General features: G+C 53.0%; 8 protein-coding genes and 2 long non-coding RNA genes across 21 annotated transcripts; 3 read left to right on the top strand and 7 right to left on the bottom strand.

Annotated features, from left to right (window-relative positions):
* Nucleotides 1–13,137: 13,137 nt before the first annotated feature.
* On the top strand, nucleotides 13,138–17,725 carry EDF1 (endothelial differentiation related factor 1). Its single transcript, XM_084797363.1, has 5 exons — nucleotides 13,138–13,326; nucleotides 15,897–15,948; nucleotides 16,290–16,450; nucleotides 16,723–16,816; nucleotides 17,494–17,725. Exons 1-5 carry the CDS (start codon nucleotides 13,249–13,251, stop codon nucleotides 17,553–17,555), a joined length of 447 nt encoding a protein of 148 aa, XP_084653489.1. The 5' UTR covers nucleotides 13,138–13,248; the 3' UTR covers nucleotides 17,556–17,725.
* Nucleotides 17,634–27,665, bottom strand: MAMDC4 (MAM domain containing 4). The gene is made up of 28 exons (XM_084797357.1): nucleotides 25,661–27,665; nucleotides 25,369–25,542; nucleotides 25,145–25,270; nucleotides 24,839–24,969; nucleotides 24,669–24,753; nucleotides 24,404–24,529; nucleotides 24,042–24,179; nucleotides 23,868–23,956; nucleotides 23,604–23,777; nucleotides 23,310–23,394; nucleotides 23,037–23,225; nucleotides 22,802–22,930; nucleotides 22,578–22,709; nucleotides 22,367–22,491; nucleotides 22,178–22,289; nucleotides 21,925–22,041; nucleotides 21,694–21,828; nucleotides 21,450–21,586; nucleotides 21,155–21,374; nucleotides 20,940–21,077; nucleotides 20,728–20,846; nucleotides 20,553–20,643; nucleotides 20,286–20,432; nucleotides 20,037–20,171; nucleotides 19,815–19,942; nucleotides 19,623–19,731; nucleotides 19,082–19,257; nucleotides 17,634–18,921 (listed from the first exon to the last, which is right to left on the bottom strand). The coding sequence occupies exons 1-28, from the start codon at nucleotides 25,851–25,853 to the stop codon at nucleotides 18,880–18,882; spliced, it is 3,702 nt and encodes a 1,233-aa protein (XP_084653483.1). The 5' UTR covers nucleotides 25,854–27,665; the 3' UTR covers nucleotides 17,634–18,879.
* Nucleotides 27,666–28,885: 1,220 nt separating this feature from the next.
* PHPT1 (phosphohistidine phosphatase 1) lies at nucleotides 28,886–30,831 on the bottom strand. Of its 2 annotated transcripts, none has more exons than XM_084798798.1 (3): nucleotides 30,346–30,831; nucleotides 29,592–29,790; nucleotides 28,886–29,144 (listed from the first exon to the last, which is right to left on the bottom strand). In XM_084798798.1, exons 1-3 carry the CDS (start codon nucleotides 30,402–30,404, stop codon nucleotides 29,052–29,054), a joined length of 351 nt encoding a protein of 116 aa, XP_084654924.1. In that variant the 5' UTR covers nucleotides 30,405–30,831; the 3' UTR covers nucleotides 28,886–29,051. The 2 variants fall into 2 exon arrangements, with proteins under 2 accessions (XP_084654924.1, XP_084654923.1); XM_084798797.1 differs by having other exon boundaries at nucleotides 29,592–29,716; nucleotides 30,248–30,825.
* Nucleotides 30,832–30,966: 135 nt separating this feature from the next.
* On the bottom strand, nucleotides 30,967–37,857 carry AJM1 (apical junction component 1 homolog). Of its 3 annotated transcripts, XM_084798795.1 has the most exons (3): nucleotides 37,298–37,857; nucleotides 35,684–35,797; nucleotides 30,967–35,598 (listed from the first exon to the last, which is right to left on the bottom strand). In XM_084798795.1, exon 3 carries the CDS (start codon nucleotides 35,538–35,540, stop codon nucleotides 32,616–32,618), a length of 2,925 nt encoding a protein of 974 aa, XP_084654921.1. In that variant the 5' UTR covers nucleotides 35,541–35,598; nucleotides 35,684–35,797; nucleotides 37,298–37,857; the 3' UTR covers nucleotides 30,967–32,615. The 3 variants fall into 3 exon arrangements, with proteins under 3 accessions (XP_084654921.1, XP_084654920.1, XP_084654922.1); XM_084798794.1 differs by having other exon boundaries at nucleotides 30,967–35,797; XM_084798796.1 differs by lacking the exon at nucleotides 37,298–37,857 and adding an exon at nucleotides 36,038–36,271 and having other exon boundaries at nucleotides 30,967–35,797.
* An 835-nt stretch (nucleotides 37,858–38,692) lies between these two features.
* RABL6 (RAB, member RAS oncogene family like 6) lies at nucleotides 38,693–64,548 on the bottom strand. Of its 2 annotated transcripts, none has more exons than XM_084798411.1 (15): nucleotides 64,415–64,548; nucleotides 57,647–57,781; nucleotides 56,643–56,690; nucleotides 53,212–53,264; nucleotides 51,619–51,710; nucleotides 48,319–48,459; nucleotides 47,832–47,937; nucleotides 43,961–44,064; nucleotides 42,710–43,038; nucleotides 42,297–42,450; nucleotides 41,243–41,452; nucleotides 40,885–41,152; nucleotides 40,367–40,538; nucleotides 39,764–39,822; nucleotides 38,693–39,656 (listed from the first exon to the last, which is right to left on the bottom strand). In XM_084798411.1, the coding sequence occupies exons 1-15, from the start codon at nucleotides 64,542–64,544 to the stop codon at nucleotides 39,459–39,461; spliced, it is 2,199 nt and encodes a 732-aa protein (XP_084654537.1). In that variant the 5' UTR covers nucleotides 64,545–64,548; the 3' UTR covers nucleotides 38,693–39,458. The 2 variants fall into 2 exon arrangements, with proteins under 2 accessions (XP_084654537.1, XP_084654538.1); XM_084798412.1 differs by having other exon boundaries at nucleotides 40,367–40,457.
* On the top strand, nucleotides 57,793–65,432 carry LOC311606967. Its single transcript, XR_014782481.1, has 2 exons — nucleotides 57,793–64,288; nucleotides 64,436–65,432. It is a non-coding gene; the product is annotated as an uncharacterized lncRNA (long non-coding RNA).
* CCDC183 (coiled-coil domain containing 183) lies at nucleotides 64,941–76,086 on the bottom strand. Of its 4 annotated transcripts, none has more exons than XM_084798416.1 (15): nucleotides 74,577–76,086; nucleotides 74,213–74,380; nucleotides 72,663–72,784; nucleotides 72,216–72,293; nucleotides 71,822–71,989; nucleotides 71,096–71,200; nucleotides 68,660–68,782; nucleotides 67,880–68,005; nucleotides 67,735–67,789; nucleotides 67,257–67,357; nucleotides 66,329–66,489; nucleotides 65,971–66,139; nucleotides 65,774–65,884; nucleotides 65,603–65,699; nucleotides 64,941–65,105 (listed from the first exon to the last, which is right to left on the bottom strand). In XM_084798416.1, the coding sequence occupies exons 2-15, from the start codon at nucleotides 74,262–74,264 to the stop codon at nucleotides 64,987–64,989; spliced, it is 1,587 nt and encodes a 528-aa protein (XP_084654542.1). In that variant the 5' UTR covers nucleotides 74,265–74,380; nucleotides 74,577–76,086; the 3' UTR covers nucleotides 64,941–64,986. The 4 variants fall into 4 exon arrangements, with proteins under 4 accessions (XP_084654542.1, XP_084654540.1, XP_084654539.1 ...); XM_084798414.1 differs by having other exon boundaries at nucleotides 74,654–76,086; XM_084798413.1 differs by having other exon boundaries at nucleotides 74,862–76,086.
* LOC311606968 lies at nucleotides 73,654–74,238 on the top strand. The gene is made up of 3 exons (XR_014782482.1): nucleotides 73,654–73,709; nucleotides 73,812–73,866; nucleotides 74,108–74,238. It is a non-coding gene; the product is annotated as an uncharacterized lncRNA (long non-coding RNA).
* Nucleotides 76,087–76,459: 373 nt separating the features above from the next.
* TMEM141 (transmembrane protein 141) lies at nucleotides 76,460–78,543 on the bottom strand. Of its 3 annotated transcripts, none has more exons than XM_084798417.1 (6): nucleotides 78,409–78,543; nucleotides 78,058–78,124; nucleotides 77,808–77,894; nucleotides 77,435–77,584; nucleotides 77,024–77,166; nucleotides 76,460–76,651 (listed from the first exon to the last, which is right to left on the bottom strand). In XM_084798417.1, the coding sequence occupies exons 1-5, from the start codon at nucleotides 78,460–78,462 to the stop codon at nucleotides 77,066–77,068; spliced, it is 459 nt and encodes a 152-aa protein (XP_084654543.1). In that variant the 5' UTR covers nucleotides 78,463–78,543; the 3' UTR covers nucleotides 76,460–76,651; nucleotides 77,024–77,065. The 3 variants fall into 3 exon arrangements, with proteins under 3 accessions (XP_084654543.1, XP_084654545.1, XP_084654544.1); XM_084798419.1 differs by having other exon boundaries at nucleotides 78,058–78,203; nucleotides 78,409–78,529; XM_084798418.1 differs by lacking the exon at nucleotides 77,024–77,166 and having other exon boundaries at nucleotides 78,409–78,542.
* A 2,776-nt stretch (nucleotides 78,544–81,319) lies between these two features.
* Nucleotides 81,320–85,514, bottom strand: LOC311607402 (ficolin-1). Of its 3 annotated transcripts, XM_084799052.1 has the most exons (11): nucleotides 85,416–85,514; nucleotides 85,113–85,310; nucleotides 84,638–84,751; nucleotides 84,489–84,542; nucleotides 84,174–84,209; nucleotides 83,840–83,875; nucleotides 83,383–83,418; nucleotides 82,927–83,054; nucleotides 82,194–82,323; nucleotides 81,951–82,085; nucleotides 81,327–81,831 (listed from the first exon to the last, which is right to left on the bottom strand). In XM_084799052.1, the coding sequence occupies exons 2-11, from the start codon at nucleotides 85,198–85,200 to the stop codon at nucleotides 81,584–81,586; spliced, it is 1,005 nt and encodes a 334-aa protein (XP_084655178.1). In that variant the 5' UTR covers nucleotides 85,201–85,310; nucleotides 85,416–85,514; the 3' UTR covers nucleotides 81,327–81,583. The 3 variants fall into 3 exon arrangements, with proteins under 3 accessions (XP_084655176.1, XP_084655177.1, XP_084655178.1); XM_084799050.1 differs by having other exon boundaries at nucleotides 81,320–81,831; nucleotides 81,951–82,323; XM_084799051.1 differs by lacking the exon at nucleotides 85,416–85,514 and having other exon boundaries at nucleotides 81,320–81,831; nucleotides 81,951–82,323; nucleotides 85,113–85,325.
* Between the last annotated feature and the right edge of the window lie 20,320 nt (nucleotides 85,515–105,834).

Genomic DNA, 105,834 nt, shown 5'->3' with positions numbered 1-105,834 from the left:
AGGTAGAACACTGTAAACATAATAATAATTTTTTTAAAAAAAAGTTTAGCTGTGCATAGTGGTGCATGCCTTTAATCCCAGCACTCCGGGAGGCTGAGGCAGGCGAATCTCTGGTCTACAAATTGAGTCCAGGACAGCCAAGGCTACACAGAGGCTGGGTGTGCGCGCCTCTTCCTCCAGCAGAAGGGACGGGACTATCATGGCTTGCTGGATGTCGCCCTAGCTCCAGATTCAGGGAAAGACCCTGCCTCAAAGGAATAAGGAGAGTGATAGAGCAGAGTTAATGTCCTCTGGCCTTTGAGTGTGTGGTCACCGTCAGAAACACGCACTACACAATACCGTACACATACAAAATATTTAGATCTCACCAATTTCCTACACCAGGTATGTCCAGCCTGCAGCATGCATCCCAGGATAGCCATGAACGCATCCCAGCATTTGTAGCTGCCGTAGCACCATGTCAAAGCATGCCCTACACACTGCCTTGCCTGCATCCCTTCTGTGGCTGACTTTAAGAGAAGCTTGTATTCTTCTCCTCGACTGGTGGACTCTTGAAACAATGTACCTCCAAGAAATTGAAATGTTCCCCAGGAGTCTCATGAAGGAGAAAGAAAAAAAAAAAAAGCTGAGGCCTGGGTGGATGGGGCCAACCAAGGGAGAAACTTGTCTCCTGGGGATATTTGCAACTTCAGGCCATCTTGCGGGATAGACTGGAGCTGAGACACTGAGGGGCCAGCGGTGGACAGGACCACACCGTGGCCCGGCTTACTTAGTGATGCATAACTCTGGGCCCTACTTGAAGTTAAACTTCATCTTGGATCTGGAAGGTGGATGTGGGGAGGGTGTGTCCCTGGATCCCTATGGGGGAGGCTGTGTCCCTGGTTCCCTATAGGGGAGGCTGTGTCCCTGGATCCCTATGGGGGAGGCTGTGTCCCTGGTTCCCTATAGGGTAGGCTGTGTCCCTGGACCCCTATGGATCCCTATGTGGGAGGCTGTGTCCCTGGACCCCTATGGATCCCTATGTGGGAGGCTGTGTCCCTGGACCCCTATGGATCCCTATGGGGGAGGCTGTGTCCCTGGACCCCTATGGATCCCTATGGGGGAGGCTGTGTCCCTGGACCCCTCTGTTTCTCTTTCTAATGCGGCCACATTGAATAAGTCTTTTCTGCTTTCACCGGTAAATTTTCTCTTTAACTGGCTTATTGAGGACACGTGACAGAGGATGATTTGCTGGAGATGCCGACACAGGCTCTGACCCTTGCAATTCCAGTAGCAATTTCATGAGGATTGCAAGGCCTGGGGAGCTGAGGAAGTCCACGTGAGCTCCTGGTAAGAAGGAGACCCCCTGCAGCCGTGGGAGCTAACGCAGGGCTCCTGACCCATCCTCGCTGACTGCGCTCTTGCTTGGTTACGGTTGGAATTCCCCTAACTGAAGCTGGAATTCCACCAATTTGACAGCAAGGTTGCTGTGTTCTGATAAAGCTCAGGTGGCCGCTTGGTCAGTTAGCTTCCTGGAGCCTGTTTGCTCCGAGCAGCCAAGAGGCTTGCTCACACTAGTGGGGTCCATGCCTGCAGGGACTCCAAGCCCCCAAACTCTGCTCTACCAGTATAAGGAGGCACTTCCTCCAGGCTGCACCTCCAGGCCTGAGAGTGTCCTGAGAAGCTAGCAGCCTAGCCTGAGGGGGAGAAGGCTTCATTCACAGCAGAGCATCTGCTCCCTAAGGGCAAAAATGCATGTCTGCTCCACCCTCCAGCCTCCCGTATCCACCAGCAAGACACTGCCCACAGTGGCCTTAATGGCAACAGAGCCGGAGATCGGCATTACCATAGCAACCTTAACCATAGCCCAATGCTGCCACCACAAATGTGTCACTTTAGACTTTTCTACTTTGAGATTTTATGTGCACTTTGAGGGACCAGGGCGGGGAGGGACTGCAAAGTATATGCAGAGTTAGGCCAGGTCAAGAGATGGTGTGTGTGTGTGTGCCCTGAATGGGAAGTGGCCTCACTGCCCCACCCACAAGCACAGAATTGAGTGACATCCTGGGGGACTCACCTCACTCACTGCCTGGGAAGTGGGTGAGTCACTGTGATTGTTGGACATCTCAGGGGATTCCCATGTGGGTTCCTTCCTGCTAAAAAGAAAGCAAAAGTTACTCAGCAAGACAGCCTCTGAGGGCCAGGCAGAGGTTAGGGTGTCCCCTGGGCAGACTCAAGAGGACCCACACAGCACCTGCTCACTCTCCAAGGACTGGGATCAGCCAAGAACCACTGACAGAAGGACCCGGAGGCATGAGCTGTGTTTCCCCTTCAGCCCCGAGAGCCAGGGTACTGAGGAGGTGGCTGTTGTCATAGGTGGTCACAGTGTTGTGAGCTGAGGGGGCTGTGGGCTTGACTATAGATCAAGGCAGATGTCGCAGACACCAGCTGCTCTGGCTTGGCCAAGGCTAGCAAACTAGCAGCTGCCCACCGAGTCTGGGGGGTCAGCTCTCAGTGGTCCCCACTCTGCCTGAAAGCTTCCCAAAGCAAACAGCGGCCCCTTGGACAATAGGATTCCTGCTATCTTTCTGTTTGCTGTTCTTGCATCTTGGGTTTGGTTTGGCTCTGACCATTCACTTGCTGATCCAGGCTGGGCTGCCCCTTTAGAATCCGTCAACTTAGGTCAGATTGTTGGGCTTTTAGAACAAAGAGGCCAGCTTGTGCAAGGGACCAGGAGACAGAAAGGCTGACTTGGTCCCTCACAGGGCCCTGCACAGAGGATGCCCGTCCAGTGGCTATTGCAGTTCCAGAGGTGCCATATCCGCTCACCCTAAGAGTTTACACTGTGTCTCTCTTCCTCAGGCATCTGAAGGCCAGCCCTACTCTTACTTGTGAAAGAAGACAGTTTCCACTCTCGCTCTGTTGTCACCTGTCTCCAACTTTTCCAAAAAGGCTCATGCCAGTATTAACCAAGCCATGTCATGGGCACCATAGGCACATGGCCGCCTGTGTTATGCGACTGCCTCAGGCATACAGGAGACTTGAGGGCCTTCCTGGATAGTTCCTTGGGGGGGTCATTCCTGAGGTGCATCGGGCAGTGAAGTTCACTTCCTAGTGAGTACTTTTAGAGCTGTGTGTAGACTGCCTCCTGACAGCGGGACTGGGGCAGTCTCTGTGGGAGCACCGAAGATTCAGGGTATGTGATGGGTATAATTCATGGTTCAGTGAGTAAAGAGCTGCTGTGCAAGTGTGAGGACCTGGGTTCGAATCCCCAGGACCCATGTAAAGTCAGATGCAGTAGGTCACTTCTGTAGTCCCAGAATGCCTATGGCAAGATAGGAGGCAGAGGCAAGAGAATTGCTGGACATGTGCAAGCCAGCTAGCCCAGCCTAAGTTAGCAGTGGCAAGCAAGGGACCCTGTCTGCAAGGTGTAAGGTGAAGAAAGACACCCAAGGTCATGCTCTGACCTCCCCACATATGCTATGACACACCCTTGTCCTGTCCAGTCATCACAGCCCACAGGGAGCTCTGTTAGCAAGTGAGGTCCCAACCTGCTTCAATGTGTCACCTCCGCCACCTTCAGCACAGATGCCACCACGAGCCCATGTGGAGCCAAAGGCTCTCTCTACTGAAAAGGCTCAGCCTGGCCTCAAAGCCTTTTCATCAAGCTGTCCCACCATCGCTGTGCTTGCCTTGGCCTTTCTTCTGGCCTTAGGGGCTTAGGTGGAAGCTGAGGTCTTCCCTCAGGAGTGCAGAGCCATCATTTGTACAAGATGTATTGGAGGCATTCCATAACCGTGTGTGACCCCGGTGGCCCACAGTTCTGTCATTCGCCCTGGCTGGCTGTCAGGTGCCAAGAGAACAGCAAGTGTGCCACCTGCCGGCCAGAGAGGAAACTAGAGTAGACGCACTGAAAGGGCTGTGGACGGGGCCTTCACGGTGCCTGACAGGTGCAGGCTGTGACCAACACACCTGCACAGCTTCTGTTCACACTCAGACCTAGCAGCTGCCGTCACCTGCCCAAGGCCATGCAGCAATGTGTCTAGGGTGCCTTGTGGGGCTGCACAGCTGTAGTCTCAACACTCAAGAGATCCTAGGGGCTCCCTTCTACCTGCGGCAGGTAGAGGTCCCCGCCCCTCCATACCACGTTCTCCACAGGAACTCCTATTATTGTGGGATGCTGGCCATATCAGCTTTTACCACCCTCGTCAGAAATGGCTGCGACTATTACAGGTGGTCCTCCTGAGCTCTCAGCCCCTCCACCACCCCCGCCAGAGATATGCGATTCTGCCCCCGAGACACACCGTCTTTTGTTCTCAGGAAGTGCTAGGTATTATAACGTGGAAGGCTGACTGGGAGGCTCCATCCGTGCTGGGGTGAGACTTTGACAGCCGTTTGGGAGTCTGAGTAGCCATTCACTCACGCTTTGTAAATACCAATGCATGCGTTGCTTTGCCGAGTTGGGCTTTAGTGGAAGTGCATTTTCTTTCGTCTGCTGTTGGTGCCTTATTTGGGGTGAGTAGGCACCCATGTGTGTCTCCCATTAAAAAGTCCACACAGCGCTAACGTTCTCTCGGCTCCTTTGCCCTGGTCCAAAGAACAGGTCAAAATGGAGCATCTGTCCCTGGCCTGGAACTTGGACACAGACTTCTGCTTCCTTAGATGTTAGGCTGTCCCATCCAACTCTTCCACCTAGCAAGACCCCTCACAGTGGCCATCCATACACTCACACTTGTCTCTGCCTTCCTACCCCACATCTTGCATCCGATGGCGGGGGCTCACAGCGTGCTGGTGGAGAAGCCTGGCCTGGCAGCCCCTGGCCTGGCTCCATCACAGCCTTTGAACTTTATCTGCACCTTCATGCTAGTGAAAGGAATACAACATTAACGTTATGGTGGAATAAACATTTATTGAGGCAGGCACAGTCGTGCTGCCTGCCACCCCAGAACTCAGGAGGAGCTTGAGCTACATGGAAGACATTAACTCAGAAAGCAACGTAAAAGCAACACTGAGGCCAAAGGGACCGATTTTTTTTTTCCAGATAGGGTTTCTTTGTGTAGTCCTGGGTGTCCTAGAATTCGCCCTGTAGGCTATGCTGGCCTCAAACTCACAGAGATGCTCTGTCTCTGCTTCTTGAGCACTGGGATTAAAAGCCTATGTCATCACCACGTGGCGCATATCGATTTTTGAAATGACAATATACTCTCGTTTGGTTTTTGAGGTTTGGGGTTTTTGTTTTGTTTTGCTTGTTTGGTTGGTTGGTTTTGGTTTGTTTGGTGTGGTGGTTTGAATAGGTCTGGCCCCTATAGACTCCTGTGTTTGAAGGCTTGGCCCATTGGGAGTGGCACTATTAGGAGGTGTGGCCTTGTTGGAGTGGGTGTGGCCTTATTGGAGGAAGTCTTATATGCTCAAGCTACCCTCAGTCTCTCCTTGTTGCCTGCAGATCAAGATGTAAAAGTCTGTCCCCAGTAGGCCTGTATGTTGCATGCTTCCTGGCTTGACAATAGTGAATTAAACCTCTGAAACTGAAATCCAGCCCCAATGAGATGTTTTCCTTTTTAAGAGTTGCCTTGGTCAGAGCTGGAGAGATGGCTCAGAGGTTAAGAGCACTGTCTGCTCTTCCAGAGGTCCTGAGTTCAATTCCCAGCAACCACATGGTGGCTCACAGCCATCTATAATGTGATATGATGCCCTCTTCTGGCCTGCAGGTGTATATGCAGGCAGAGCACCCTATACATAATAAATAAATAAATAAATCTTTAAAAAAATAATTTAAAAAGAGTTGCCTTGGTCATGGGGTCACTTCACAGCAATAAAACCATAACTGTGTGTGTTGAATGTGGCAGCGCATGCCTTTAATCCCAATACTCGGGAGGCAGAGGCAGACGGATCTCTGTGAGTTCGAGGCCAGCCTGGTCTACAAAGCGAGTCCAGGACAGCCAAGGCTACACAGAGAGACCCTGTCTTGAAAATCCAAAAAACAAACAAACAAACAAAAAACTGTAACTAAGACATTTGGGCTTTGGTTTGGTTTGGTTGGTTTTTGAGACAAGGTTTCTGGTGTAGCACTGGCTGTCCTGGAACTAGCTCTGTAGCTCATGCTGGCCCTGAACTCAGAGAGCCACCTTCCTTTACCTCCCAAGTGGTGAGATTAAAGGCATCATGCCCAGCTCCTCTTTTGAATTTTAATTGTTGTGGGCTCCACTTAAATCCAACATAAGTCCAACATAACTCAAACACCAGGTCCGTGCAGATGACAATAATTTATTGTAATCAAGCTGCTGCTGACTCATCAGGGCCGAAGAGCAGTCTCTGGAGCTGAACTGCAACCCTGAAGGGACATTGTACAGCATATTTAAAGATGAGACCACAGAGCAAGGGAGGGGGGGGCGGTGTTGTAGCACGGTCCAATCATATTTTGACATAAGGGGGTAAGCAAGGGAGTTTCCATCAGTCAGGATAGGAAGAGGTTCCTGGGCCTGGGAACAAGAACTTAGTTTGACTGTCAGAAAGATGGAAAAGTTGTCCTTGAGATGTCTGGACTTAGATAAATGTCTCCTTACAAGCTGTCCCTGAGATGTCTGGACTTGGACAACTGTCTCCTCACAACGGAAGCTGTTAAGCTCTTGGGAAGTGCCTGGCTCCCCAAGGGCCCAGGACTTTGAGTTTAGTTTCTCCCTATGATTAAAAGGAGTCTGAGAACAAAATGGTAGTACTTAGAATACATTTCTTTTGCTCATTTTCAACATGAATGTTTGCAAATCTGACAACTTTATCAAGCTGATCTTTTGACCCAGGTACGGCCATCCATGCCTGCAATCTAAGTATTCAGAGGCTGAGACAGAAGACTCTAGGCCAGCCTGGGCTACCCAGTGAGCCTGTGTGACAGAGAGTTGCCTGTCTTGTTATTGTCAGCTTCCACAGACAGTTCAGCCACAGTTGCCCATCTGTATTTCTTTTTTCTTCCTTCCTTCCTTCCTTTCTTTCTTTCTTTCTTTCTTTCTTATGTATACAGTGTTCTGCCTGAATGTACACCTGCAGGCCAGAAGAGGACACCAGATCACATTACAGATGGTTGTGAAACCACCATGTGGTTGCTGGGAAGTGAACTCAGGACCTTTGGAAGAGCAGGCAGCGCTCTTAACCTCTGAGCCATCTCTCCAGCCCCCTGTATTTCTTTTAATGGGTCAGAACACCTTTTGCTAAAGGAAATTGTGACGGTTTCCTTCTGAAGCCACAGATACAGAGGAAGAATTTCAGCAATGTTCCTCAGACATGCTATTCAGTAAGGATTCACGACCCTTCCACGTCACAGTATACACTACAGAGTGTGGCTGACCACCGCCTGGGACTGCAGCTCCAGGGGACTCACTGCCCGCTCCTGCACTTGGAGGGTACCTGCCCCATATGTGCATACCTCCACATATATGCACATAATTTAAAATTTGTTTCTGCCTGGTATAGTGGTGCAGGCCTTCAATCCCAGCACTCAGGGGGCAGAGGCAGGTGGATCACTATGAGTTTGAGGCCAGCCTGGTCTTCAAAGCGAGTCCAGGACAGCCAGGACTACACAGAGAAACCCTGTCTCAAAAAACAAAATAGTTTTTGTTTCTGTTTTTCAAGACAGGATTTCTTTGTGTAGCCCTGGCTGTCCTGGATTCATTCTGTAGACCAGGCTGACCTCCAACTCAGAGATCTTGCCTACCTCTGCCTTCTAAATGTTGGGGTTAAAGGTGTGCACTGCTACCTCCTGGCTAAAAATAAATAAATAAATAAATATATTTCTTTAAAGGATTGTTTTCCTAGCTGGCTGGTGGTGCACACCTTTAATCCCAGCACTCGGGAGGCAGAGGCAGGCAGATCACTGTGAGATCGAGGCCAGCCTGGTCTACAAAGTGAGTCCAGGACAGCCAAGACTACACAGAGAAACCCTGTCTCACAAAAACAAACAAACAAACAAACAAAAAACAAACCAAAACAAAAAATACTTTAAAAAAAAAAAAGAATTGTTTTCCTGGGGCTGAGAGATGGCTCAGAGGTTAGGAGCACTGACTGCTCTTCCAGAGGTCCTGAGTTCAATTCCCAGCAGCCACGTGGTGGTTCATAACCATCTATAATGAAATCTGGTGCCCTCTTCTGGCCTGCAGGGGTACATGCAAGCAAAACACTATACATAATAAATAAATAAATCTTTAAAAAAAAAAAAGAATTGTTTTCCTGGGCTGGAGAGATGGCTTCGAAGTTAAGAGCACTGATTGTCCTTCCGGAGGTCCTGAGTTCAATTCTCAGCAACCACATGGTAGCTCACAACCATCTACAATGTGATCTGGTGCCCTCTTCTGCCATGTGGGCAGGTACATAATTGAAGGGACCTGACCCCAGAGTCCTCAAACCCCGCAATGACCCCAGTTGCTTGACTGGTCCAACTCCATGACAGGCTTCAGGTTTTTACTCTGCCTAACTAGGCCAAGTTTCTAACAATTCCTAAAAACAAAACAAAACAAAAAACCCACAAGTTATAAACAGGTCATGGACGGCTCATGGGCAGCTAATCAGCTTATAGAACAAAATGACCAGATGCCATGTTTTTATTACTTCATGGCCTTGGCAAAGAACACAGCTGGCCCCATCCAATCAAATTAAAGGCCAGCTCCTGAGTAAGAGCCAAAACTTCAGTGACTCAAACATCCCCCATAACCAAACAAACAGCCAGTCCTAAATCCCCTTGTACACTCTGACTCAATTCTGGGATCACAGATTCCTCCGTCTATAAATTGAGCCTGTGTGCTCATTTTGGGATCACCCTCCAGAGGACAGGGGTGATCCTAGCATGCTAGAATAAAAACACTCTTTTTGCACACTGCCTTGGGGCTGTTCTTCAGCAGATCACCCGAACCCTAACAACAATAATAAATAAATCTTTTTTTTTTTAAAGTAGCCTTTATTCTCCAGAGGTAATTGTTGTCTGGGAGGCTTACTTCTTCTGTTTGATAACCTAGGCCTTGTCCTGGAAGCTTCTAGCTGCCATACGATCTAACCTAGGCCTAGAATGTTTTCAGCCTCTGAGACTGACTGCTGAATGAGCTCATCCTTTCTAGCTCTTTCTGAACTCTGGCTGGCTGGTTCAAGTCAGACGTTCCAGTTCTAACACCTCTTCAAGCTGACGGATTCAAACCTGCTTCTCTCAGTTTCTTACTGAATTGCTCTGCTTGGCCTCAAAGTAACTCCAGCAATGTATTCTTTTTATTTTTTTTTTTATTTTTTAGGTTTTTTTTTTTGAGACAGTGTTTCTCTGTGTGTACCCCTGGCTGTCCTGGAATCACTCTATAGACCAGGCTGGCCTCGAACTCACAGAGATCCACTTGGCTCTGTCTCCCAAGTGCTGGGATTAAAGGCATGCGCCACCACTGCCCGGCTCAGCAATCTCTTCTAATCTTCTGCCTCCTTCACATTCTCTGGCTCGTTCTGTCTTCACCTAGTCTAGCTTGTTCTCTCTTCACTCTCTGTAAAACTCTCCCAGGAAAAGGCCTCTGAATTCCACAAACCAAACTGCCTGAACAGAACTCAGAGATCTGCCTGCCTCTGTCTCCTTGGTGCTGGGATTAAAGGCCTGTGCCACCACGCCTGGACCTAAGCTTTTCTTTATTTACCTGATGTTTGCCCTATGCCGGGCTCACCTTGAACTCAAGAGATCTGCTAGCCTCCGTCTCCTGGGACTAAAGGCATGTCTGTATTCCATCCGGATCACACAGACCTAGAAGGCTTTGGATGTTATTTCTTGCTAGAGCAGCCATGTTCTGAATTAACATTCCTCTACAGCAAAGTGCTTGCCATGAAAGTTGGGGGCCTGAGTTCAGATCCCTGGCAGCCACATAAAGAGCTGAGCACTTATTTATTTTGGTTTCCCAGACAGGGTTTCTCTGTGTAGCTTTGGCTGTCCTCAACTTTGTAGAGCAGGTCTCGAACTCACAGAGATCTACCGGCCTCTGCCTCCCGAGGGCTGGGACTGAGGGTGTGCATCACCATGCCCAGTGATAAAGCTGAACACTTATAACCTCAGTCCTGGGGAGGTGGAGACAGAGGGGTTTCTGGATAGCCAGTCTAGTGGAGCTCCATATTTAGCGAGAGGCTCTGTCTGAACAATTAAGGTGGAAAGCAGCTGGGAAGACACCTGATGTTCACCTCTCTGGCTGAAAAAGAAAGAAAGGAGAGTGAGAGAGCAAGAGAGTGAGAGCAGGAGGTGGGGGGGGAGGAGGGGGGAGGGATGTTCAGGCTGAAGAGAGGGCGCTGGAGAGGACTCAGATCTTGAAAGGAATAAATCAATCACCATTTTTAATTTGTGTTCCAGCAGGCGACAACAATGTGTGAGGACGGAGTGACTAGTGCTGGCAACCTGCTTATAGTAAACACTGTGGACAGAGGACTCACTGTGTCTGGAGAGAGACATAGCTCACCGTGCTAGCTGCTGAGGCTTCCATCCAGAGCTGTAACCTCTAAGCCAGGAACTGTGGAAGACTGAGCTGACAGTGAAGGTGCCTCCTGACCTCACAGAGAGAAGGAGGGCAGTTTCATGGCATCGATGTGAGCCTTGAGGGTAAGGATCAAGGACTTGGCAGGAGACATCTTTGTGGCATCAGGGCTGCATCCCTGGTGAGCCGTGTGGGTCAACGGCAGTCTTGAACAGCGGCAGAGGATGGAGGGGTCCTCCCTGAGCCTATGCTAGCCAGAGCACACACACCATGGATCTGGGTCAACAGTTCTTCCAGAGCTCACCCATGGCCTAGGAAACACCTTCTAATGAGTTCATGCACTCATGTGTCGGTTCAAGGACCAAACATCTTGGCTATAGGTCCTTAGACCAGGCCGTGTATCCAGGCATCTTGGTGGACCTCTCTCTCATTTCACTCTCTTTGAGTCAAACTGTTCAGTGTGAGTATGTGCCTTTGTGGCCCACAGCTAAGAGGGAGGAGTTAAGATGGTTTGTAGACAGGAATGCCTCCTAAGGATGCCTCGTGGTGCCTGGACACTAAGTCAGTGGGAAGGGAAGGGAAAAGGGATCGGCGCAGGCAAGGGCAGCAGCTGCAAGTCTTTCCAACCAATCATCCAAGGCACAAAATTTAAAGAGAAGTGGCCCACTACTCCCCACTTGAGAATTAAAACTCTCAGGCTGGTGAGGTGCCTCAGAGGATTAAAGCACCTGCCGACAAGCCTGATGACCTGAGCTCTAGCTCCAGGACCCACATGGTGGAAGAGAACCAACTCTCAAAAGTTGTCCTCTGAAGGGTGTCATATTACTCATGCAAAGGCATGTGCACGCGCGTGCACAATAAATAAATGTAAAAGAAAAGGAAACATGGTGGTTCATGCCCTTTAATCCCAGCACTCTAGGAGGCAGAGGCAAGCTGATCTCTGTGAGTTCTGTTCTACAGAGTGAGTTCCAGGACAGCCAAGGCTACACAGAGAAACTGTCTCGAAAAACCAACCAACCAACCAACCAACCACCCAATCAACCAAAAAAAAAAAAACGAAACAGAAAAACACCCTCCCACATTTTAAACCTTTTATTTTACATTTATGGATATTTTGTCTACATGTATGTCTATGCACAACACGTGTAAGAGTCTGTGGAGGCCAGGTGTCAGCGATGAGCATTCAGCGCTCTTCACTGCCAAGCCATCTGCCATTTTAAAACTTTAAAATTGTTTTAAAGTGGTTTTTTTGGTTTGTTGTTGTTGTTTTGTTTTTTGTACCCAGCAGTTGGAAGGCAGGAACAGGTAGATCTTTATGCGTTCCAGACCAGCCTAGTCTCAAAAAAAGTCACACACACCCCTCCCAGTATGAGGTGTGTGTTCCTTTTTGTCTCACATATATGGCCATTTTGCCTTTTTCTTTTTCTTTTTTCCCCCTGAGACAGCGTTTCTGTGTAGCCTTGGCTGTCCTGGACTCGCTTTGTAGATCAGGCTGGTCTCGAACTCACAGTGATCCACTTGCCTCTGCCTCCCAAGTGCTGGGATTAAAGGCATGCGCCATTCTGCCTTTACACTGGTGTATGTGCTTAGTGCCCTCAGAGGCCAGAATCCCCTTGGAGTTGGAGTTACAACCTGGAGTTCCCCAAGCACGGTTTCACGTAGCCCTGGATGGCCCCAAACTTGCTACGCAGCTAAAGATAACCTTGACCTTCTGATCCTATCTCCACCTTGCAAATAGGAGGTTACAAAGGTGACCCCCCCCCCCCCCCCGACAGGGTTTATCTGTGTAGCCCTGGCTGTCCTGGAACTCACTTGGTAGACTTTGCTGGCCTCGAACCAAGAGATTTTTCTGCCCCTGCCTTCTGGGTGCTAGGATTAAAGACGTGTGCCACCACTGCCCGGCTGAGCTGTTTACTTTGAAACTAATCTTGTTTTCATGTATTCCAAAGAAGCCATCTACGGCTCACATGTTTCTGGCCCCACAAAATTTGCCAGCAGCTGTTTCTCCCCCAGAGCACACTTCCACGGGAACAGAACATCCAACTGCTGGGGTACTACTACGGAGCTACAGCACAACAGAACCTGAGTTCTATCTCACGATCCCCAAAGGCGTGGCGTGGAAGGCAGGTATGAACCCACTGGTGCCGGGCACCCTGGCCCCGGTTCCCCAGAAGTAACGTGGTGGAGACCGGCTGGGGTCAGGAGGTTCCGCACTCCCTTCTCTCCTCTTGTACAGCACCTATGCTAGCATGGAGCAGTGGGGGCGTCCCTCACTCTCTTCTCAGATTCCTGTGCTCCCTCCCCGCCTCCAGATTCCCTTTGGGCCCCAACTCTTTGCCGAGGTACTTCCCACTCCTGTCAGGGACCTTCACTCTCCTTTTTTCTCTGGGTCCCCCGCTCCCTTCTTAGGTCCTTCCCTATCCTCTCCAGGTCCCCTCCGCTCTTCTCTCCTCTAGGGTACCTCCACTCTCCGGCCCCCCTTGGCCCCCACGCTCCTCCGCCCTGGCGCCCTACCCTTCCCAACCCTAGAGGCACGGGACGGGAACCGCCGCGAGGATCACACGTCGCCCTCCACGCGCCGCCCGCGGGCATCCCCGGCCGGTCCGTAGGCTAGCTGGGCTCCGATTGGCTGCAAAGCTCGGGAAGTGCCGGCTCTTGGAACCACGGACCAATGGGAGCCGGGGGCGGGACCGCGGATCCGGCGCCGGAAGAGGGGAGGCGACGAAGGGACGTCGCGTCGCCGCGCCGGGTCTCGAGCAGCTGCCAGAGCCGCTGGACGGACCGCCGCCCCCGCCGCGCCATGGCCGAGAGTGACTGGGACACCGTGACGGTGCTGCGCAAGAAGGGCCCCACGGCCGCACAGGCCAAGTCTAAGCAGGTGCCCAGCCAGCGGGGGGGGGGGGGCGGCGGGAAGCTGAAGGGCCGCACGGCGCGCTGCGGTCGCTGGGCCGAGCCCGGGGATTCCGGCGGTGGGTGGGGACCTGAACAGACCAGGCGAGGGTGGGGACGTTAGGGGACAACAGGTGGGAAGAGAGTCGGGGAAAAGACTGGGGCAGAGAGCAGCTGACCTGGGCGAGGCTGGGACAAGGGTCAGGGACTGGGGGATGGGGACTATGGCTTGGCCTCTGGACGGGGATGGCCTGGGTGGGGACCTGGATGGGGATGGAAACAGGGTTGAGGACAGGTGGGGTGGGGAACGTGGGCATCAGGCACAGGAGACTTGGGGACCAAAGTAGGGGCAGTCCTCTTGCTGAAGGTTTTGTCCTAACCTGGTATCAGCCTGTGCTGGCATCACTGGTGGCCTCCTGCTTATGACGCCCACCCGGGCGATCTCAGCCTATAAAGAGTGCTGTCTGAGCCATTGGTGGTCTCCTGTAGCCTAGTATCCTCTCCGTAGGTGCACTCAGCTTCCCTGAGCGCTGCCGTGCCCTCTGTGGTACTGACCAGCTGTGGGCTTATTGCTATATAGTCAAAGTCAAATCCACAATCTTCTTTTCAAGGGAGTGTGGTATCACCATAGAAAGTCTGAACATATTACACAGAGAATGGCTTCCAAGCCACTTTTCTGAACATTATGGTGACTGTGAGACTACGGGGTTCTGTGGGGTGTGTCATCTCTTATTAGGAGTCATACTGGCCAAGCAAGCCAATAAAGAACCTGTGAGCTGTGTGTGTGTGTGTGTGTGTGTGTGTGTGTGTGTGTGTGTGTGTATTGCTGATATTGAATCTAGGCCTTGTGTGTTATACTAAACAAGTCTTGCCCCCAGCTGACACTGGCCTGGATTCTCATCCAGGCCCCCTGAGTGCTAGGATCACAGTAGTTCCACCATACCCAGCTCAAGTAATCCTGTCATAGTGTAGAAGTGAGTTAGTTCTTTTTAGCAGTAGTTCAATATACGTTATCTGAATACTTGTGTGCCGTGTTTCTGTGGGGCCACTTTGTTATTTATTTTTATTTTAAAAATATTTATTATGTATACAACAGCCGGCCTGCATATGCACCTGCAGGCCAGAAGAGGCCACCAGGTCTCATTATAGATGGTTATGAGCCACCATGTGGTTGCTGGGAATTGAACTCAGGACCTTTGGAACAGTAGTCAGTGCTCTTAACCTCTGAGCTATCAGCCCTACTTTATTTATTTATTTATTTTTGTTTGTTTGTTTGTTTGACCCAGAGTTTCTCTGTATGTAGACCTGGCTGTCCTGGAACTTGGTTTGTAGACCAGGCTGGCTTTGAACTCAGAGATCCACCTGCCTCTGCCTCCTGAGTGCTGGGGTTAAAGGTGGGAGCCACCACGCCCGGCACTGGGGACACATTCTGAGGTAGCTCAGTGGATGCCTGCAACTGTGAGTTGTGCTGGATCCTGTATGAACTGTGTTCTTTCCTACTCACACATACCCATGGTGAAGTTTGTAAGTCAGGCAATAAGGTCTAGTAATAAGGGTTGGAGAGATGGCTCCATGGTTAAGAGTGCTCGCTGCTCTTGCAGAAGACTCAAGTACAAGCACCAGTATCAACAAGGCAGTTCGCACCTGCCAGTGCAATCCAGTCTAGGGGATCCAACACCCTCTTCTGGCCTCTAGGCACTGTATACATGTGGTGCATAGACACACGGTGGCAAACACTCATCCATGTAAAATAAAAATAAATACATCTAAAAAAAAGTCAGTCATAACTGATGGGTGGAAAGAGGAATTGCAACAGTACACTGCAGTGAGAGTCGTGCAAGTGTGGTTTCTCCGGGTCCTGCATCCACCCTTCTTTTAGGGATGCTGTGAAACGATACATGAACTAAGTGGTGTGAGTCACAGCGCCGTCGTTAGGTTGCGTTAGGCTCCTCCATCACACCTTCCTGGGCATAAAGTCTGCTTTGGTGCCGTGGCAGTTACCTGGTTTTCAGATGAAAAGAGGCAGGTAGCATGCATAGGATGGACACAGCTAGACAGATGCATGGCTTATGTCTTACGTGAGAGAGTAGGATGGTATGAAATCACATCACATATTTTAGAACATATAAAAAAATTAAAGTTATAAATTATTATCTGGGATTTTTGGGGGGAGTGTTGAGATGGGGTTTCTCTGTGTAGCCTGGCTGGCCTAGAGCTCACTTTGTAGACCAGGCTGGCCTCAAACTCACAGAGATCTGCCTGGCTGTGCCTCCCAAGTGCTGGGATTAAAGATACGCGCCACTACCACCTGACTGTATAACCTGGAATTTTCCAGGTAATATTTGTGAACTAAAGTTGACCATGGGTCAACCAGAAAACATGGAGAGGAAACCTGAAGCAGGGGCAGGGGACGCTGTCTTGCTGAGCTTGGGTGGTTTGACCTAGCACTGTGTATCAGTTAGAATAGTTAGCACCGCGCCATTGGCAAACGGCCGCCTAAGTTGTGATCCGTACTCCCCCAGACTCATTTTGATTGAAAACCACTTTCTGGTTTTCTAGGCCATCTTAGCAGCTCAGAGACGAGGAGAAGATGTGGAGACATCCAAGAAATGTAGGTACTCACGTTTCCACTGGCAAAGCGAGGATGTGCCGTGGAATGGCTTGTCTGAGGGTATGGCTGGGTAGTGCCCTGGGACCTGGCAGCAGCAGGCACTGGCTACTCAACAGCCAGGAAATACTCTTGACCTATCGGCAGGGCTCTGGGCGGTGTGAGGTCAGCGCGGATTGGTACTTCCCCCCCACTGCGGGAAGACTGAGAGGCAGGGCACTGAGGTCTGTGAAGTCCAGGTCAGCTGGACCTGGGAGCCTGCCAGCCGGGTTTGCATCTGAAATCCTTTCCTCCCGTGCTGACTGCAAACCAGATCTGCTGTGTTCTGCTCACATTGCCTCCAGGGGCTGCTGGCCAGAACAAGCAGCATTCCATCACCAAGAACACAGCCAAGCTAGACCGGGAGACGGAGGAGCTGCATCACGACAGGGTGACCCTGGAGGTGGGCAAAGTGATTCAGCGGGGCCGGCAGAGCAAGGGCCTGACGCAGAAGGACCTGGCCACGGTGAGGTTTTGGTGGCTGTGGCGTGGGGACTGGTGACAGGTGCCTAGACAGCATAGGAAAGGTGGGGGTCACTGCAGGGTGGCTTTGGGACCTTACCCTAGCACTCCCCAAATCCTCTGGGAAGCCAGGTCAGAGAAGCTATAGCTCTCTTGGATAAGACTTGTCTGTGTTGGGGTACCAGAGACCCCAAAGGTGGCTGCCTGTGGCACCTCCCCTGGCTTCTGCAGCACATCTCATTGAGTTAGTATGGCTAAGGTGCATCTTTTCTTCAGAAAATCAATGAAAAGCCGCAAGTCATCGCAGACTATGAAAGTGGACGGGCCATTCCGAATAACCAGGTTTTGGGCAAAATTGAGAGAGCCATCGGTGAGTGTCTTCCCTGGCAGTCTTGGGCAAGCATTGCCCTTCTGTAAGGGGTGGTGAGGGCTGAGACGACAGACCCCTGTCCTCTTGAGGCCGTACCACTGGAATCCTGCCTAAGGGTTTGAGGACTGGTGGGCCTCCAGAACCCTAAGGAGACGGTGTCAGCCAGAGCACACTGCTCTCAGGGTGCCTACATGGCACATGCTTTACTTCTACAGTGAGCCTCCGTGGAGGCGCAGTGCAGCGTTCCAGTCTTTCTGGGACAAGATATCAAGATATTCGTCTTTGCATCTTTTTATTTTATTGTTATTAATTATTATATTTTATTATGTTTTTTTCTGGCTGTTGTGGAACTCACTATGTAGGCCAGGCTGGCCTTGAACTCACAGAGATCCACCTGCCTCTGCCTCCTATGTGCTGAGATTAAAGGCGTGCGCCACCACGTCTGGCTTAGATTTTATTTTTTTATATAGAGACTCACTGTAGCTCAGGCTGGTGCAGACTCACTCAGTCCCCTGAGCCCTGGGATGGCCGGCACCCTAATGTCAGATGTGAAGGCAGCCCTGTGTGTGGAGGCCTGGGGGGCGAGCGGAAGACAGTGATGGCAAGCTCAGCAAGAGCAGGGAGGGTGGGTGGGCGCAGACGCTGCAGACTGGTCAGCTCTTGCTGGCTTGTTTCAGGCCTCAAGCTCCGGGGGAAGGACATCGGGAAGCCTATCGAGAACGGCCCGAGGGCGAAATGAACACAAAGCCTCGAAGCCAGTGGGTCCGGCTGAGCTCTTCTGGCTGGTCCCCCAGGACCTCCAGCACTGCCGTGGGTCTCCTCACATGGTCTAATGGAACACGGGGGTCAGGCCTGTGTGCCCCTTCAACCCATACCCGCTGTCAAACAAAGCAAAACCTTGCAAAGTGATAGCCTCTTGGCTTTTTCCTCACTGCCCTCTGACCCTCAGGAGGGGTGTGGATCTGCACCTTCTGTCCAGTGGACAGCTGGCTGCAGGGGGGAGTCCAGCCCAGAGAAGGTCCTCAGACTTTGTCTCCTGGACTTGTAAGGGCCTGTGTTCTGCTGGTGGGGAACAGTGCCTAGGCTGTCTGCAGGTGTGTCTCCTCACCGTAGATCACACTTGTGGAGGATGGAGGTGAGCTTCCTGCACAGTAGATCCCTCAGAGGGACCTTGGAACTGGGAAGTTCCTTCCCTGTCCACTGAGAGGAGTGGACAGGGTACCAGTCAGTGTTGTAATAACCTGGAGATACAGGGTGGCATCTGCCATGTCCCACTGCCTCCTTCCTATGGGGCTGAGTCTTGGACAGGCAGGAGCCTAGCTTGGAACACACAGTATCCACGGTGAGGACAGCCCTCAGTGCAGCCCCAGCTGAGGCCGAATGTGGAGGGTCAGAGCTTCAGGGACCACTCCTGGAACAGATGTGTCAACATCGTTTCATCAGGCCCTGACCCAGTGTGGCAGTCCCACACTTGTTCTCACAGCTTTAGTTGAAAGGCTAAAGTGCAGTTGCCTTCTTTGGTGTCCTGCTCTGGAGGTGATGGGCAGCCCCGGGGTTGGTCAGGCCTTTATCTGGGCTGGTGGCATTTCTCCTTGCCAGTTCCACAGGACCATACCCAGTTGCTTTTATACCCACTACTCCATGGATCTATGGGGTGATTTTCTCCTCACTGGGTACAGAATCACCTGGTAAGTTGGGAGCTGGCTGGAGTGGTGGTCCTTAGTGCCAGCTGCCCCAAAGGCAATGAGGGTCCAACACCTACCCCCTGAATTCTGTCTCAGGTTAAGTCTTAAACCCTGGGAGGGCCACCGCCTGCCAGCTACAACATACCCTGCCAGGTACAGAATATATGGAGCACAGCCTGAAAGCCTGCGTTGCCCTCACTGGTGCAGAACATTTATTCACAGTACAAGGACCCCTCTCCCCCACCCTTGTCAGTCACACCGGAGGTCAAAGACAGCAGATGGAAGAGCTGTAGAAGCTAAGCCTGACCCAACCCCTACACGCAGGCCCAGATGTGGAACGTCAGGAGGCTGTGCAGTCTGGGGGCTGTGTCTGGGGCTCTATGGGTTGCTGGTGATGGAATCTGGAAGGGTAACTTGATCCTAGGAAGAAGCAATATTGGACAACTGCCATTGAAAGGCAGCCTGGACCAGAACAGGGTGGGGCAGAGCACCTCTTCCTGAGTCCTGGCCCGCCACCACTGTGTGCTTTCTCATTAAGTGAGGCAAAATTTCCCACTTGTCAACATTTGGGGGTTCCTACCGCATTGAAGAGGATGTTGCCAAAGCCAGGGGCTGTTGCCCCATCTGTACTCTGGAAGGGGCAGTGCTGCTTCTGCAGCCAGTGCCGACCCCCGAGGCCCAGGAGCACCAGGAACACCAAAAAGAGGAGGGCCCCTCCAACAGCAGCTGGCACAGACACCGGCGCTCCCGTCCCACCTGAGGGCAGAGGGGGCACTAGAGCGCCATAGTTCCAGGTCCTTGTGTCCAGGGTTCTGACCCCTTCAGCGCTTGCTGTTCAGCCTGGTGATTTGTCAGCACAATGCTGACACCACTTCCTCCCAGTTTGATGGCACCAGTGACTGCCAAACCCATTGTGGTCTCTGGCTTAACCTGGCAGCTCTGTCAAGACAGTTCTTGCTCAGGAGGGGACAGTAAAAGCTGAAACAGTCCACAAGGCATAGTGGGGGAGAGCACAGAGCCCAGTCTTGGACAAGCTGGTTTCCTGAGCTGGGCAGAGAGTACTTAGAGCCGCCTGGACCACCGGCCTCAGGCTGGCAGCCTCAGGCAAGTCCGGTGCTTACCTTGGCTGAGTGCTGGCTGCTTGCAGTGTTGCCCTGCCAAGTACTCCACATCATCAAGGGCAATGGGCCCCAGAGCTGGCTGGCCACCCAGAGTGGCTTCAAAAACAATCTGTTAGGGAAAGGGAAGTCTATGAGCATCTGGAGGGAAAGAAGAAAGGGGAGGGAGGACAGCGCACCTGGGTGGGACCTCACCTGGAACTCCTCAGCGTGGGACACTTCAATTTGGACTTGTAGCCACTGGTCCCGCTGATGGCCGCCCTGGCCCCACACAGCTAGCTGGCCTTGGGCACTGCTCAGAAGCACTCTCAGCTTACCTTTGTCTGAGAGCAGGGACCAAGGCAGCTCAGGCTTACATTCCTGGAGGACCCCCCTGTGCCTAGCCTGAGTCCCCACACCCAGGGCCCAGCCACTCACAGAAATGCTCAGGAAAGCCCAGGAAGTACCAGAAGCGGAGGCATGAGGCTGTGGTTGCTGGCAGTGGCTCACTGCGCAGCCAGGCTGCGTGGCCCCCAGGACCAAGCACGCTGGTTTCAAAGAAAGCAAAGTGGCCTGGGAATGAGAGGATGGGATGCATCTGGATCTCTCACGTGAGGGGCGATAGGTGAGCACAAGTCAGCTTTGTGACGTAGTGCCAGCCCAGGCCCTGCTCCAGCCAGTGCACACCTGCCTCTGTGCCTAGAGTGTGGTCCAGTGTAGGCTTAGGGTAGCGGGATGGGGTGCCTCCACTGCTCCAGTCCCAGCTGTACCCACCCAGGCTGGGCCATGCAAGGTGGCTCCACCCACACAGGCCAGATTCAAAGTCACAGGACCCTGCAAGGAATCGGCAGGTAAGCAGAGCTGCCCCATGAGCACCACCGCTCATGGTAGAAGCTGGAGAGTTGTTTCTGGCATGGATAATGGTACTACTCAGACCACAGGAAGACTGCTCACCTGGCTGAGCACAGCGTCCTTCTTGGAGGAAAATGTCATCCAAAGCCACATAGGAATGGTCCACACCTGCAGCCACGGCCTCAAACACTACCTATAAGGTATAGTGCCTCCTGCAGGCTGGTGCTGGTAACCCTTCGAGGTGAGGAGGCTTTCCTCTTTCTGCCCGGGCACTCACCCTCCAGGGCTGCTCAGCCTCCACATTCACACTGCCCAGGCGCCAGGCATGCCCACCATGGGCACTGATGCTGAGCTCCTGGCTCTTTGTGCTCTCTTCCACGTGGACCCGCAGGGTGCCTGCACACCGAGAACCAGCCAGGTTAGCTGCCTTGGTGGCTCACCAGTCCTGGATGGGTCCTTCCCTTTCTTGGAGCCCCCTTCCCCTTCCACCTGGATTGTGGATGCTCAGGTGGTACCAGAAGGTCAGGCAGGCAGGCCGGGGCAGGGGCTGGTGCTCCTCTGAAGTCAGAGAAGCCACGTGACCTTCGGGCAGCACATCTGGGCTGGTGCTCACCACCATGTAGTGCCCTGGGGGAAGGGAACCCAGCATCAGTTTGCCTTGCCCTGGCCAGCCCTCCACCCACCACCCCAGCCAGACCGAGTACCATGTGCTGTCTCTGTAGTATGGTCTGTCCAAGGACCCCAAGGAGCAAGGCCTGAGGCATTACTCTGGCGCATCCACAGCCCTGAGCCCCCCGGGGAGAAGCCACAGTCAGAGTCTTCAAAGGAACAGCTCTTGGAGGCCCAGCAGGGGCCAGGCCTCACAGCCATGTCATCCAGGGCCATCGTGCCATGGTAGCCATCCCGGAGGCCTTCAAACAGCAGCTAAGGGTGAAGAGTAGTAGTTTGCAGGGGCCAACTCTACACAATCTACTGAGTGTGAAGGAAGCTCACCCTCACCTGGTACTTGGTGCTGGCCTCTGGCTGGTGATACAGAGTGACCCAAGCCTGGTGCCAGAGGTTGCCATGGGTGCCCGACCGGGACCACAGTAGTGTACCTTCCTCCCCATCCTTCCTCATGACCAGGCGCAGTGTCCCTGCAGAGAAGTGGAGTTTGGAGGGAACAGCCCCCAACTCCTGGTGCCTCAGGCTGCAATGGCATCAGGATCACCCACAGAGGCTCTGACAGCCCTGAGGCTCTCACCAATCTGGGGCCCATACAGGTGGTACCAGAAGCTGAGACATTCCTTGGGGACAAGTGGCATCAGGGGTCTTGTGAGCAAGAGGGCACCTTGGCCTCGAGCAGGTGGGTCCGTGGGATCCAGGAACATGAAAAAGCCTTCAGGGAATGAGAAACTGAGCTACAGAAATGTGCTCTCCCAGTTGGAGCTTCCCTCCCAGGCCTCAGAGACCACGGGACTAGGAACTCCCCTACCGTGGCCAGTGGTGTGGTCATACTCAGAGCCATGGCTTTTGACACGGTGCCAGTGGGCATCTGTGAGGTGGCCTGTGTGCCAGCTGCATGAGTCCCGCTCAAAGTTACAGGAGAGCTCTAGGGGTGGGGTGGGGTGGGGTGGTGGTTGGCTGCAGTCAGCACTACGCCCTGCCCCTTCCCAGCTAGGATAGCATACAAGGATCAGAGGTAGACTAGGCAGTGGGCTCTTGGGTGGGAGGTGGGCAGGAGAAACCTTGGTCACTCTCAGTGGTCACCATGGGGTTGCAGTCTCTCATGGTCACATTATCCACCCCAGCCCCCTGCTGGCCAGGGCCATCCAAGTCCACCAGGCTGATAAACTCCAGCTTTAAGCAGACAGGGAAGAAGACTGTCAGTTAGGGGCTGGCTCAGTACAGACTCCCCAACCAGGCTGGGTCCTCACCTGGAATGGCCGGCGCCGGGCCCCAAGAAGAACCTTCTCTACTGCCCAGCCCCCGCTGCTGCTGCTTGGGGCCTGCCACAGCAGCTCCCGCAAGCCACTCTCCACCACCACCAGCGCCAAGAAACCTGACCAAGGGAGTTAGTGTGAGTGGGTCATCCTTAGACCCTGTCCACTGTGCAGGGGGCTCCTGGGGTCAGGGGGCATGTAGTACCTTGGGGATGACTGTGAAAATGGTAAGCCATGTGGAGTTCACAGTGAGGGCCAGAGGGGCCCAGGGCAGGCGTGAGAGCCCGAGCCTCAGATCTGAGCTGCCCCCAGGCCTTCTGCAGAGACAGGAAGTGCCCTATGGGAAGAACAGGGTACCCCATCACTGCTCGAATATCCCTAACTTGCAGACTCTGAGGAGGGGATCCTGTGGGGAAGTGTAGACCTTACCAGGAGTGTCCTGGTTGGGGTCCCTGGCAGGCTTCCTGCTCCCCTGGGTTTCAACCCGTTGCCACTGCAGCATTCCCACACTGATGTCCTCCCAGCCTCCAGCAGAGGCGGATTCAAAGTCTGTGGTGCCTGCAATAACGGTAGACTGCTCTGGCAGGCAGCAAAGCCCAGCATCGTCTGGCCTGCCTGGGCCCCCTTCACACATGGAGCCCAGGCAGGCTCTGACTAGACTCACCACACTTCTGCTCATCCTCGCCCTCTGCACAGTGCTCCTGGAAATCACACAGATGTTCTGGGGGCACACACAGGTCACCACAGGAGAGATGTCCTGGCTCACAGGTTCCCTGGGGCAGCTTGGCAGATGTCTGGGGATAGAAGGCTAAAGCCTCAGGACCAGAAAGTGGCAACTGCAGGGTGGACACATCTAGAAGAGAATTGACGTCAGGTCACAGTGGGTGAGGGCCTTGCTTTTCCTGGGCAGGCCAGGGGAGGGCCTTGTGCAGGTCACCTGGGACAAGTCTGCAGTGGTTGGACAGGATGAGGTCATCTAGGCCCACGATGCCTCCTGGACCAGTCTCCCCAGCTAGAAGGATCTGAGGGAAGGGAGGGTTCAGGAAGTGCCAAGCACTCTTCTGTCCTGTCTTCTTTCTGGTACCCTCCCGTTTACTGTTGCACTTCATGAATTGATAGACACTCTTAACCTCTCCCACTGAGCAGCCTTCCAGAGTTCTCCTGGGCATGCTCTAGGCAGGATTCCCTGGGTCCCACCCCTACACCCCAGTCACCACCTGGCCAGTCTCACCCGGAATGGATGGGCACTGTGAATGTCCACCCGGTCTCTGACCCAAGCTGTTCCCAGCTCTCCGTGGCGGCCCCGCAGCAGGACGGGAGCCTGGGAGGTACTGAGCCCCTGTGCCTGCAGGAACAGCTGGAAGTGGCTAGCCTCAGACCCATGCAGGTAGTAATAGAAGGTGAGCTGGAACAGAAGAGGCCTCAGGCTGTCAGGGGCCTCTGGCATCTGGAGAGCCAGTAAGGGCAACCCTATCTTCTCACACCGCCACCTCACCGAGCAGTTGTAAGGGGCTGAGGCTTGGAACTCTGGGCTGAAGACGACAGCAGTGGTGCCAGGTTTGGCCGTAGAGACCAGGAAGAAGCCTGTGGGAAATGGCAAATATAAGCCAGTGTCCTTGGAGGTAGATGGGTGGGAAAGGTCATAGCCAGGGTCCCTTGGAGACCTCACCATATGCACTGTTGCGGCTGTGATCTCTGCGGGGCCAGGCAGGGCTCACTGTACTGCTAGCACTGTGGTTCCGAGTCCAGCCCTCCAACTGTTTCCATGGTCCCAGGCCTGCTTCAAAGTCAGTGACCATGTGGTGGCCTAAGGAATGGGAGTGGGGGCTATCAGGGCCACGGAGCTTTCTGCAGTAGGACTGCCCTGGTTCCAGGAAAACACTGGTTGGCTCACCCAGAATGACTGTGCCAGTGCCCACCTTCCTGGACTAGCCCTTGTGTTCCTGGAAGGGCCCAGAGGTCAAAGTCTGGCTTCCCAGTCTCATTCTGTGGCCCCTCACCCTGCCCGGCCCTAGATGGCCCCAGCCTCACTGCAGATGAGCGGGTCTTCATCAGATCTGTCCCCGCAGTCATCTTCACCGTCACACAGCTGGTGGGGCTGCACACAAGCCTTGTTCTGGCAGTGGTGGTGCCCCAGGGGGCAGTTGGCCTGAGGGACTGGGGTGAGAAGTAGTTAACATTCTCTTTGGTCCCAGGATTTAGGGTGGAGGTATTCTGGGAAGAGGCTGAAGACCGGTGAGGGAGGTGGGTAGTGAGGGGGTCTGTCAGCTTTGAACAGGGTGATGCGCAGCCTTACTGGGAAGCCCACAGTCGCGGAATTCCATATCATCCAAGGCTACCGCACCCCTGTGTGTGGCATTTCGGGTAGCAGAAAAGGTCACCTGGAGAGTGCAAGGGTCTTTAGGACCTGGATTGGTGCCCAGACCCCCCCCCCAATGTCCCAGCCAGGCAGACTACCCAGCTTACTTTGAAGTCACCCTGGACACGGCCAGTGTTCACTGCCAGCTCCTGCCAGCCAGGTCTCCAGGGTCCTGAGCTCTGCCATAGGGTCAGTGTCTCTATACCATGGGTCAGCTCCAGCCGCAGTTCGGCGACATCTGTAGTATTTTGAGTGGTCCTGGGACATCTTCAGTGCCTTGGCATCTCCCTCCAGTCTACCAGCTGGACCCTGGCCCTCACGATGGAGCATTTCCTGTGTTTGTAGCCTCTCCTCTCCACCCAGCTTTTCCCCAGAGCTAACTGGTCTTGGGCCCCGGCATCCAGCGCATTTACCTCTAGAGGCTGTGTAGTACCAGAGCCTCAGTTCACAGGTAGAGGCTGCCTCACGCATGACAGGGGAGCGTAGAGTGGCAGTGGATGCCTCTTTCCCACGGTGGGTTCCCACAGCCATGTACCAGCCTGACCCAGGGTGAGAGGTTAGGAGGCCAGACAAGAAACCGAGACTGGAGGGCGGGGGAGAGTACAGGGTGAGTGCACATACGTTCCCTAGGCCTTACCCAAGTCAGTGCCACGTGTATGGTCAGAACGAGGCCCAGCACTGCCCAGCACTGCCCCTGCCCGGTCTCGAAGCCACCTGTAGCCCGAGGTGCTGATATCCTGCCAGCCACAGGGGTCCTGTTCAAAGCTGCAGGTGAAGGGGGTGCTTGGGGCAGTTGCGGCACCGTGGAAACCTACGGGAATGGGTTGTCATGGAAACCTACGGGAATGGGTTGTCATGGAAACCTACGGGAATGGTTGTCAGGGTGTCTTTACACTGCACTCCCTGCCACTCCCACCTGACCAGCTCACCACACTGGGCCTCGTCCGAACAGTCTCCACAGTCACACACAAAGTTGCATACAGCTTCGGTGGGGCTTCTGCAGTGGCTGGGGACCCAGGCCTTGCTTAGGGACTGTGCAGCTGGCAAAGTAACAGGCAAGTGAGCAGAGGGCAATGTGATTGTTTTTATTTGACATACATATGTATGTATTTGTATACACATATGTGCTATGCAACAGGTGTAGAGGTCAGGGGACAACTGAAGTGGGAATCATGTATTACCTTCCACCATGTGGGACCCAGGGACTGAACAAATGCCATCAGGTGTGGCAGCAAATGCCTTTACCTTCTGAGCTATCTTGCCAGGCCAGGCCTGGGTACTAGTCAACTGAGGGGACACTGACATCTATCAAGAACTGGCACTGGGCTCTGCAGTAGTAGAAAACAGAATGCCTTCCTGCCTCCCAGCCCCACAGAGCCCCTGCATACCAAGGAGAGGAAAAGGGGTCTTGACAAGAAACACCCCAAATGCAAGGCCAGGAGCCCACATAACTATGAATTAGAACATCTTCCAGTAGGGTCTCCCCCATAACAGGACAAAATGAACCAGGTGGAGGTAGCGTGCGCCTTTAATCCCAGCACTCAGGAAGCAGAGGCAAGCAGCTCTCTGTGAGTTCGAGGCTAGCCTGGTCTACAGAGTTCCAGGACAGCCAGGGCTACACTGAGAAACCCTGTCTTGAGAAACCAATAAATAAATAAAGAGGACATATTGATGGATGGATGGCCACGAGGCTTCATGTTCTACAATGGGAGTGGCAGGCAGAGGCTCCGAGAACTCAGTGGATGATCACCTGTGATGTCCTGTGGGCTCTCCTCTACGTCAGGGGGATAATAAGATTTAGGTAGGCAACCTCCAGCCCTGTTGGCTTGTCCCCGATTTCCCCATTGTGAACAACCCACTTCCTCCAACTTCCCGAATCTGACATGACACCACCTGGCACCCAGGCAACAGTTTACTCACCCATCAACAGCACCAAGGGTGAAAGGAGGTGTTGAGGCAGGTACATGGCCAGGCTGGAGGGAGGATGTCCCAGTGGTAGTGAGGCTGTGCAGCCCAGAGGTGACTTTTCTGTTATCAGTCCACAGTGGCCTCACAGGCTGACTTAGTTCTCACTGGAGAGGACTCAGCTTCTTTATACCTGCAGCCCCTTGGCTGGTCCCACCCAATGATGACAGGCCAAGCATCCAGCTGTAAAAGTATCCTAGGAAAGGGGCCCCCAGTGTGGCTCTTTCTGACCAAAGGTCAGGTCTCGGCCATCCTGCCCATCCACCCAGCCCTGCCCTGCCCACTGAGGTTTCTGCTGGAATGTGGAAAGGCTCGGCACCCCACTTGCAAGGCTCTAAGATAGATACTCTCATGGGGCCTATGGCCCATCTTGGTGCAGGTCAAAGATGTCAGGGCAGTCGGCTCGGTGGCAGTACATGGCCAGCCAGCATATGTTCACAAGGTTCCTCTGCTCTGGGCTTATGGGATCCGATCAGGACAAGTCTGTATCAACAGCCTGCCTCTGTGGACCAGGACACGTCCCACGTCAGGGTGTGGCGTCTTCTCCTTCACACCACCTGTATCTCAAACTGTGTCACTCTGTCAACTGTTCTGGTGTGTGTGTGTTCTGAGACAGGGTCTCACGTGCTGGTCTGAACTTGTTATGTAGCCGAGGATAAATTCTGATCCTCTTGCCTCCACCCCGCAAATGCTGGGATTACAGGTATGCATTGGCAACACAAGTTTATGCGGTACTCTACATTGAACATGGGAATCCCATGTATACTATGCAAGCGTCTAACAAACTGAGCCCCACCTTTAACTTCCTATTTATGTTCATCTTTAAAACTGTTCTGGGGGCTGGAGAGATGGCTCAGCAGTTAAGAGCACCGTCTGCTCTTCCAGAGGTCCTGAGTTCAATTCCCAGCAACCACATGGTGGCTCACAACCATCTATAATGTGATCTGGTTCCCTCTTCTGGTGTGCAGGTGTGCACACAGGCAGAACATTGTATATGTAATAAATAAATTAAAAAAACTTCTGAGTAGCTGGGTATGGTGGCACGCGCCTTTAATCCCAGTGCTCGGGAGGCAGAGGCAGGTGGATCACTGTGAGTTCGAGGCCAGCCTGGTCTACGAGTCCAGGACAGCCAAGGCTACACAGAGAAACCCTGGGGGCCAGGGGGTAGGATGGGGTGGGCGAGGGGGACAGGACTGTTCTGAGTGGCCAGGTGTGGTAGTGCACACCTTTAATCCCAGCACTCAGGAGGTAAAAGCAGGAGGTGGAACTCTGTGAGGCCAGCTTGGTCTATAAAGCGAGTTCCAGGATAGCCAGAGCTGTTACACAGAGAAACCCTATCTCAAAAAGCAAAACAAAACAAAAACTGTTCTGAGAAGCCATGTTCTAGGTGGTTGGTGACAGGAAAGTCTTGAATGCACAAACTCATTGTCCCAGGACAAGACCCACAGTTGAGGCAAGAGCAACGTCAAGAGTTTTGAAGAGCTTGCTTGTCACAGGGACCCAGGCAGTGTGACCTTGGGGCTTGTCTCACGTGAGCCTGTCTGCTGGCCTATACAGGGTATCTCAGCAGTGTCTGCTTGCAGTCTACCAAGCTGACAAAGGCTGGCCCAGGAATGGGAAGGGATGCCCACCCAGCCCTGGCTTTTCCTGGTTCCCACTATGATGGCACACTGTGCATGGCACTTCTTAGAGCAGGCGTTAAGCCGGTCCCTACCCACAGTCCTGTACAGCGAGGTAGAGAGACAGGCTCAGAGGGTGTCCTGAGTGAATGAGACACAGTTAGTGTACAGCTGCAGGGGCCTAAGGGTTATGGGTCTGCACCATGCATGTGCCCTGTGGTCGCTCAGGGGTATCAGGCTTGGATGGAGAACAGATGGAAAATGCAGCCTGTCAGCTGGCCAGGAGAGTGGCTGCCAGGACCCTCTCCTACTGGGCCTCCTGGATCCAGTTACAGGGTGGCCAGGAACTGACTTCTTGTGCAAGGTCTTGGTGGGGCCTCCTCCCAGATGTCCTTGAGGATAGCAGCTTCATGAAGGAGCAATCAGGCCATAAACGGCAGCAACACAGGGGCCCCTTATCTGAACCTCAGGGGCTGAGTATGCACCAAGAGTCCGCAGGGTCCCCTGAAGCTGAGCAGGGATATCCGGTGGCAAACCCAGAGGTAGAGAAGTCAAGACACGAGTCGGGGATGAGCAGGCATAGTAATGCTTTTAATTCCTATGGACCAGACTGGTCTGGCTCCTAAGGCCTGGCAGGTGGTATGCTGCCTAAGGTACAAAAGGGAAGCACAGAGCCAGCCCCTCAAGATAGAAGAGGGTAAGAGCAGAGTCCTGACAGCTGCTGGGTGAGGGGGGCTCAGTAGCCATCGTCAGCCCAGGTGACCTCATAATCAGGGTACTTGGCTTTGATCTTCTCCGTTGAAACAGAATGCTGGGCACGACCATAACCCTAGAGAGAAGATGACCACTAGTCTTGCAGGCTTTGGCTGTGGGAGTCCACCCAGCAATAGCAGGCATAGGGAAGGGAACCAAACCCTACCGAGCTAACCATGTTGGGCAAAGGATAGGCACTGAAGGGCTCTGTCCAGGGTGGTCTTTGTGAAAAGAAACGGAGATGGTCAGGGCTATGAGTTAATCCCCAGCACTGACTACTCCAAGGGCCCCCAAAGAGCCAGGACACAGAGCCAGGAGGCAGGGAGCAGGTACTGCCTAAGCGGGCTGGCTTCCAACCACTCTGGTGTCATATGGGAAATGTGGGGGAAAAGAAAGCCACAGCCCTTAAGGAAGGGTTCCGCAGCTCCACCGCTCAGAGGTGGCCCGAGTGGCAGGTCAAGGGGGTCAGGCTCACAAGGGTGAGCTTTGCGGCCTGGACTGAGGCCTGGGGACCGGAGCTCACCATGGAGTAGCCATACACGTGTATCTTCCTGTCCTGGCTCTGATGGGAGATGCGCCCGCCGCCTAGGCACTCACAGTCATAGCCGTTCTTTTGCAGCTCGCCTGACACTTTGTCATAGATGTCCGCTGGGGTGAGGAGAGTGGCTTCAGGATATGTATGCCCTAGTCGCCCTTGTCCGGCCCCATAATGAACTCTACAGCTACAGGGGTGGGAAGCGGCAAGTCTCGGTGGTCTTTTTCCCAGTGGAGCTGAGCCCCCTCCCCCGCAGGTGCAAAGATGAACGAGATAAAGATACTTTCAAAGTGGGAGAGGGAATTAAAAAAAGGGCTTGGTCAGCCAGGCGTGAGGCAGAGGCAGGCGGATCGCCGTGAGTTCGAGGCCAGCCTGGTCTACAAAGCGAGTCCAGGGCAGCCAAGGCTACACAGAGAGATCCTGTCTCGAAAAACCAAATAAAAGGCGGGGGGGGGGGGGAAGTTGGTCGCGACACTCCTTTCTGTCCAAACCCCGATTTTTCTAGGTCAGCCTGGCGAGGGGTTAGTACACCGCGTGCGTGCTACATTAGCATTCACAACCCCGCCTGCCGCTAGCAACTACTAGGCTCAGCCCCGCCCCCAGCCTTCGTCCCGCCCCCACACGCATGGAGGCCCCGCCCTCACCATGGTACTCAGCCCATTTGTAGCCTCGCACGATTTCCTTGCACTCCCCCGCCGGATCCCCAGAAGGCGGTGCTAGGTGGACTCGAATAAGCACGTACTTGAAGACGCCATCCGAATCGATGTCCACATCAGGAATCTGAGCAAGGTCCGCCGCCATGTTTCTCAAATCGCTCGGCCTTCTGGGCTCCACAGCCCCTTCCCAACCCGGCCGAGGCCTCAGCGTGCGGGAGGCGGGCCCCTTGGTAGCGGCGGCCAATCCCGTGAAGGGATGCTTCCGGAGGCCTAGAGCCTCAGCCAATTGTACCTCCAGTCTGAGGCACGGATTAGCCAATTGCAATCCGCTTCTTTGAAGCTTTGAGATCTCGAGTCCCAGTTAAAGGAGCCGAGGTGTAAGGAAATCGGTGATGCTGTAAAGCAAGCTGTTGGAGGTGGCGCAGCGAAAGAGGATGCGGGGCCGCACCCCGGTTCCACTCCTGGGTCCTAGGACTTCAATCCATAAACTATAAATCCGAAGTCCTCTCTTCCCCCAAACCTGCAAGCCCCAATTCAAGGACTCCCCTGCCAACCTCTTCACGCCCTCGGGCTTCCCCTTCCATAATATTCTCAAATCCACGGTCTCAGGTTGCCAAGCCCCCCTCCTGAAAGCTTCAACCCAACGTCCCCCCATCCCCTCGCCCCATTCCCCCCGCATCTACCATGACCACAGAGTTAGCAGCGGCTACATTCAAGTTCTATTTTACTTGGTTCGAAAGCACTCGCCCTTGGGAAGTGGGCGAGTTGTTGCCAGCCTGCCGCAGGAAGGAATCTGGAGCCCCTGGGGAGGGCGGCAGGCGGCGGCAGCAAGTGTTGCAAGAGCAGGCATCAGGGCAGGTGCTAAGACACGGACCAAGGAGAGAGAGCGCTGGAGTATCTTAAGGACGTACAGCAGAGGGTAGTTGGCGCGTGTGCGCACCCTCGTGCACAGGATGTGTCCTAGATTCTCACACTTGACCTCCCCCAGCTCTAAAGAGGCTTGGGGCTTCTGCAGGGGGCCTTGAGCCCAGACGATGGTTACACCGTCTCTGGGTTACATCCTACACCAAGCCTTGGCCGCGGACCCGGGTGCACTTAAGTTGCAGGGGTTTGGCAAGGGGCCCAGGGCTGCCTAGGCCCCTTCTCTCTACAACACATCAGGCTTTGGCTTCTGTCTCTGGTTGGAGCGTCCGCAGAGCAAGTATGAGGCTCTTTTGTGCACAGGATTGGACTCAGGACCAGCTCCCAAACCATTCCTGCACCCAGGGGCTCACTGCTCTGCACCTTTCCCCAGCCAGATCCTAGTTAGGGGCAGCCCTGTCCTTCATTCGTTCCCAAGTCATTTAGCAGGCGAGAGCTGCTCGCTGTAGGGTCTCCTACTAATTCATCGGCACACACTTCCCACCTCTCATTACGGCCTGAGCTTCCATCTTCTCTGGAAGGTGGATTTTTTTTTTTAGGCCATCTTGTTGGATAGGTCTTGGGGAGCTCTACTCCTCATCCAGCCCGATCTTAACTCTATCTCTCTGGCTTGCTCAGCACCCACACTCTGCTCAGATTCCCCTCTGGCTGGGAGAATTGGGCCTTGGCCTGAAGACTCAGCGGTATTCCAACTGGCCCAGACTAAGGTGACCGGAGGTGAAAGAAGCAAAGGGCAAGCATCATTGTTAGTGTGCAGCTCCGGCCCTGCCCACAGCAGAGAGGTGCATAGGGACTAGGCATCTGAGCTTGACACACCTCAGACACGGAAGGAGGGTTGGGGGAGTGCTTAAAGTAAGGGCATTAGGCTTTGGTTAACATGGAATTCTGGACTATGAGGAAAAGGGGCTGGATCGAGGGTCGGAGAGCTACAGCAAGCACCCACAACGTACGTACATTGTTTGTCCCCATGGGATGAGTGTAGTACTAATAACCTTCCACTAGAAGGCAAGAGCCCAGCGGTCCTCAGTCCCACCCCACCTCCCAGTGGGGAGCACCGAGGGCGAGGACCAGGCTCTTGGGGAGCCCTCTCTTCCTGGCTAAGTAGGCGGAGAGCCCAGGATGTGGAATCTGGGTAGTCCAGCTGGGAACAGTTAGCTAGAGAAGCAGCTGGTAGGAAAGGAGACGGCAGGCGCGGGGGGGGGTGGGGTGGGGGTGGGGGGACGGGCGGAGGGAGTCTCAGGCAAAGTTAGAGGTGGGGAGTGGGCGGAGCGCAGGGCAGAAAATTTGTTGGAGACTGAAGGAGTTCGGGGGTGGGGGTGGGGCGCTGAACCAGCTGGTCCAGACTTTGGGGACCATCTGAGATTATGGGGCAGGCAGGGCCTGAGTAGAGTAGGTAGGGCTCCCGGTCAGGGCCTGGGCCTAATGATCCCATGGCTCACATGATGTCATCCAGCAGGTTGGCGCTGGCTACCCAGTCTAGTGCACGCGGCTCGGAAGCAGCCATGATCATGCACATGAAGGGGCGGCCAGTGCGCCTATCCGTGGGATAGATGGTGGTGGGCGTGAAGCGACGGTTAGCCTCTACGAACTCGCAGAGCTGCTCATAGACGCGTGGAAACTCGTGGCGGAGGAAGACGCCGCGGAGTCGCAGCTCACGCTGGATGTGGATGAAGGCCACTTCACGCGCGCGCCGGCCGGCCTCACCCTCTTGGTCCAGGCCCGCAGTGCCCGGTGGTGGCGTCAGGATCAGCGTTTCCATGTCTGGTTCTCCGGCACGCGCAGGAGGAGGTCGCGTCGGGCTGCCAGCGGCCAGGGCGACCTTGGCGAACTTGCGCACCGTGGGTCCAGGGCTGCGCGGCGCGGGCCTGGCAGCAGCTCCGGGTGGTGCAGCGCCGGGGCCCACGGCCACAGACACACTAAGCAGGAAGCACTCCGCGGGCTCATAGAGCCTCCCGGCAGCCGCCAGCTCCCGTGCATAGCTACCCAGGGGCGCCGCATGTGTAGCCAGCTCGCGCAGCGACAGGTAGGTGGGCGATAGCAGCAGCCCTTCGAGGCCGAAACGTAGGAAGTTGTCGGCAGAGCCCGGGCTTGGGAAGCCCAAGAACAGGACGCCACGACCCCGCGACAGGAATCCGACGCGTGCTATGCGCGAGAAGGCGCGATGCACTGGGCTGCTGTCGCGGCAGAACTGCAGCACGTGGCGGCACACGCTGCCCACGCGGCCATACACGCAACGCGCTTTGTGCGCATTCCAGTCCTCTCGGCGGCACAGACGCGAGCAATAGTAGGTATAGCAGCTGTGGCAGGATTTGAAGTAGAGGCAGGCGTTGAACATGGTCTCTGTCCGCCGGCAGCGCGCGTTAGAGCAGGTCATCAAGTCATCCTCGTCTGCGCTGGGCTCCGGTGAAGCGTCGGCTGCCTCCCCCGAGCCGGTTGGCTCTTCGGTGCTGCCAGCCGAAGCCGGGGGCGAGCGTGACGGCGCCAGCGCCGTGACTCCTCCAGGGCCCGCAGGCCGTGAGTCCAGCAGGCGGCGCAGTTGGCGGCCTAAACCTTCGGCGGCAGGCTCCGGGGCCTGGCCCGGTGACCGTGAGTCGATGACCAGGTCGGTGATGAGTTCGTCTAGCTGTTCGAGGCTGCGCTGTCGGCTGGAGGCAGGACCTTCAGAAACCGTGGGTGCTGGCTGCCGCAGCCGGCCTCCAGGCAATTCCCAGCCCTTGGCGGTCGGGCGCTCCGCGGAGCGCAGGTCGTTATCTGTGATGGTAATTTCTGGGGTGACGTACCAGTTGCGGCCCAGGCTCTCCCCCGCGCGGCCCTTCTCTGTCAGCGACGTCTCTGACAGCGACAGTGCTGCATAGCGTCTGGGTGAGGTGGACAGATTCACTACGACTGGTGGACGCCGGCCTTCAGGGGATGAACCCCGCGTTTCCCGAACCTCTCGCCCCAGGAGGTTCTCATAGCTGCGTCCGCGTCCTAGAGGGTCTTCACGACGAGGACCAGGAGCCAGGATGTTGTCCCAGGATCGAGAGTAGTGGCGACTATCGGTGGCCAGCCGGGGTGGGCTTGTGCCGGTGCCACCGTGCCAGGAGGCTAACAGTGGTCCAGGGGCAGGAGGAGGCACCACCTGAAGGGTGCGGTAAGGCCTCGGACCCCAGTCACCCCAGGCTGGGCTGCTGCGCGGGTGCGGATAAGTCCGAGCCAGTGCATCGCGTTCACGGTACCTCCCAAAGTCCTCCGTGTAGAAGGTGCGGGCGCCGGGGTGTGCCCGGGGCTCTTCTGGGACGTACCGGGGAACAAAAGGCAGACCGTAGGCTCGAGATGTCTCCCCATAGTAGGAGCGGGAGGGGGGCTCCTGGATCGGAAAGGTGCGTACTTCCCCAGCGTAATAGCTGCCGCCGCGCCTTGGACTGGGTCTGGGGGGTTCTTCGGAAAAGTAGGGTCTGGAGCAGTAGCCATCAAAGGGAAGGCCGGGGCTTGCGGTAAAGCTACCTGCGTAGCTGTCAGGCTCCTCGGTGTAGAAAAATTGGGTGGGACCCGGAGGCACTGTGAAGGGTTGAGTGCGGTGCTCCAAGTAGTCCCGGGGTCCAGGCAGCGGCCCGTCGCAGTACAGTGCTCTCGGGTCAGTACAGTACAAGTCACTGGGGGTGGGAGTGCGTGACAGGGCCACGTGCCGGGGCCCGGGAACTGTGAGGCCATGGAACTGCGGGACCGTACGAGCCCAAGGTCCCGTTTCGCTAGGTGCGCAAGATCTCGAGCTTCTGGCGGCGTGCTGTAACACTGCTTCGTCAGGCTTGATGTCCAGCCGGCAGCGGACGTGGGGGACAGGTCCAGCGGGTGGTTCGGGCGGTGCACAGCGGCCTGGGGTGGCGCATAGAGGCGCAATGCGTCCGGGGCCTCCCCGCTGTGGCTGGAGCTTGATGGGGTGCAGTTCATTGGCGAGAGCTCGCAGCGCGGGGTATGAGGGCTCCCGGCGCGGTGACCCCTCCGCCCTCACCGCACGCTGGGTCTCTCGGCCTCTGCGCTGCACTACGGGCGGTGAAGCCGGAGCAGGTGCCAGGCCTTGGGGCGCACGGGGTGCGCTCTTGGAACGGGTGCGGCGACGAGGCTCGCTGTCTCTGGGCCGGGCACGCGGTGGAGCGGGCTCTGAAGGTGGCGGCTCCGAGTGTGTCTCCATGGTGGGCTCGTCCAGTGCCTCTAAGAAGTCAAAACTACGGCAGTGGCGCTTGTTGAAAGGCGCTGGCGCAGCAGGCCGGGCCACGGATCGCTCACATGGCTGGCTTTTGGACGTGAGCCCTGGGGCCACCACCTTGATGTCTTGATACACGGTCGACACCAGCAAGTCCGGCGGGTCTGTGCGGGTCATCTTAAAAGACGTCCCCAGGCTGGCAGCTCCAGTCACTTGGCCTTTCGGGGATTTGGCCCTGGGAAGAGATACCGGTCAGGGCAGCCTCCTCTGCACCTCAAGCCCTTTACCCCCACCCCACCCCACGTGCTGGTCCGGCTTACCTGTGGCATAGGGGATGGCGCAGCCCTGGCCGCAGGTCTTGGTCAAGGCTTCTGGTGCTGGCTCCATGCCTATTTTAGAAGTACTCGCAGGAGAAGCCTCACCGTCCATGCAGCCTGTGGGATACATGAGCCAGGAGAATTTAGTTTACTGTGGACCTACCTTTGTCCCTGCCGAGGGAACTCTTGAGCTAAATCTGCTAGACGGTCTCTCCCGAAGCTAGGGTTGGCTGGGCAGGCTTGGGTAGATCAAAGCGGGGGACGTGGTCTCAGCACTACTGCCCTCTGGTGCCTACAGTTGGAATGATGGGCTTTTAGATTTCCTTACAGGTGAGACTATAGCCTTCTTCCACCAACCTTGCAGAGCCATCCTTGGACGATGCTTTGTAGACCAGGCTGGCCTCACAGTGATCCACCTGCCTCTGCCTCCCGAGTGCTGGGATTAAAGGCGTGTGCCACCACGCCTGGCTGGGACAGCCCTTTTTAATCAAGCCTGAGAAGTCCCCCACCCCGACTTGATGAGGCTCTAGGCAGAATCATCTCAAAGGGTCTTCTTGGGTCTCAAATCCCTCTTCCTTTTGCTTAAATCTCAGACTCCAGTTCCTTGAATGAAACCCATCAAGCTTGTTGGGGAAGAGAAGGCTACAGAGCAAGCCTCCCCTCTTTTGCACAATTGCACGTGGACCCCCACCCCCACCCCTCACCCCCAAGTGTATGCTTGGCATTCCTCAAGCCAGGTCTAGGCTGCAGAAGCACATGGGGCCATGTGAGCCACGAGCGCATGGTGTCCTTCTTCTGAGCTGCAAACTGCCACTAGTGTACCAAGTCAGGAGGCTGCCAGCTAGGAGGAGGCAGGGGAGAGGGTGGGAAAGCCCCTCCCTGGGACAGAGTCCTCCCCATTCTAGCTTTGGAAAGCTCCATGGAAACGGGTGGTTGTTCATCCCTGGAGCTATGGGTTGGAAAGGATCTAGGCTAACGTTCAGATGTGGGCCACCACTATCTGTGGCCCCTAGGGTCTGGAGCTGGCTGGTTCAGAAAGAGGTTTTTAGAAGGTGATGACACCCCCTCACCCCCATAAGGCACCTACTCCCAGGACATCTGCTCCAGAGTAAAGCTGAGTGTTGGGGCCTGGCAGGACTTGTATGTGGATGGGCCTTTCAGGGTCAATTTCTAATCCAGGTATATAAGGGGTTTTCTGTGAGAGGAGCTACTTTTGGAGTCAGGGCTACCAAGCACCAAGACTTGCTCCAAACACAGGTTCATGCCGACCCTATTCGACCCCTTTTATTCTAAATGCCAGGGCAGAGTTTGGGCTAGATGACAGGGTCTGAGGCTCCGCCCCAGGAAGGTGACAGAGGGCTTTGCGGGCTGCAGCTGTCAGGAGCTGGGCGCTGACACGGGCTCCCCTGTGGGATGGGGGTGGGGCTTGCTTTTGTATTCTCGGTATTTTGAAGACCCTGTCCACATAGCAGTCCTGCTCTGGCCTGCCCCGGGTGAGAGCAGCCATCAGCAGGACCTAGTCTTCGTTGCTTGGGGGCGGGGACTCCTCATCCTTCCGTGCAGCCCCCTCCCGTGCCAACAGCTCCACATGCTGGGCTGTTCGGCTTGTCCTCTTACCTGGTTAATACTCCACAAGCTGAGCCTGGGTAGGCTGCATAACCCAAGTCGGTTCCGGTATGTACCTGGCCCCGCTATATATATATACCCGGTACCGGCAGAAGCTTGGAGGCAGCAGCTCTGATGCTGGCCTGGTGGCTCAGTGCTGCTCCTAGTGGCGATCAATAGAGTGGCACTTAAAGGGGCCGCACGGGAAGGGAGGTGTATAGTGGAACTACAGAGACCGCCTTAGCTCTCCTTTGGGTTTTGTAGAGGGAAGGGTCACGCATTGCATTCCCAAGTTTCTGGGGTCCTTTGCACCAAGAAAAACCTGCCGGGAGGATTCCAGGCAGAACCCTGTAAGGAGCCTGAGGCCCTGGCCTGGCTGCAGAGAAACGGGGTTTGGGGAAGCTTCCAAAAGGCGCGTCTGTGGTTGGACCCAGGTGGGAGCAGATGAGCAGTTCCCTGCCCCATTGGCCTCTCCTCAGGAACTGCCCTCTTTGGCTCTGAAGATGCCAAAATCTCGGCAGGTACCCGGGAGCCAGATGGCTTGCTCAGCATGGAGTGTAGCTGCAACCTCCAGTGTCCAGGATAGCCTGGGCTGCAACAGCCTGCTTCCTTTGGGGAAAGTCTTCATGAGGTCCACTCATTCTGCAATGAGGCCACATCCTCATTCCAACCCTGCCTGCCTCTTCCCAGGGCACCAGGCCTTCCAGCACTCTAGCTTGGTAGATGATGGGCCACAGATGTCACACCCTGCCTCGCTGGGCGGCAGTCCTGGTCAGATCCCGGTGCTACTGCTCCTTGTGCAGTCCTGGGCTCCGAACACTGGGAGCTAAAGGGGCAGTTAACGCTTGTCCGGAGCACCAGTTCAGTTACCAATTGCTTTGTGTGCACAGCTCCATAACAGAAGAGTGAGGGGGACCCTCCTCGCCCTCCCACCCCCCACGCAAGCTCTAGAAAGTGCTCTCAGCCTTGGTCCCCAGTAGATGCAGCAGCATGCTCCGCCTCCAACGTCACTAGCTGCACTAAGTGCCTGCCTGCCTCTGGAGGGTTCTCATGGCAACGTGTCCGCAGTGGGCGAGGGTGGAGAGCTGCCAGCGGGGGCGAATACTCAGTTGCAGCCCCCCCCCCCCAATCAGGCAGGGAGACAGAGCAGAGTGGGACACAACTGCCTTCCCCCAGGGCCTGAGATCCCACGTTACTCTCCCTGCAGTAACTGAGGTTGGTTCTCTGGCTGACGTGGCACGGCTAGGCAGAAGTCCTTGGACCACCTTTTGGACCAGCATTGTGGACTGATCCTCTGCTCTTGGAACTGCTACCTCTCCAATATGGCTCTTTGGATTGATGACACCTGCCCCATAGACCGGTTGGTCTCATCTCAAGCAGCTTAAGGAACCAGAAACAGTCACACACTGCAGTAAAATCAGAGAGCTTTATAGTCTGGGTGGAGTGTCTAAGAAGGAGCCCTCTAGGCTCACCTGCGCAGGCGCTCAACAGGCAGAGGCGCAGCTGGCACACAGTGGCAGGCTGTTAGTGCCTCTCCCACAGGAGAGGTAGTACATTGTGTTCTCTTGCCAGTCTTTCCCAGTGCGGGGCCTGGGCCACTTTGCAGTAGCAGATGCTGCCACACCCTCCAGAGTACACATCTGTGCTCAGGGCAGGCCCTGCTCTGGGTCCATGGGGAAGAAGGTCCACAACCCAAGCCATGCTGTGGTCCTGGGAGAGCTCGGGAAGGCAAGCAGGAGTGGGGCTGGGTGGTGGACATTTGAGAAGCCAAGCAGCCCTATGTCCTGCCTCTGTAAACAGACCCTGGTGGGTCCCTTCTCGGCCCCAGGCACATCCCTGAGAAACACCGGGGACTGGCTGCAGCTCTCTCTGGGGAGGGCCAGGTGGCCCACCAAGCCAGCTGCAACTTTATTCTGTCCCCTCCCTCCCTGCAGAGCAGGCTTCTGCTGGGTTGAGGCCCAGCACCTGCAGCGCCTGACCCAAGGCCTGACCACCACCAAGGTCTCCAGGACAAAAATCAATGTAGAGTGGGGCCAGACCACATGGGGGCAGACACAATGGCTGGGGGACATAGGTGACAGGTGGTCCTGGGAACTTGGGTGCATAGCCAGCAGCTTCCCTCAATCAACCACTGGGCCCCTCTTCCCAGGACAATCAACTGCCCCTGGTATGCCTAGAGCTCCTCATAGTCCCCACCTCCAGGGTGGCGGCTGCCAGGGGCCCCGCCCCCCAGGAAGGCTTCCAGCTCATCTGCAGCCTTCTGCTCCTTGCTCCGCGAGGGCTTCCTCTTCTTCCTCCGATCCTCCTTGCCCTCTTCCTTGTCCTTGCTTTTCTTATGTTTGCTTTTCTTCTTTGTAGCCTTTTCTTCCTCCTGAAGGTCATGAAGAGCAGAACAGTCAATGGACGCCTAGAGGTGCAACCCACCTTCCAGCACCCAGGGCCGCCCAGGCAGGCATGAGTGGTGGGCAGGGCAAGTACCTCTTTGCCTTTCTTCTTCTTTTTCTTCTTCTCTTTAGAGGGAAGTTTGCTGTCTTTATCTGCACAAGAAAGACAGCTGAGCTCCTACCATGACCACTTTGTATGGTCAGACAGCTGTTACGGATAACCCATTCCCAGCAGGGCCTGGTCCCACCAGCAATAGGGGTTTTCATATATTTCTGTGCTGGTGAGCCTTGGGACTGTTTTCTCCCACTCCCTTTGGGCCTGAGAACCAGTTCTACAGTCCGAAGCTAAGCTGTTTGCTGGGGTTGAGATGGCCCACATCTGCCCTGGGCTGTAGCTCCAAACAAGCACTTCTAGGCAGCTATCACTTTCCCCCAAAATACTTCTGTTTAAAAATCCCGGGATACCTGAACGCCCTGAGTGTTGGTAGAGCAGCTGGAATAGTGGTGGGGACCCACAGGGAGCCGTGAGCAGGTGACGGTCTTACATAGCCATTCTGGACCACAGTGCCGATGTTAGGTTGAGCACAGTGAGTTTCTCCACTCTAGAAACTCCCACAGCCTGCAGAGGCAGGCTAGGATGTCTAACACAGGAGTGAGCACCACAGGATGGAGAGGGACAAGCTCCAGGCCATCCTACCTTCATCACTGCTTTCCTTGGGTCCCGTCTCCTCCAGACCCAGCCCAAAGAGATCTGCGTCATTCTTCAGTTTGAAAGCAGGGACTGGGGGCTTGGAGGGTGGGGGTGGCTGATCAGGACCAGTGTCCTCATCAGTAACATCAGAGAGGTCTTCTCTTACTGGGAACCCCCCCTGGAAAGAGAGCAGCTGGTAGGAACACTGCATGGAACCTTTGAAGGAAGGTTGGTAAGTCCACTTGGGACTCCAGGGGCTGGGGCCAGATGGGCTTAACCTGACCTAGATTCAGAGGCCAGCAGGGCCTTCATGTGGACAATGGACCCCCTCCCCCGGACTCTTGTCCACATTCTCCAACAGGCTCCAGTAACACAGTAAAAACAAAGGACTGAGCCTCTGGGGCACTGGAGTGGGGAACAGTCTCCTGGCTCTCCTTGGACCTTGCTCTGGGAAACAGACCTTGATTGTCTTCTCTCTCTGGAAGGGTGGAGGCTGAACTTCCCAGACAAGAACCTGTCCTTACCACTCTCCGCTGTGTGTCCGATTCATCACTTTCAAAGTCAGGGTCATCCATGACAAAGGACAGCATCTGGGCAGCAATGGGCCCCTCAGGATCACTTTCTGATGACACCTGTTTGTCCTTTCCTTCCTGAGGTCTATGAGAGCCATCAGTGGCTGGCTTGGTACTGCTGAGTTCAGGCTCTGAGCCAGTGGGGAGACCATCTGACCATGGTGGCATAGCTCGTGTGGGAGCTCTCTTCTTTTGTGGATGTGAGGCCTTGGTGGAAGACCTTCACATAAGAAGAAATGTCAGGAACTCTGAGGCCACTCTAGGTTGCCGCAACCTTAGCTGGCCACACCCTGGGAATCCCAGTCCATACCATTTTGCGTCAGGTTCTGAGCACTGCTGAGGGGCCACTTTGGGGTGGCTTGCCAGTCCTTCAGCTTCCTCCTCACTTGAGAGACTGATGTTCTTACTGGGGATGGGGTCTGAGGGCAGCAGGGATTTGCTATGTGGCTGGTCTTCTATGTCCACATCATCCTGGAAACCTGCTACCATTGGATTCCCTCCTAGGGCCTCCCCATCGTCACTGCAAAAGAGGGAGGAGGCAGTGAGAATTTCTAAGGGGGAGCTGTGTGCTGCTGACTGCTCGCCCCACTGCCTGCAGAGCTGCCCTGTGTGTAGTGCCATATTCTAGGAGCAAGACCTTCTGGGCTGCAAGGGGTGGGGGTGGGGTAAAGGGTGGGAAGTACTGCCTTTTTGCTGGCTAATGGGGCAATCATGAGGGAGGATCCCAGTTAGAAGCCTCTAATCTATTTGTGCTTCTAGAAAGGAAGTGCTCGGTCCCCTAGAACATGGTGGTACTGGAGATGCTAACATCATCCAACATTTGATCTGCTGGAGTGAGCGACCTCAGAGCTTAGGATGTTGTTAGAAGATGTGTGTGTGTGTGTGTGTGTGTGTGTGTGTGTGTGTGTGTGTGTGTGTGTGTGTGTGTGTGTGTGTGTGTGTGTTGTCTGGGTCCATATGGAGAGACCCAGGTGGCCTTCATCACACTTTACATGGAGACTGAGCCAGGATGCACTCAGAGTAGCCCTGTTCCTGCTAGGCCACCTGCCAAGGTTCCTGCTGTCCTAGGAAGATTCCAGCTTAATATTCTCTAGTTTGCTATGGCCAAAAACTGTGCCGCGGCAGGGTGAGCTGGCTGTCTATGTACCCCAGGGGGGCAGTGATCAGACTGAGCAGGCTTTGACACGTGGCCTCAGTCCTTTCCTCAGTTCTTCCAGCCAGAGCTCAGCTTTTGTCCTCAGAGCCAACCCAGCAAGCACCAGAGGGGCCGTGTCCACAACCCCCAGTGATGTCCTGGAGATCCAATGGGATGAGGAAGCTATGCTGGGCTGGTCCTATGCTCAGCTCTGCCAATCTACCCTTACCTGTCACTATCCTGCTGTGGGCCTTTAGTTTCAATTTTCTTCTTGTCTTTAGGCACAGTTGGGTCTTCCAGGAAGCTTCGGTCAAGGCCATCTTCAGGGACAAAATCCTCAACATTCTGGACTCCTGCTGGGGCATCTAGAGCTGGCGCTGGCTCTGTAGAGAAATGCTGTTTCTTCCTTATGTGGTCCCTGCCTCCATGCTAGGCAAGCCCCAAAAGTGCCTGTAGGGCTTGGGACTGGACAATACAGGCACCCTGGCTCAAGGCCACAGGTTGCTTTAGAACCAGGCCAAGGAGTGGCTGGTCCATGTGGCTTGTCAGGGGCATAGGGACATTCCAGAGAGGGACATAAAGCTCAAGATGCCAGAAGCTGGCCCCAAATCTACACGTTGAGAGGGCTGCTCCCAGGCCTACCTGGAGGTGAAGGGGTCACTTCTGCAGCTGATGAGGTCCCAAACAGCCGAGATATGATACTGCGACGCTGGGTTGGAGCTGGGGCTGAAGGGTGTACAGCGGAGGGCATGGCCTCCAATGGGGGTACAGGAGACGGTGCTGAGGGGCAGGTGGACGAGACACCAATGGACAGCTGGGGGGCAGGCTGCGGGGTACTAGGGCTGGAGCTCCCCGTGGATACAGCACTTGGAGGCACAACTGGCGACTGGGAGCCTGAGGATGGGCTCTGCCCATTGGCTGCCAAAGGGGATGCGTGGCCTCGACTTCGAGCTTCCATCATTTCAAGGAAGCTAGGAGGGGCAAAAGGGCAGCGAATGAGGAACCGGCTTCCTGTTGATCTCATTCTCCAAGGCTGTCAGGCATCAGGGCCCCTTTTGCACTTACACCATTAGACACAGGACAAGGCTTGCCTGCCAGTCAGCTCTTCCCAGCCTCATTATCATCTGTCTCTTCAGCACTGCAGTTCAGAGGCCATGCTCTCCCTCTACACTGGTACCAGCCCGGGGAACTGAGTCTCAGAGCAGCTGCATGAGCAGAGTCTACAAAGGAGCAACTGTTCTTACAGGATCTGGGTTGGCCAAACACTAGTGGACAGGAGGTGTGGCTGATCATGGCCAGCAGGATGGAGTGCTGATCCACATGTGGGAGCCATACGGATGTCTAAGCACTTTGTAGGTTTGTTGGCTCCAAAGTACTTGTGGGTGTATAGAGTGCAAGAGCCACCACAGCTCACCCTCAGGAGCATGTGTCCTCACTGTCTATAACTGAGAGGGATGTGGGAAAATTGAGGCTGCTCCACAGTATCAATCCACTTGTTCTAGACAAGTCCTGGACTGACTACATATTTTATTCATCAGTCCACATTAATAATTAAAACCCTCCATAGATGAACAGGAAGGGCTTTGGGCAATGGTAGAGCACCTACCCTAGGAGGCTGAGATGAGCTGTTGAGTCAAATCCCCATGTTGCTCTGCACTGAGTACCACTAAGGAGCACTTACCCTAGGAGGCTGAGACAGGCAGTTATCCTCCATGATGCTCTGCACTGAGTACCACTACAGTCTTGGCTAAAGAACACTCAGGCTGACTGCTTTGCCCCACGTACATAGTACTTTCTGTTGACACTAGGGCCCACTGGCAACAGGGTGCAGCACCCACCCTTCCCACTCAGGGTGGTTGGGTCAGGCCTATCTGTAGATGCTGGCTCACATACATGCTGTAGTTCTGGTCCTCGGTCTCCTGCTGCACTGACAGCTCCTCTAGTGTGGCGTCGATGTCTAGTTGGTTTGTCTCCAGCTGCCTCAGCAATGTCTCCCTCTGTAGAGGAAGTGGACATAGCTAAGTATGTCTCTTCCTGTGAGAGGCACGAGGTCTGGCTGCCTGCAGCAGCAGCTTGTGTGGCTTGGAGGATACAGGTCAGTCACAGGGAACCACACGAGAAAGTGCCATCTTCTGTTTCCACATACCTTTAGTCACTAGCACTTTCTGTTCTTACAATAGCCTCTCAGGCCACAAAACCATGACAGTGGGTGCTTAAAGCATGTGGGGAGCCCCAGGGGAAACTTTGGGTGAAAAACTGCCAGGTACAGACCAGACAAACCATACACTTCTAGCTTGATGAACAGAGTTGATCAGATCAGGCCTTGGAGACCAGTTGCCATGGCTGTTAGTTGCCATGGCTTCTCACTTTTAAATTTAATCTTAAAATGCAGCAGCTTCCAGGCTGTGAGAGCAGCACAGGAGACGGAAGGGAGGGACTGTGTTTTTAACTGAAAGAGGCCCTGCTGGACTGGCACTACTTTCACAGGAAACATAGGATCCTGGCACAGGGCTGCTCCGGGCTCACCGTGGGGGCGTTTCAGCACCAAACAAACAAGCCAAATCAAAAAAGTGGGAGTAACCACAGACCAAGAGACCAGGGGTTTGTTTATATTCTGAAAATGGAAAAGAAATAGATGAGCTGGGCGGTGGTGGCCCACATCTTTAATCCCAGCACTTGGGAGGCAGAGGCACACAGATGGATCTCTGTGAGTTTAAAGCCAGCCTGGTCTACAGAGTGAGTTCCAGGACAGCCAAGGCTACACAGAGAAACTCTATCTTGAAAAACATAGCAAAGGAAACAAAAGAAAAGGAATACATGAGAATGCTGCAGATCAACACCCTGGACCAATGTGCAGGCAGACCAGACTGATGAGGGCTCTACTTTGCTTGGTGCTACACCACGAAAAGCCTAGACAGCCACAGCAGGTGCACTGTGTTTAGACCTTAGCCTGCATATTGACCAATGACTGGTGATTTAAAAATAATGGTGGAATTATAGGGGTTTTTTGTTTGTTTTTGAGACAGGGTTTCCATGTATAGCTTTGGCTGTCCTGGACTTGCTTTGTAGACCAGGATGGCCTCAGCCTCTGCCTCCCAAGTGCTGGGATTAAAGGCATGCACCACCACACCTGGTCCTTTTTGTTTTGTTTTAGAGAAAGGGTTTCTTTGTGTAGCCCTGGTGGTTCATGAACTCATTTTGTAGACCAGGCTGGCCTCGAACTCAGATATGCTCCCATTTCTGCCTGAGTTGCTGGGATTAAAGGTGTGCACCACCACACCCAACATGCACATAATGTTTTTTTGATGTTTTCAAGACAGGGTTTCACTGTGTAGTCCTGGCACTAGCTGATGTCAAACTCAGAGACCCGCCTGCCTCTGCCAACCCCAGTGCTGGGATTAAAGGCGTGAGCCACCACGCCCGGCTCTTTCTTTCTTTTTTTAATGGTTTTTCTCGTATAAAGATGGCTTTTCTGCATGCTATGCCTATGCACCGTATACATGCCTGGTGCTCACACAGCATAGAGGGCATTTTGCAAATGGAGAGTTGTGAGGCACCTGCGGGTGCTAGGAATTGAAGTGCCATCCTGTAGAAGAGCAGCCAGCCCTCCAAGAGAGAATGTTTCAACCCAAGGCTACTTCTGGGTGCCACCGCCCTGCTAACAGACAGTGGCCATCAGATTCCCTGTGAAGAGCACGGAGGGAAGCTATGTCGGTCTGGGTCTTAGCTACGGCTTGGAGCACCAATGGCTATCCTGGCATCCCTTTGTTTCCCTTGGCAGAAGGCAGTGGTAAAGCTCTCATAGAGTGGAGCAGTGTGACCAGTTCATTTACAGAGTTTCCTCTGAGATTGAAGCAGCTCATATTGATGGGCTCTTTGAAGCAGAAGGCAAACAAAACAGCTTCAGAAGTCCCTGAAACTGACCAGATTCACTAGACCCTCTCTGCCCCAATAAGTAATAAAAGTTGAGAATTCCCTTCAGTGGGAAGAAAGTTGAGATAAAGGGATAACTCTCAGAGGACAAAGACTCAGAGCAGATCAGCTGATGGAAGAGGTTTAGACCAGAATCAAGCAGAAAGGACATCATCTGACCTGTTGAGCTGCCTGCAGACTCTGCAGTATGCTCCAGGTTACCAGCCTGTGTAAACTGGCACCGTTCTGGGGTGGGGTGGACCTCGGTGATGTAGCTCTGAGTCATTTCTGCTCCTGTAAATAACCCCTCACCCATAATCCTGGAAGTAACCCCAATAAACCTCACTGGTTCACCAAGTTGGACTTTTGTGGTGTCTACACTTTGGTCTGTTGTGATTGCTATCTGGGGTAAGCTGACAAGTGTACTGTGTCTCCCTAGGAAAGGTGTGGTCATACAACAGGAGTCTCCAATGGGAGGGCTCTAGGAGAGGTTCCTTATGATCCTGAAGGCTTGGTCTTCTTCCTAACCCAAGGCTCCTCAGCATTCCCCCTCCTCCTTACAGGAATCTCATGTTTCTCAAAAAGAGACCGAGATTAGGAAAAGGCAGCCTTTACCCTATGAGTTTTGTGTCTTGGATAAAGTGTGAAGGATCCCTAGACACAAGGGAGGCTACAGGCCTCCAGGTCCAGAAAGGCAGCTAGGCCTGTTTAGCCTTTTCTTATAGACCAGAGACCTGACACCAAGCTGCTTCAGCTGCTGGTTCCCAAAGGGATGTGTGCAGTGGTTGGTCTTCGTTCCTATGATTAGGGTCCAGAGCCTTGTCCCATTGTCTGCCTAGCCGGCCGCTCTTCACTCTGAGAAGCTACAGCACAGCTCAGGACCAAAGACACTGACCACACCTTAAGCAGGGTGGGGTCCTGGAGGGAGACCAGATGGTGCCTTGAATTTAGTTTATAGAGACACTGGTTCCCTGGCTTTGACAAATGTAGATGTATAAGCCAGAGGCAGTGGGAAGTGGGTAGGGATATCTACCTCTGCACCAACTGTTTTTGTTTTTGAGAAGAGACTCGGATAGCCCAGGCTGGTCTTCAACTTGTTACACAGCAAAGGATGGCTTTCAACTTCTGCTCGGCCTCTTGCTTCCACCTCCTACTGCTGGGACTCCAGGTGTGGACCACTATGGCCAGCACTTCACTTTTGAGACGGGTTTCGCACTTACTAAGCTTCATTATGTAGCCTTAAGCCCGAAGTGACCTTCCTGACTCTGTTCTGAACGCTGGATCACAGGTTTGTGCTACCACGTATGTACAGCCTGCGCCACTGCTATACACCCAAAGGCTCCGAGAGGGACACTCTTCACCCTGGCAGGCCATCTACAGCAGGAAGGCTAGATGGTGCAGGCAAGGCTCCAGGTTTCCTGTTCTCCGTGAGATGGCCAGAGGGCTATGGTTCAGAGGACAGCTGGCCCAGAATTTGGATGTCGTCACAGAAGCTGCAGGTCCTGGAACCTGCTTCTTGATGAAAGACACGTCTGTGTGACTGGGACCTCCTCCACAGCTACATGTTCATCTGGGAAAGGGGGTCTGCACTTGTCAGTGCCCCACAGGGGAGTAAGGGCCCTGCACTGTTAGACTGAGACTCCCAGGGTTCTTGGAGCCGGAACATTAGCTCACTTTTGGTCCACTGCTTTGAGTGCTGTATGTGCCATCTCCAGCCCACTAAACTCATGTTGGTGGTCAGCTTCCAAGACGGCGCCCACGCGCTCTTAGGCTGAGGGAGAAGACCACTCCGTGTGCAAAGCCACACAGGTGATGGCTACCCACTTGTCTGCCCTCCCTGGTAAGCACTTACCTGTAGCTGCAAAAATGGGATGTTGAAGAACTTATGCAGGTACTTTAGGCCAAAGCTGTTCTTCATGGAAGACTCAGCATAGCGGAAATAGGAGGAGCCTGGAGGTCTGTTTTCAGAGAAAGACAAAGGAACTTGGTGGGCGCTGTGGCTTGACTCACCCAAGTCTAACGTGTCCTGCCTACCGAGCTTCCTTCTGGCAGCAGGCCGCTAAGGACATTCTGCAGCTGACTCCTGAGTGGTCTGAAGAACCAGACGGGCCAGGCAGGCCCAGTCCTGGCATACGGTCTTCACATCTTCTACAGCACTACCATCTTGTGGAGACCTGAAACTCCGCACCCTCTCCGGCCATAATCCCTGTCTAGGCCAGGGTGCTGTCATTGTATCTCCAACATAGGATGAGCCCTGCCTTTGCGGCCCCAGTGTCTACAAGCATCCTCTACCAGAGCACAGCATAGGACCTCCTCACAGGCGAACTGGTAGCACACACCTGTCCAGGTGGTCAATGAAGTCACGCACATCGTCTGGCAGAATGACTCGATGCTCGCCCATGTCACGGTAGTTGCCCAGCACGCACACCGGCACATGGGTTGGCACTTTGGGAAGCTCCCGGAGAACATAATTGAAGGTCCTTGGAAAAGGGAGAGAGTGGTTTGCCTTAGCTGTGTTTACTGACCTGTCTAACTCCCCAGAGCACTTGTCACCTCAGGCAGGGCTCAGAGCTGCACAACAAGTGCTACAGCCTTCAGCCTGCACTCCTGCCACTGGCTCTCCCGGAAAGCGCAGTTCTCCAGCAACTCAAATCATGGTGCTCCATTCTCTTGCCTTTAATTGGTCAATCCTTGTCCCTATGAAACCTCAAGGGCTAGTGGGGTGGCTCAGTGGGTGGAAGTGCTTGCAGCTGGGCTTGATGACCTGATAAGTGATTTTTAAAAAAGATTTACCTATTTAGTAAGTATACAATGTTGTGTCTGCATGTACAACTGCACACCAGAAGAGGGTACTACATCTCATTACAGATGGTTGTAAGCCATCATGTGGGTGCTAGGAATTGAACTCACAACCTTTGGGAAAGCAGCCAGCACTCTTAACCTTAAGGCATTTCTCCAGCCCCCTGACAGTGATCTTTGGGGCTAAATGGTAGTGTGAAAGAGCTGGCTCCCACACGTCTTTTGGTCTCCATTACACACACCCTACCTCCCAAAAAAGAACTGCTTGGCGCCTTCCCTGTCTGTCGCATTATTCTGAACTGAACATATCCTGAGGTGACCTGTCCCTGAGCTGTGTTACACCCTGAGGCTGGGGCTGCAGCTCATTCACTTCTCTCTGCTTGTTGGCTCTTGCCTCAGGGAGCCATCACTGAAGTGTCCTTCCTTATCTGCAGTACACCATGCTGTCTACAGTCTACAGACCTTTTCAAGACTGACTTAGCTTGCAGTGCCCTGTAGCTCCATTTTACAAGTCAGCCCAATGGCTCTAAATGGCTTATAAAGACAAACCAGGGCCAGGGGCAGGTCAGTGGCTGAGCACTTGCTTAGCTATGCCAGGCTCCAGGACCTATGTTTCCCCGCTCTGCCAAAGGGGGTCCAGGAATGGCAGTACATACCAGTAACCTCAGTATTCAGAAAGCTTAGGTAAGAGGATTAGGAGCTGGTGGCCAGTCTGGCTACATACTCAGTTCCAGGTTAGCCTAAGCTACACAGAGACCTAGTTTCTATAAAATCCATTAACAAACACCTCCCACAACCAGTGAAGTATGACCCAGCTTCCCTATCAAGCAATGAAAATGCTACATGCCTGTAACTATGGCAGCCTCTCCTGTCCTTGCTGTATCCGCCTGAAGACACCTGACGTGTGCTCACTGGCCTGAACCGGCAGCTGTGTGAGCTTGGTGGTTTCCATCCTTCACATTCAGTGTTCTGGCTCTGAACAGCGCCTATCGACTTCCAGGCAATATGCAAACTGAGCATGTTGGTGGCTAGGGATCTCAGACACTAAGAAATGGCTGTGGTCCTTATGGTTTGATGACTGGTGTTTTGTGAGCACTGGGCCTACGAAGCCTCATGGCTCCCAGTGAGCATCTGTACACCCTTCCTGAGCTGGCTTAGCCGCCTATGCACTCTGTGGCTAAACCCCATGTCCTGACACTGGCCAAGCTGCGGGGTCCTCAATACTCTTCAGGGTACTACCTGCCCCTCTGTAATCCTCCCTGACAGCTCCAGGGTCTTGTGAAGTTAAGACTGCAAAGAACACAGAACATTTTAGTGGAGTACAGGGGCTTTTAGTGTCTAGACACAATGTCACACGGGCAAAGCCATGTCCCAAGTACTAAACCAACAGACTACCATCACCCACATAAGCGAAATGCACATCTCTGCTCTGTACCTGTATGCTTTGCATATGGGTGTCTATAACACATGTGTACTGCTCAATTGGAGCTTACGGCCCTGCCTGCCTCCTCTAACTCCCAGAAGCTTCTTGCACATGCCAGTTGGCAGCCTGTCAGGCAAGCATATAGAGGGCTAGGCTAGCTGGGTTCCATCTGGACTTGTGACTACTGTGCAGAGGCCGCAGGAGATGATGTCTGTGTAGACTGTGGCTACTAAGGCTCTATGGGCTTATGAGCCTTCAACCAGGATCAATGGCATGCACAGTGCCAACGGCACTCCAAGGCTTAGCATGTGCACATGTGGAGGCTGGTATACCCAACCATGTGACTATTCTTAAGTAACAGAAGTCCAGTCAGGTTCCACTGTGCATGATCGATGCAAGAGAACCTGGCTGGCCCGCTCCAGCTGTTGGCAGTGACGGAAAGGAACGCCTTTCTCTGCTCTTGCCAAGGTGAACATAGATCATACATGTAACGCTAATAAGAGAACTGCAAAGGCGAAGTGAGCTCCTGAAGGCAGCTTCTAAGATGGGCTGCGCCAGGGTCTTCCCCTCTTATAATGTAGTGCGGTTTCTAGGAAGGGTCTCATTGTGTAGCTCTGGCTGGCCTGGACTCTCTCTGTAGACCATACTGGCTTTGAACTCATAGATCTGCCTCCCACATTCTGGATTATAGCGTGTACCACCATGCCTGGCTACATAGTGGGTTTTTTGTCTTTTTTTCCCCCGAGTCTCTCTGTGTAGCCTTGGCTGTCCTGGACTTACTTTGTAGACCAGGCTGGCCTGGAACTCATAGAGATCCGCCTGCCTGTCTCCTGATTGCTGGGATTAAAGGCGTGTGCCACCATGTCTGGCCCACTACATAGTATTTTTAAGAGATTGCTTTTCAGAGCAAGCAAGGCTTTGGGGGCACTTGGGAGTCTCTTGACTGTTTTCCTGTTGTTGGTGGCAGAAAGGTTCCCAGCCTCACCATGGTGTGTAATGCAGTCTCCTGAGCGCATTTCTCATGATGTGCCCCCTCAATGGAGCTTGGTGGTGTCTCAGGAGGCTGTACCTCTAGACCCACTGCTCACTTTGTTTTGTCCTTGGTGATCACAAACCTTAGCTGTGTCTTCTTAGTGAGTTACTTGGTTCTGACAAATTTTATATGGTATCTTCAGAACAGCAAGGCTGTGGAAGGTGGCACCTAATCGCAAACAGTGTTGGCTATCAGCCCAAGGCAGTTCCTGCCCCAACCTCTGTATCGGTATGAATCTTTGCCCATCTTGTGGTATAGGTGCCTCAGTCCCCTAGGTCAGGAGTTCTGCCCACAGCTGGCATGGCAGGAAGCTCCACACCAACAGAGGAATCACATGGTACTATGTGAGGGCATGCAGCCACTGCCAGCTCTTGCCCCCCTTACCACTGCTTAGTGATGTCAAACATCATGACCACGCCATTACAGTTCTTGTACACGTCCAGGAACTCAGCATCCAAGGCCATTTCAGACTCCGCCTAGAAATAGGAGAAAGAAAAATAAGACTGTATGCCTGGCCAAGTTCCATGCCTGTGTACCTTGCACATCTAAAAATACAAAATGGGTCTTTTCTAATCTAAAACATTTCATTTTGGAAAAAACAAAACAAAACTGAGGAAACACTAGTGGGTGCACACAAAACTGGCTGTGGGAACTGGAGCAGCAAGCGCCATCTCTGAAGGAGCTCTGCCCTAGGACAGCCAGAAGCTAGTGCTGGAGCTGCCAGCTGCCCCCTAAGATGATTTCCAAAGTGGGGGGGGGGACGGGACCACACAATGGTGCTGTAAACCTGGTTAAGCCTCACGGCTGGGGAGTCAGGCCACTGGTGGGGTGAGTGGGCTCGAGCTGTTCTTTAGCTAAGCTGGCATGGAGCAAAACTGCACTGTAAACATTATGTTTACATTCATAGATAAATGCTACTCTCATCCTTCATCAGAAAAATCTTTTCTTTTTGGGTGCTCAAGGTGCTGGACTAAATGAGAGCGCAGTGCACAGCGCTAGAGTGGACTCAGGGAAATGGCGGCTGCGGTGGCCTGCACAGGACTGCACCTGCCAATCACGGGTTAGGTAGCTGAGTTCTCATGGGGTCCCCATCCTGTTAAACTTTCGGCTACTGATGGATTCTGGGGAGGAGTAGGCATTATCTTCAGTTGTGTATCCAACGGTGAGCACAACAAATGCCAATGGATAACTGCAGACCGGTCATTAAGCACAGAAGGGAGTGATGGCAACGACAGGGAGGACAGGGAGGAGGGGGGAGGATGGCAGGGGCGGGAGCAAGGCCAGAGAGCAGGTAAACAACGCAGTATGGACATGCATGAAACTGTCAACAAATTTACACAAGACAAATAAAAATGCAAACGGAAAAAAAAAAATCAACGCATTAAGATGAGTTCCAGAACACACTCCACACGGAAAAAGGCCACGGAGTGGGTATGTATCATGTAAGTTTTTAGCCTTAAAGAAGGAGGAGGTGTTCTATCCACTGAGGGGGAAGACAGGGCAGAGTTCCCTAAAACAGCTGGAAGGAAGGTGTATCCAAGGACCACACAAACATGTGCACTGTGCCACAGCTTCCAGGGAGCAAACAGAGAACAGCTGGTTCCACCTGCGGTGCCACAGCCACATCTCCAAGAAATGGCAGCACTTTTAAGTAAAAGCAAAGGCACTATGACAGATGCAAAATATAGCCCTGTACAGGCCAGTCACACGATTCAGTTCACTGTGATGCCTGCAGAGTGAAGTGGAACAGGCGTCACTCACTTGGGGCAGACACCCTAAGCAGGCAGTAACCCTAACTTTTAACATGGGTGGCAGTCTTCAAAGTAGTGCAGGACAGTCAGTGACCACTGCACCTACAGCAAAACCACAATGTTCAGGATCTCAGGGTGGGCAGGGGGCCGAGTGTAAAGGGTTGAAGACCTCCCTGAGTGCCTTGCTCAAGACACTGGCACAGACCCACCTGACAATGTGGCTCACCTCCTGGGGGTCATTCTCCGTCTTCAAGCCATCACCTCGTTTTTTACATTTTCCTTATTAAAAGACAAACAAAAATTAGGAATGAATTGTTGGGCCCAGGATTTGCTAAGTGGGGAGCATCCTTCCTCAGACCCTTACTACCCGCCATAATGCCGTGTGGGACTGAGCTCTACTTGGCCTCTAAACCTAAGAAAAGCTGCTGGTAGGTGCAGATGGCCCTCACTCAGCCTTGAGAGACATGGAACTGTGTGAACCAGCTAGGCCAGCAGAGCAGGACAGGCTCAGCTCTGCCTTGACAGGGGTCCCTCATCAGAGCCCAGCTCTCATGGACGTGTAAGAGACAGCCTGAGATGAAAGTTCTCTACTGAAAGACCAAATCTAGAATTCCCTAAACAGCTCTCCTGTACCACTATGACTGGCACACTGGGAGAAGAGAAGGCCAGGCCAGCCTGACACTGTCTGTCAGTTATGAAAGTGGTTGTTTTTGTTTTTGTTTTTTGAGACAGGGTTTCTCTGTGTAGCCTTGGCTGTGCTGGAACTAGCTCTGTAGACCAGGCTGGCCTCGAACTCACAGAGATCCACCTGCCTCTGCCTCCTGAGAGCTGGGATTAAAGGTCTGTACCACTACCACCGCCTGGATATTAAAGTGTCTTTATCTGGCAGACCGCCACAGGTCCTGTCTGGAGTCCAACACTGGACTCTAGAGATAAAGCTGACATCACCGTCCATCCTCCTTTTCATGTTTAAGTGTCCAACTGGTCAAATGCGCTGCTCACAACCTTGGGAAATCCAGAGCAAACAAATATCTCCTGAGAACAAGCTCAGATTCATTAGCTTAAAACACCAAGTTCCATGTCACTCTGCAAGTCCCAGCTGAGCAGCTGCCATACTCAGGTCAGCCTGGGGAATCAGCCTCTCTCCTCCTCAGGTGCAGTGGATGGGTCAGCTTGCCCCTCATGGGCCATTCAGGGTGTGAGCCTCTAGCACAGCCAGCATCTTCCACAAGCTGGTGTAAAGTGTTTGTGGGAACCACTCTTAGGGCAGAAGAGAAGTGTTGGGCAGGAGCTGGGAGGCCTGCGAGGCCAGGGGAAGCAAAAAACTTGCTGAGCTACTTCTGTCAACTTCCCCTTTTCAAGCTTCTGAACAAGGACTTGTGAGCACTGCCTCCACAAAGCTTGAGCCGCTGAGCTGCCCAGGCCTCTGGGGAATTACCCACTGGCCTTGAGCCCCTCGTTGCTTTAACTTCTCTCACATCTGAAGGTCCTCTGCTGCTATGGACACAGACTGGACCACAGGGGTGGGGGAGGGAAGAGAGGCAGGAAGGGCCTTTCTTCCCATTAAAAGTGTTTCCCGCCTCTCTATGGTGACCAGGCAACAGCAGCCATGAACATGTAGGCAGTCCCTGAGTTAGGGGCTCTCCCTGCTGGGACCCAGCCTGATCTCAGCTGAGCAAGGATCTGAGGAGATACCTGAGAGTGGGACGGTAGAGGATGTTTGAGCCTAGCACAGTAGGAAGAAAAGTGCTCCATGGCTGCTGGGCAGTGGAGGGGTCATCTCTGCTTCCTGGGCTCTGGGGCCAGCTGAAGGAGTGACATGCCACTCTGAAGGGTCCTGAGTGAGAGGGTGAGGCTGCTGCATTATGGTCCCATCTGATACCGAGCCCCAAGTCCTGACTCCTCTCTATAGAATAGTGCACCCCGGTACAACCAGTGCAGATGTGGAGAGCAGACCTGAGGCAAGAGCGTAGGAAGGAACTACAGTTCCAAAGTGGGGGGCCCTCTGTGGAGCAGTAGCAAGTACCTCCTGACTTGATGGCGGTCACAGCCTCATGTGCATGTGACTCCTGCTGTCACAGTGCATACAGTGATGGACCTCAGATAGGATGCACACACGAACATTCAGAGGAGAACAGACACACCAAGGTCAACAGAGGCTCAGTGGATGGCATCCAAAACTAAGCTGCGTTACTGCTGGAACCACAGAAAAAAAGTGGCTTCAACTGTTCCTCAGCACTTGATCCAAACCCACATTCAGAAGGAACCTGGCTGAGGAGGGAGGAGAAAGCACACCCTGAGCCAGAAACCAGAGGCCTGAAGACACATCTTCCTGCAAAGTCCTGAACTGGAGGACATGCAGCACAGCTATGCTGATTAGGCCAGGGGTCAGGTCAAAGTCAGGGTTCTGAGAGGTCAGAGGTCATGTCTACTATGTCAGGACCTACACACACACACACACACACACACACACACACACACACACACACACACACGTACAATGTCAGCACCAGGGAGCACTATGTGTGAGATATCACACTGCTCAGCACCACTTGCATGCACGTACAGTGTCACCTCCAGGGTCACAGAGGAGCTTATGAGCTAACATGAGAAGGTAAGAATGAGACCAGATGCCACAAAGAGGGCACTGTGAGGAGGAGATCCGTTGTTGCCTTACATGAGGACACGAGGACAGGTCTTTGTGTGGCTGGGTGACCCATTCTGCAAGAACTGCTCTCCGCAGGTTGCTAACCTCCATCACACAAATAACACAGGTTGTAACAACATGCAACTCCAGCTTGTCTGTTCTCTAAATCCAATTAAAACTCTACGTGGGAAATCTGTTTGAATGAAGCCCTGGTCCAAACTATGCCATACTCTCGCTCCATCTGACTTTGCCCCTGCCTCTCACAGCCTTCCTGATTCGTGGTGCAGCCTTGTATGTTTCTACTGTGCTGGTGCACTCCACTTACACTGTCCATTTCAGTAGTCAGGGCTGCCCCAGTGCCAGAGGGTCCAACAGGTAGCTATAAACTGGACCCAAGTCAAACAAGAGCCTTGTGGGCATTTGTCTGTAAAAAGAAGTATGGCAGTAAGCCATCACACAGGAAAAGAGCATTTGACAGTGGGACCCTGTGAATGCTCGGGCTATAATCTGTTCCCCTCGGAGCAGGGCTGCCAAGCTACTAAGACTCTAGGGCCCAATGTGTCCAAGGGAGCACACAGGAGGGCGTTGGCAACAGCTTCATAAGGGTCAGAGTTTTAAGCATACCCATCCCTCCCAATGGTCAGCAGCTCATCCACTAAACAAACGCTCAAAACAGCAATGTGTGTGTTTCAGGTCCACTGTTGGACATCTACCCTGCCTAGCTGACATGTGAGGGAGGGGCCAGGACCCAGAACTAGATCAAGTAGGAGAGGGATCAGACAGAAACTCTGATGTAACGGAGACAGTAATAGTTGGCAGCAAACCCAAACCTCCCATATTCTTGAGAAGATACAGCTGGTGCCTGTGTCTTCACACAAGTGGCTCTGTGTGACAGGGCTAAGTAGGACATGAGACCCGAGGGAGAATAGCCAGACCTAAAATAATGAGCATTAGGATGCACAAATGAGGTGTGTGTATGTGGAGAGCATTAAGGAGGAAATACACCTTACCTTTGTCAACTACATCCCAGACTTCAACTTTCACTACGTCGTCAGTGGCTGAAACAAGGAAAACTCTCAGATTAGTGCGTAGTATGACAGCCCCTGCTGGACTCCCAAACAGGGGCGGGGCACTCCGCTATCACTAGCTTCCTGAGGCCTCTGCATGCTGGATGGTTTGCAAGGCTGTCCCTCGAGGCCCTGGGCCACTCCAGGTACCTGAATGGGCACTCATACCCTAGACAGATGAAAAGACAACGCAGCCGCCAGCATTCAGTGACAGTTGAGCAGAATGCAGGAATGCAGGTCAGTTACAAAGGCTAGCGCTCTATGCTGGGTCACCTGAGCAGGCCCAGGCTAGCTGTAGCCCTGATATGTACACCAGCGCCCTCTGCCTTCCTGCCCATCTGCCCATGTCTCCAGAGGCTTTCTCTGACACTGCCAGCCCTGAGTTGCCTCATGAGAACAGAGACCATTTTCCACATGCCTGTTCATTCCTCAACCCCTCCTTAGCAGCCATTCTCCATTCTGGGATGTCTGGAGCTAAGGGAACCCAAAGGATAGTGGAGACCCCAGGACCCAGAAGGGGAAGGCAGGGGCTAAGCAGGCCCGCTGCTCTGCAGCGATGAGCCCTTGCCAGGGCTCACAGTGTGCACGCCTACGGGGCACAGCGTCTCGTGTGCTGCTGATGCGTATGGGCGGATCTGTTCCAAGAGGTGCCCAGGAGTTCTAGTCTTTGAAGGTCTGTGCTTGCTTCCTTGTAACCTTGAGTACCGTGGGCCTGAGGTACCACGGAGGAGGGACTTCACAGGTGGGGTGAGGCACCACGGAGGAGGGACTTCACAGGTGGGGTGAGGTACCACGGAGGAGGGACTTCATAGATGGGGTGACCCACATGCAGCTGTAACTAGTGGGGCTTCCCACGTGGGTAATGTCTTCTCAATTTCAGAAAGTACCTTCCAGGAGCAGGAAGGCGGGACACTACACTGTACAGGGAGGAGAGGGGCTGAGCTCACTTTTGTAGTTCCAGTGGATGCTGGTGACCTGGATCTCCTGCGTGGGGATGTACTCTTCCACAAACTTCTTGCCCTGAAGTCGATGCCACAGAGCTGTCTTGCCCGTGTTCCTGTCACCCCGGATCACAATCTTCACTGGGGCAAGGATGGGCAAAGAGGAGAAAGGAAGATTAACCGGCCACACCTTAAAACCTCTGAAGTATCGCATCTGTCCCATCTCAGCATGGACTCATGTTGTTCAGGTGACTGGCATGCAGGGGAGGAATAGGTGAGGATGCCAGCAGCTCCCCAACATGTCAGTTCTGATTTGGCATGACAGTCTCCCAAGTACAAGGGTGCCTGGCAGTGGCTAGAAATGTAGCACAAGAACAGAAGCCAGGGCTGGCATGAGGTAGCACCAGGGTGCTGGGCCTGGCTTTCTCCTAGAGTCACAGACTCTGAAGAACTGCCGGGACCCTCAGGATCGGGATTGGACTGCACAGGCTGACCTGACCATCCGAGGAACAGGGCCCAGGGCAGTACCCACTACTTGACTTTCCATCGGCTTCTCATAGTTCCGATGGTTTTTGTGGGAAGGACAGGAGGCGTTATCCCAGGTGAAGGCGCTTGGAAACCCCACGGATACCCCACTGAGACTGACATTGTGATAGACTGGATGGAGCCATCCTGGGTCTGGAATTCAGGAAACAGACAGAGACTCTGGCCAGACTATTGTATTTCTAATCGAAAATCAATGGGAAAAAGAGATCCTGAGAGGAGACCACTAGAGAGAGACGCAGGCAGAGAGGAAAGAGAAGGCTACAGGTTCTGCAACACGTGCACACGTGGACTGGGGAGATGACCAGCATACAGGCCAGAGACACCCCAGGATCTGTCCTGTGGAACAGATACCAAAAGGTCTGTTGTTTCCCTTTCACCCTTTTCCCTCTTGTATAGGATAGCTGGGCTGTATAATAAGGTCTAATTGTTAAGAAACAGAGCCAACAGTTTTGGTGTACTTTTGTATAAGTCTGTATCCTACGTCACCCATTCCACTGTGTACCAGGCTGAACTCAGGAAGGCCTGCTGGCTTTGACAAGCATCGGCATGTGCTCCATGAAGGGGGTGAATGGAGATGCAGTGCCGTCCTTAGGCCCCTATTGCCTTTCAGAAAGGCAGGAAAGAGCAGTTCGGAGCTGACAGTGTCAACAAAGCCAGGAGGAGCTGAGCTAAGGAGAGTGAGGACAGGCGTCATGGACGGCTGAGGAGGCTGAGATAGGGAGGAAGGCACAGACGGCTGTTAGGCTGGTGCTTCCTGGGTAGCCCTATGGGACACGCAGAGCTTGATAATGCCACCAAAAACACCTGGAAGGGCAGGCGTTCCAGGATGTCCTTAAGGCGTCCAAGGAGCAGGGTAGGAAAGGGTCTAGGAAGATAGGAAAGCTTAAGAGGCGGGGGAAGGGAGGGAAGGGAAGCTATGCGCTCCTCTGCTCACCTGCTCCTTCCTCCTAGGCTGCCTGCAGACTCAAGTCCCTTCCCATTCCCAAGCCCTCCTACGCAGCAGAGGCCAGTGGCTACCCTGGCCTTACAGCTCAGCTGGACTCCTGGGATCTGGCTCAGTGGTTTGAACAGCCCCCATGGGTTGAGTGCTCAAACAGTTGGCGGACTGCTTAGGAAGATTAAGAGATGTGTCACTGGGATTGTGCTTTGACATTTCAAAAGCCCAAGGCAGGTCCAGTCTTTGCCTGCTGCTTGTGGATAAACTGTAAGCTCTCAGAGCCATGCCCACCTGCCTGCTGCCACTGTCCGCGCCCACTGAAAAGCAACACGCACTCTTAACCACCGAGCATCTCTCCAGCCCTACACATACAATCTTTATGTCTTGCTTTTTAAAATTCTTTCCTTTTTATGCGTGTGAATGTGTGGATGTGTTAGTGCGTGTGCCCCAGGTGCATGTGGGATGCTGAGAAGAGAGCATCAGATCCCTGAGAACTAGAGTTATAGACAGTTGCAATCTGCCATGTGGGTACTGGGAATTGAACCTGGGTCCCCTGGAAAGTCAGTGCTCTTTACCCCTGAGCTACCTGTCTATATTCCAACCCCTTTCTTTGGAGACAGTCTCGCTATGAAGCCTTGGTTAGCCTGGAATTATCTATATAGTCCTCTGCCTCTCAAGTGCTGAGAGGAAAGGCACGTGCTACCACACCTGATTGTTTTGCCCTTTTAAAATCAATATTCCAAGATCTGTCTATTAGTCATTATACAATCACCTGGTATGTTGTGTTGAATGCCTCGACCAGTTCTTACAAGCATACGAGTCTGTTGTGATCTCTGAGTTGTAAGTTCTCTCCGCCTCCTCTCTCCTCTCCCTCTCCCCTCACCCCTCGGTTTCTAGATTCTTTCTAGATAAGGTTTTTCTTTGTAGCCCTGGCTGTCCCGGAACTCGCTCTATAGACCAGGCTGGCATCCAAATCACAGCGACCCACCTGCCTCTGCCTCCTGAGTGCTGGGATCAAAGGCGTGTGCCACCACGCCCACTGAAAGTACTTTCCAACTTTCAAGTAATTTCTTCACAGCATCATAAACCATTTGGGTCTTAAATTCCTCCTAACTCCAAGAAATGTGTTAAAGGTTTAGTCCTAACATGATGCTCTCGGGAGGTCACCTTAAATATGGGACCTGGGGCTAGAGAGATGGCTCAGTGGTTAAAAGCCTCTTCCAAAAGACCCAGATTCATTTCCCAGCACCCACACGGCAGCCTAAAACTGTCTGTAACTCCACTTCCCAGGGATCTGATGTCCTTTTGAGGTGTCCATAGGCATTAAACAAGTATATGGTACAAAGACACACAAGCAGGTAACCTACCCACCATACAGGCTTAAAAAAAAAAAAAAAAAAAAAGACACGGGATCCAAGGCAATGCCTTAGTTCTCTCCCCACTGCATGTTTGTTGCCACAAGTTGAGTGGCCTTGCCTCACCATGCACAACTTCTACAGTGATGTGCTGTCACAGGTTCAAAGCAACGGGCCAACTGACCATGAACTGAATCTCTACACGTCCCCTCTCTTCTTTACAGAGCTAAAGTAGACCAGGCTGACCTCGAACTCACAGAGTTCTGCTTACCTCCGCTGCCTGAGTGCTAAACTTTTTCTTTTTATAAGTTGCTCATCCTATGGCAATGCAGAACTAGTATGGAACTGCTTTTTTTTTTTTAAAGATTTATTTATTTATTATGTATACATATTCTGCCTGCAAGTAACACCTGCATACCGGGAGACACCAGATCTCATTGTAGATGGTTATGAGCTAGCATGTGGTTGCTGGGAATTGAACTCAGGACCTTTGAAAGAACAGCCAGTGCTCTTAACCTCTGAGCCATCTCTCCAGCCCATAAGGAACTGCTTTTAACCTTCAAAAAGATAGCTGAGAGTTGAGTGTAGAAGCAGAGGCCTGCAGTCTCAGCTACTCAACACTGATCTAGGGAGACGAGCTGAACACACACGTCAACAGTTTGAGCAGAATAGTAAGACTCTGTCAAAACAGACCAAACAAACCCACACACTACAGACCCTTGCCCTCGTCCCTCACTGGGTCATACAGAATGTGACGTTTTGTCATTCTTAGGGGTTGCTGACCTTCCATTTTGATGGCTGGCCTTTGGTTGAGAGGGCTAGAGTCATGCACAGGTAAACTGTTTCTGACGAGGCCTGCACCCTCCTTACTCCAAGCCTTCTCTTCATCTCCGAGCGTGCTGCCTGACGTCACTGCAGCTACAGCTCACCAGGCCGTAGTCAGATATTTCTTCTTTTGGTTTTCGAGACAGAGTTTCTCTGTGTAGCCTTGGTTGCTCTGGACTCGTTTTGTAGACCAGGCTGGCCTCAAACTCACAGTGATCCACCTGCCTCTGCCTCCCCTAGTGCGTGTGTCACCATGCCCAGGTGGGCAGCCCTCTTATGATCAGACTTACCCGGTACTCTTTTACAACTTTTTACTCACCCCCTTTGCTGTTATAATGTAGCTCTCAAAAACCACATGATCCAATTAGAGGGATTATTCTTTTCAAATTTCTTGATTGAATTGTGACTGCTAACAGAAATGGAGCAATTCTTACCACTTCATTTAGTAATTTTGAGGAGCTGGGGATGTAGCGCAGCAGTGGTGCTGAGCAAGAACCTAGGTTCCGCCTGCTATAACAGGAAGCGAGGGGGGGGGGAGGGGGATTGGAAAGATGGCTCAGCAGGTAAACCATGTGCCAGTAAGCCTAACAACCCTACTTTAATGCCCAAGAGCCATATGGAAGGAGACCACTAACTTCTGCAAGCTGTTCTCTGACTGTCACATATGCACCAAGGCATGCATACCCCCCCAATAAATTTTTTAAAAATAGTATTTACTTATTATTATAGTTTCCTCCTAGCCATCTTTGCCAAACTTGTCCCCATTTCTGCCTAGCATATAGTTGGAAGAACTGTAATCTACATTTTAACATTCATGCTGTAATATAAAGTCAACAAATTTCTGAATGCACGGCAGCTATAGTGGTATACCCTTTAATTTCAGCACATTGGGGGCAAAGGCAGCCAAGTCTCTGTAAGTTTAAGGCCAACCTGGTCTACAAAGTGAGTTCCAAAACAGTCAGAGCTACATAGTGAGATCCTGTCTCAGATGAAACGCCACCCCTCCACCCAAATCTGAACACCTTAACTTGAATTAGCTCCATTCTGGACTAGGGCCTGACTCCAACTATTTCAGTATTGTTAAAAACAAAACAAAACAAAAACCCAATTGGCTATAAAAACCATGATCACCAGTGACTATGCAGCCACTGCTTACCCAGGCTCACTGCGTACGGAGCACTCCTCCGCTGCCTTTGCTTTGTGAGTCTCCGCCTATCTTAGCTTCAGTTCCACGTACCTAAGGAACGCCCTTGGGTGTTAACTTTCGCTCAGCGGTTGTCACACGTGGACCCCGTGGGTCATCAGCTCAGTGCTGCTCCTTACAATGTGGTCTCTCTACTCTGGCTGCAGCTCCCTCTTTGTGTTTGAAATCCAGACAACTCAGAGTGACTCGGTGATGTGCAGGTGTGTTAAAACTCCGGGCTTTTTGGGAGTCTGCTCTTGTTCTATTGCTTTTTCTTTTTTCTTTTCTTTGAGAAACTTTGTAGCCCATGCTGTCCTGGAACTCACTAGGTATAACAGGAAGGATGTCTTCAAATGCATAGAAATCCACCTGCCCCTGCTTCCCAAGTGATGGGAAGCACCACGCCCTGTCCCAGTTATTTCTTATTATCCTGACACTTCCCCCCCCCCCCCCCCCCCCCCCCGCTACAGGATAGGGTTTCTCTGTGCAGCCCTGGCTGTCCTGGACTCGCTCTGTAGGCCAGGCTGTCCTTGAACTCTCAGAGATCCACCTGTCTCTGCCTCCTGAGTGCTGGGATTAAAAGCGTCTGACACCACTCCTGGCTCCTGACACATGTTTTAAAAAAAAGACTATTGTGCCTACAGGATGTGGGACAGCATTCTGTAAGTCAATTCAAAACTTAGAAAGCATCAAGTGACTCTTACAAGAACTCTAATTTTGCATCTGCAAAATTATTATATTGCAGGTTTGTTTCTCTAAATAAGATATTTTGTAAAATATGGAAGACTTCAGCGCTCCCCACCCACGCACAGGGTTTCTCTTGTGGTCCTGGCTGTCCTGGGCTCACTTTGTAGACAGGCTTCTGGAACTCACAGAGATCGCCTGCTCTGCCTCTGGAGTGCTGGGATTAAAGGTGTGCGCCATCACACCCTGTTGACTTCAGCTCTTTGATATCCCTCATCTTCAGGACCACCAGGGGGTGGGCCCAGAAGGGAGCAGGTTTAGAAAGTGAGAAGCTTCCAGTTCAGGTCTACTTTCTAGGATTGGGTTTCAAGTAATACTATATAAAACTATTTAAGGAATCCAAACCTAGAGTCCAAAGAAATACAAACTTTCAAGTTAACATGTTTAATAAACTGCTTGCTTCTAAATGTACACAAAATCCTCCTAGTAAACTTCATAATGCTACATTATCACCCAAATATCACTGATCCTGTTAGACACCAAAGTGAGCAGTGTGTGTGTGGTGGGGTGGGGTGGGGTGGGGGAGGTGTGCTTCCAAAATCTAGCAGTAGAGAAATTGTTGAGAAGTAAACAATGCCCACGAATCTTTAGATTATTCTAGAAAAAAAAAAGCCTGCAAATGGAAAAACTCTAAAGAGGTCAAGAGGACGGTCGGCTTCTAGCTGCACAACATACATAATTTATAATGATTGGCAGAGGCGGCCTTTCATCCTGTGGGGCATGGGATGCAGAGTTAGAGCCTCTTGGAATTTAAAAAAAAAATTATTTATATATATATATATATATATCCCTTACAAAACCCATTAAAGCCAAAAAACCACAGCTCAAGGCCCAAAGCCGACCGACTTTCTGGAACCTCAAGTGAGAGCACGCGCCGGGGGCCCGGAGGGGAGGCGGGTGGCACGCATCCAGCCACTAGCCACAGACCCGCGCGCGCACCCTCGTTATGTAATGGTCTCTCTCTCTCTCCGCAGGGTACCCGCGCCAATCAGGGCCCTCCACCGCGGCTCCGCCAGTGTCGGCGCACAGCTCTTCTGGGGGAGGTCTCTTGCTGTCAGGTGACGACCCCCAAGGAGCCCCGACACCCCCGTCCATCCCAGCCCTCTGGTTCTCCCAGCCCCTCCTGGGATGGGTGGGCACCCCGGGCACCCCCAGCCTGCCCGACGGCGCGGCCCCGCACTCACTGTTGTATTGAACCCCCTTAGCGAAGCGCCTCTGCAGCGCCTGGTTCATGGACTGCAGCCCGGCGGGGATGTTCTTGTCCCGTCCCGGGGCCTGCTCCGACCCCACCAGCTTCTTCAACGCGGAGAACATCTTCCTGCTGGACGTGCGAGCCGGGACCGGCCCGAGAGCTCAGCGGCAGCAGCAACGCAGCGCGCCTCGCACCATGTCCGGCCGGCCCAGGCTTCCTCCGAGGCCGGAGCAGGCGCGGCCACAAGCCCCGGAGCCCGACGGAAGGTGAGGCCTCGAGCGAGGTTCTCGGGCCTCAGCTTCTGTGGCTCCGCTCAGGCTCCCGCGGCCCTCGGCGCGGCGGCCAAGCACCCGTCAGCGCCGCCATCTTGGCGCCGGAGCGGCTACGGGACCACAAGAGGGACACGTAGACGTCGCATGCGCAGCGGACGCACTAGGTCCCGCCTCTTTCTAGCAGCCCCGCCCCTTTCCCGCCTCCCTGCCCTCAGAGTCCAGTGGTTTTTCCTTTCTCTCGAGTAGTACTGGAAAAAAAAAAGTTTATTTGTATACTACAGCCCGGACTGGTCTACTTTTTCTTCTTTTTGGACGCTTTGAGCTTCCCCTCGATCAGCCGCTGGCCCTGTTTCTTTATCTCGGCCCGCGAAGGGACGTAGCTATGGTCCACGTCCGCAAACTGGAATGTTTCTGAACAGGCAAGAAAGGAATGGCTTGGCCCCCCTCTTTCCAGAGACCTCCCTCCTCTACCCGTTTGCTTTTGCTGCCATGGGCCATCTCCTGTGACTGGAGGTCATCTCAGAGATGGATCGACGACTGCAGACTCTGTAATCAGACCCCTGCCCTAAGTCACCCAAGGCCAGGGGCCAGACAACCAGGATTTACCAGGATCACCCACACTAGCTGTCCTTACCCCCTCACCCTACCCTGCACTAAAAGTTTGGTCTTGGCTCCCTTCTGCCCCTATGTCTCAGGGGGGGAAAAAAACCCACAATAATAAATTATCATAAAGATTAACCTTTGTCACTTCTATCAGTTAAAACCTTTCCCTTAAGCACGCACCCTGTTTGTCAGTATGCTCCAGTCAGACAGAGTGTATGCCTTGAGTTCAGACCCTCTCTACTTGCAGGCGTGGTCCCCGTTCCCCTTTTCCATCTCCTCCCTGTGGCTGCCACTTAGGCCCTCACCTATCATGTCATCCTCTTGGTCCTCAAACGTAATTCTGGTATTATGCTTCTCCTTCAGAGTCGATGACTCCAGGGCGTCTCTCACCTTTGTGTCAATCTGCAGGGCAGCACGCTTGTCAGCTTGGAGGGGACGTGGGCTTTGTGGGTACCCCCTCCACGGCCCAGGGCTACCTCCTCATTCCTGGACAGTTTTTGCATGCGGTCAGCCAGGTAAATGAGCTTCCCCTCACAATAGTCCAGCTTGCCATACACGTCAAGGGTGTCCGAGATCGCTACTTCTTTCTGTAGGCCGGAGGAGCAGCTTGGTTTTCCCGTGGCCCCGCCTGCGGGGACCCTGGGCACAGCATCTCCTCCCCAGGGCCAATTACCTGCATGGCTGGCAAGTTGATGCCGATGAGCCGGATGTAGAGGTTGTCGACGCCTGTCTGGATGGCCAGCAACAGCTGCTGGCTCTTGGTCATGTTGTTGCGGGCCAGCTGGAGCCTTGCTTCTTCCTCGTCTAGCATGCTTTTCATCTTTTTCTCGATAGAAGTAAAGCTGTGAAGGAGGTAGGCACAGCCGTGAGGGTGGGACAGACCCAGGTGGGGTCCTGAACAGGGAGTCAACTTCAGGGGCCTCATAACTTCTGCTCCAAGCGGGCAGGTCCTCTGCTGTTGTGCAGATGAGCAGGTTTAGTGGCACCCGCTAGCTCGTCGCTGTGGGGCCGGCGGCAGCTCTAGAACATACCCCACAGAGCTGGGTGTCTGGTGGAACTTGAGAAGCGCTTCCTCAAGCTCCAGCTTCTTCATCAGGGCCTCTAACTGTGTCCGCCGCTCCTCGCAATCCTCCATCTGTAGCTCCAGGTTCTCCTCCGTGTTCTTCTGAGCCAGGAAGCGGCCAGCTATGTCCTAACCGGCCCGGGGCAGAGGGAAAATAGGTGTGGGCCTCCATAGCCCTGGTTTCTCCCGGGCCCCTCCCAGCGTGCACTGAAGATTCTCGGTGGGTGATGCTCAGTCATGACACGGAGTACCTCAGGGTGCTGAGGTCTGTGAGGGGCTGGGCAGGGGGCTAGCCTGTACATGGCCTGATACACCGCTTTCATGATAGGCAGAGGGTAAATAGCTCTACCTACCATGAAGAGACCATGTATCACCTTTAGTCAAGATGCTGTGGACGGCGCTCAAGGCCTGGCAAGGGCAACCCTGTTGGCAAGAGGAGGCCAACAGAGGCAGCTGTTCGCTGTGGCTGTTAGGATGACAAGGGGCTAGAGCTACGGTGAGAGGCCAGGTCCTTAGCACTTGGACTTTTATCTGTCCTGTACATAGAATGTGGTGGGGACATGACAGGGAGCATATGCTAAGCCATACTTCAAAAACCCCAGATTTTTTTTCCAGGCTTGGGAGCATCATGTTTGGGGACTGCCATGGGAGGGGTCTAAGCTTTGTGAACTTTTTGTTTGTTTGTTTTTTCTTTTTTCTTTTTTCTTTTCCGAGACAGGGTTTCTCTGTGTAGCCTTGGCTGTCCTGGACTCACATTGTAGATCAGGCTGGCCTCGAACTCACAGCAATCCACCTGCCTCTGCCTCCTGAGTGCTGGGATTAAAGCCACCACCACTGGGCTATGAACCTCTTTGAAGAGCATGCTAGGCCACCCTCCACGTGCCAGGGAGACTTACCCACAGGTGGGAGCACTGCACAGCTGATTTGACCCTTTCTACTAAGGTAGTCACCTCTGTCTGGTATTCCATGTCGGCTATGGAAGTTTCTTTTTTCCTCACTGGGCAGAGCAGAGAAGGAGGTCCCTAGTCAGTGGGCAGGGATGGCTACTTGGTGGCTCTGCAGACACTCAAGCTTCAGAGAAGCCACCCAGACAGACGAGGTGCCGGAGCAGCATGCCCTCACGTTGCTTTAGGAAACAGTTCTGAGATGTGACTGGGTGACTGGGATCTAGCTGTTAGAGACAGCATCTCTGTAGCCACCTTGTGCCATAAGCTCTCAGATTCTTCTGGCACAGTGAGGGAAAGGCAGGAGCTAATTTCCTCACCCTGGGGAGCACAGGTTATACCTAGAGCCTGTGGTGACCTGGCTGGCCAGTCCCAGACATTGCTGGCTGCTGGAGACCTTGGCTGGACAAAGCGAAGAGCTGAGACTCACCCTTCATGCTCTCCGCACTCATCAGATTGGAAGAGAAGTCCAAGTCCCTACGACCCTGGATGGGAGAAGGAACTAGGTGAGAAGGTGAAGTGAAGGGTCCTCCCAGCCCTTCCCCCAGGGGCAGGGGGCGGGGCTCAGCACGTACACGGCGGTACTTTTCGCTGGTCTCCTTAGTGTGGATCTTGTCGATAAGTTTCTTCTGCTGGTTCAGTCGGTTCTCCCGTGCCCTTCGCTCCTCGATGAAGGTTGCCTCCCCCTGCCTCATGTTCCTCTGAGGACACAGGAATTCAGTGGGGATGATGGCTCAGTAAAGGGTCCTCCCACAGTCCTAAAGCCAGTGGCCAGTTTTCAGTCTTCACCTTCCTGCACTGTGCAACAGAGCTGGCCATTTACTGTCCTCTTAGGTGCCCCTTTGCCCCTATAGAGCAGAACTTGCTAGATGACACACACCACTGACTTTTCCTTCTAGCCCAGGCTCTCTATGGTCCTCCAGACCCTTCCTTGCCTTTAATTACCTCCTGGCCTATTCCACTTAGAACCCATTATGTTGGATTTCCTTGGAATGCCACCCGAAAGTCCCCTGAAGCCCTCTTGTCTGCTATACTGACCTAGATATGATGTGGTGAATGAGTAGATGAATTACCCACTTCAGGAGAATGGGGCTGGCTGGCCCCCTAGTCCTGTCCCCTGAGAGAGACAGAGGTCTTGGGACATTCAAGGTCAATAGATGCCCATCATCCTGACCACATCTATTCATGGCCTCTGTGCCCAAATGGACTTTCTCTGGCCCATGGGCAAACAGAGCAACTGGTAGGGCCAACAAGGGAGTTCTCCAGGTGGTGTAGGCATGGGATGTCCAGGTAGGTCTTGAACAAGACAGGACCGGTAGGCCAGCTGTTGATGGTCGCCCAGTGCTGGGACTCACCTTGACCTCATCAGTAATCATCATGGCGTCCTGGGACATGGATGTCATATCTGACAGCTCCGTGGAGTAGTTGGACACCAGGTTCTGAAGCTTGTCTAGCTCTGTGGGGTACCCTGCCAGCACCTGTCAGGGACAGGCAAAGGCAATATGGTCATGGAGCCGATTCTTTGGTGACGTCATACACGACTGCTGGCTCTCCTGAGCTGTCTTGTTCTTGTCTACCCTTCACTCCCATTCTGTGTGAGCCCTGGGGGACAGGGTAGGGGTTCTGTCTGTGGCCCAGCCTCTGGACAAGGCACAAAGCAAGAGAAAGACGTGTTCTAGCATGGATAGTCATTGGTGACCTACGGACGCTCACCACCCAGGACAAGAGGATATGATGACCCAATGGTGACCCAGCAAAGTGACCCATGCTAAAACCCAGGAGGGTTTGCTTGGAGGACATCTTTGGTCTGAAGTGGAACAGAGGGGCTTGGGAACAAATGGGTGTGGAGCTAGATAGGGCTCAAAGTGAAGGCCACTTCTGACCAGCCGGCTCCGTGATCTTGGGACCACATCTGGCCTTTTACTGGTGATCCTGACTTCTTCAGAAGGTTGGGGCTGGCATGGATGGAGAAGTAAGACAGCATGTTCAGCACATGGCTGGGTGCATCGATGGCCAAGGAAGCATAGCTATGGATACTTTACTGTTAAAACCTGTGCACGCGGGCTGGAGAGATGGCTCAGTGGATAAGAGCACTCAAGGGCCTCTCTTCCAGAGGTCCTGAGTTCAATTCCCAGCAACCACATGGTGGCTCACAACCATCTATAATGGGATCTGATGCCCTCTTCTGGTAGGCAGGTACACATGCAGCTAGAGCACTCATACATTAAATAAAACTGTCTTTAAAAAAAAAAAAATCTTAAAAACAAAACCCTGTGCATTCTAAATCTTTGCCAATTAAAAAAAAAAAAAGGTGGATGAACATGGAGATTTGTTTCAATTGTGTTTGTTCTGGAAAGAAAGTTCTACAGAGAATACCCAGGTGAAGGAGTGTGTGCAGGGCAGGACACAGGAAGGGAAGGTGGGCAGGGCCTTCAGGAGCCTCCAGTGTTAGGCTCAGATGCGGGGGACAGACCAGATGCTGGCTCAGGGGTGTGACTCCAGCAGGCCATGCCACTCTGTCACCTCCCCTTTTCCCCCTCCATTTAATTAATCATTTTACATCCCAAACCCAGTCCCCTCCCTCCTCTCCTTTCAGTTCCACCCCCACCTCTCCTTCCTCCCAGAGAAGGAGAGGCCCCAGTTGGTATCAATCCACCCTGGTGTCTCAAGTCAGAGCAGGACTAAGTACGTCCTCTCTCACCTGGGCGAGACAAGGCAGCCCAGCTAAGGGAACATGACCCAGCAGTAGGCAGCAGAGTCAGAGACAGCCCCTACTCCTATTGTTAGGGGACCCACGTGATGACCAGGCTGCACATCTGCTACATATGTGTAGGGGTCTAGGTTCGGGCCATGGGAGCTCTTTGGTTCAGTCTCTGTGAGCTCCCATGTCACTTCCCTTTCTTAGGGCGAGGGTATTCGGGATTTTCCCTGGCCACCCTTTCAGGCCTGTCTGCCATCCTGCTCTTGGTACCCTGCTGCCTGGAAGCCATTTTCCTCCACTTCCACTACAGATGCTCTGCTCTACGGGTGCTGCGGGGGGTGAGGGGGGTGGCACTCAGTGAGATTCATGATCATGCCTCCCTGGGACTTTCATGGGTCAGAATCTGCTTCTTCCTGGATTCCAACACAGAAAGCAGGATAGCCAGACCCAAAGTGGGTAGGACGCTGTGTGCTCAGCATATTTTGGAATGTGAGAGAGGGGTGTATCCTGAAGCATGCTAGCCAACTTCCTGGGAGGTGGGTATGGCCCATCTCTGACCCTCAGAGGCCCGTACTAAACCATTTAATATGTGAAGGAAAGAATTCTGTGGTTTTGATGATGATGATGATGGTGGTGGTGGTGGTGGTGGTGGTGATGATGATGATTTGCATTTGTTTTTGAGACAAAGTCTCACTGTGTAGCCCAAGCTGGTCTTGAATCTGCAATCTTCCCATCTTAGCCTCTTCACTCTTTTATAGTTTTTATTTGTTGGTGTTTCAAGACAGGGTAGACCAGGCTGGCCTCAAACTCAGAGATCCCCCTGCCTCTGCCTTCCTGAGTGCTGGGAATTAAAGGCGTGGGCCACCACTGCCCGGTCCATCTTAGCCTCTTGAGTGCTGAGATCACAGACCTGTGCTACCATGCCCACCCAGACTTAAGCACAAATAATGGGCATATCTCCTAATACGCTTGTGTGGAATGGCAAAAATGAAGTTCTCCAAGGAAAGTCTCCACACACTTTCGGGCTGCTTAGAAGACAGTTGCGGGTGGGTCTCCCCTGGTGGGGGTGGGGTGGGTGGGGTGGGCTCACCTTCTTCAGGTAGTCCAGCAGGTCCGTGTATAGCATGTGGATGTTCTGGCTGGAGGTGATCTTGATTATGGTCTTTTCAATATTATTCTCCAGCTGGCGGATAATCTGGTGGTGGTGGGGTTATGGGTCGTTGAAAAGGCTTGGTCACAAGACCACCTCCCCACAGCTTCGCATCCGGTGTGATCGCATGTGGGGTGGGGCTAGGGGCTAGGCTTTCACGCAAGGGTGTTGAACTCCCTTAGTCCTGCCCCTCCCATCAGGCCCGGCAGATGAAGTCATTATTGTACATCTTAGCCACCGCCCCACCATCATGTAGAAAATAAATGGCTTTGACTCCCAGCTTTATGTTTACAGGTGTGGGATAAAACATTACCTTGGGGCATCAGTTTCCTGCTCCTTGTTAGTGAGTTTTCCTGCTTGTACACAGCGTAGACTAAGCAAAGACCATCCCACCCTTGTGATGTAGCCCTTATCCCTCCCGCTGGAGGTCAGTCCCACTGTTTTTTAATTTTTATTTTTTACCGGAACTCTGCTTAATCAGCTCCTCCCCGCTACCCCCCGCCGTGATACAGGGTCCCTGTCTGAAGGTGGGGCTCGATGTCCTAACAGAATCTCCACACCCTCCGGTTTAGCCTACCCTGTTAGGAGCCATGCTCACTGATTCCTGTCGCTTCCTGAGTTCCTGGGCACAGTCGGAGCCCCGACCCCGACCCCATCCCCAGGCACCTGTAGCTGCCGCAGCTCGTCCTTAGTGGCGTCAGGCTGATTCCGTAGGTTGGACAGTTCCAGCTGCAAGCTCTCCAGTTTCTGTCCGCGTAGCCGAGCCAGATGGATCAGCACGTTGTGTGTATTCACACGGTCGAAGACGCACTTGCGCAGCTTCTCCCGAGCTACCTGGGTCCAAGAGGGTGACCGCGCGTGGGTGCGGGGAGGGAGCGCTGCGGGGACCCCAGGAAGGTAACGGGCCGGGGACCCGGGGCTGACCCCACGGGGAAGCAAGAGATAGGTACAAGCTTTGCTTTTGGCCGGCTCCGTACCGCTTACTGGGAAGGGAGGGGGGGCAACCTCGGGGACTGGGGCTAGAGGCTAGGTTCCTCTCGGTCTTCGCCTGCCTTGTTACCTCCATACTACTGCGGCAGTATGCCAGCCTCATAGACGTATCCTTCGCGCAGGCCTTGGAGATGGTCCACTGATCGTACTGTGGAGCGGGGGCGGCTGAGCCTGGAGCCTGGCCCTTGGCACTGGTTACTCTGGCATATCCCCCAGCGCCTCTTACTCGGCGGGTAGCCCAGCAAGAAGACTGTTGGTCCTGGTACACGACCACCACCCCCCAGCAGAGGGCGCAGGATCCCTCCAGGGCCATCCCTGCTCTGGTGTGATGGGATCCGGAAAGGAGGTCAGAGAACGCACAGTCCCTGTTGCAGGCGGATATTGGGGAACCTGCCCTAGGCACCAGTTACAGACGAACCCACCCCTGCAGGTTCTCAGGACCAGAGAGAGGGGTAGGGTGTGTGCGTGAGCGGCCACCACCTATTCTCGGGCTGAGGAGGGATGGGGCTTTTTGCACCTTCTTAGCCAAAGCCCAGTCCTGGGCCCCTCGACGGAGGTTGCTGCGCAGAAGGCTCAGTGTAGCTTTGTTCTGTTTTGTCTTCTCCTTCACTCCCTGGATCTGGAGCGCCCGACATTGTTCTATAGGTAACGGAGGGGAACAAGATTACCAGACAGACGGTACGGTGTTGAGAGTCTCAGCAAAGCGTCCAGAGAGGCCAGTAGAATATGGCATTGCCTCTGCGACCTTTTTTTTCCCCTCTCCCCCTGCTCTGGAAGACACAGCCTTCCCTGCTCAAAGTTGTAATCTGCCGGGCAGGAAAGAGGGTGAAGGCAAGAATGGGGCACCTAAGCCGGGCGTGGTGGCATATGCCTTTAATCCCAGCACTCGGGAGGCAGAGGCAGGCGGATCTCTGTGAGTTCGAGGCCAGTCTGGTCTACAAAGCGAGTCCAGGACAGCCAAGGCTACACAGAGAAACCCTGTCTCAGGGAAAAAAAAAAAAGAATGGGGCACCCTTGTCTTTTCCAGAACTCTTGTCCCTACAAACAGGCAGATCTCTCCTTGACCGCATCAACTTTGGATCAGTGCTGTGGTAAATGCACAAGGTCTCCTTGAAGCTTCTCCTATATCAGCCCCTCACATGTCCCTTCTGTGATGCTTGTAGAGCGTGGGAGCCTGGGTGGGTAGTCGGATGGCAAGCTGTATAGCAGCTGAGCAGAGTGGCAATCCCCAGGCTCACCCTGGAGCCGAGTGATGGTCCTTAGCTCCTGGATCTGTGCCTCCATGGCTGCTTCGCTGTGCAACTTCATGGTGGGCCTAAGAGTCCTTCAGGGGTCCTGTGCACCTCTCACCCTCTCCTCACAGTTGCCTGCTCAGCTGAGTCTAGGTTAATAGACTGTCTTTGGAATTTCAGCTCATTATGATGGGGACCAAGGTTCTTAATGCCCAGGGAACACTGAAATTCCATCCTTCCAGAATTTCGTCCTCAGGGCCATCTCTGGGTGTTTGCCCTAAGAGAAAGGAGTCTTGAGGCAGCTAAGTTGGACACCAGAGACCTATCTCTTGGTAATGGTGGTGATGGTGGTGGTGGTGGTGCTGGTGGTGCTGGTGGTGACAACTTTGTGATGGCCAGTACCTCTCACCTCCATGTTCCCTCCCTGTCCTTAGAGCCACCGAGCAGCCTGACTGAGCCTTCCATATTTAACCTCAAAGTCAGTGCTTGGTGAGACCTCTCTCCAACCCATACTTGCAGCTCAAAGCCCGGGTGCTGGGTGGGTGACTTGGCCCCTCCCCCCAGCTGCTGCCCGTCACTGTTCCGTGTCTTCCAACTTTCCCCGACCTGTGCCAGCCTGTCCGGCACCACCCTCCTTGGCTCCTGCATCCCTCAGCTCCCCTGAACCTTGGTTCACAAATTATTGGCAGGGACAAGGCCGTACACCTGTACCCTACCCCTTCCTTTCCAGCAGTGTGCAGTGTGTCAAGAACCATCCGCACCCCAGAACACCGTGGGGTGCATGAGACAGATACTTCCAGTGACCTGGTCTGCATGGGTCTGCATAGCTAATTACCCGTGGGGAGCTCGCTCTTCAAGCATTTATTCTTCAGTCTGGGGATAGACATCTGGGTCAGGGCACAGCATGCCTGGCTCCTCCGCTCTGTGTGCCTCTGGCTGTTGGTGCTTTCTGTCCCTTTGACTCCATGTGGTTGTCCCTCGGTGCCTGTCTGTGTCTTGATTTCTTACAAGGACATTAGAAAGACTGGATTAGTCCCCGGAATCACTTCATTAAAGGGTTCGTGTCCAACAGTTGCCATCTGAGGTCCAGGGAGTTAGGACTTCAGTGTGTGGGTTCTGGGGTTCTGTGCTCAGACCATGTGTATAACCCTGACACATTAGTGCCTGTCTTCCTACGACATCTCATATGGATGCCTCACCTCCTAGCCACTTTCCAGTCCAGTCTAAACCTCATGTTCACCCTTTGCCTCCCTTCTGATCTCTGCCACATCCTCACGTGGACTGGAAGAACCCATCACAGCCATGGCTGCTCTCCTCCCTAGTCGACGGCAGCCCAGCTAGGTATCCGGTGGAGGCACAGGCAACTTAAATCCTCTAGTGCTGGATCTTCCTCTTCCCTCAGATACAGAACTTCTAGTTTTCACTGGCTCAGATGGCTGTTCAGAGCAAGGCTGCCTTCCCAGGTTTCCTTATGGTAGATGTACCATGTGACTTAGCCCCGGCCAGTAGTGTGTCTGCAGACATGGTGGGCGAACTGTCCTCTTCTTTTCTTCTTTCTGTTTAGTGGGATGAAGATGTAATGGCTGGAGCTGGCAGAGCTATCTGGCGTGATGAGCTAGATTGGGAAGTGGGCGCCATTACAAGGAACTGGTTGAAGGAAGCCTAGGTCCCTGACCCCAGTTCAGCTCTTAGGACACTGCCAGGGCTTGAAGGTGGCTTGTCGCTTAAAGTTTACGCTGGAGTTTAACCCCCCATTGTGAAGTTTTGAGAGGGTAGGAAACAAGACTGTGATGTTCCAGGCAGGGCCTTTGAGAGAGGATTGGATTTGCAGTCACCGCGGGAAAGCCGCCATGATCAAACCTTGGTGGCTTTAGAAGAAGAAATGTGTGTTCTGTTTCTGCCCATGTGATGGCCTGTGATGTTTCTGGACTCTGTCAGATTGACAGCCACCTCCAAATGGCTGTTGGACAGTGGGCCTCTGGAACCATGAGCTAAAATAAATGGCTGCTGTATGGCCACAAAGGCACTTGATCACACTTTCTCTCCTCCTACTTATACATTTATTTTACTTTTACAAGACAGAGTTTCTATGTGTAGCCCTGGCTGTCCTGAAACTCCCTCTGTAGACTAGGCTGGCTTCAAACTCAGAGATCCACTGGACTCTGCCTCCTGAGTGCTGGGATTAAAGGTATGTGCCAACAACGCCCAGTCTTGCTTTTTTTTTTTTTAATTATGTATACAGTGCTCTGCCTGCATGTACACGCGCAGGCCAGAAGAGGGCACCAGATCTCATTATAGATGGTCGTGAGGCACCATGTGGTTGCTGAGAATTGAACTCAGGATCTTTGGAAGAGCAGTCAGTGCTCTTAACCTCTGAGCCATCTCTCCAGGCCCAGCTTTGCTTTTCAACGGTACACTTGTACTTATTTATCTCATGTGTGTCTGTACATATGTAGTGGGAACCCCCATGTCACAGTACACATGTGGAGATTCGAGGACACCTTGGGGGAACTGTTACTCCTGCCACCCTGTGGTTCTTGGGCCTTAAACTCAGGCATCGGGCTTAGCAGCGGGTGCTTTACCCACCTCACCAGCTCTCGTTAAATTGCCTTAGAGCCCACATGGGAAAACGAATAAGTCATTTATTAGCCACGACTCTCCAACATTCTCCTTGGACTTGGGGACTTGGGGTATAGAGGTCAGAAAGGGGTCCTAGTAGCCGGGCGTGGTGGCGCACACCTTTAATCCCAGCACTCGGGAGGCAGAGGCAGGCGGATCGCTGTGAGTTCGAGGCCAGCCTGGTCTACAAAGCGAGTCCAGGACAGCCATGCTACACAGAGAAGCCCTGTCTCAAAAAACCAAAAAAAAAAAAAAAAAAAAGGGATCCTAAAGCACCAGAGGAGAAACACAGGTCTCCTTCACCACATGCAGGCTGCTGCCCCAAAGCTGTGTGCAACAGGACACAACCCTCTCAGGTTCATAGTGATAGCCTAGCTCCTTGCTGCTCTGGAGGGGACCGCCCCCCTTCCCAACCCCTTTCGTGAGCTGGTGGTCTGGGCAAGTCCTGGATTTGGGGCAGCAGTGGTCGTCACAGACTTTTCAGGCAGGCTTGCCCATATGTGTAGGAAACAGACACTCAGGGCTGCATGTGTGTGTTTGGTGAGGCTGGAAGGGCCAGCATGGGGTTAGACGACGTCAAAGTCCTGTGTTCCGGGATTTCCGCTGTTCCAGATCCTCCAACCCCAGCATGCCCAGCTCTTCTAGTCTTGGTGACCTGCAAGAGGCAGAGGCAGATAGCTGGACTCACGTCTGTGGTTTTGAGATCCCTGATGCAGTCACACAGACTTAGAATCCCAAGCCTAGGAGGGAGAAGCAGGAATTCAAAGGCCAGCCTGGCCTACAGACCCTTTCTCAGAACAAACAAAAAACAAAACAAAAGCTGGGCGTGGTGGTGCACGCCTTTAATCCTAGCATTCAGGAGGCAGAGGCAGGTGGATTGCTGTGAGTTCAAGGCCAGCCTGGTCTACAAAGCGAGTCCAGGACAGTCATGGCTACACAGAGAAACCCTGTCTCGAAAAACCAAACCAAACCAAACCAAACCAAAACAAAAACTCTAAAAAAAACAAACAAAAAACAAAAAACAAACCAAAAGTCCGGGCATGGTGGTGCACGTCTTTAATCCCAGCACTCAGGAGGCAGACAGAGGCAGGTAGATTGAATCGATGTCAGTTCGAGGCCAGCCTGGTCTACAAAGCGAGTCCAGGAGAGCCAAGGCTACACAGAGAAACCCTGTCTTAAAAAAGAAAGAAAAAAAGTAAAAAGAAAAAAAAAAACCTAAGTCTGTAACAAAGACAGGCAAGCCTGAGGTCCACCAACTTGGTGTCAGATTCAGGGGCTCAGCCCCAGACACACTTTTCTGAGTTATCAGTGCCCTTCCCTCTGTCCCAGGATCACCCTAACTTCCTGGATCTTCCTCCTGAGAATGCACTGCTCAGTCTTCGCTGTGCTCTCCTCTGTCCCAGTAGCCCCAAAGGGAAGCAGGGCTGCCTGGGCTTGCCTTCGTGAAACTGCCTGCTGCCTCCGTGGGGAGCCCCCTCGCCTGTGCGCATTTCTTTGGGGAGCCGCCCGGTCTCCAGGAAGAGCCAGAGGTCGCTGCATTTCTGAGACTCCATTCTTGTCACTCTGTAGCTGGCCACAGATCCTACGACTTGAAGAACAGGAAGCAGGGCGTGGTGGGTTGGGGGCCTTAGCCTCTGCACTTTTCAGAAGGGGCCCTGGCGCAAGCTACTTCGGGGAAAGACAGGGCGGATAGGCTCCGGCCAAAACTGGAGCTGGGCCACAGTCGGGTTTTTATCGGAAACGCACCGACACCGTAGAGTCACTGGCGATGGATGCATCTCTGGGCCCAGCACCTACCTCGGAGTACTCACCGGCAGACACTAGAAAGCTCCACTGCACAGGGTATGGAAACCTCCGCCTAATGAACATCTGCAGGCAGAAGAAAGTCGCACCAGCGCCTGCCAAGAGCCAAGGAACCATCAGTCAGCCAGGGTGTCTACTGCACCTGCAGGCAAGATGCCTTGGCGCCACCTGCTGGGCACACAGGATGGGACAGTAGGTCACAATTTTTTCCCTTTAAGGAGTTCTTTTTGTTCTCCAAGACCCTCGGAACCAGCCTACCTGTGACCAAGGTGAAAACGCCCTTCATGAAGGCGTTCGACTGGCACACGGCATATTCCTCGAGTCCCTGGGATTGGGGGGTGGGGATGGGTGTTCATGGCTCAGTTCCCTTTCTTCCTTCCCTCCTGCTCTGGGCATGACCTGGCCTTGGAGAGGAAGACTGAACACTGGATATATCCCACCCTCCCCCAAAACCAATTCAGCGTACCCTATACAGGTACCAGGTATCCAGGAGGGTACGCCCCCTCGCCCCTCCCCCACCCGCCCTCCCTGCCCTCCGCCGCCACTCCCCTGCCTCCAGTCTCCCTCAGATCAGCTTCTAGGGCCAGCACCCCAGGCCAGTCTTCTCACCGGGTGCTTGGCGGCCACGGTGTCATCCACACGGGACAGGCCCAGATTCACCATGGCTAGTCAAGTTCCGCCGCTACGGAAGATAGACTGTGGGCGGGGTGGGGCCTAAGACGCGGGCCTGCGCAGAACGTAGCAGAGAAGGTCAGGCCCCGATTGCCCGCTAGGGGGCGGAACACACACCCGGAGCTCAGGTGGGCGGGGCGGGGCGGGGCGCGGCTGGATCACGCCTGGACCTGTACTTGTCTTGCAGTTGAATTTGGGAGTTTCTGTGACTCTGAACGCAGCCCTGGCTTTCGCCACCCCCTCATTTTCATATTCATAGAGTGCAGTGGTTGTTCTTACTACACGAAATGGGGGTTTCTTTGTTTTAAGACTGCAGTTAAAGGGTTCTCTCTCCTAAAGCCGCAACGGAATAGAGACCGTTCGGAATCCCAGAAGTTCATTTGAGCCCATTTTTTGGGGGGGGTGTCAGGGACTGCGGTCCTATGGGGGAGTTCGTAGAGGTAGGCTGGTTGCCCTCAGGAACAGAAGATACTGGCTAGGCAGGGAGAGGCCAGGACACGAGACAAACAGGAGACTCCCGGAGGGGAGCCTGTGGGCTGAGCAGTTGTTTGGTGTGAGCCAGGAGCGGAAGAGGATTGAACGGCATGTGAAAGAGAATCTGCGGTTTGTTTCAGAGCCGGAGAAGGGCAGAGACTTTGCTGTGGGAAGCAGAATGCGGTCCTGTTGGGCTCAGAGACCGGACAGCAGGTTTGGGTAGGGTTAGGGGTTGCCAGATGATTATGCCTGCATGAAAATCCTGTTGGGGACCTTGCTGTGGTGTGCACCTAGTCGTCCTAGCACTGGGGAAGCGGGATGATTTTGAGTCAGTCAGAGCTAAACTGGAGCGCCTGTTTCAGCTGGGGCTGGAGGGAATCGAACTCGGGTCTTTGTGGTCGCATGGGTAGAACTTTACACAGTCTCATTTTTTTTTTTTTTTTTGTTTAGTTATGTATGTCTCTATGTGGGCGTGTGCACATGTGTGTAGGTGACTGCATAGGCCAGAAGAGGGCATTGGCTCCCCTGGATCCGAGTTACGGGCATCTCTGAGAGAGGTGCAAGGAAATGAATTCCAGTCCTCTAGTAAGTATACCGGGCTGTGGTGATGCACACCTTTAATCCCAGCATTCGGGAGGCAGTGGCAGGCGGATCACTGTGAGTTCGAGGCCAGCCTAGTCTACAAAGCAAGTCCAGGACAGCCAGGGCTATACAGAGAAAACCCTGTCTAGAACAGCTTCCCCCTCAAAAAAAAAAAAAAAAAAAAAAAAAAAAAGACTAATAAGTGCTGTTATCTGCCGAGCCATCTCTCCAGCAGCCCCCTCCTTTCCTCCTCCTCCTCCTCCTCCTTTCCTCCTCCTCGTCCTCCTCTTCCTCCTCCTCCTCCTCCTCCTTTCCTCCTCCTCGTCCTCCTCTTCCTCCTCCTCCTCCTCCTCCATCTCTCCCACCCCAAAACAAGGGTAGCCCTGACAGTCCTGGAATTGCTCTGTAGGGCAGGCTGGCCTCAAACTCAAGAGATTGGCCTTCCTTTGCCTTCCCAGTGCTGGGCCTAAAGGCGCATGCCGCCATACCCAGCTATACTCATTCCTTTAAAAAAAAAAAAAAGATTGATAATTGGGTGTTAGAGAGATGGCTCAGTGGTTAAAACACTGTATACGTAATAAATAAATCTTTAAAAAAGATTGGTTATTTTTTATTAATTAAATAATAACACAGATGCTTTTACAAGTAAAAACTGACTCCAAGCCTCATCAGCTGGCATTAGCTGGTACCTAACAGTGGAAGAGATGTGAAGAAGAGACTGTACAGCCAGTGGCTCCCAGTGCCTTGGGGACCATCCCCTCTGTCTTCAGATCCCCACCCCAGCCTCTCACTCAGGCCTCTGCTGCCTCCCTCCTCACACCCACCTTCTGCACTTTCCCCTTGCTCTTTCTGCTGCTCGGGTTGGGTCAGCATTCCTGGCCTGGGCTGTAAGATACCAGCTTCACTATCATGGGAACAGTGGCCGTCCCTGATGTCCCCAGATCTGTCACTTCAGTGTGTTGCTATGGCCCTGTGTGTCCATATGGATGACAGTACCATTTGCCTCCCCTAACACTGACACCCACTGCACTACGCCTCTGTCGGCTCCGGTATTTTGATGTTCTTCTTTCTCACGGCCCAGGCCATAGGTCTTAATTAAGTTGCTACCTCTACTTCCTGTGCTTGCTGCCTCTCTAATAGGTGACCTTCAGGACCCTGAAGCCTTGGCAAGGCCGGGTATGTGGTCAACAATGGTCAAGGAGCTTTTGGCCTGTACTCCTGGGCCTCCGCCTGGGCCTGGGCATAGCACTGCCATCAGCTGCTTCATGGCTATGGGGCTGCACAGGAGGCCTCACCCTCTGAACCTTCAAGGACAGAGCAACTTGTTTCCTGAGAATGAGCCAGGGATGGCTCTCAGCAATACTCAGCCCTTTGGGCCTCAGTTTGCTCTTAGGGTGCAGTGTGAGCATCTGTCCAGTGGCCTCTGGGCTCCTTCTGACCGAGTCTCAGGCACCTAAGGCTTCCCTGTGCCCATCAGCAGGTCCCCTGTCCTCCCAGAGTTCCTGAGGTCACCCCCTTTGGTTTTCTGGGGCTATACTAAGCACTGGCCACTTTGATCCATATCCCTCCTGTGCTCAGAATGGTCATAGAGTTGCTGTGGTACAAGAGACTGTGGGAAGGGACTCCGAGCCCCATGAAACCATTGCTACATCTCTGTCAGGGCTACAGCAGGCACTGACTTGGTGTCCCTTTGGCCTTTCTATTCATTAATGGGCTTCTTCCTGGGAGCGGGTCTTGGAAGGCTGTCATAGCGCCTCCCTGGCCCTGTTGTCTTGGTGGCTCTCTGGGTCTCAGCCCCAAAGCTGGCCTGGATGTCTGGGGGCCTCCCTTGCCTGCCGCTCTTTGATGCCGAAGACCCTCTGAGAGATCAGGCTGCCGGTTCTGCTTCTTTGACCTTTGACCTTTATTAGTGCACACTGGTTGCCCGCTGGACACTAGGCAGAGGGGAGTGTAGAGAGCACACACAGACGGCATGCAGACTTCACCTTGTCATGATCCCTTCCCTCATATCCCCACGTGTCCTGGACATGGCTGCAGTGCTGGATGTAGGGGCACCTTAGGATGCCCGGATTTTCATCTCAGCAACCTTGTAAGAGTAGTGGTGGCCTCGGCCAGATAGCCAGTTGACACCATCTGCATAACTCTCATGGGAGCCAGGCAAGTAGCGCCCATTGAGGTTGGATTGGTGACAGTCATGGTACCACCAGGCCCCGTGGAACAAAGCCGCACAATTTTTCAGGTTCGTGTCGTTGTCTTGGTCGTGGGTCGTGAACGGCTTGCCGCTGTGCTTTGTCAGGGAGTCTCCTGGAAAGACTTCCACCCGTCAGCCCTCGGGGGCCAGAGCTCAGCTCAGAGGGGCGGGGCAGCTTGCAGGCCCCTCCCCACGTCCCCACTAACAGCCGCTGGCTTTCCGTGTGACTTACCTGCAGTGCCCCCAAGAAACTGTCCCAGGATCAGCTTGTATTTCTCCTGTTCTCCAGACACCTGGAATGAGCTGTACTTGGCATAGGAGGTTTCACCTTGGAAATCTCGAAAGTCGACCCGGAGCTCTTGGTTCCCTAGCAACATGAGGGTGGGAGTGGGGAGGGGGGAGGGGAAGGGAGGAGAAGGTTGAGGCCAGGCAGTGAGGCGGAAAGCAGGCGCTGGCCAAGGTGCTGCCTCCTCACCATTGGCTGTGAGCAGGTGTAGGTAGTCATTGCCCAACCAGAACTCTGTGCCCAGGTTGCCAAAGCCTCTCTTGTAAGTGTCCCAGTCTCGGAAGAAATCGATAGACCCATCCACTCGTCGTTGAAAAACCTGTGGGGTGGGCAGGGCAGCCTGTGGGTGTGGGGCTCGGAAAGGTAGGGACTGGAGGGGTTGCATCCAGGCCCTGGCAGGAGGCGGGTGGCACAGGTGAATGAAAAGGTGATTTTGGGGGCCGGGCGTGGTGGCGCACACCTTTAATCCCAGCACTCGGGAGGCAGAGGCAGGAGGATCTCTGTGAGTTCAAGGCCAGCCTGGTCTACAAAGTGAGTCCAGGACAGCTAAGGCTACACAGAGAGACCCTGTCTCAAAAAACCAAAAAAAAAAAAAAAAACAAACAAACACAAAAAAACAACCCCCCCCAAAAAAAAACAAAAACCCCCCAAAAAAAAGAAAGAAAGAAAGAAAAAGTGATTTGGTGGCTCTAGTGACCCAGTGCAGAAGGCGGCGCTGCCATATGTTTTGATGCCCTCTGTCATGACTGTCGCCACAGTTTACTTCGCGGAGTTCTAGGTTCTGGCCCACAGGTGTTTAGTGTCTCCTTTGCGGAGGCGCCACACTCTGTCTGGTTACTCTGTCATCTCCGTGCCTTCGGGTCTCCGGAGTGTGGCTGCTATGTGCAAACCTCTTATGCCCACACTGAGCCTTCTTACTCACCATCCAGCCCCCACCGTCCGTATCCATGTCACAAAGCACAGTCAGTGGCCGGCAGTCAGGGAGACAGATGGTGTACCAGCCAGTCAGGAAGACCCCTTGTGTCAGCATGTCTTTGCAGCTCCGGGGTCCTGTACCATGGGGAAGTGGTCAGAATTGGCCTGTGCCTGGGGTGTGCTTCAGGGTCAGAAGCCAAAGCAAGAGGATCCAGTGATGTGGGGGGGGTCACGTTCTGGATGTATTCTTTTTTTTTTTTTTTTTTGGTTTTTTGAGACATGGTTTCTCTGTGTAGCCTTAGCTGTCCTGGACTCACTTTGTAGACCAGCCTGGCCTCGAACTCACAAAGATCCACCTCTGCCTCCCAAGTGCTGGGATTAAAGGTGTGCGCCACCACACCCGGCTCCTACACTGTATTCTTGATGGCAGGGGGTGGGACGGGCCAGCCGGGAGGTCACTTACCTCTCTGGCACAGGGCATCTCCCAGCTCCTTCTCACCTGGCCAGGGGACATAAGTGTCGTTCTCTTCCTTGGTTCCTTCCCAGCACAGATGCATCCCCGAACACTCCAGATTCTACATGGCATAGCCGGTGCTTGAAGAACCCAGAACACCAGTCCTGGCTGGCCCTGCGGGCTCGGGCTCTGCTGTGTGTCTGGCTGCCCTCTGTGCTTTGTCCTGTCTGTCACTATGTCGAGAGCTGGGAAGCTGGCAGGGGCCAGAGATGCTTCAGGCCACTTCAACCCCTGAAGCTGAGGCGGTGGGGTGAGTCCTTCCTCCTGGGTCTCTGGACCCCGAGGCCTTTCTGATGCTCTTTTGCTACCATTCAGGCTCCCAAGGGCCCCGGTCGGAGCCCAGTCTTCTTTATGTACAAGGGTAATGAAGCTGGAGACTTTAAAAGAGACTTTGGGGTGCACTTACCCAGCGATGATGCAGCTCCTGTGTCACCTTTCTGCCCTGGAGGAATACAGCACGCCAAACTTGTCCCAGAGCTGGAATCCTGCCACACCCTCTGTCCCGCACCTCTCCCAGCATCCAGCATCTCCTCTGGTCCATGGGCCCCCAACGTTCTGATATGCATAATGAGCCAGGGAGACTTTGGGGGGGGGCCCTGAAGTAGTGCTTCTGGAGACATCTTCCCTTCTTTGTACTCCAGGCTCCCCTTAAGCCAACAAGAAGACCCTAACCCCACATTGCTCCACGTGGAGCTGTCCTTCTTGGTCCCTTCCTGAGAAGCGTTGGTGACCAGGCTCACCTTTGACTCCTGGAGGCCCAGTGGTTCCTGGCTCTCCTGTAGGCAGAAGGGGCAATTGTCACAGTGCTGGTGTCCCCAAGGGAGGAGGCTCTTCTTCACTGCAATGTGTGTGTGTGTGTGCGCGCCCACCCACGTGCCCATATGAGCAGAACTTGTAGGAGAGAGGCCTGAATACCCAGCCTGCTGGCAAGTGGACAGGCTTGCAGCTGGATAGAGCACGGGGAGGAACGTGTAGGGGCCAAGGCACTATTGGTACTGTCCCCGAGTCCTGTCTGGATCTTGGGCAGACAGACTCATGGGAGAGTTCCCTCTTACCTTTGCTGCCGGCAGGCCCCATCTTCCCTGGGCTGCCCGGAAAGCCTCGCTCTCCTGCAAACATAAAAAGCACACTGGATCCAGCCGCCTGAGGTAGGACTGGCCAGGGTTGGGGGTGAAGGGGAGCCCCCGTCCATCCAAATCTCTACCTCTCCCAGCGGGGCTTCCAGGCTCCCCTTTGGGCCCAGGTGGACCAGGAAAGCCCGGGCAACTTTGGATGACAGCCACCTTGTCTTGGGTTCCCAGACCTACGACCTTGACATCTGCACAGGATTAAAAAGAGGCGTGGCTTTGGCGCAGCATTGAAAAGCACTGTTTTCTGTACCCACTAATACCCCAAGGAGGTAGAGTGACAGCCTGTCTCTGCATATGTTCCCAGACTGCTTTTCTCTTCTTTTTGGTTTTTCAAGACAGAGTTTCTCTGTGTAGCCTTGGCTGTCCTGGACTCGCTTTGTAGACCAGGCTGGCCTCGAACTCATAACGATCCGCCTGCCTCTGCCTCCCGAGTGCTGGGATTAAAAGTGTGTGCCACCATGCGCAGCAGTATGTCCGATTTCTTGCTGCTACATGTCCAGGCATGTACAGGTATGTGTGTGCCCACATTCCTGAGCAGACCCCTCTTACCTGGACAGGCACCTCTCTCCTGGCCCAGGACCTGGGACAAACAGAGACAGAACAGTGCTGAAAGGGCCCACAGAGTGGGCCACTCCATCGCTCTGGGCACAGCAGCCTTGACTCCCTGGGGCCAGAGCTGAGGCCTAGTGAACGATGTATGAGGTGAAGGCTCCCGCTGCCTGGGTTCCTCACAGCTTAGCTTTTCTCCTGACAAGGACCCCAAATTAAAGACGGGCTCACTTCCTGTGTGTCACCAGATGACCATCCCCCGACAGCTGGTAGTCCCCTGTGGTACATGAATACAATACTCACAAACCCAGCCTCCCAGGGACCACATGCAAGTGGTGCTGTGCTCAGCACACTGGCCTGGCCAGCACTGGAGATTTAGCGGCATGAGGACGCCACCACCTCCTCCTCTTCCTCCTCTGCCTTCCTCTTCCTCCTCCACCTTCCTCTTCTGCTTCTTGTCCTTAGTGAGTGCAGTTGCCCTCAACAAACTTGGAGACTATTGTATGCTCAATTTTCTTAACTAAAATATTTTATTAACAACTTAGTGACTGAGCATATATCACTTATAACCCGACTAACCAAAACAGTAGGAAATGAGGATTAATGGACACAAGAACAAAACTGTAAGGATATAAGTTCTGAGGAACGATTCTCTTGGCACAATCAGCAGGATTTCTTCTGCTGGAACCTAGAGTAACCAGAACCCAGAACCTCAGCAGGAGCCGGGAGCCCCTAAGCCTTCCCTGGAGTGGTTCTCTCTAGGAGCGTCTCGAAGTGCAGCAATGAACAGCCAAAACTATCCCAAGCCTCCAAGAAGCCCCGCCTCCAGTTCTGGGCTCATTTATATATCTCCTCCCAGAGTCTGTTCACGGGATCTTTTCAGCTGGCAACAATCAAGCTCCCGCACGAGGTGATCGGTCTTCTAGTGGATTAACCTCATCTGTTGTCTCACAAAACCGTTCCAATCCCGCACTTGGGATCCTACAAAACAGATTTATCTCTCCTTTAGACTACCAGTGAAGGTTCCTGAAGAAGTAGCTCCAAAAGACAAGGCTCCTTGGAGGCTCAGGAAACAACTGGATGGTGTTGCTATCTGCTGAGGCCCCTAAGAGCCAACACTGTACCCAGAACTCCCCAGCCCATAAATGGGAATTTATGTGCACAGCAGACAGAAGGGGCCTTGCTGAGAGGAGGCATTAGCTGGCCTCTGGACCTGGAGGGAACTGGGCCTGGGCATTGGCCTGGCTAGGGTTGGGTAGTGAGCAAGATGCCCAGGGGACCTGAGTGGCTGGAGCTGGTCAAGGAGCTGGTGACAGGAGAAGGGGAAAGGGATAGTTTGGCGGTGCATAGAGCTGGGGTGCAGAGGCTGCTCTGGCTGTGGTACTGGCCTCCAGCTGCCAAAGCCCTCTGTGCCAGAGTTGGCTTTCTGGCTCCAGCATCTGGTTTCACAGGGGCCAGACTTCCCTCTGTTGGCCCCTGGCTAGCTCCCCAGGAAGCCCTGTATTTATATCTGGTGATTTGTATCTATATCAGTAGTGGAAAGTTTTGGTGTCTTTAAAAACTCTGTTGTGGCCAGGCGTGATGGCGCATGCCTTTAATCCCAGCATTTGGGAGGCAGAGGCAGGCGGATCGCTATGAGTTCAAGGCCAGCCTGGTCTACAAAGTGAGTCTAGGACAGCCAAGGCCACACAGAGAAACCCTGTCTCAAAAACCCAAACCTCCCCCAAAAAACTCCATTATGTTATATAAACATGCTTTCATCTTAATCCCAGTGTGGGATACAGGGCTGATTCATACTGTTCGCAGCAGCAGACTATTTGCCTCGTGCAGGCTCTGAGAGGGGCTCTGTGCCAGCTGTAGATAGTTTAATTCTGAGGACTCTGGAGAGGGAATAAATGCCAAAACCAGGGGCTGGAGAGATGGCTCAGTGGTTAAGAGCACTGTCTGCTCTTCCTAGAGGTCCTGAGTTCAAATCCCAGCAACCACATGGTGGCTCACAACCATCTATAATATGATCTGACGTGCACAGTATATATAATAAATAAACAAATCTTTTTTTAAAAAAATGCCAAAGCCAGAGGAGAGAGGGGGGTGGGGGGTATTCTGAGAAAGAAGAAGCACGCTGCTCCCCACCCCCACCCCCACCCCTTCGCTCCTGGCTGCTGTGGTTGCAGTTTGAGAAGTTGGAGATGTCCTGAAATGAAGATTCAACTCGCCCCAAGGAACCCGCTGACCCTAACCAGCAGGAAGCAGCTAAAGAGAACTCCCCTCTCCCCTGCCCCGACTCCACCCCCCCCCCACTGCCCCGCTGACCCTAACCAGCAGGAAGCAGCTAAAGAGAACTCCCCCCCCAACTCCACCCCCCCCCTCTAACCTTCTCTCCTACCTAGTGTTGAGGGGTTGGAAGGGATGGGGGTGGAGCAGGGGGAAAAAGATAATAAGAAATCCAAATAAGGGTGGGAACAGGAAGGTAAGAGGGAGGGAATTACATTCGAGATATAATGTAAATAAATTATAATAAAAACAAATAAACAAAACAAACACAAAGAAATCCAAGTAAAATAGCTTTTTAAAAAGGTGCGGTGTGAAAATAAAAGAAAAAAAAAGTGCCATGTGGAGCCAGGCGTGGTGGCGCATGCCTTTAATCCCAGCACTTGGGAGGCAAAGGCAGTTGGACCACTGAGTTCGAGGCCAGCCTGGCCTACAAAGTGAGTCTAGGACAGCCAAGGCTACACAGAGAAACCTTGTCTCGGAAAAAAAAAAAAAGTGCAGTGTGCATCTTAGAGTGTCCCAGCCACCAGAGGAGTCTGTCCGCCATTACAGGCCAGGAAGGAGCTGGGTTGGATTAGAATGCCTGTCTCCTCAGGCTTTCTCTGTCACTGCATTGGAAGCAATCGGGCCTCTGGTTGTCCCTTACTTGCTATGTGGTGTTTGGATGTCCAGAAGGTGCCTTTGGCTCTCTGAGTCTTGCTTCTACATCTAGATCAATAGCAGTTGCTGCCCCTTGCTCAGCACGTGTCCCCGCATTATACCTGTGCCACCGTCTGTGGACGGACCCCGAGCCGGCAGAGCTCCCATAGGCAGCACTGTCACTTTATAAAAGAAGTTCCCTTTTTCAAGAGGAAGACCTACCCATGTGGATGAGTTAGAAAATGAGCCAGGAGCTGGAGAGATGGCTCAGAGGTTAGGAGCACTGACTGCTCTTCCAGAGGTCATGAGTTCAATTCCCAGCACCCACAGTGGTGACTCACAGCCATCTATAATGAGATCTAACACCTTCTTCTGTCATTCATGCAGGCAGAGTACTGTATACATAATAAATAAATAAAAATTAAAAGAAAAAAAAAAAAGAAAGAAAAGGCGGCAAAACACAAAGGCTGCTCTTTTAGCTACAGAGAAGGCTCCGGGTCTCCTTTTTGCTAATCGCACCCTTTTCTCTTTTCCTTGAAAGTGAGTGGTTTGCAGCTTGCTGGCTCTCCTGGCCTACAGGCCAGACCAGGCAGCGGTGCGCTCTGTCATTCCTATCCAACCCTGCCTTCTTGAGGCCACTGACTTCCTTCTTCTCTGTCCTAACTGGCATGATTCCTGCAGAATGTGCTCTTTGCTGCCCCTGGCCTGACCCCTGAGGATCATCCGAAAAGCAAGCTTCCTAGCATAGCAGTAGCTCCCTGCCCCCCCCCCCCCCATCTGCAGCTCCAGCAAGCCGAGGCTCAGGTTGGGCACTGCAGCAATCTGTGCATGGAGCAATCTGTGCATGAAGCAATCTGTGCATGGTTTTTTGTTTTGTTTTGGTTTGGTTTTTTGTTTGTTTGTTTTTGGTTTTTCCAGACAGGGTTTCTCTGTGTAGCTCAGGGTATCCTGGACTCACTCTGTAGACCAGGCTGGCCTCGAACTCACAGAGATCCTCCTGCCTCTGCCTCCCGAGTGCTGTGCATGTTTTAAAAAATAAAAACCCTAATATGGAGGACATTTTCCAGAGTTATCCATTTCCATCCAACTTCACACCTTGATTGATTTTTTAAATTTTATATTTGATTTTTGCTTTTTTGGTTTTTTGAGACAGGATTTCTGTGTAGCCTTGGCTGTCCTGGACTCATTTTGTAGACCAGGCTGGCCTCCAAATCACAGCAAGTTGCCTGCCTCTGCTTCCCCAGTGCTGGGATTAAAAGCGTGTGCTACCATGCCTGGCCCTAAAATTTCATTTTTATTTCTGTTTAAAATTTATTTTATCCGGCCAGGTATGGTGGCTCATGCCTTTAATCCCAGCACTCGGGAGGCAGAGGCAGGCTGATCTTTGTTGGTTCGAGACCAGCCTGATCTACAAAGTACGTCCAGGATAGCCAAGGCTACACAGAAACCCTGTCTTGAAAAAAAAATTATTTTCTGCATATGGGTATTTTGTCTGCATGTATGCCTGTGTAACATATACATGCCTTGTGTCCATGGAGACCAGAAAGAGATGTTGCATCCCAGAGAAAAAAAAGCCTCCATGTGGGTGCTAGGAATAGCATCTTGGTCCTCTGGATGAGCAGCCAGCGCTCACCTGCTGATCCATCATTCCTGACTCTACATTTTATTTTTGCTGTTAATTGTGTGCATGTGTGTGTGTGTGTGTGTGTGTGTGTGTGTGTGTGTGTATGTACACACATGTGTGCAAGGTCCCTGAGGAGGCCAGAATAGAGTTGGATCTCCTGGAGGTGGGTTTCAGGCAGTTGTAAGCTACCTGACTCGGGTGCTGCGACCTCTGGGTTGTCTCTTCAGCCTTGCTAATCATTTTTCTTTCTTTCTTTCTTTCTTTCTTTCTTTCTTTCTTTCTTTCTTTCTTTCTGTGTGCAGACAGGGTGTCTCTGTGTAGCTTTGGCTGTCCTGGAACTTGCTCTATAGACCAGGCTGGCCTCGAACTCACAGAGATCTGCTTGCCTCTGCCTCCTAAGAGGTTGAATTAAAGGTATGTGCCACTACTGCCTGGCTGCCAATCACTTTTCTACCCTTTGCAGTTGAATTATTTTGCTTTTACCCCTCGATTTTTAACATTTGGACAGGAATGGTGGTTTGTGCCTGTAGTCCTGGAACTGGGGAAGCAGAGGTGGGGAGATCGCTGCAATCTTAAGGCTAGCCTGGGGTACATGGGCTAGCCTGGGGTACATGGTGAGTTTCAAGCCAGTCAGGGCTCAATAGTGAGACTTCATATTAAAAAGACAAAACAAATTAACACAAAACAAAACTTCTTTCCCTTAGCTGGGCTGCCCTGTCTGGCCTCAGTGGGAAAGGATGCACCTAGTCCTGCTGCAACTTAATGTGCCAGGGTGTTTGGTACTCTCCTCTTTTCTGAGGATAAAGGGATGGGGGAGTTGGGAGGGGGTGTGAGGGTGGGACCGGAAGGAGAGGAGGGAGGAGGGCTGTAACCGGGCTATAAAGCGAATAACAAATAGTATCAGAAAACAATTTTAACTGGGCTGGGGATACAGGTCAAAGGTAGGGTGCTTACTTTGTGTACATGGGACAACGGCTTGTTCCTCGCTACTTCTTTCTTTTGTTTTGTTTTGTTTTTTTCAAGTCAGGGTCTCTCTGTGTAGCCTTGACTGTCCTGGACTCACTTTGTAGACCAGGCTGGCCTCGAACTCACAGCAATCCACCTGCCTCTGCCTACCGAGTGCTGGGATTAAAGGCGTGCGCCACCACTGCCCGGCTCAACTTCTTTTTAAATGTGGGATTAGACCCAGGGCTTCATGTAAGCTACACAAGTTTTGTGCCACTGAGCCCTCTTTTTATCTTTTATTTTGTGATATGGTATCACTAAGTTGCTCAGGCAGGCCTTGAACGTCCTGTGCACCCAGGGCTGGCTTTGGATGCTCCTTGCCTAGTGGAATCTGGCTGGCAAGCACCTCCAGCAGCAGGCCTCGGTTCCTCGTGTAAAGAGGCAGGGTCAAGACTCTAGAGTTGACTGCCTCACCTGGTATGCCCTCCCATGGCCTGTCCTCGCTGGGGCTTATCCTGTGCCTGTCTGTGGTTAAGGACTCCAGGTCTGCTGGTCTACCCTCCTGCTCATCCCGAGATGCTCAGCGTTCTGCAGGCAGGGTGCTGAGGCTTCAGCCAATGAACTGAAAGAACACAGTTCTTTGTTGTTGTTGTTGTTGTTATTGTTGTTGTTTTCTGAGACAGGGTTTCTCTGTGTAGCCTTGGCTGTCCTAGACTCACTTGTAGACCAGGCTGGCCTCAAACTCACAGTGATCCACCTGCCTCTGCCTCCTGAGTGCTGGGATTAAAGGTGTGCACCACGGTGCCTGGCAGGAACACAGTTGTTAACACTGCCCTTCAGCCAGCCCAGCTCTGGCCTGCGCACAGAGGCTTTGATGGTAGACGGTCCAGTCCAGCAGCTCAGAGTGGAGCGAGCCGACTGAGTCAGGCTGGCCAAGGCCCTGGACACCATCAACCATCAATCTGTCGTCTACACCTGTGGAAAAGACTCTAGTGCATTCCTGTTTTTGTGGCTCGTGGCTACCAGTCAGTGGTGGCCAGACGTTCTATAGCCTTGAGGTCTTGCCCCTGCTGTGGGGCAATCACAGGACGCTCCAGGAGGACCTACCTCTAGGGGAGGGAGTCACAGAATTCCCATTTTGTCTCAAACAACCACAATTATGGCATGTCCCAAAGATCCAAGGTACACAGTTTATATTTAGTTCTTCCTGTCTGTGGACAGTGATATGCGGCAGGAGAGTGAGGGAGTGGAAGGAATGGAGATCCCAGAAGAGAGGAGCAGGGCCACCCCCTAGAGGCCTGTAGCGGGCACTGCCTTTCTCCTCCCTGCCAGCAGAGGGCGCTGGTGGATGGGGAAGGCAGAGCATTCTTTTTTTTTTTTTTCAACAAATGCTTTAAATCTTCGTTTTTATTTCTGTTTTCTGTTTGCTTTCTTTTTATTTAAATAATTTATTCAGGAGAGACCCTGTCTCAAAAACAACAACAACAACAAAAAAAAAACAAAAAAAATTTATTCAGATTACATCCAGATTGTTTTCCCATCACTTGTATCTTCCCATTCCTCCCTCTCTCCCTCTTTCACCCTATTCCCCTCTCCTAGGTCTGTGACAGAAGGAGACCTCCTCCCCCACCAAAGATCACAGCCTATCAGGTCTCATCTTGGTAGCCTGTTTCTCCTTCTTCTGAGTGCCACCAGGCCTCCCCACCAAGGAGAAGTGGCCAAATAGGGGGCACCATAGTTCATGTCAGAGGCAGTCCCTGCCCTCCATACAAACTGTGAATGTGCCGTCTATTGGCTAGATCTGAATAGGGGGTCTAGGTTTACTGCATGCATTGTCCTTGGTTGGTACAGCAGTTTGTGCAGATCCACCCCCCTCTGATCCAGATCTACCAGCCTTGATGGTTTTCTTGTAGGGTTCCAGGACCCTCCGGGTCCTTTTCTCTCTCCACTCTCCCATGCCTCTCTCACCTGCAGTCCTAATAGCAAGTTCCAACATCTACTCCAATCCCCTACTGAGTGAAGACTCTCAGAGAACATCCATGTGAGGGGACCTGACCCCAGGGACCCCAGGGACCTCAGGGACCCCAAAGACCAAAGTTGCTCAACTAGACCAACTCCATGACAGGCTTCAGGTTTTCACTCTAACAATTCCTGGAAAAAACCACAAGTTATGGACACCTAATCAGCTTATAGAACAAAGTTACTAAATATCATGTTTTTATTACTTCATGGCCTTGTTAAAAGACACAGCTGGCTAGTATCCAATTATAAGTGAGTATATACCATGTGCATCTTTCTGGGTCTGGGTTAACTCGCTCAGAATGATCATTTCTAGTTCCATCCGCTTGCCTGCAAATTTCAAGATTTCCTTGTTTTTAATAGCTGAGTAGTATTCCAGAGTATAAATGTACCACAGTTTCTTTGTCCATTCTTCAGTTGAGGGACATCTAGGTTGTGTCCAGATTCTGACTATTGTGAATAAGGCTGCTATGAACACAATTGAGCAAATGTTCTTGTTGTGTGGTGGAGCATCTTTTGGGTATATTCCAAGGAGTGGGATAGCTAGGTCTTGAGGAAGCCCTATTCCCAGTTTTCTGAGACATCGCCAGATTGATTTCCAAAGTGGTTGTACAAGTTTGCATTCCCACCAGCAACGAAGGGGTGTTCTCCTTTCTCCAAATCTTCTCCAGCACTTGAGTGTTTGAGTTTTTGATCTTAGCCATTCTGATGGGTGTAAGATGGAATCTCAGAGTCATTTTGATTTGCATTTCTCTGGTGACTAAGGACGTTGAGCATTTCTTCTTTTTTTTTTTAGATTTATTTATTTTATTTATTGCATATGAGTACTTTATGTGCAGAAGAGGGCATCAGATAACATTATGGATGGTTGTGAGCCACCATGTGGTTGCTGGGAATTGAACTCAGGACCTCTGGAAGAGCAGGCGGCGCTCTTAACCACTGAGCCATCTCTCCAGCCCCGAGCATTTCTTTAAGTGTTTCTCAGCCATTTGATATTCCTCTGTTGAGAATTATCTGTTTAGCTGTGAACACCATTTCTTAATTGGGTTATTTAGTTTGGTGGTGTTTAATTTCTTGAGTTCTTTATATATTTTGGATATTAGCCCTTCGTCAGATGTAGGGTTGGTGAAGATCTTTTCCCAGTCTGTAGGCTGTTGCTTTGTTCTGTTGACAGTGTCTTCTGCCTCACAGAAGCTTCTCAGCCTCATGAAGTGGCAAAGCATTCTTTAGGCTCAGTATTTTCCTCTAACTCCTGTGGAGACCAAGGGCCCTGGCTGGTGGCAAGCAGTACCCTGCAGCTTGCTGTACGTCATGAAATGCCATACTGCATGGCTCATAGAACCCTACGGTGTGTGTGCCCACTCCATCTTATTCCTCGTACCCAGCTTCCCTGCCACTGGCATTCTACAGGGATGCCCATGCCAATAAAACCTGGCGAGGTCTCTCTGGGTCCTCCCAGAAAGGGAGGTTGGGTAGTTTCAGCAGATGGCAGATGGCCTCTTCCACTGAGCATCCCCATCACTACAACCACAGAGGCATCACTGACTCACTTCACCCTTCTTCCCTGGTGAGAACGAAGGTTACTGCCCATTCCTAGGTGGACCCTTTCCCAGTGGATCTGGGGGGACTTGGTGCACCCTCACAGATTGTAATCACTGTGGAGGAATGTTAATTCAGAATATGGCTGTTCTGGTAAGAGATCACATCCAAAGGCCTTCTAGGTCTGTGTGATCCTCCTGGAATACAAATATGCCTTTAATCTAGGAAACAGAGGCAAACAGATATGAGTTCAAGGTCGGTATCAGGTAAAGAAAAGCTTATGAAGCTGGGCATGGTGGTGCAGGCCTTTAATCCCAGCACTTGAGAGGCAGAGGCAGGTGGATCTCTGTGATTTCCTGAGGCCAGTCTGGTCTACAAAGTGAGTCTAGGACAGCCAAGGATACACAGAGAAATTCTGTCTCAAAAAAAAAAGAAAAGAAAGAAAGAAAGAAAAGCTTAGGTTCAGGTGTGGTGGCACAAGCCTTTAATCCCAAACGAAGGTAAAGTTAGTTTGTAGAAGGAAGCACCCATGTTTGAAAATGATGTCTAATTGAGTGGTAGAGAAGGATGCGCCCAACTCTCAAGAGAAGAGAGAGGAAACGGCAGCTACTTCACAGGCAGCTTTTCAGAGAGAGGAGGCAGTTTTCCCAGGACAGTAATAGAGAGAGGGGTGGCAGAGAGAAATAATTTGGGTGAAGATGGAACGAGCCGGAGAATGAGAAGACGCCAGAAGATTAGAGCAGATGGCTGAGGTCGTTTGAGGCCAAGCAGAGCAGTTCCAGGCAGAGAGAGAGGCCGGATTAAGTAAGCAGCTGAGAGAAGAGTTTGAGCCAGAACAGCTGAGTTCAACCAGGCAGCCCAGAGCTCAGAAAGAACAAGCAAAGGTGAGCTTAGTAGGCAGTAAGTCTCAGAGGCTGAAAACATTGTAGGCCTAGGTTAGATTGTCCGGAGGCTAGAAGCTTCCAGGACTAGGCCTAGGTTGGCAGAAGGAGGCCGTAAGCCTCCCAGACAACTGAGCCAGGAGAATAAAAGTTACTTTTACAAATCACCATCAATTTGTTGTCTACACTTTATGACCTGTGCTGAACACTAAAGGAGAGGGTTTTGGGGTCTGACTGGCAGGGCTAATGGATGAGGTCTTTTTGTTTTGTTTTGTTTTGTTTTGTTTTGTGACAGCCTTGGCTGTCCTGGACTCGCTTTGCAGACCAGGCTGGCCTCGAACTCACAGCGATCCACCTGCCTCTGCCTCCCAGGAGCTAGGATTAAAGGTGTGTGCTACCACACCCGGTTTATGGATGGGGTTTTGAACAGCATCTGCTCCCATGGATAAGGAAGCTGCCGCCGACATATGTCCTGGCAGCTGCTGCAAGTGTTATTGTGCAGGCTACAGTGACTCCGCTCACCCACCTGTCACTAATTTATGTTCTTCACATGTCAGATCCTGAGTTAGGGACTGGGACATGAAACTCCCTTTCAGGTCTGTGGGGTGTGTGTGTGTGTGTGTGTGTGTGTGTGTCTGGGTGGGTAGCTGTGTGTGTGCGCATGTGCCATGGCTTATGGATTCCCGGCCATGACGGACTGTACCTTTGAACTGTGAGCCACAGTCAGCCCTTCCTCCTTCCTTAAGTTGCTGTGGTCAGGTTGCAGTGCTGGGCAGCCTCCTGGGTGAAACAGCACACGAGGAAATTGTTTTACTTGCTTTCCAAACACTGAGATGTAACTTACAGACAACAGGATTTGCCTACCTGGGTACGCAGTGCAGAGGTGCGGAGTCATGGCACCGCCCCGTCAGGGTCACAGCTCCAGCACCCCAAGAGCTTCCTCACACATCTTTGCTCTCCAGCTCTGGCATCAGCAGGCCGTCCTGTCCCATCCTGTCCCATCTTACCCTGTCCTTTCCCATCCTGCCCTGTCCTGACCTGCCCTGTCCCGTCCTGTCCTGTCCCTGTCCCATCCTGTCCTGTCCCTGTGACTTGGCCTGTTCTAGGATGCGTATAAAAGGAGAAAGGCACCTACAGACTTCTCTAAGTGGCTCCTTTCCCTCAGACCAACCCATTTGAGATGTGGCCACGTTGCCACATTGCAGGGACCCCTACATTTATTTATTCCTGGGTAGCTTCCCCTGCAGGGATGAGCCAGTGTGGTCACCGTGGAGGGCAGTCAGCTGTTCTAGTTTTTAATGATTTGTTTTGACACAGTTTCTCTGTGTAGCCCTGGCTATCCTAGATTCACTTTGTAGACCAGGCTGTCCTTGAACTCACAGAGATCTTCCTGCCTCTGTAGTGATTCTTTTTTGTCTTTTTTGTTCTTCAGGATGCTTTCTCTGTGTGTAGCCTCGTCTGTCCTGGTCTTGCATTGTAGACCAGGGTTTCTCCTTGTATCCTTGACTGTACTGGACTCGCTGGCCTTGAACTCACAGCGATCCACTCAAGTGCTGGGATTTAAGGCGAGCACCACCACCACTCAGCTTTTTGTTTTTTCTTTCTCCAAGGTGTATTTATTATTGTGCATACAGTGCTCTGTCTGCATGTACACCTGCAGGCCAGAAGAGGGCACCAGATCTCACTATAGATAGTTATGAGTCACCATGTGGTTGCTGGGAATTGAACTCATGACCTCTGGAAGAGTAGACAATGCTCTTAACCGCTGAGCCATCTCGCCAACAGCCATGTAGTGATTCTTAATCAGCAGTTGTGTGCAGGTTTGTTGTTGTAAACTGGCTAGGAGTGCTGCTTTGGGGCCCTCACTTAGGGGTCCTCATGACATGAATAGGACTGTTGTGCTTCCTGCTGCACTGTGGGAAGGGTCCTGGTGGTCATCATCTTCACCAGCACTGGACATTGACAGTGTTTTAAACACTTTAACCAGGGTGCCAGAGAGATGGCTCAGCAGCTAAGAGCACTGGTTGCTCTCCCAGAGGGCCCAGGTTCATTTCCCAGAACCCATATGGCAGCTCACAACTGCCTGTAACTGCAGTTTCAGGGGATCCAACACCCATAACTGGACATACATGCAGGTGAAACACCAGTGCACATTAAAAGGGGGGAGGGGCTGGAGAGATGGCTCAGAAGTTAAGGACACTGACTGTTCTTCCAAAGGTCTTGAGTTCAACTCCCAGCAACCACATGGTGGCTTACAACCATCTATAATGACATCTGGTGCCCTCTTCTGGCCTGGAGGGGTACATGCAGACAAAATACTGTATACATTATAAATAAATAAATCTCTCTCTCTCTCTTTTTTTTAACCTCTTCTTTTTTTTTAATAAATAATTTTTTTTTAATTTAAAAAATGAGTCAGGCATGGTGACAGGCACGCCTGTAATCCCAGCACTCTGGGAGGCAGAGGCAGGCGGATTTCTGTGAGTTCGAGGCCAGCCTGGTCTACAAAGCGAGTCCAAGGCTACACAGAGAAACCCTGTCTCGAAAAACCAAAAACAAATAAATAACCATTCTGATTGTGTGTATATGGATCTCAAACCGCTGTCCGCTTTAATGTCTACGACGATTGACAGTGGGCATCTTGTCATGTGATCATTCCTCACATTCCTCATCTGGGTGTCTTATTAGGTGAAAGGTCTTTTCTAATCTTTGTCATGTGTCCATGTGTATGTATTGTGTATACGTTATATGTGTACACATGCTCATGTATGTACACATGCATTTGTGTGTGTGTGTGTGTGTGTGCATGCTGAGACCAGAGGTTCACTTTGGCTTTCCCCACCTTATTTTTTGAGATCGGGGCTCTCATTGAACCTAAAATTCATTATCTGCCTTGGCTTGGTGACCAAGGGGTCCCAGGGATCCACCTGAACTCTGCCGCTCTGGTGCTAGGATTATAGACCCTCGCTGCTGGTCCAGTTCTTTTCACGTGGCTCCTGGGGACCCAAAAATCAGGTCCTCATGCATGTGTGGCAGGGACTTTCCTGCCTGAGCATCTCCAGCCCTCAGATCTTTGACCTTTTTTGATGACTTGCTTTCCGCTTGTTTTTTTCAAGACAAGGTTTTCTCTGTGTAGCCTTGCCTGTCCTGGACTCATTTTGTACACCAGGCTGGCCTCAAAGTCACAGAGATCCTCCTGCCTCTGCCTCCCCGAGTACTGGGATTACAGGCGTGCGCCACCATGTCAGATTTCAGTCCCTCGTTACCCTTTCCTGAAGGCTTCCTCTGCCCTTTCCTGTGACACTGGTGAGCTGGCACCTCATGAAGTGTCTCAGAGGTCTCAAGCCCTTGGCCCTGTCCCTCCCTCTCTAAGAGAGACTGAGGGTCTGTCTCCTCCCAGTGCCTTGTCTCCTCTGGCTCTGGCCTCTCTAGTGGGCCCTGAATCCCGATTAGAGGGTTCTGCATGGTGTACTTGAAGGCCAGAGCTCATAGGTACTCTGTGGAGACAAAGGTCACTCTGAGAGGCCTTCATCAGCCCCGACGCCTCCCCGACTTCCGTTTCCACATGCACACTTCTGAAACTGGTGATAAGGTAACCATGGCTACCATGATCCACTCTGAGTGCTGCCCAGCCCCTCCTGCCCAGGTCGGCTTGTAGGAGGCCCAGATGGGGGTATCAGAAGGGAGGGTGCTCAGGCTGCGTCCCGGCTGTGCTGCCCACAAGCTGTGCCCCAGAACGAGGTCCAGAAACCAGCCCAGAGGTGATCCCAGCCTTGAGTTGGATATGAGAGAGAGGGATGACCAGACGGTACCCAACATCCTAGGGGTGTGTGGGGGCGAGCCCAAGCCTGCCTGCTTCCCAGCAGCACCCTGTATCTAGATAGGCTAAAGGATGGACAGAGGTGTGTGGGATCTAAGTGCTTACACGAGAGAGCTGTTGACATCTCTGTGACCAGTTATGTGGGGTTGTGGCTGGGGACATATGACTGATGACATTTCTGGGGACAAATCCTCAGCGGGTGAATCAAATAAGATCCTGCCTGCCTGGAGCCCTCCGGGAAGTGCGCCCCCACCCTGGGTGCCTTCTGCTTGGTTCCCAAACCCAAACCTAGGGTCGTGCTGGCCTATAAAGCCAATGCCACGGAGGCTGAGGGCCCTGGGTGTCTGGGCTGGAGAGCATGTGTAGAGATGGGGCCAGTCCTGTTGAGGTGGGTACTGGTGCTGTTCTGGGCATCTGAGGCTAGAGCTGAGGTCTACTGTAGCCTGAATTTGATGCCCAGAAGGGACGAAGCCTCCTGCTCTGGCCAGGTTGGGAGGGACCAAACTTCCGATGAATCTAGTCAGGAAATAGATTCTGTAGACCTGGACACAGGCCACCCCTGGGCCGCTCCACAGTGATAAACAGAGGGTTGAAGTGATTGGCGGAATGACGCTGGCAGAGACTCTCACACAAGGCCCTGCTTCTCTGGTCTTTGGTTTGTCCCTGGGGCTTCTGGGCAAGGAGGTCTGCATGTTCGCCCCTGGTCTGTAGAACCACCTTGCAGACCTCAGGCCTCTGGTATGTCATTGCCATGTCTTCCTGGACCACAAGGACTATGAGCTGATGCCCAACTGAGCTGTGACGCCTCTGTGGAGGATGACCTCAATCTCCACATGGAGTTCCCAAGGTGAGTAGCCTGCGGCCTGGCTGCCTGGGGAGGGGCCAAGTGCTCTAGTGGGAAGTGATGACTATGTCCCTCCAGCGTTCAGGGCTGGCTGTCACTAGGTTGATGCTGAGTCCCTGAGGGTAGGGTCCCTGGTAGGTCCTGCTGAGGATCAGGAAGCCTTCTGGGAGCATCTGATGGGCTTACAGCAGGGACCTCTGGGGGAAGGCCCTAATTCCACACCCACCACCTCCAGGGTTTCACTTACATGGTATGACAAGGGTGGATCCAACTCCTGTTCTTGTCTTAGCCACCTACGCCACCTCCTCTGCAGCCCTGAGCTACCTGGATGTGTGCATCTCTGACACTGACTGTGGCTCTTTTGCAGTGGTCCACATCTCAAAGGACCTGGAAGGCATATTTGGCACCATGGGGCAGCCCTACAGCGAGAGGCCTGGGCCTCCTCTATTCCTGACCCCCACCTCACTTCTCTGTGTCGTTCCCCCCTCCTTCATCCTAATGCTTTCCCAGAATCCCCCTCTTCTCTGGAGCTACCCAGTTTCTCCCCATCTTCCTTGCCCCCCCTTTTTTTTTGGTGTTTTGAGATAAGGTTTCTCTGTGTAGCCTTGGCTGTCCTGGACTCACTTTGCAGACCAGGTTGGCCTCGAACTCACAGAGACTCATCTGTCTCTGCCTCCCGAGTGCTGGGATTAAAGGCGTGCGCCACCACCGCCCGGCTCCTTGCCCCCTTTTCAGGTCATGCTTGGGATTGTCCCACACCTCACCTCTTAGGACTTGCTCTACCTCTTTCCTTGCCCCCATCTCATCAATCTGGGACAGCCTGGCTAAGACAGGGATGGTGGAGATGGGTGGCAGAGTACAGCAGGGAAACTCCCCTTGGATGTTGACCAGGAAGGGTTTGCTGAGAGGGGTCCCCAAGGACCAACAACACAGACACAGCACGTGCCCCTCTCTAGGGTGGAAGCCCCTTTATCCTTCCTAGGTAAGCCTTCCTGTCTGAACCCCAAGACTGAGGCTGATTCTACTTTCATTTTCCTCACCTCCCAAAATGGAGAGATGGGAAAGCTGCTGGGAAAGCCACAGGGGAAGATCCTTGAGTCCCCGGGCTGTGAAGGCCTTTCGAGACTTCTGCCCATCAATGGGACTCCTGGATGCCATGATGCCATGCTGCCCACATTGAAAGGGAAAATTTTTAATTAGCATTAAAGCAACCAGAACAGCAGAGCTCTCTAACTCATAAGTGCAGGTCGACAGGTATGCTAGCCCAAGGTCCCAGATGATAAGTCACAAAGAATGTGGAGATAGGAGACAAAGGCCTACTGAGTGTTCCAGGGACAGGCTGGCCATAAAAGATAGGGAGAATACACAAGGACAAATTCCTGAGAGAAACAGGTACCGGACATGATCAAGTGAGTAATGAGCCAAGACCCCTCATCTGATCTTATGGTGTCTGCTTAATCCCCCCCTTGAGGCCCGCACACAATGTTCCAGGTTTGAGTTTAACCAGATGTGTTGTTAGCTCAGATAAACATCTACCCTCGGGTTCCAAGAAAGACAGGAACCAAGGACTGTACCCATGTGATTAAGTCTGAGCTTACCCCAGATCTGCCTATGCAATTTGCTGATGTTCAAATGTTTGAAACAACCAATCGTGTGTGGCCGCGCCAAAACTTCCCACTCCCCCCGACCCTTGCCCATATAAACCCCTAACCCCTCTGTCTCCTGCGTGAGATACGTGTCGACCCGGAGCTCCGCCAATAAACTGCCTCATGTGTTTACAGCAAGACGGTCGTTTGTGTGTCTTTGGGTGTGCGCCATCCCGAGGCTTGAGTGAGGGTCTCCCTTCGGGGGTCTTTCAACATCAGGTGCCTCGGGTGAGCTGGTCCGTCAGGCCACATGCCTGGTCTACTCTGCCCACGCCCCCTTCCATCCTCACATCGTCCTAGAGATGATCATCGTAGCCACCTGGGTGAGATTGTGGGGTTGAGAGGACCCAAGCACCCAGGGGTGCGGCTGAAGGAGAGGAAGGAAACCATAGTGGTCCTCTCTCCCAGACACATGTACTCCCCCAGGCAAGGAGGTACCCAGGCGTTCCGAGTGCCCAGCTGGATGCAGGATGAGCCTAGGAGAGGGCGAGACCCTGGTGCCTTTATCTCATCCCTGAGACCTGCTGTCCCTCCTACCTGCTTACAGCTTTAGCTTAGACGTGTCTTGTAGAAGAAGCCACCCTGGTTTCTTGGGGCCACCACAGTAAGCCAGGGTTAAGAGACAGAAAGAATTCTCTCCTAGTCCAGGAGGCTGAAATTAGGAACTCAGGTGTTGGGGGGCTGGGAGAGGGCTCTTCCCAGGGTCCCCCAGCTTCTGCCGTGTCTTCTATCCTGGGCAGCCTTAGTCTTGGCTGTATCACTCTAGTATCTGTGTCTCTTTCCCCTGCCGGTCTGTGTCTGAATTCGTCTGTCCATAAGGATGCTCGCCCATGGATGAGGGCCACCCTAACCTCAGGATGAGCTCATCTGGGATCCCTAACCAAGGTTCTGTCTGCAGAAACCTAGTCTTCCACTCAATGTCTCATTCAGAGGTTTGGATGGGGGATACTGCTTATGCAATCCAGTGTACCCCGTGTCTTCCTAGCCTTTGGGCTTCCTCCCCAGAGCTTGAACCTTATTCTTTAGTTGTACCATCCTGTTCCCAAGAACCCCCTGAGGGCACTGCTGCCAACTTCTCATTTACTGTCCTGCTGCAGGCTTTGGCTAGAAGTCCTTGGGATCTTGATGCAGGCGGGTTCTTTCTGGGGGAGACCTAACCCAACCAAACCACGGCAGAAAGCTGCCCAGCTTCTACCCAAGCTAACACTTTTGCACTCATAAAACTACAGGTAGTAGATGACTTGTGAACGTTTGAGAGTCATCTGCGATGACACCTGTGTGTGGGAAGAAGTATAAGCTTTGTCACAGGTGAAAACAGTCTTGGTGGCCTTTGCCTTTGGACACACCATGGATACTCCCTGAGATTAAGCTTGAGATAGACTGGGTGGGGCCATCCTGGGCCTGGAATTCAGGAAGCGGACCTGGGGACTCCACCTGGACTATAGTGGTTCTAATCAACCCTCAATGGGAGAGGGAGACCACCCCTGGCACATGGCAGACAGGCAAGCGGAGGGGACAGAGAGAAGAGTAGCAGGGTCAGACCCGGCTTGAGCGCAGGGGGATCTGATCGGGAAGAGGATCAGCCAACAGGCTGGACCAGCGCGCAGGCCAGAGACACCTAGGGACCCGTGTTGTGGAACGGACACCGGAAGGTTCCCTCTTTTTTCCCTTTTGTGTAAGTTAGTTGGGTTGTATAATACAGTTCAATTGTTAAGAAACAGAGCCTACACCTGTGGCGTAGCCTGGTGTGGTGGGGAGAGATATTTGTCTTGATTCTTCAACTCTGTGGCCTTCTCCTGTTTTCCTAGCCTCCTAATTCTCTGTGTCTTGGTACTTTGCCAGTCATCATAGGCCTCTTTGTCCTGCCTGCTTACCCCAGGGCCTGGGGGCGGGCATGTGTGGTTTGGACTTTGCATGGATCTAAACAGCCCCACTGAGCTTACTTAAGCCTCCATCATCAGGTCGTTTTAAAAATACAAGAGGGAACTGAGTATGGTGGCGCACACCTTTAATCCCAGCACTCAGGAGGCAGAGACAGGCGGATCTCTGTGAGTTCGAGGCCAGCCTGGTCTACAAAGTGAGTCCAGGACAGCCAAGGCTACACAGAGAAATCCTGTCTCGAGAAAACAAAAACAACAAAGAATAGAATCGATACTAAATCGCTCTGTCATTTTCCTGTCACCACGGTCCCTCTGCCTAGGGCCTGGCAGAGCCTAAGGGTTTCTTGTTTGTGTAAGCAGTGTGGTGGGTCTGTATGGTCTCTGGGCAGGTGCCTTGGAGCGGCGTCTCTAGTCTGGTGCCAGGGTGGTGGCAGAGTAGAGAGGACATTCGCCAAGGGAGCTATGATGGAGTGAGTGTGCCACTTTTGTGTAGGAAGAACTTGGGGCATCCAACCTCATGAGTGTCAATCTCCCTGTGACCTTGGGAGCGGAGAGAGGCTCTCTTGGGCTCTGCCTCCTTCCCCACTATGGCACTATTCTTATTCTTCTCCTTCTACGCAGTGAGCAGGTTCTGCACTCAAATGGCTCCTTGACTCCTTGGAGATGCCCTTGGGCAGGGCACAGCGGACCCTGTCTGGATCCCAGCCCTCTGGGGGAGCCTGAAGCAGATTCTGGCCACTTAGGCTTCTCCTGAGTGAGGGGCCAGAGGTTTCATTTCAGTTTGGTGAAGGGAAGTCACTGCAGCCGCAGGGAAAAGTGAGCCTAGCATATGTGGCGTCCGCGTGTGCGGTCGCGGTGTCTGTGTGCAACTGAGGTGCCATGTGAAGGTGGGTTCTAGCCTCCAGGCTCCTTTGGGTCTCACCGGTTGGATGTAGGAGCTGGAACTGAAACAGCAAGGGGGCATTAGAGGCGAGCTTGTCTGGGTTTTGTTTCTCTTTCTTTTCTTTCTTTCTTTAAATTTTTAATTAATTAATTAATTAATTTTTAGGTCTTTTTGAGACAGGGTTTCTCTGTGTAACAGTCCTGGCTATCTTGGACTCTCTTTTGTAGATTATGCTGGCCTCGAACTCATAGAGGTCCGCCTGCCTCTGCCTCCCGAGTGCTGGTATTAAAGGTGTGCGCCACCACACCTGGCCCATCATTGCTATGATCTGGACCTCTGGAGCCTGAGGAATGGGTCGGGGCCGTGGCCAGTGTGCTCTTCGGCTGGCTGGCTGCCTTGCTTGGCTGGCTGTCACGTGCTTTCCGTGACAGACCTCCTGGACACGTGTAGCTAGCTCTCTGTGTTCTTGTTTTTCAGATTGACACACTGAGGCACAGAGGGTGGGTGGTTACTCAAGGTCACATGACAGGCAAATCCAGGGGTGGCTTGGTGTAGGCTCAGTACTGCTCTTCAATGAGATGTGGGGTACAGGGGTCTTCATGTCACAGAACCCCCATTCTTCTCATGGGTCTAGCTCTCATACTTCAAAGGGGCAGGCGTGGGGATCAAGGAAGGTGCTGTGGTTCTGGGCCACTGCTTATCAGTGTCTGTGGTCCTCACACAACAAGAAGCAGAAGCAGTCATCCCTTACAGCCGCTGCCCTCATCCTGTGCTGGTCACCCAGAGAACCAGATGCCACCCACTCCACTTCCCTTTCTCTCCCTCCTGCTGGCCAAAGCCATCTCTGTGTCTTTCCAACGCGTGCCCCCACCTGCCTGGGGGCCCTGGCTTCTCAGCCTGTTGCTGGGACCAGCGGGTCCTCAGCATCCCTCCTGATGGCCTAGGGTCTTTGGATGGTTCCTTGTGGCACCCAGCGTGCTTCCTCTCCTACCTCAGCCCTTACCCAGTCCTCACAGACCACCCTAGTGTCTTCTGTAGCCTGCTTCCCTCCTGGGGGGCGAGGGGGGTCTTCTGTGGCTGTTACCTCCCTGCAAGCTTTCCAGGTCTTGAGCAGCTCCAGACGGGTCCTAAAGAGGAGACCATTCCTGCAGGATGAGGACCACTGTACAAGCTGGGAGCTAGAGAGCTGCATCCCAAGGTGACCACGTCCTTTTGAGAGTGTCAGTCAGGGGAGGACTTTGCATGCAGGGTGCTTTGTGGTCCCAGCTGGTCCTATCTCTTTCCCTTTTGTTTGGAGGAAAGAGACAATTGTTAGGAAAATTTAATTAGTATAATTATTTTTAGCGTTCCTCCTAGAGAGTGAGAGGTTTTTAGTATCGATCGCAAATAAAGTTGATTTTAAAAATAAAAGTTGCCTGACTTAAGAACACTCCTTGTGGCCTGAGGGATGTTTGTCTCATATATTTAAAACCCATGTCGCTGGGGCTGGGGAGACGCTCAGGTGATTCAGAGCTCTCCTCAGACCCCACACAAAAGCCAGGCAGGCTGCTGCGCTTTCGAAATCGCCTGCTGTGGTGGTGAGGCCTCTGGGGTTACTGGCTAGGCAGTCCAGACTACTCAGCAAGCTCCAGGTTAGTAAGAGACTCTGTCACAAAAAGTAAGTAACCAACCAACCAGCCGACCAACCAGTGAACTAACTAACTAACTAACTAACTAACTAACTAAGCAAAC

This window comes from Acomys minous (genome assembly GCF_964271855.1).
Source record: "Acomys minous genome assembly, chromosome: 10".
Lineage (NCBI taxonomy): Eukaryota > Metazoa > Chordata > Mammalia > Rodentia > Muridae > Acomys > Acomys minous.
The sequence above is the reverse complement of the archived record's forward strand: the minus strand, read 5'-3'. Positions and strand labels throughout refer to the sequence as shown.

Excerpts from the sequence above, each read along its gene's own strand:
- EDF1 (XM_084797363.1), top strand. The coding sequence starts at position 13,249 with ATGGCCGAGAGTGACTGGGACACCGTGACGGTGCTGCGCAAGAAGGGC. Across the intron at positions 13,327-15,896 it reads CACAGGCCAAGTCTAAGCAG|GCCATCTTAGCAGCTCAGAG; the intron begins GTGCCCAGCCAG and ends CTGGTTTTCTAG. Across the intron at positions 16,451-16,722 it reads CGCAGAAGGACCTGGCCACG|AAAATCAATGAAAAGCCGCA; the intron begins GTGAGGTTTTGG and ends TCTTTTCTTCAG.
- MAMDC4 (XM_084797357.1), bottom strand. The coding sequence starts at position 25,853 with ATGTGTATACAAATACATACATATGTATGTCAAATAAAAACAATCACA. Across the intron at positions 22,042-22,177 it reads GACCACTGAGAGTGACCAAG|AGCTCTCCTGTAACTTTGAG; the intron begins GTTTCTCCTGCC and ends CCCCACCCCTAG. Across the intron at positions 18,922-19,081 it reads GCAACATCCTCTTCAATGCG|GATCAAGTTACCCTTCCAGA; the intron begins GTAGGAACCCCC and ends GCTTCTTCCTAG.
- PHPT1 (XM_084798797.1), bottom strand. The coding sequence starts at position 30,404 with ATGGCGGCGGACCTTGCTCAGATTCCTGATGTGGACATCGATTCGGAT. Across the intron at positions 29,717-30,247 it reads CAAATGGGCTGAGTACCATG|CGGACATCTATGACAAAGTG; the intron begins GTGAGGGCGGGG and ends TCCTCACCCCAG. Across the intron at positions 29,145-29,591 it reads ACGTGTATGGCTACTCCATG|GGTTATGGTCGTGCCCAGCA; the intron begins GTGAGCTCCGGT and ends TCTTCTCTCTAG.
- AJM1 (XM_084798794.1), bottom strand. The coding sequence starts at position 35,540 with ATGACCCGCACAGACCCGCCGGACTTGCTGGTGTCGACCGTGTATCAA.
- RABL6 (XM_084798411.1), bottom strand. The coding sequence starts at position 64,544 with ATGTTCTCCGCGTTGAAGAAGCTGGTGGGGTCGGAGCAGGCCCCGGGA. Across the intron at positions 57,782-64,414 it reads TAAGGGGGTTCAATACAACA|TGAAGATTGTGATCCGGGGT; the intron begins GTGAGTGCGGGG and ends TCCTTGCCCCAG. Across the intron at positions 51,711-53,211 it reads CGGAGAATGACCCCCAGGAG|GCGGAGTCTGAAATGGCCTT; the intron begins GTGAGCCACATT and ends TCCTATTTCTAG.
- CCDC183 (XM_084798413.1), bottom strand. The coding sequence starts at position 74,901 with ATGTCTGCAGACACACTACTGGCCGGGGCTAAGTCACATG. Across the intron at positions 72,294-72,662 it reads ACTGGGCTTTGGCTAAGAAG|TACGATCAGTGGACCATCTC; the intron begins GTGCAAAAAGCC and ends CCCGCTCCACAG. Across the intron at positions 67,790-67,879 it reads CCAGCGAAAAGTACCGCCGT|GGTCGTAGGGACTTGGACTT; the intron begins GTACGTGCTGAG and ends TCTCCCATCCAG.
- TMEM141 (XM_084798417.1), bottom strand. The coding sequence starts at position 78,462 with ATGGTGAATCTGGGCCTGTCCCGTGTGGATGACACCGTGGCCGCCAAG. Across the intron at positions 78,125-78,408 it reads CCGTGGCCGCCAAGCACCCG|GGACTCGAGGAATATGCCGT; the intron begins GTGAGAAGACTG and ends CCCCAATCCCAG. Across the intron at positions 77,167-77,434 it reads CAGCAGGCAGTTTCACGAAG|GGTTTCTCTGTGTAGCCTTG; the intron begins GCAAGCCCAGGC and ends TTTTTAAGACAG.
- LOC311607402 (XM_084799050.1), bottom strand. The coding sequence starts at position 85,200 with ATGGAGTGGCCCACTCTGTGGGCCCTTTCAGCACTGTTCTGTCTCTGT. Across the intron at positions 83,419-83,839 it reads AGGAGCTGCATCATCGCTGG|GTGAGAAGGAGCTGGGAGAT; the intron begins GTAAGTGCACCC and ends TCCCCTGGCCAG. Across the intron at positions 81,832-81,950 it reads GTTTCTTGGGGGCACTGCAG|GAGACTCCCTGACAAAGCAC; the intron begins GTAAGTCACACG and ends AAGTCTTTCCAG.